The sequence below is a fragment of the Embiotoca jacksoni genome, unplaced genomic scaffold (assembly GCF_022577435.1).
Source record: "Embiotoca jacksoni isolate LCO1_2020_lvr unplaced genomic scaffold, fEmbJac1.0.p SCAF_96, whole genome shotgun sequence".
Taxonomy (NCBI): Eukaryota; Metazoa; Chordata; class Actinopteri; family Embiotocidae; genus Embiotoca; species Embiotoca jacksoni.
The window spans coordinates 88830-206649 of record NW_027185454.1 but is presented as its reverse complement, the minus strand read 5'-3'; the positions used below and the strand labels follow the sequence as shown (position 1 = coordinate 206649).

At 41.5% G+C, this 117820-nt stretch overlaps 9 protein-coding genes across 13 annotated transcripts; 5 read left to right on the top strand and 4 right to left on the bottom strand.

Annotated features, from left to right (window-relative positions):
• Positions 1 to 12360: 12360 nt before the first annotated feature.
• Positions 12361 to 31330, top strand: ylpm1 (YLP motif containing 1). 3 transcript variants are annotated; one of them, XM_069142019.1, is made up of 23 exons: positions 12361 to 13231; positions 14474 to 14698; positions 16132 to 16170; positions 16647 to 16835; positions 16987 to 17411; positions 17641 to 20292; positions 20500 to 20623; positions 20821 to 20965; positions 21100 to 21189; positions 21277 to 21457; positions 21569 to 21592; positions 21710 to 21900; positions 22057 to 22208; positions 22298 to 22360; positions 22557 to 22676; positions 22802 to 22978; positions 23065 to 23148; positions 23269 to 23352; positions 23442 to 23516; positions 29426 to 29477; positions 29944 to 30071; positions 30304 to 30489; positions 31038 to 31330. In XM_069142019.1, exons 1-22 carry the CDS (start codon positions 12629 to 12631, stop codon positions 30448 to 30450), a joined length of 5970 nt encoding a protein of 1989 aa, XP_068998120.1. In that variant the 5' UTR covers positions 12361 to 12628; the 3' UTR covers positions 30451 to 30489; positions 31038 to 31330. The 3 variants fall into 3 exon arrangements, with proteins under 3 accessions (XP_068998120.1, XP_068998119.1, XP_068998121.1); XM_069142018.1 differs by having other exon boundaries at positions 22054 to 22208; XM_069142020.1 differs by lacking the exon at positions 21569 to 21592 and having other exon boundaries at positions 22054 to 22208.
• Positions 31331 to 33355: 2025 nt separating this feature from the next.
• On the bottom strand, positions 33356 to 40457 carry LOC138193824 (prospero homeobox protein 1-like). The gene is made up of 4 exons (XM_069142068.1): positions 39186 to 40457; positions 38714 to 38815; positions 38031 to 38225; positions 33356 to 34116 (listed from the first exon to the last, which is right to left on the bottom strand). Exons 1-4 carry the CDS (start codon positions 40455 to 40457, stop codon positions 33955 to 33957), a joined length of 1731 nt encoding a protein of 576 aa, XP_068998169.1. The 3' UTR covers positions 33356 to 33954.
• A 1126-nt stretch (positions 40458 to 41583) lies between these two features.
• On the top strand, positions 41584 to 49374 carry LOC138193802 (dihydrolipoyllysine-residue succinyltransferase component of 2-oxoglutarate dehydrogenase complex, mitochondrial-like). Its single transcript, XM_069142033.1, has 15 exons — positions 41584 to 41754; positions 43614 to 43647; positions 44394 to 44436; positions 44756 to 44820; positions 44919 to 44993; positions 45139 to 45194; positions 45324 to 45432; positions 45949 to 46089; positions 46299 to 46366; positions 46483 to 46580; positions 47005 to 47135; positions 47355 to 47428; positions 47541 to 47624; positions 47760 to 47927; positions 48119 to 49374. The coding sequence occupies exons 1-15, from the start codon at positions 41692 to 41694 to the stop codon at positions 48251 to 48253; spliced, it is 1344 nt and encodes a 447-aa protein (XP_068998134.1). The 5' UTR covers positions 41584 to 41691; the 3' UTR covers positions 48254 to 49374.
• A 4326-nt stretch (positions 49375 to 53700) lies between these two features.
• On the bottom strand, positions 53701 to 58629 carry LOC138193822 (leucine-rich repeat-containing protein 74A-like). The gene is made up of 13 exons (XM_069142067.1): positions 58551 to 58629; positions 57743 to 57909; positions 57414 to 57521; positions 57158 to 57251; positions 56974 to 57023; positions 56758 to 56839; positions 56251 to 56336; positions 55971 to 56165; positions 55759 to 55854; positions 55488 to 55616; positions 55174 to 55278; positions 54990 to 55075; positions 53701 to 53772 (listed from the first exon to the last, which is right to left on the bottom strand). Exons 1-13 carry the CDS (start codon positions 58627 to 58629, stop codon positions 53751 to 53753), a joined length of 1299 nt encoding a protein of 432 aa, XP_068998168.1. The 3' UTR covers positions 53701 to 53750.
• A 1676-nt stretch (positions 58630 to 60305) lies between these two features.
• Positions 60306 to 71331, bottom strand: jdp2b (Jun dimerization protein 2b). The gene is made up of 5 exons (XM_069142077.1): positions 71161 to 71331; positions 69735 to 69787; positions 62170 to 62387; positions 61663 to 61767; positions 60306 to 61406 (listed from the first exon to the last, which is right to left on the bottom strand). Exons 3-5 carry the CDS (start codon positions 62362 to 62364, stop codon positions 61215 to 61217), a joined length of 492 nt encoding a protein of 163 aa, XP_068998178.1. The 5' UTR covers positions 62365 to 62387; positions 69735 to 69787; positions 71161 to 71331; the 3' UTR covers positions 60306 to 61214.
• Positions 71332 to 78586: 7255 nt separating this feature from the next.
• On the bottom strand, positions 78587 to 82074 carry LOC138193817 (protein c-Fos). 3 transcript variants are annotated; one of them, XM_069142060.1, is made up of 4 exons: positions 81850 to 82074; positions 81052 to 81267; positions 80358 to 80465; positions 78587 to 80151 (listed from the first exon to the last, which is right to left on the bottom strand). In XM_069142060.1, the coding sequence occupies exons 1-4, from the start codon at positions 81976 to 81978 to the stop codon at positions 79429 to 79431; spliced, it is 1176 nt and encodes a 391-aa protein (XP_068998161.1). In that variant the 5' UTR covers positions 81979 to 82074; the 3' UTR covers positions 78587 to 79428. The 3 variants fall into 3 exon arrangements, with proteins under 3 accessions (XP_068998161.1, XP_068998163.1, XP_068998162.1); XM_069142062.1 differs by lacking the exon at positions 81850 to 82074 and adding an exon at positions 81763 to 81820 and having other exon boundaries at positions 78588 to 80151; XM_069142061.1 differs by lacking the exon at positions 81850 to 82074 and adding an exon at positions 81377 to 81515 and having other exon boundaries at positions 78588 to 80151.
• A 4152-nt stretch (positions 82075 to 86226) lies between these two features.
• On the top strand, positions 86227 to 88626 carry fosab (v-fos FBJ murine osteosarcoma viral oncogene homolog Ab). Its single transcript, XM_069142063.1, has 4 exons — positions 86227 to 86489; positions 86895 to 87119; positions 87226 to 87333; positions 87452 to 88626. Exons 1-4 carry the CDS (start codon positions 86355 to 86357, stop codon positions 88109 to 88111), a joined length of 1128 nt encoding a protein of 375 aa, XP_068998164.1. The 5' UTR covers positions 86227 to 86354; the 3' UTR covers positions 88112 to 88626.
• A 6101-nt stretch (positions 88627 to 94727) lies between these two features.
• On the top strand, positions 94728 to 100322 carry tmed10 (transmembrane p24 trafficking protein 10). The gene is made up of 5 exons (XM_069142043.1): positions 94728 to 94971; positions 96038 to 96158; positions 96734 to 96807; positions 98538 to 98664; positions 98888 to 100322. Exons 1-5 carry the CDS (start codon positions 94792 to 94794, stop codon positions 99007 to 99009), a joined length of 624 nt encoding a protein of 207 aa, XP_068998144.1. The 5' UTR covers positions 94728 to 94791; the 3' UTR covers positions 99010 to 100322.
• Positions 100323 to 101785: 1463 nt separating this feature from the next.
• Positions 101786 to 103875, top strand: eif2b2 (eukaryotic translation initiation factor 2B, subunit 2 beta). Its single transcript, XM_069142042.1, has 8 exons — positions 101786 to 102066; positions 102354 to 102474; positions 102569 to 102720; positions 102814 to 102977; positions 103051 to 103146; positions 103239 to 103376; positions 103479 to 103545; positions 103675 to 103875. The coding sequence occupies exons 1-8, from the start codon at positions 101895 to 101897 to the stop codon at positions 103830 to 103832; spliced, it is 1068 nt and encodes a 355-aa protein (XP_068998143.1). The 5' UTR covers positions 101786 to 101894; the 3' UTR covers positions 103833 to 103875.
• The last annotated feature ends 13945 nt before the right edge of the window (positions 103876 to 117820 follow it).

Here is a 117820-nt window from a genome sequence, read left to right as displayed (position 1 = left end):
GTCCACACACAACATGTACAGTGAGAATAAACGGCCATTTGTGTGCGTAAATGCACATGTGTGTCCGCGTGCACTTGTATGTTTAGCAAGACGGTGCCGCGGGGTGTAACGGCATCCTCCTGCCCCGACTGTCAGTTGGTTAACTGTCTACACAATGTCCCATTTGACCTTGTGCTGGCTACAACACTGGCTGAATGCACATCTGACACACTCCCTTCCTTTGTGGTGCAATCCTGTGGAAGTCATTTCATTTACTGGGCTTTCAACTTCAGCCAATACGGGGGTTGGGGGAGTAAGTCTGTGTTTAATCAGCCTGCCACAAAGCATTCCCCTAAACAAAATCATCTATGATGTGCAGCGAAAAGATCTCTCAACACAAGATTGAATTAAGCAAATAAATGGGCTTGTCACTTTTTCATTTTTATTTATCATCTTAGCACGACTACACTCTGCACTACATATGATTGCTGCAAATAACAACTGCGTATTAACTTGTAGCTGGTTCTGCACTGTATATCAGCATACCAGTGTTTTAGTATCGCAGATGTATACAGGTAGGTGTGTTCTCCGCTGACACTGAAGGATGGCTGAGAAATTACTGATGCAATGCCACAAAAAAAAAAACTGCAAGGAATGTAAAAGAAGCTTAAAAAGTGAGGAAAACTTATAATCACGTGTTGTGAACTTGCAGCTCTTCCTTCTGCAGGATTGGACGCAGGTTTTTTCTGTTTTCACTCATGTAGAAGGGAATTAGGGCATGGCCCACTGTCCTCAGAGTGACTTTCCATCGTGTAGACCCTGTTTTATTCTCCCTAAATTGTCGGCAGTTGTCAGACCTTGCTGTGCTTATGAAGGGGCATTGACACTGTCACACCGCGGCTTGTTAATCAGCCAGTCTTGTTGCTTACTTCTTTCAGTGAATCTATAATCACACTTTTAGTGCAACCTTGTGCTGTCGCCTCAGCTCCACTGTTGTACACTCACGCTTCTCCTCTGCCTCATGTGAAGATTATTCATCGGCTGAGGTGAGAGTCCATTGGGAATAGGCTGTAAAGTGTCAGTCATGGTTACCCAGAGTGGTGTTGTCTTAGACAATGTAACTAGGTGAAAGTGAGTGAAGGAGATAGGAAACCATCAATATGCTCCCTGTGTAAATTGAAGAAGGTCATGATTTATGGCTCCCAGCTACCTCGTACATACATGCTGAATCTACTCTTTTTTTTTTTTTCTCCCCCTCTCTCTCGCCTGGCTCAAGGACAGGTAAGGGTGCCTTTCTCCGCAGCTCATCCCCAACGCCAGCCAGTCTGTGGCACTCTGTGATGGACAGCCCCAAGAAAGGCCTTTGCTTTTCAAAATGAATTGAGCGCCATCTGTAGGTAGTCACAGTGACTGATATCCAGAGTGCAGGAAGGGAGGGAGAGAGGGCGAGACGTGATGAAAGGATGAGATACAGATTATAACAGTGCCTTCTACTACCTGTGATATTCCTCTCCCACTTGCCTCTTTGGGTCTTTCATTACCTCATCAGTCACGTTCGTCTTTCAGTCCCCCTTTTACTTGGGGGACTCGGAGGGAGAAGGAACAGCTGTGGGTTTTCTAAGGCCTCGCAACAGCTGCAAACCCCGCATGGCATTGCATCTGTTCAAGTCTCGCAGCATTATGGCCTGCATCTCGACTAAAGCAAGTTACAGTTCATAATGGGGTTCTCACTGGTCTTACCCTATTAACCAGCAAGCAGATGGAAATTATGTGGTCGGGTGTTAGGCCTGAAAATGGACTTGCAAGCATCTTGCTGTTTCAATATGGCAGCTTAAAATGGAACAATTTAAATAAGGCCACATGAGAGGAATCAGGACTAGGCTGTGAATTCATTTCAGGAAGTACAATGAACACCGTGAAGTCTTCCCTGAATCTTAAAGTTTATCATTTATTTGGATGATTTATTATGTCTGGGTGCCTCTGACGTTGTTACTTTGCCTTTGGAGGGAGCCAGACGTAACAAATGGAGCGCTCATTAGCATTTGACCTCCACATTATGCTTTGTTTACCTGCCTCTCCTCACCTCTATATCTCCTCAGACAAAATCAGGGCTTTCACACAAGCCTCTGACTGTGACACAGTTTTGTTACTGGGCGGTAAAGGTAAGCACCGCATTTGCATTGCAAGATTTCTCAAACAACTTGAGCATGCAGAAACAAGGGGTTGCTCTGCTCCTCGGGGACGTAGCCACTCCCAGATGCTGTCGTCTAGGCTCTTGAGCCCTGACAGCTGCTTAAATCCCCAGAGATGATAGAAAGAAATGTGAACAAAAGTTACAGGAAAGAGTCACTGGCACATCCTACTGTGTGGAGGGAAGAGACTGTTGTGTTTGGATTGGAAGTTGTTCCCTAATTGTTTGTGGGGCAGAAATGTCATGAATATCTGATGTGACATGGATTTTAAGTGCGTGGATTTATAGTTTATGCTCGTGTGCATGTTGATTTTTTTTGGTCAGCATAATCTGATCTCACAATCTAGTCGAAAAGTGGTTCAAAAATAATTAAATATAGTCTGGTCTGTTTCTATACAGTAAAACCATGCCAGAATAGGGAAGAAACTTGATATAAGCTACTAGAAATATCAAATTAAATGAAAAAATGAATTAAAAGCTGGCTGAGAAACTTCTCTAGAGAAAATCATTACAATTGCAATTATATGCTCTATGAAATATTAACATTTCCACGTTTCATGGGCAAGCAGGTCATGCATACAGTATGTATAAAGAGAATCATGAGCAACAAGTAATAGCAAATTGGCAAACATCCACAAAAATACACACACACACACACACACACACACACACACACACACACACACACACACACACACACACATTGTATTACCAGACCGGGGGGTGTGGCAGGTAGCCGCCTGTGCTGTAGTTAATTGCGCAACGAGAAACTGTTCTCTAATTTATTTCTCGCCTGTCCATACAAGAGTGATCATGAAACCCCATTCATTTCACAGAACACAATTTTCATATTTAATGAGCATGACTCCAATACAATTACAGTAATTAGTCAAATCTCACTCACGGCCAATGGAGCTCGCCACCATTATTAGTGGATCTTATTAATGATGTTGCACATGTGGTGCTCATAGGGTAATTGAGGGCATGTGTGGGTATGGGAACTGGGCTGCCGGAGATTGGAAAGCAGTGCTGGTGTCGGTCTGTTTTGTGTCTGTACCGGGCCTCGTGTTAAATGGAGATCTGCTTTAAACATGGCGGTTGACTGTAATGGATTTTACTTAAAAATAAAATGACATAAATTCCACACACATTTAGCACATTTTGATCAAAATGTACCAAGAAAAAGCCTGCCGAAATAAATATCAGTTTGTTGCTCCTAGTATTTTACATGCTGCTTTATATAATTGCATATCAGTTCAGAGCATCACCACTGTGCACCAGACCCAGGAGGATCACAACAAAAGAGGCAAAGGTATAGAAATTAGAGGAAGAAGCCCATTTACTGTGAGTGATGATACTGCAGTGTCTGACATTTTGGAGGTTTGTCGAGCTTCTCTTTCCAGACTGATCCTTATTAAAACCTGCAACAAGAGTATGCAGCAGCAAGTCACACATCTCCCCTAATATGGAAGTAGTCGCTGTGTGCACATTGTGCTTTGTGCAACTGCAGTGAGAACATTTTCTAATGTGAAATTATGTTCAAATAGCAGCTTTTTACATTTTGTTAATGGCTTTCATGAGGGAAGAACCAAAAAAAAATGTCAACATACAGCACGCCACATGATAAAAGCTATGAGGCTAATGTTGCATGAGCTTTGGTGTCAGGGTTGATGTTGATGTTTGGGAGCAATAATTTTAATCAAAGAAAAGTGACTTAATGGCCTCTTATCCAATTAAGGGCAGTGTCACCGCTAAGTTAATGAGTGTGACGCTGTAACAGAAAAAAAACTCCATTAACACAACATAATTAGCGGAACATAGTGGAATTAGACAGCAGCAGTGACAGTGCTTTGGTGTTTTCATAATTAAACACGGGAAAAGACAACAATTAAGCAGCCAAATCTTAAAACCCCAATCTCATTCAAGGCAGAGAGGACGTGTTTTGTTTTGGGAAAGCTCTTGAGATGGGGCTGCTGTCGCTGCTGCTGCTACTGTGTGAAGTTTGAATTACAGTTCAAAGACGAGAGCTGAAAGTGAGGGAGGTCGTGACAACAATGTGTGGGAGAAGTGAGGCTGCATACGGGGCTGTCATAGGGGCCATGTTTGTTGGAGAGGACAGCAAATTTAGCAGTTTTATTTCTGCTTTTCAACAGAAAACTTGAGGGCTTGGATCTGTGATTTTGCTTTAAACAAAATTTTAGTACAGATACAATTTTCATAAGGCAGTCTACTGCTTCCACACCACAAACAAACAAACACAATTAGATCTATTATTGTTTACTACAAAAAGAATCTTGACGTTACATCATGATCAGCTGACCGACAAGTGTTTTATTTCTTTGTGGAAATTTATTTTCCTAACAACATATAGTTCAGGACTCAGTGTCAGCTCCAACAGACTTGTTGGGTTTCATCGCAGTCTGAACCAACCAATTATTCTCACTGCAGCATACTGGAGGGCAGGCCTTATTAGTGATGTGCTAATGTGACATTAATTGCTTTTACTTTTTCACTCCATTAAGAGGCTGCTATCTGTTTCAGGAGTCTGGCCAGATGGTTTATCGGCTCTGCTCTGGCAGCGGTGCCGCTAATGGACTGCAGCGCAGAGTAAAATAACCACAGCAACAGGCCACCGTGAGAGGAGCCCGTAACTGAACTGCGGAGGTAAAGAACACCTGTCACATTGTGAAAAGTAGGACAACTGAAATGGTAATGTAGGCTACATTGTCGTTTGGTATCACCTTTTGCTCACATATTGATCCAACAAAAAACGAGAGAAGGAACGTGGAGGAAGAGAATGACAAAAGATAACTCAAACATTTGACCTCAGATAGATCAAGTCAGTTTGTTTAGAGTGTTTTTCAGCTTTTGTTGAAGAGCAGTGACAAGTCTTCTTTCAAAATATTGGCAGTCATCGACTTTGTGCTGAAAATAAGGCTGCTGCATTGAGCACTAAAGCCAAGACCAGGGTCAAATGCTAAATAAGAGGAAACTGGCAGTGGAGACACCCGGGGGAAGCTTCTTCCTCTGTGTCCTTATTCTCTTCCTCCTCTGTCCTTACTCTCCCATTTGCAACCACCTCCCACAAATCCCCCACTGCTCATCCCTACCTTCATGCCAAACCTCCATGACCTAGGCCAAGATCAATAGCACAGTTTAAAGAGGATGGACTGTGTAAATAGAGACAATAGATCCTGCCGATGAGGATGCCTTGACCACTGATGGCCTCTGATTGGTGCGGAAGTATTTGATCAAGTCGAACATTGATGGCTGTCAGTCTATCCGGGACAGATTTTTGGATCCTATCACGATCGATCATGACATGTATAGAAGATGGGTTCAAAGATGAGTGGTCAATTCTTAGATGATTTTCTATTTTAGTGATACAGTTGATGATGAACGGGAGCTATTTGGGATCCAGAGTTGCAGCCAGTTATTGGCAAATGGACATCCAAGAACAGCATCCAGTTGGTGTCCAGTGAAGATTCTCCTAGTTGAGTTCACAGTGGCTGACGCACATAGACCTCCTGTTGAAACGTTTATTAATATTAAGAAAAACAAACAATAATCAGGACTACAGCTGCAAAGGTTTACTTAATTAATTGATTAGTTGATCGACAAATTAACTAATTGGCAACTATTTTGGTCATCTATTAATAATTTCAGTCATTTATTAAGCAAAAATGACAAATATTCCCCAGTCCCACAGCTTCTCAACTGAGTGGATTTTGCTTTATGTCATATATATCATTTTGCGTCTTTGGGTTTTGGATTATTGATCTGACAAAACTAGATATTTGAAGTTGTTGATCTTTAGGGAACTTTGATGGGCGTTTTCTGATATTTGTGGACCTTTTATGAGCCAAATGGGTAATAGAATACTCAATGAAACAATCTGTGATTAATCTGTAAACACATTTTTTTATAACACCTCAAATCAAAAGTCTTGTAAAGCATAAAAAAAGGAAAACAAAATTATTTTTTTTAAAAGACAACTGGTATAGCAGCATGTTGTAACTTATTGCTCTACTCATGGGCTCATAAATCAGTAACAAATTTTTTTTATCACAAATATTTGTAATATATGATTATGATATAAAATGTATCTGTAATGTATGCACATAGTTATTTGGGGAGACAAAATTTGCTTTTTCTATTTTTCACAATAAAATTATCATGTTGGAATTCCCAAAATACAACCTGGATGCCACATCGTCAAAGGTGATCTACTATAAATAAAACATTTTTCTGCATCTTTGAAGACTTACATCACCATATCTCAGGCATCAGCTTTTTGTGCAATATTCTTCTTTGCAGTGGGTTTAATGGGCTGTGTGTATGATTATTTATATAGTTTCTCAGTTACATGCCATAACTTTTAACAGGACCATAAGTAAACAGGCTCCAGGTGTAACTGTAAATGGGCACTCAAAGAGGACCGAAACTGGACTTCAGTTGGGAACATTAAGGATTCATCGCAGGCTTTTTTGGTTGTTTAATAATAAGTCATACTTTCTGACATTTTGACATCAGGAGAAGGTGCACCAGATATTTTAATGCACAAAATGTCAGCAAATTCATCAGGTTCATCATCAGACTGAAATCAGTCCCAGTCTAAAACTAGTGTCTGGAAATGCAATGGAAACTCTTCAAAACTGATATAATTGTTTGATTTTTATTACAGTTTTATATTAATAATAAAAAAAAAAGTTTTATAAAACTAGCCCATCGGGTTTTTAAGAACTCTTGTCAAACACTCACACGCATCAAAAATCAACAAATATGATGTTAATTTCCTTTTAAATGTTCACTAATAGCAGAGTGTGGTTTTAAACTACTACATGCAGCAGTTTTATGAAACATATCCAAATCAATGTAGCATAATCAGAATATATTTTCTCAGTATAGGCTTTTTTATTCCACACATGCTTCTTCCACCTGCATTTCTCCAAAATGCAACTCAACCACGAACAGCTCTGCCAGACACACAAGTGTTAGTAGCAGCTATTGTAAGCTCAAACCACAAGCATGAAGCAAAGATGAGGAGAGGTACAGAGGTAGATTACTTCTTTTTTTTATTTTTTTCTTCAAACTTGTAGTTTTTAGCCCCAGCTGACAAAGACTGAAGTGACCTCAATTGAAGCAATTAATCAGACATACTGCAGTTCACTCGAATATCACATACATTTTTTCACTTATGCAGTAATAGTATCAGACCAACAGGCTTTTATGTGTAAAACTAATGGAGTTTATTTTCACTGGCAAGAATTTCTTGCATGTGAAGGAATATACTGAGAATATAAACTACGTAAAAAAAAAAGTTGACCATACATTAATTGAATGGGTGACATCTTTGTTTAATCCATTCCTGCAGCACGAGTGTGAGCAAGATTTATAAATGTATTTTAAATGTGGAAACCAACCAATTGGACACTTTTGTATAGACCACATTAGCAGATAGCATCTTGTCACCAAAGTGAATATTTCTTGTTTACAAAAACATTACTCACCTACATTTACACAGCATGCATATCCAACATTGTATATGCAGAAGGTGTTGGTCATAATTCTGCTTATCTCACATGTGTGACAGACCACATTTTAGTATATAAACCGGCCCATTACCGCCTCTGTAAGTTATATGCAACAACACAATCTGCTCAACCTGAAGCCAGCCAGCTGGTCGTATTAATCAAACAGCCCACTTCCCTTTATGACACAAAGCAAATAGTCATAAATGCCCTTATCAGCTTTTCTAATAGTGTGGACGTTGCAATCAGATTCATGGTGGCATAAACTATTACATTTCATCTTTATCATATGGAACAATCACTTCTTTTTCATGAGCGTCGTTTATAACAGCCGGACAGCGTGTTGCATAATGAAATTCAAAGCACTCTATCGGCCGGAGGGATCTCACACTCTGTTTACTTATATTTACATACATTTATGTGAATTTTGTTTTTCCACAACAGGCAAACAAGCATGATGAATGTATGGCTGCGATCCATGTGGCTCCCTCCAGAACTGATCTGTGATCATGCAACTTCCATCCTTTACTGTGGAGTCTGGAGAGCCTCAGTCGGGGCAACATTTTATTACAAAGCAGCCTCTTCACTATCTTCAATATGCTACTGACAAATAAAGTGATTTAACTAATTTCTTTGCAAAATATAATAAAAGACAAATAGTGAACGTAGTAATACAGACCCAATTTAAGCAAATTTAAAAAAAGATTATTAATATTTTCTTTTAATTTAACATTCACAGCAAAAACTTATTTCACAAAAATTTCAGGAACCAATATAAACTACGTAAACTCAGATGTCACTGATCAGTTTGTTGCTTCTCAAACAGTTGCATGTTTGCGTCCTGTGAAAGACACCGCAGTGCATTCGTCACACTCAAACATGAGGGAAGATTTTAGACCTCTGCTTTGTATACACCCTGCTTAATTTGGAGCACTTTGATTAATCAATTAATATTCCTTTCTCAAGGTCTTTTTATAAACCTCATCATTAATAAAAGCAGACATTCAATTAGCAGCCAAATCTTGATTGCCAATTTTGTCATAACAGTCTCCCTTTCTATGCTTTTTTTTTTTTTTCCTTTTTTTTGTGAGTATGGTGTGGGGAGGAAGAATTAACTAATTTCATTAATCTAATTGTCATCACTTTCAACCATCCCACTAATAAGTACAAATTAATATGATTAATCAATTTGACGACATAAACTCATTCAATTACAGTTTTTCAAAGGCAAGTGGGTGTGTTGGCGTGATAGGGGGGTGCGGCGAGTGAAGGGAGGAGAGCATCCGAGCAGCTTGCTCTGTGAAGAACCAAGCCCACAAAATTGAAGTGAAGTCGGGCAATTAGTCATTGTGAATGAAAAATAAATGGTGATGAAATGTGGAGGGCAGATACCCCACTGACTACAGTCTGATTTGATTCAGTGAAATTAGCTTCTTGTTACACTGCATCAAAAAATAACAGGTCTCTGACTCTTTTCGTATTGTAGACCATCTTATCTCTATATTCTCTACTAAAACTATCTGGATTTAGCATCAGAGACTGGTGAAGAGAAACTTTTAACAGCCAAACTCTCTTCATGCACAGATTACAACTGAGAAAGCAGTTTTGATGTTTCATGTTGTTCATTTTCTTCCCTTATATTTTGAGCATCCACCAGAATTAAGCATGGATTTCTCACTAAGATCTACAGGCTGCAGAAAGTCTATTAAACTCAAGGAAATCAAATGTAAACAGCATCGTTTCAACTCAGTGGGAATGCATTTGAACATTATTGCAATAACTTTAGTGTACTGTATGAGGTTCGTCATACTTTTTACAGAAAGAAGAGTTGTTTCCAAAGTACTAATGGCGATCCCAAAAACCAACATCGGTTACAGTTCATGTGTTTCAATATTTTATCCACAGAAACAGAAACTATGTGTTAGAAGTGGGCGACATGGATAATATCTTCCATCACATAACTGTCTGATGTCAAATGTCTGATTTAACATTTTGACGTTAACCGGCACTTTGTTTTGTTAAAGTGCACCAATAGGCCGTGACACTGAGACAGTGAACCAGCATGCACCAAAACCCTGAAACTGAAGCAGATAAATACAGCCCAGACATTATTTATTTATTATTTACACATTTTGATTTTCATATTGTGGCATGTCAAAATGTCCTCTGTGACAAAGCCATGCTATAGAGGACAACCCCATGCAAAAACAAACACGTTAAAAAAACATTTTCATTTGCCGAGTACACGTAATGAGCGTTTGCAAGGTCATTGATTTACGTTGTAGATGATTCTCCTCACTGTAATATGGTCCTAATTCAAATTAGGTTTCTAACAAAGATTCAGATGAACTGCTGTGGATTGATGAAGCCAGAGCCTGTTTACTTGAGCAGCTGCTGCGATCTGATTTGTATATTTCAGATCTACTGTGCCGAGAGGAAAATTTGCTGGCACAGCAGTTTAGGTGATGCCCTTTAATGCACTCTATCTTATCAGCCCAGCATCACCCCTATTCAAACCCACATCTGATTGAGCAGTGTGATGTTGTTTGGGTCTTACATTGGGAATAGTTTACAGAGGCACCGTCTCTAATTTGTGAATTGAGGTATTATAGAGGAGACAATTACACTGAGGTTCGATTGGCGTGGATGCTGACAGTCAAGAGAAGGCTTTCAAATGTCATACCAATTAATCTATCCAGCCATCAAACAATATTCTGGAAACAAAGTCAGGGGGGGCGATCAATCCGCATCACTTTTCTCCTCACCGGGTTATGGGAAAATTGATTTGTCAAACAAAGCATTTTGGAAGCAGTGCATGGACTTGTTCGGGATCCATTAGCCTCCATTGAGCATTTTGTTTAACATAGGATTTTCATCACAGAGAAAATGCCGTGTCCTCAATACTGTGAGCTACAACTTTACGATTTCTGATTTCTTTGTTCTTGCTTAGAAAGCTTTAGAAAGTGCTGATGAAGATCAGAAAGGGCTAACTTTTAGTGCATTTGAAAATATTACACTGTTGTTTTTCTCTCATGTTTGTCAAAATGGCAAATACTCACTTAAAATGTGATAGTATAACAATCAGTCTCACTCCTCCCATCTAAAAAGGCATTAGTTCCCAGTGTCAGTATTATTGTACACTGTGGGGCTATCCTGCCATCCTATACAGTGAGGCTGCCCTAAGCTGTATCATGAATTCCCTGTGCAGTGTATTGTTCTAAGACAGAACTGTATCACATTGTGCCCGTCATGCTGTTTTAGAGGGGAGAGAGCTTCCTCTATGGGATTTGTCCCACCCCCATCCCCTGATAATGTATCTCTCCCTAAAGGCTAGGCCTCCGTGACCTTGTCTTATTCATTGAGGGCGTCTTAAGCGAAAGAACTGAATCCTGAATGGGCCATTTCCCCTCTTTTAACACCCCTTGAATGTCATCAGTGAAATATGAAGTCATTAGGCGATATTAAAACACTGCTGACAAACTAATTAACGGGAGACATTAAACAGGACCAGCTTGATTAATCCGCTTTAACGATTCTTTTTAAGTGGTTCTGGTCAAAATTAATACAGATTTACTGGTGATCTTAAGAAAAAAATACTCTTATGTGTATCAGACCTCAAGGGCAACCTAAAGTCACTGGTCTTTTTACCTCCCACTGCGCTCCCACCCATTATACCCTCTCTGTTGTTAAACACTAAGTCTTACCACACAGCCTGAACTCACACAGTTGGTCTTCAAGTCTCTCACTAACACCTGCTATAGACTATGGACACAGCTGCTTTCGGCCTATTGGAACAAAAGGAAAAAAAGAATTAGGCAATTGTGATATTGCTATTTGCAATAGTTTTTTTTTTTTTTTACAGCACTATAAAGTTCAGTAATATTATATTTAATTGTTTTTAACTCAAATTAAATTTAATCACAAAGCATTCTGTAATTTTTTGTCGTAATAAATAGATTATTAATACTATTAAAAGGCTTTTTTTTTAATACTGCCAAAGGCAGCTTACATTGTTGAGTAGAAATTTGCTTGTAAATGTCTCCCTCTTGTGGTAAAAGTAAAAACCGAGCATCAGCTGATACATACTTTGCTCTGAACCTGAAAACATGATCAGAAGTCACCTCTGGCACCCCTTTTTGGTGCGTTGCATTTTCATCACAATAATAATAATAATAATAATAATAATAATGTTTCTGTCTTATTGTAGGCCTATGCATGCATACATGAAATAGTTTATAGCCTATCTATAGTCACAGTAGTGTCACCGTAGATACTTTTTACTTTTAATGCTGTGTTGGAAAATAATTTATAATAGACAATAAGAACATGACAATTACAACTAAAATGGTCAAATGTATGTGATAATACGTTTTTAACCCCCAAATTATCAATCAAAAATTAAAAAAAACAAACTACAAATATTTATCAAATATAAGATCTTAGAATTATTAATTACCTACATTTTTTTTAAGAAATTAAACGCGTAGTCTTACAAAACCCAATTTTGCGAAGAAACATCATGATCACATTTGTATGTTGTTGTTGTTGTTGTTGTTTTTAAATGTAGGATACTATTCTTTAACACGTTAACAGCTGCGCTACCGGAAGTGGGTACCTGGGGGGGTGTGACGTATTTCCGTCATTAGCAGTGCGCTGTGCAATGTAGCCCCGGCGGAGCCCCGGCCATTCATCGAACAAAATAGTGTCCGGACGTTTTGTACCATATTTTCACCAAACTAAAAGTGATTTGTCCTCCAACGGATTACCGCGTACTTATGAGACATTTGTGTTTTAACGAAATGCTTCGTCGCCCCGTCTGGAAATGAACATGTAGCTATTGTTGTTGTTTTTGTTTTTAATTCTAAGGCAGTTAGCTGTTAGCTTTCTTTAGCCGGCTGTACGTGCTCACAAAGGCCGTGTCCCGACGATGTACCCCTCCTGGGGGAATTACGGCGGACCTCCGTCGCAAAACTACGGCGGGTCTGCGCCGCGAAAGCAGCCGGGCGGCGGCACTCACGCGGGCCAGGGCGCGGGGTACGGCGGCTTCGAGGACAGGTCCGGCGGCTCGCTGTTCTCCAGCTTGCAGGAGCAGCATCTCCAGCAGATGCAGCAGCTGCAGATGCTGCACCAGAAGCAGCTCCAGTCTGTGTTGCACCACGGCAGCAACGCCCCCGGGTACGGCGGGGGGCACGCCGCCGGTGGCGGGTATCCGGGGTCGATGTGGGATTCGGAAGAACCGGGGACCGCAGACGGCGGTGCCGGTGCTCAGTCCTTCTACGAAAACGAGACTTCGGACCAGCCGACGAGAGTGCCCCCTTCCCCTGCTGCCCCTAAACAGGGCCACCATCAGCAGCAGCCTCCTCCTCCTCCTCCATCGCAGTCACACGCCGTCGTCGACCCCCAGCTGGTTCCTCCTCCTCCTGACCCCCAGTCATCAAAGCCACCGGAGAGCAGCAGTGCTCCTAAAGCCAAAGAGGACAGCAAGAAGGATTCATCCACGACAGAAGACGACAAATCCTTACCTCTGCAGGTAATGTGTTAACGTCCGCTTGCTTTGACAGATATTGATGTTAAATCACTTTGGTTACAGAACATACAGTCACTGAAGAAACTTCTTCACCATGTAGGCTGTCTTTAAGTGTTGCTGTACGGCATTTACTATTAAATATGCTTATATTCCTGTAGGTGCTTGTCTCTTGTGCCACTTAATGTATGAATATAATGTCATATTGTGCGTGACAAATCCGAAAGAGAACATTACAATTGTTTTGGGGGTATTTCATTCATCACGAACTATTAATATGTAAAGCTGTAATAAAGCCAGTATTGCCCCATTTAACAGAAACAACATCTCGGGACGTGCTCCTTTGTTGTCCACGCATCGTCTCCGACATCGGTTTGTTGAAATCTTCCAAAATGCCTTTAGTTGACAGATGTTTGAGGATTTGCCGCCTGTTTCAAATTCCCCCCCCCTCCCCCTCCATTACATTTCAATTAACTGATAATAAGAGACAAACTTTGATGAAGTCATAAGGTGGTTGAAAAATGTGGATATTCAGGGCCTTCATGAGAGTTGTTCCCTGAAGATTCAGTTAGTAATGTGATAAACAGGAGAATCCAGTCGGAAATCTGGGATGTCGTAGATCTGTACTGGCAGAAGTTTCATTACTGGTGATAAAATAAAGGATCTTAATCTTTGTTGCATTGTTTTATAGCATCAGCTTGTTTTCAAGTTTAAAACTTGACAGTTTTAAGTGCTTTGTTTTAAATCCAATCATTGTGTCAGTGTACAGTGACGCTGTCCCAGCCAATCACAGGTTTTCTCTGGTATTGTAGCCCGCTGGGTCTGCGATGGCATGACGGCTGTGCATTTTCTTCCATATAAAAGGTTTGACAGGATGCCGTCCTCGGGGCAGACGCACGACATGAACATGAGTTTGTGACATCACAAACTTACACTGTCCAAACGCCTTAGTTGATGAAGAGTGGCTGTGTGCATTGCACCGTGAACTGTGCTTTCTGACACCTTCACTTTATTTATATAGCACCTCGGCCTGCCTGAATTCTAAATGCGTATAATATGGAAACTTTAATACAATCGCCAAGTTTCAGCAGTGTTTGTAAATGCCGTCTTTCTAAATGTCGTGTTTTACGAATAAGTCAGTTTTCCTCAGCAAGTAAACTAACAAAGCATATGAATGAAGTTAATGAAAAGAAAAAAAAAGTTCCTCGTGCTTTTTCAGACATATGTTCTCGTAATTGTTTCTGCCAGGAGCAGCAACAACTTTGGTACAAACAACATCTTCAGAATCTACAGAAATTGAAGCAAGAGAGAGCCAGACAGCATCAGAAAGAGGTGGACGGTTGTGTGGCGACGCCACCCCAGCGACCGACGTTTCCGCCTCCCCCTCTATCAGAATCACTGAAAAACACACCTCCTCCGCCCCCTCCAAAAGATCAGCCCCCGGCACCTCCTCCACTGCCTGAGGAAGTAAGGGTAAGCATTCCTAACATGTTGGAGAGATGTGTATGTAAGGAGGAACAACATCAGTTTGACACTAGAGTGTCTGCTTGTCTTGGGAAGTTCAAAAGCAGATGTGCAAAAAAAAATAGTTTAAAGGCATTTGTTGCTCCAGAGGAAGCTGTGCACTGTCTGTAATATTCTGTAAGTGATATCTGTTGAATGAGCGTGGGTTGGGGCTGAAAACTATGATTCAGAGCAAAGAAAAAAATCGGGCTATGCGGAGTTCGAAAAAAGTGAGTTTACGATCCCCCTCTGTAGCCTTCTCCTCATCTCTGCTGGCGGCGAGTAGCTCAAGGTTACATTAACTGCTGCCAGCATAGACCACCTGAATCTCCACGTAAACTGTTGGTGGTTGATTTGCACTGTGGATAACATCGATGCCAATTTCTGACAAGGAAGAACAATTTGGAAAATAAAAAGGAAGAATATGTTTTTGCAGCAATATCTTAGACATATCTTATCATTCAAAATGATATCAGTATTATATTTAATGCAATGATAATAATTCAGAGTGATAATAGCGATACTACAACGTGTTGATGTATTGTGCGTAACAGTATGACTTGCGTAACATGCACACAGCAACAAGCATGTCTAAAAAGGATCTATAGCAAAGAAGTTAGTTCCAGAAAGGGGGAGTAACATTGGTTGTATGGAGATGGTTTGTTTACAAAAAAAAATCACACGGTCAACAAGCCGCAGTAATATGACAGTTTATAATGAATACTTGAAGGCAGATTATTACGTTTTTGCTGACATATCAAACATTTATGTTGTTGCAGTTATGTGATCTTGAAATGAATAGTAAAATATTTTCCAGTATTTTGTCATATTGTCAAGAGTATCATCATCGCAGAAACACCCTGAAATATCATGACATTATCATGTTCCTTCAATTTTGATTAAATGAGAGAAAACTCTTTTAAGCAAAACATTTTTCATGAAATATCAATTTTCAAATGTTTTGTGAAAGTGTATAAAAGTCTGCCAGCTGTCACTTTTGTCCTCGTGAATTCAAAGGTGGTGTGTACTCAAAGGCTGTACAGTAGGTTTGTCCAAAAAAATAATGTGCTCAGATTGCTGTTGTGAATAACAGAATTGTTTTTATTGCTGAACATAACTCTGTGAAACCGTTATTGAGAATAGATAGCATCGTTCGCTTATTTATTTGTCAGATTTGTTGTGGCTGTACCGCTGCTAACACTGATTCAAGAAACAATTACAAAAAGCACATCATCTGCACATTTTAAACCACTTACTTGGCTCATTTACTTTTATTTGAGTTTAATATTTAGTAACAATGCTTTTCTCAACAGCCTTTAAGAACATGCTAAATCCAATTTTACAGAGAAATGAGATTGTCACTGGATCGAAACATTGTTTATAACATTTGCATAATTTTACAGGGTGAAAATGTTGGAAAATCAACTACATTTACAGACACGGTAAGTCACATTATCTACTCTCCCATTACCATCATTTCCCTATAGATATTTGACCCCAATTCTTGTGATGTCTGCAATGTGAAATTCACAGGGCTCATGCCCATTTATTCATCTTTCCCCATGTCATGCTGATGGTGTTTATAAAGACTGTGGCAAAAGATTTCAATATCAGCACCAGTATGATTCCAGAGAAACAATACTAAATTGTACTCACTGTGGTCTGCTGATTATAAAATTCATGTAGTCTATTTTTAAACAAAAGAAACCAAAGTTGTCTACAATATGACCAGAACTCAAGGAATCACTTATTATTGAATGATTCCATAATATGTTGTCAGTAATGCTTTGCTTTTTAGCTCTGAAATGTTTCCATTCTTTCCATACAAACTACAGTTATGTCTCGGTTGTGTCCAAAATATTCTTTGTGAGTTAAGACAATACACTTCACGTCATTCTTGCCCTGTTTGTGTTTAAAGCCCGAAGTCCCAAAAGACCCAGAGGAGGCTGCCCGCCTCCAGCAGTTACAGGCTGCAGCAGCACAATGGCAGCACGTGCAACAGCAGAGAGCAGGCTTACAATACCAGGCTCTAATGCAACAACATGAAAAGCTTCAGCAGATCCTGGAAAAATACCAACAGCTGATTCAACAACCTGCAAACCTAACGGTAAGTAAATAGCCAATGACATCTTTAAAGCCGACACGTTTTTTTGTCTCTCTTGTAAATGTCTGTGATTTCTTGCTCTGCATATAGATGTACACACTTACCCACAATAAATAAATATATAGCATCCTCTCCCTGATTTCCTTTGTTGTAGGCGATGACTGCTGAAATGCAGCTACGGCACTATGAAATGCAACAGCAGCAATTCACCCCATTATTTCAAGAGTGGGATCGCTCCTTCGTCCTGTGGTATGAGCAGTTCCAGACTTATCCCCACAAAGACCAACTGCAGGACTACGGGCACCAATGGAAGCAGTGGCAGGAGCAGATGAATGCCACCAATGCCCACCTTCAAGAAAGGGTGGCCACTCTCACTGCTATGGTGCCATTTGTCTCAAGCCAGTACAACAGTGGGATGGTGGGACAGTTTGGCAATTACCCCGGACAAGACATGCAAATACAGCAACAGTCAACAGAACCACCTGCTGGCCCCCCTCTACAAGCAAGTGGTCCTGGAGTCAGACCCCCAGGTCCTCCAATTGTTCCACCACCAAACTTCAACAGCATTGCTGGTCCACGGTCAGTTGGGATTGTTGTGTACTACTCTGTTTTGGCTTTTTTACTTATACATCAAGGAATCACTTTCAAAAGGAAATGTTGCATAAAATTAGTTCAGAGTATTTGAATTCAGATTGGTTATTGAAATTACTTGAAATATCTTGTTTTTACTTTCAATGAGTAGTGTTAGTCTATTATTGCTAGTGTAATACTGTTTTGCATAATTTATTTTTGTCTTACTGGTCCACAGGGGAAACAATCCCAGATTGGACAAACCGCAGCAGCACTTTGATGGTCCCCAAAGGTTCGACCAACCACAGCAGCGTTTTGATGGTCCCCCACGGTTCGACCAACCACAGCAGCGTTTTGGTGGTCCGTCAAGGTTCGACCAACCACAGCAGCGTTTTGATGGTCCCCCAAGGTTCGACCAACCAAGGAACCGCTTTGATGGTCCTCCCAGATTTGACCATCCACGGCAGCGCTTTGATGGCCCCCCTAGATTTGACCAACCACGGCAGCGCTTTGACGGTCCTCCCAGATTTGACCAGCCTCGATTTGGACAGCCACCTAGGTTTGAGCCTACAAGGCACCTTGGCCCTCCACCTCGTTTTGAATGTCCACCAGTGCCTCAGCAAAAGCAACAGCAAGCTCCCCAACTTATGCCAGAACCAGCCACTCGGCAACCGACCAGTACAGATTCCAAGACTTCAGCAAAATCAGACAGTCAGCCACAGTCTGAAAAAGAAAAAAGTAAATCAGAACCAGATGAAAAGACAAAAACTGAAGATCTGACAGATGACAGCTTGCTTGGAACTGAGGGCTTTTTTCTCCCAAATGACCCTATTCCACAGACATTATCATCAAACACACAGCCTGAGGAAGCAAATGGAAAAAATGCATCTGACAAGAGTGAAGAACCCAAAACTGTTATCAACAAGCCTTCTGTAACTGGTACTTCTGCTGTAATGTCCAAACACACTGCACACAATTCCCTCAAACCAGATGCACCATTGGCAAACAGCAAACTACCACCGGCTCCCAAGCCCACTGGAATCCAACCAGAACCACAAGGTTCTGGCCAAATTCAGCCAAGATCAGAGCCTCTAAGGCCTCCACCTGGTAGGGGACGAGGCCAGCCCCCAGGGCCTGCCCAAGTGCTTGGACGAGGACGTGGGCAGAGGGGCATTGGAGAGTTCAGGGGACCAAACAATGTACCCATAGGGGAGGAGACAGAAGAAATGCCTTATGACTACGGGCCACCTGAAGAGGACTCTGGGATGCCGGAAGAGCAAGAAGACTACCACTGGCAACATCCTTCATATGAGGAGTTTGGCGGTGAAGAATCTGAGGTGCCCCCTGAAGAAATGTGGATGTCAGAAGATCATTTCCCAGAGGAAGAGTATTATGAAGAGCCAATAGGAGGACCCTACATGGGGAGAGGCAGACCCCCAATGATGAGAGGAGGCCCCCCTATGGGTAGAGGAGGTCCACCCATGGGTAGAGGGGGACCGCCTATGATGAGAGGCGCACCACCTATGATGAGGGGGGGACCACCTATGGGTAGAGGCGGACCGCCTATAATGAGAGGGGGGCCGCCTATGATGAGAGGAGGACCACCTATGGGAAGAGGGGGACCACCTATGGGTAGAGGAGGTCCTCCAATGGGTAGAGGAGGTCCTCCAATGGGTAGAGGAGGTCCACCAATGGGTAGAGGAGGTCCCCCTATGGGTAGAGGAGGTCCTCCTATGGGAAGAGGAAGACCACCAATGGGAAGAGGAGAGCAAATGGACAGGCACTGGGAACAGCCGGACTCAGCTGAATACCCAGAGGAAGGGGACCCGTACTGGAGACCTCCAATGAGAGGCATGAGACCCCCATTTCCACCTGGCCGGGGTCGGCCCCCACGTGGCCACCCTGGTTTCATGCATCAAGGACGAGGACGCCCCCCTCACCCAGTACATGGGCCAATGGATCACGAGCCATCAGGTCATGGTATGGACGTTGATGATACCAACATCGATCCATCAATGCACCCGATCTACCATGGACATGACCCTCATCTGATGCATCCTGATGTAGGGAGAGGCCGGCGTCGTGTGCCACCACCTCATGAAATTATGGATCCTACGGAAGAGACATCGTACGATGAAGAAAGGGAGCAAGAATTAGGTTGGCAGCCTCCACATGGCAGAGGCCCTCCACCACATGAGATAATGGATAGAGGAGGAATCAGGAGGAGGCCTACGGGTCGAGGAATGGCAAGGGGTATGTGGCGGCCAGGTCCTACACACGAGGAGTATGAAGAGGGATATAACGAGGGTTACGCTGTGGATTATGAACATGGGGAAGATGGGTATCGTTGGCGGCCACCACAGGATTATCCTCCTGATGACTATCAGGGTGATGCCAAGTACTATGAGTCGGAGTGGGACAGAGAGCATGCTCCTCCGGAGAGGGAATATCCCCCCCGCATGGCACCACCAGAGTCCCATAGAGATGGCCATTGGCAAGAGGAAAGAGAAAGAGGTCGCCCATATCCATATGATGAACACGACAGGGGAAGAGGAGAACTCAGAATTCGTGAATACAGGGATGAGCCACCGTACCGGCAGGAAGAACAACCTTATCCACCCGCCTCAGACTGGGATAGGCCTTCTAGGCTTCCTCCACCACCAGAGAGAGGATATACCCCAGAATATCAAGACCGTAGGTCACACTATGAAGAGCGTAGGGAAGACCCATCTTTGGATATACCTCCACCACCTGCTGCACCTGTCAGAAACTTAGCCGAGAGCTCAGTTGAGCCGGCACCCCAAGGAACGAGTGGAGCAAATGTACTTGCCCTCTCCCACCGTCAACATGAGATCATCTTGAAAGCCGCCCAAGAGCTTAAACTGATAAGGTAATTTCTGGACTTTTATTATTGATTAATACATGTTGCAGGGTTGTTTGCCTTGATTTAAAAAAATAATAATTATTTCATATTTATATAAAAGTGAGGAAAATGTGGTTTTCCTGCCTGTTTTGCTAGTATGTTACCTACTTTTCGATTAAATGTATTTTGGGGAACGTTTTGCTGAATTTAATTTCCAGTATTTTTGGCCCACAGGGAAATGCAGGAGGCAAAGACCCCTGGTACAGAACATCCGCCTGCACCAACTGATAAGCTGCCAGACCTGCCTGCTAGTCTTCTTGGCTTGGAGATCCCACCAGAAGTCAGGAATGTCCTGAAGGTAAATGATAATTACACTAAATTCTTAAAGGTGAAGTTCATTCTTGTGGCACGTAATGACCTGCATGGAGGATGACTCGTGGACCTCTTATTTTCATTTCATTTTACAAATTATGTTTTCATGTCATTTTTACGTTCACAATTTTTCCATTTTGTATTTAACCGCTAACTTTTTCATATCAAATCTATCATCCTCAGGGTATGTCTGCAGCAGCCAAGACAGCTGCAACCGAACCTGTGTCTTGGGAAACCAAAGCTGCAGCCACACATTACCATTCATCTCTCCCTGCTGCCCCCTTACCTGCAGTGATTCCAAAGACTGTTGATTATGGGCATGGCCATGGTATGAGCAGCAAATATGAACACTTAAAAAAAAAAATTAAAAAAAAAAAAAAAAAAAAAAAAAAAATTCAACAGAAGACATGGGTTATGTTTTAAGACATTGTGGGTGATTGGTGTTAATTAACAATGTTTTAGAGCCTGGAGCCACTGTTGAGCGGATCTCATATGGTGAGAGAATTGTGTTGAGGCCTGACCCGGTGCCATCAGACAGGGGTTATGAAAAAGGTACGTTTCAGTTCTATAAAACTTGTCTTCTTTTACTGAAAATGAGCATTTGCAGTTTTCTAACAATAAACTTCTTAATTCTCCTAGAACCTCTTGGTCTCAGGGATCCTTACAGCAGAGATCCGTACTATGACCGACGATCAGACCTCTACTTGGACCGGCGAGAGTACAGCAGAGAGAGGGAATTATACCGAGAAAAGCCTCCACCTGAATATGAACGAGAACGATTTGAGAGGGAACGCTATCCTCCAAGAGAGAGAGATGACAGGTAAGGTGCTTCCTCAGTGGGCCCAACCCCCTTTTTTCCCTACCTATGGGGAAGTGTGCTGCTTCTTAATGTATGTAATATTGTTTTCTATTTGTTTGTTTTTGATTCAAGCACACAGCCCATGGTTGAAGAAAGGTACTCTATCACATTGTGTCATACATTGTGATTAGTCTTGAGTGTGCTAGTGTGCTTGTTTGAAACAAGGACTTCAGTTGAGCAAATGAAACTTAATGATGCTCCTCCTCTGTGTAGATCTCCAATGGCACTTCCTCCACGCTCAGGGTACAGGGAGAGAGACCGGGATATTCGAGAGAGGGACCGGAGTGGCAGCCGTGATGCAGATGAACATTATGGAAGGCCAAGCTATGATAGACCTCCATATGAGCGCAGTGGCCTCGACCGCAGTGGGCCTGAGCGCTATAGCCACAGCTCGTCACCTTACGGTAGGTGAACTATCTGTTAACAGATGTGTGTTCATTCTATATCTGTTTGAAAAATAAGTCTAAAATCAAATAAAAAATAAAAAGCTAAGTAGATTTGTAATCAATATATATTGGATTTGAAATCAATATTTGATTGCAAAAAATGTCATTCAGTAGACAGACGAACTTATCCAGAGGACAGAGGGCCACCCACTGCACCACCTCTCCCACCCCCACCACAGCCACCTCCGAGAGTCGAGAAGAAGCCTGAAATCAAGAATATTGACGATATCCTTAAACCACCCGGCAGATTATCTCGACCTGAAAGGGTACTAATTACTCTTGCATTGGCCCTTCATGTAAAGATATTGCATAGGTGTCTAAACCGAGTTCTCATTTAAGTTCTGTATATTAACAGATTGTCATCATAATGAGAGGGCTACCAGGAAGTGGGAAAAGCCATGTCGCAAAGCTCATACGGGTGAGTGGAGTCACACCAGCAAATCATAGTGCTATTTACTTAAAACATAGTTATATCGAACAGAGAAAAATATACATCACCAATTGGCTCATTATTCATAAATGTTTTTGACACAAAAAAAAAAAACTGCTCTCTTATTGAAACAATGAAAATAAAAATATGAAAACCCCTTTTCAATTTTGTTGACAATATCAAGGACAAGGAAGTCGAATGTGGCGGTGCGCCTCCAAGAGTTCTTGTTTTGGATGACTATTTCATGACAGAGGTTGAGAAAATTGAGAAAGATCCAGACACTGGGAGGAGGGTCAAAACCAAGGTGAGTCTGACAGAGGTGAAATGCAACATCAACTGGCTGATGTATTAAAAAGAACATTATAAAAGTGCCTACTTACATAGCAAACATTTTAAAAAAAAGTTTAACATAAAAACCCTGTCGTGCAGGTTCTTGAGTACGAGTATGAGCCGGAGATGGAGGACACCTACCGGAGCAGCATGCTTAAAACATTTAAGAAAACTCTGGACGACGGCTTTTTCCCCTTCATCATCTTAGACACTATTAATGACAGGGTTAAACATTTTGATCAGTTCTGGAGCGCAGCCAAAACTAAAGGCTTCGAGGTAAGTTTTATTCACGAACGAATCCGAAAAAAAAAACATTCAGTTTTCTGCCGTGTGCTAAAGAGGCTTTGTTTCCCTCCTTTAAGGTGTATCTGGCGGAAATTACTGCAGACACTCAGACTTGTGCAAAGAGGAATGTCCACGGGCGCCCCCATAAGGATATTACAAAGGTCTGTAAGATTAGTCAACAGATCTGAAATACAGATACTATAATTGCTCGTGATAAGAGTAATGTCCTCTAAAGCTCATACGTAAAGTGCACACTTCTAAATGGGGCGTTCTATACACAGATGTCCACCAACTGGGAGCCTTCACCACGTCATATGGTGCGCTTGGATGTCCGGTCGCTGCTTCAGGATGCTGCTATTGAGGAGGTGAGGTCTCCCGAGTCTTGACAGCTGTCAGGAGTATTATAGCTCTTTATCAGTAACTGAGCTAAACCATCACACGCCTGTGTTTTTAGGTTGAAATGGAAGACTTCAATCCTGACGACGAGCCCAAGGAAACCAAGAGAGAAGAGGAAGAAGAGGGTGATCTGGTAGGACATGAAAAGCTTAAATCCATAGCCATGTAGTTGTCAGACTCATTTCCACTTATTTGTTTTCCCATCAGTCACATAACGTTTATTCAGTAATTTCACATAGCCATTAGGGTTTTAGTCATGCCGTTTGTTGCGATAGCCAGGTAAGTTTATACCACTAAAAATGTATAAAGCAGATCAAATTCATGGAAAGTTGTAGGTTAGTTTATTATAATTCGTTTTAGGTACTTTTATGTAGCAATCATCAGTTTTACAGTGAAGAACAGAGGAAACAGAGAGGAACATAATTCTGGAGCAGGGTGCCTGCTTAGGTTTTGTTTTTTTGGTTCTGCTTTATCTTTTGAGGATTTTCTCAGATGTCCTTAATTGACCGAATTAAAAATAGTTTTCATCTTAACCTCAAGGTGTTTTTTTTTTTTTTAAAGGGGGGATTTTTTTTTTTTTTAAATTATTGCCACCATCAGAAAAAATATTCTCATGTCAACTCAGTTTAGTTTTTCAACTTCAATTTTCATTGTAAGGCACACTTTTATTCAAAGAAAGGAATAAAAAAAAAAAAAAAAAAAAAAAACACTGCGCTGATTAATGTGTTTTAAAATGTTTTGTGCAAAATGTTCTTATGCTTCAGTTGCTCATCAATTTTGATTAAGTGGTCACCACAAAATTCTGAGATTTGAAAAGACATCTGACATTTATAACGTGTCTTCCAAATGGCTTTAACATAGACAAGGTCATTTTCCTTTCATATGGAGGATTATATTTTTATAATCACTTATTTGAGTTATTTCTGACCTATAGTGTGATATATTTTCAAAACAGGTGACTCAATTGCTTATCCAGCTGGAAATGTTCTATCGTGCTCAAATCCAAACAGACATATAGAGAGGTTAAAAGCATAGATACCAACTCTGTTATTGAAAAGGTTCGTGTTGCACTTTCCCTATATCCAGTTGTGAAATATTCTCTTCAGTTGTATCTACATTTTGATCAATCCTTTGAACTTTTACATTAAGAAAATGTAAAAGTTTCAAAGTGTTTCCTTGTGGTACCACCTTCAGTCAGGTTGCCACCGTATGGAAGATACAAAGCTTGTGAGCAAACTGGACGGCTGGGAAAAAGTTCATGAAATTGTGATCACAGAAAATCCAAATTAGTAAAACAAATGAAAGAAAGAAAAGCAGGTGATGTCGCTCGTGCATGCCCAATGACAAATAATGAAACACAACATCATCAAACTGACCTTTTTCTCAATTAATAGTCACATTCTTTGTTTCTGGTGTGTTCTAAAATAGTTTTTTTTAACATGCTTGGAGCAACTAGTTCTTTAAAATTGACACTTTCTTATTGACTTTTCTATACCAAGATTTCTGATTTTGTATAGTCTTATCAGTATAACTGTAAACATCTAAGGTAGAATGTCTTTCAATTGAGAGAAACATAAAACCATGAATAGTTGAAATTGCAACCTCACATGCCACAATTTCAGTGGGAGAACTCATCCAAAAACCACAAAAAAAAAAACGTCTTATGGGTTTATCATAACCTTTGTTGTATAGTAGCATCTTGAAAAAGCTTAATGTTTGTCGTTCTTATTCTTTAATTTTATCCACTACAGTATAACACAATCATTATGAAGTGACACTGATCATCATTACTGGCATCAAAGCATCCAACAAGCTGCAATTTTGCAGCCTTTGTCTGTCATGTTAAACTAACTTAAAAAACTAACTTTTTTATATTAATATTTTAAATGTTTTACATGCATTTGCTCTTTATAGTTTGCTGTAATGTTGAGAAATATGAAAGACAATAGATTCGTCGTGTTCCAGCAATGCCTAATGATGCTGTGAGAGTCGGTTCATGTTTTCCACGTCAGCGTGTCTGAGGGTCTGTTCAAGGAGGTTGGCTTTTTAATATTTTTTTTATAAAAAGAGTACAAGACAGACAGCGTTAAACTCTCTCCTTGAATATTCCACCATCACTTCTGTGACTGTAGGTCCTCACATTCACCATTGTGCAGCGATATTGTGCATCACATGCACCCTCGTGTCTACATAGAAGACCGCTGAGTCGCCTAAAATTCAACCACCTGCACGTCTGCGTTCAAAGTCTGCCCTGGTCAGGACACGTGGACATGAAAACCATGATTTAGTTGTTGTTGTTGTTGTTGTTGTTGTTGTTGTGGTTGTTGTGGTTGTTGTTGTTGATTGTGTGCGAGACACTGCTTTGTAGACCAATCTTGCGTAAAAACTGCAAACTCAAGCTTTGCACTGGCTGTGTTCATTTACACCTCATTATTTTCAAACCATACCTGTTTTCTTTAAACACGAACACTTTTCATTCGTTGACTTTGACAAGACTGTAATTTGGAAACATAATTTTCTAACCAAATCTATTATGAATTTAGAGATAAAGTTCTGTTTAACTATGCTGTAATGCTAAGAAGTAGAACTAAAGTTAACCATTTCCAACGTGTTACAGGTAAGAAAGAACGTTAGATTATTAGTTTATTATATAGTGATTATTCATTACTGATACCGCAGTACCTACATCAGTCAGAGTCAATGATTCAGCTGAGAAGCACCTCTTAGAGGATTATTCATTATTTATCAGATTAATGGCAGGAAATATGGATCTGGCAGAGTTCCAAATAGTGATGTTTGTTGAGTCAAAAAATTATAGTGTTTTCTTTGCTGTGTGAATGAAAATGTAAAGCTGCTTTGATGGTTTTTACAATCAGCCAGTTCTGACCTGCACTTCGACACAGCATACGTGTTGTTGTGTCATTGTGATTTTAGTTGTGTTCGAAGGCCAGAGTACGTCCAGCCTGCCCTTAATCCAAACTTCCAACTCCCAACTGGGTTTAAACTGCAGGTGAAAACCTGCTGAATCGAGGCTGTGCAGTTAAATTACATTGGGTGAGCCTTTGAAGACTGCCATGTTGGACTGCTGAAGCAATTACAGTTTCTAATATACAGAAATGTATAACTAATAAAAAAAAAAAATAAAAAAAAAATAAAATAGAAAAAGTAAGCAATTTGTTGTTTCCAGTTGTGCTCATGAACGCCAGGAGAGGTCGAGCACATGAATGCCAAAAAATGTGTTAAAATCAACAAAAGATTGTTTTAAAATGGCGTTTGTATCCAACAGCTGCAAGACGCCTAAATCCAGTGTCTTTGTTAAAGCCAAACTGATGTTAGTTGTATTTATCTAGCACTTTTTTTTTTTTTTTTCCCATTGTCTAAAACTGAATGCATGTGGAAACTTGAATAACATCTCAAACAAACATTTACCTTTACAAATTACATTGTCTGACCGTTAATGACAGGCTGTTTTAGATTGCATGATAAATTGTAAAAATGTGCTGATTCCTCAGATATACGGTTTAACATGGAATCAAGAAACATTATTAACAAAAAGAAACCACGCATTCCCTTTTATGATGTTACAAAAATATCATAATTTACAGTTGCTTCAATCATAATTTAATGGTGGGGATGAAGGGTATGTGAGATGGGCATGAAACTTTAAGAAAGCTTCATGGAAAAAAACAAAACATCAAAATGGAAATTTCATTGTAACTTTTCCACAAATCAAGGGCACGGGGGCCCTCAGGTCTTCCACGGGGATTTAGGGCCCTGCAGCAAACCAACAAACAGTGTGAAAATCATCATTCAGGGGACCTGGTTTGCAAAGAAACCGGCTCATGAAGAGCAGAAGAGCCATATAAGGATTGCTCACATCATTTACAATAGGTGTACAATTTATATACCAATATGTTCAGCCCGCATGTATACATGAAAATGTTAATCTGGGGATCCTTCACATGTCCGCTGGATTAATTTTGACAGAATTATTTTTCCATTAATCTGTTTTAATCAAAAAAAAAAATAATAATTTATAAGTTCATTTATACTTATGCTGGTATATATTGTAGTCAGAGCATGCAGTAATTGCTGCATTGGCAGTATGAGCAGTACGTCTTTTAAAAAAAAAAAATCGGGTTACATTTCAAAAAGTAATGATAACTGCATTTATTGCCAATATCATCAGCATGTTTAAACAGAAAGGGGGAGTAAGTTCAATGACTCCAATACGCAATGAATTGCTGAATAATCAAAGCAAACCTCACAGACATATTTTTGCAGTCAATTCCCAGGGAACTCATCAGGTCGCTTCCTTTCTTCCTCCACATTGAACTTTCCTGTGAAAAGAAATGGATCCACCCGATGGTTTCACTTGTATTGACTTCCATGTCAAACATTCCCAAGATGGTGATAACAAACAGTTATCTTGTGAAGTTTTCTTATGAACAAGCAAAAGTTCCTACCAGACTTCTTTTGTCCTCGCCTTATTGAGCACCTTGTAGAATATCGTGACACGTGACTGCCAGAGGGGGACAAAAGCTTCACAGCGCTCCGAGAGGTCAAATTTGATTTTCAGCTCAAATCCACAGAGCCTGAACGTGGATTCAATCTGAGCGGCTGCTGCTGCAGCTGGAGGTTCAGCCTGAGACCGCGTGTCTTTGTAATCCGTTTTTTTTTTTTTTTGCTTGTTTTATTTGTATTTATTCCGAATTCACATACTCGCCACTGAAATGTATTTATCGTACTTTTAACATCAGATTGATGTCACAGAAATTCAGGATTTACGTCTGAAAACACTTAGTGCACGGTGCCTTTAAGATTTAAAGACAATTAAAGTACAATAAACACAAGCCGGTAAATATGTCAGCTAAAATAAAAAAAAATATGTATATAAAATAAATGCATAAATATAAATATATACACTATTGGCATACATATCTCATGAATTAAACATAAGTCATATTTGATCATAATCATCTACCAGTTGATTTACACAATTAGCTAATTGCTGGTTCATATAGAACCAATACAAGATATATAAGGATTTTTTTTTTTTTTAACTGTGAATCACGCAAAGCTACTCTGGTAGAGTCACATAATAGAAATAAAAACCTGGAAATGAACATAATGTGTCTGCTTAAGGTGATGTGCTGTGACAGTTAGTAATACGAGTAAAGTCAGAAATAACTGCTTCCAGGATTAACAAGCAATCCTGAAACGTTTAATTGCCCCCTAAAATATATATTTTAGCCTTTCAAATGATTTCTGTACTAAAATATTTTGTTGTCATTTGTCAAATTCGGTGGTAAGAGAAGCAAACATTTGTGTCTTTAATTAAGAGACGGTTAGTGCTGATAGTCACGTGTCAGCAATTTACTGTAGCGAGATACCCAAATAGCTTTTTGTCAGGAAACGACAGCCGCTGTTGATTTGTGAGTAAATTCGTGGTGCTACATCAAGGAACCGCATACACGCATTTATTGCTCATGCTCGTGAGTGAAAGAGCAAATCCCTTATCACTAATGTAAGCACCTTTTAGCCAGCAGCTACACTGCTGCCTCAGGAAAAGACACCGGTGCCTTTGTTCTTTGTGAAATTAGGTATAAGTTTAGCATGTAGACTTGGCTGATTGAACTGTTGAGTGATTTTTTTCATACTCTTGACGTCTGAGCGGATAAAGCTCTGCTTCACCACTGTTTTAGCAATCGGGGATCCGAATTTGTGTTCTCCAAAGCAGAGCACAGCTGTCGTCCATTTGTCATTTTCTTTAGCATTCAGCTGAGAACAATGGCTTCGTCTGAACACATTAGTTTGTCTCAGCTTGCAGTAGCACTGTATTGAAATGTCTGCATGCCAGTGTTAGCAAAATACTGTATGTCTTGACCAAATAATTCCTCATGCAGTTTCATCCTGCGGTTGTGTTTGTTGTTGTTTGTCATAACCAGTTTCCTTTCTTTTCAGCCCTGCTCTCTCTGCCCTCCCCTTATCCCTGTATCACCCAGACATTTAACCATCGCAGTGTTTCTTTATGTAATATAGGGCTACATTCCTAAAAGCAAATGGGAGATGGACACGTCTGAGGCCAAACTTGGTAGGTAGTCCATTTTCTGTCTTTTTTTTTTTTTTTTTTTTTTTTTTTTTTCCCCATGACTGATGATCCAAACCTTTACCTCTGTAGGATAAAAGGTTCACAGTGCATTTCAAGTCTGACGAGTCTGGTTAGATTCACGATGTGTAATAGGTGTGCCTTCCTGACATCTAAATATGTTTGTGTGTAAATATTATATTTCAACCTAAGCTATTCATGTTACTTCGAAGAAAGCCTACTTTCGACTTTCAGAAAATATGTCCTTAAAAATGTGGGTAAATTAACTCCTAAAAATGAAAAGCTCAAGTGTTGTATGATCTGTTTTGGAGCTTTTGCTAAAACAGATGATACTGAATGCTAAAAGACCGATTGAAGCTTTTTCATAGATAAATGAATGCTTGGATGATGAGGGGAAACGTTTTTAAAGGAGAGCGGAGTTGAGCTGAACAGTTCTCTTCCATTTGTACAGACAAGTTGGACGGTCTGGGGAGCGGCGGGAAGAGGAAACGTGAAGGTGAACACATGGCAGGCTTGGAGGACTACCTTCAGCTGCCAGACGACTATGCCACACGAATGTCTGAACCAGGAAAGAAAAGGGTAAATGTACACGCCGTGCCACGAAGCTGTAGTTTTGGGCCAATGCAAAAGTTTTGTTTGTAAAATCCAGTTAGTCCACAGTAAAGGTACTTGTTTTATTTTTTTCCAGTTGGAAAGGACAAGATTTTATATGATGCCAGAAATTAACTAATGTTACCGAATTGTGTGAAATGCTGCTCGTTCGTCCATTTCCTGCTCATAACACGACCCCGTGTTTGTTCTCCCGTTTAAGGTTCGATGGGCTGATCTTGAAGAGCAAAAGGAAGCCGATCGAAAGCGCGCCATCGGTTTTGTGGTGGGTCAAACGGACTGGGAGAGAATAACGGATGAGAGCGGCCAGCTGGCACAAAGAGCTCTTAATCGTACCAAGTATTTCTAAGAAGATAATCCCATCCCTTTTTTTCCGTTTTATTTAAAGGTATGTATCTTGCTTTTTCGTACAATCTTCGTTAGATTGGCTAGATGTTTCTTGTGGCTATTAAAAATTAAAAGAGTGATCACATCTTGTGTTCTGAAAATACAAGTGTTTGTGAATTCTACATATCTGAGGCCGTTTCTGACTACATGCCTTCTGTAGAAAAAGTAGTTTGTGCATCAGTATGTCGTTTAATGCAAGTGAATGGAAATTGTAAGTTAAGAAAAACGATAAAACAAATTGCTAAATATTTGGTTAATCCAGTCTTATCCCACTGTTGTTCAGCAAGCCATTTCCCAATTAAGACTTGTTTTACCAATTCAAAAGGGATTTACTACGTTCGTTGGGAACATAGTTTAATTGAATAAAAACGCTTGTAATGACTCCCGTGATGATGCAAACAAAGGTATGACATTATTAAATTCTGTATAAAAGGATAGCTAACAAAATGTCTAAAACTTTATCAACTACAACTGATTCAAATGATTGTGTTCATAAGTCAAACAAATGTGGCAAAATTACCAGTGACCTTTTTTTTTTTTCCTCCACAGGTGTCTATACTGTGAAAGCAACGAAACTTACTGCTGGTGAAAACATTCATCGAGGTGATATCACCAACAGTTATCAGTTTCTTAGTTCACTCATTGATAAGTATAAAGTGCAGGTTTTTATTTTTTCTCTGGATATTCACCAATACATTTGTAGATGATCTTTTCTGTGCTACTTGTTCTGCATCCTGTCATGATTTTTGCTGTTTTGTACACTTCATGTACCCATTGTACCTTTTATCAATGTTTCTTCCTCCATGCTCAGTGAAAAATAAAATAAAACTTTTACAAAAGTATGAACTTCTTGCTGGAGTTGTCAGTCGGGTTTTAGGGTCAAGAAGCTTTGTCTATTAGCAGAATGTGGAAATAATGACAAAACAATATTGTGTACAATTGTACGACTTCACTTTAGGATGACTTATCAGGTCTATAATTGAGTATGGTCATTTCCAATGGTAAAAAGAGTGAATGGTGACATGAAATATTTGTGATGGAGAGTGTTTTCCTGTACATGTGAAATGTCTACATTGGCTTGGAGAAATCACGTGACAGTTTCTTACAACAAAGCAGCAAATTTCAGTGTGAAGCTTTACATATTTGTTTGTTACATTTATTTTTTTTACATCTCCTTGTTTTGCTTCCCGCTCCCTAATTATTTTACAATTAAAATACACCTAAGAAGTATGCCATGGAGAAGTTGCCAATCTGAAGTCCACTTTAAAATCGGACATGTGGCAACATTTTCTTTGGCTCAACTTGTGGCTTGTGTCAAAAGATGGTTTGTAATGGAAAGTCCATGATGGCAGAATAGAAAAAGTATACCTCACTGTTTTAATAACCTTAAAGTATAATAGTAAATTATACTAAATATCAGTACTGGGAGCAATGGCCTCAAAGTAATCAGTCTGGTTACTTGATGGCAAATTGCATTTTATTTCTTCTAACCAAATGTCTCATTTAAATTCAACTTTTACGCTCAAAGTCAAAATAAAAAAAAGTGACTTACGAATCTGTTTAACGTTTAAACAAGCCGAGATATTTTACCCGTGGACAATCTGCAACCTGAAAAGATTACACAGAATATCTGCTTAGTGAAATACTTTTTCAAAAATGTGGTGGTGCACTTTTGTTGGCTTGTTGGACCCTTGTCTCACTTTCTGTTGAGATCAAGCACTTAAAAAGAAAATACCCCACTCTGATCTGTGTTTGTAGTTACGTTGTATTGTCTGTATTGCTGTTGAGTTCACAACCGGTCAGTGAAAAGGCCTGTCTGCGCATTGCATATACAGTAGATTTAAAATGTAGATTTCATTTGAAATTGATCCTTTGCTCATCAATATACATTCTGTAACCCAAAATCACAATGTGAAAACATGTCTTTAGAAATTCCTGCATGTTTAGTAAAAATTTAAAACTGAAATTTCTTACATACAAAAAATATTCAGATCTTTAGTAGAAGTCTTTTACAGTTTCGAGTCTTTGCTAAGTCTCTACAAGCTTTAAACACCTGGATTTGGGCAGTTTGTATTATTCTTCCTGGCAAATCCCCATTCAGATTGGCGTTTTGCCCAAAGAGTTCATGCTCTCTTATCTTTTAAAAGCAGCTGCCATGACCTTTGAATACTCATCTCTGTTCGAGGTCCTGTTGGGTTCTTGGTCCACTTCATGCCCGAGGCTACGTTTGCTTGGTTACTCGGTTTAGCTGGACGGCCAATGCTGTGAAGGATCGTGGTGGTTCCCGAATGTCTTCCAAATTCCCAATTCTTGATCTTTTTGAGCAGCGTTCCTATTGTACTCCTGGGAACATTTTGACTTTTAAATATGGTTTCATTCCCGTGCTGGGATGTATGCTGTGTGATGATTTTTTTTGTTGGCTGTCTCCAGAGATGTTGGAGTTCCTTGGACCTTATGGCTTGGTTTTTTTTTCCTGACATAACAGAATTTAAAAAAAAAAAAAAACACGTTTTCACTTTGTCATTATGGCTTATTGAGAGGAGATTAAAAGAATGTTTGTTTGGTTTTTTTTTAATTAAATCTGCACAAAACACGCAACACAGTGTGAAAGAAATCTAAGGCCATAAAACTTTCTGAAGGAACTGCAAGTATTCAAATGAACCAAATTCAGACTCAATTATTGCGATTGGCATTGTCAACGTATGGCAATATAAGCAGGCTTATTCACTTATTAAATTAATTTTACATCTTCAAACTTTGTCGCTTTGGAGCCGAGCACTCAGAATTTTCCTACAAAATTTAATCTGGATTATCAGCACTGTAACGAGTAATTGAAGACAAGGCAAGGATCGTCATGACCAAGCACATCACTCTTGATGGACAATGTTTTATTTGCCTACGGACAACCGGACACAGAGTATATTTTGGAATATGAATGGATGGATGCATTTGGTAAGTATGGAAGAAAGAAAGAAACAACTCTATTTTAGCCGTTTTTAAAGGGTTGGGGAGATAAAAGGCGTGTACTGATTCGGAAATTTTTAAATTCAAGTAATTTATGTGTTTTTATATATCCTGTACATACCAAATGTCAATAATAAGCTCTGCTGAATATTAAAACAATTTTGTTACTTGGTGTGGACCTTATTTTTTTTGTTTATCACTTAAAAAATGCTTCTCAAAAAAATGTGGTCTTTGACTCAATTCATGCAAAATATGTGATTGCAGCATTAACAGCCTTGATGCCTTTGATAAACAGACAGATGTTAAATACTCCACTGCCATCAGTCTGGCACACATATGGAGAGAGGAGATGTTCAAGACTGTTCTTCACTTGCAAGACAACCCGTCTATTGGACAGAATTGTTTGTTCTTGCATTAAAAACAAAATAGTTTGCTCATCAAGAAATGAGTAAGTCCACGTTGTGACATTAACTGCTGTGGCACATGATGTCTTCTGGTTGGTTCAGTGATAACTTTTGAATTCAGCTGGCAGATCGCTGTCCAGCTTGCAGATCACCTTGTAGATTGCTTTCTTCCAGGACGGGTCACGGTCCTTGCCCACGGAAATGGCAATGTAAAACTCTCTCAGAGTAATCTCAGCAACTTCCAGGAACCTCTCGGGGACCTGTGAATACATGTTAAGAGATTTGGGGAAAGAAATCATAAAGACCATGCTGTTCACTTAATCTGTGTCTTTGATAGAAAGGGGAAGGAGTGTATGTAGGTTGGCATTACATTGCAGTGGATATAAAAGATCTGCACACCCCCTGTCAAGGAGAGAGAAAAATACATTGTCGAAACTTTTTCCACCCTCATTGTGAAATTGCTGCCTACAAAAAGGGGGACGTGAACATATGTTAAATAGTACTCAGTGTACACCTGCCATCAATTAAAGTGACTCCGACTCCAAATAATGTTCAGCTGTTCCTACGATTATCCTGAAAACTTCTCCGTCGCCCCCCCTTCTGCAGCGGCAGTCACTTTTTTTCAGAGAGCTCTCAAAGCATGAACAAAGACCATGTCGTTGAAAGGTATTGATCAACGGGTATAAAAGAAGTTCGAAGGCAATATGTACATATGTGCAGACACCTTGGAATACAGCAAAGACAATTGTTAACAAGTGGTCGAATATGTCACAAGAGTGAAGCTCTCAGCTGTGGTGCTGTTAAACGTGAGAACTTATTCACCAGCGACTTCCGATTCACGCTGTGATTCCAACTGGCTAGCTCCGGGGCTAACTGTTATCTGCCAGCTGTATTTACACTACCTCATTGTAAATACTAAATACCAATATAGGATGCAGCGTGGCGATTACAAAATCATGAAACATGGAATCCCCAATGCTTTAGTCTATCGTGTTTTGCCTGACTTGGATTTTCAGCCACATTCATTACAGAGCGAAGAAATGCAGCAGGGAAATGCCAAGGGTGCCGCTATTGGTGATAAAGTTTATAATTCTGAATTTCTTTTCTTCTAAATGCTTTCTGAGATGTATTCGCCGCCTTTGTATTCATTGCAATTTCACAATAAAGGTAGAAAAAGTTGTGACAACTTACCTTTATTTCCATTTTTTTTTACATTGCGAAAACGTACCAATACTAAAGGAGGTGTTTAGAGTTTTCATATCAACATACTGTAGACTTTACTTTAAATCTGGCCTGGAAAAATCAAGGTAAGTAACAAAGCAATAGTTTATTATTTAAGGAAAAAATATTAAATGATATTGGAGAAATGCAATTAAATACAGTAAAAAAAAAACTGTTTTTACCTTCATCTGCTTGTATTTTGAATGTAAACCTTGTGAACCCCCTAAATGATTGATCATATTATTGAATTGGAGCAATAGGAAGCCAGTAAGCAGTGTTATACTTACTACTGCTTTACAATACACATTTGTCCCGTCTACTGGTGTCTGGTTAGACAATATGGCCTGGTGTTGTTTTTTATGTAATGTCTTATTTTATAATGGTGGTCTCTGCCCTTTCCTAAAAAAAAACAAAATTAGCAATAGTGGCCTAAAATGTAAATTGGTCAGTCTACGTTTAAATCAAACAAACAAACAATCTAAAGTGTCATCAATGATCGCCCCGCATTTTCATTCAATTTTAGTGACCTGTTTCCTTTCCACCGTTTTGGTCAAAAGTATTTACACAAATATTAATACGAAATTTTGCGACTACATTTGTGCTCTCTAGTATGAACACAATGTATTTTGGATTTTCTGTGTGCCACAATCTAAAGTTTGAACAAAGAATATGTCGACATTTAAAGGATATTTTTCCTTTAACCTTGCGGCAAATTTGGATTACAACTATTTTCAGTGCCCGAATCGGCCCGATGATATTATATATCTGTCAGCAACTCAAATTGGTGGGTGAACATTTCTAATGAACTGCAGGTCCGTTGTACTGTATTGCATTTTCATGTACGGTTTTGTGCGTGTGGGGTCCTATCCAGCTTTATTGAAGACATTTTCAGTTCTATAAATGTCATCAAAAAGGGAGCAACGTCCTTGATGCTCACCAGCCTTCTTTTTTTCTTTTTTTTTATGCCATCAACAGGTGACCACATCCCGAGCATGATCCTTTACAGATAACTTACTGGTTTACAGGTTTTCGACAAAGATGGCAAAGACTGAATCAAAAAATGGCTCTTTGCAGGTTCACTCGCGTTCATTGACTGCATGAGGTGCAATTACGTCATGAAAAGCACTTCTTGAGCACAAACCTTGGACCCATACTGTCTGTTGGCTGTGGCATACTCTCAGTCCTTCACCCCCTTTCATGATATCCATCTGCTCTTTATTCCTCCTGCCTTGCTTTTTTTTTTGTCTCCTTGAAGCAGGATTGTAGGTTCAATGCCTCCGCTCCTCATCAGGAAACAAAAAAGACATACTTATCTGCAAAATAACTAACTTCCCTTTTGGTTTTAAATGTTTATTGATTTTGTAATTTTTTTTTTTTTTTTTTTTTTTTTGATGTCCTGGAATACTCAGTCTAATCCTGTAATAATTTCTATTTTGACTTTTAACTAAATTCTTGCCCAAATTATTTTAAAAGTGATCTCTAATATGCCATTAATTAGAATTTTGAGGGGGAAAAAATGAATTTAATAAAGAAAGTGATTTGATCTAATTGACTCAACTTTTTAAATCAAGTAAACACTGAGAAGAATATACATATTTGTTCACTTCAATACTTATATTGTTCATCTCAGTAGAAATAGAAACTGCTATTTAAGAAAATTGTGAAATAATTTAATCGTATGCTTTTACACTAAACAGTAAGAGCAGGCCTTATCACATGTACTGATAATCTTTGTTCATAAGGCTGTTGTTTACTCTGTAAATTACAAACTAATAAACATCAGTTAGCTTTTCATACTGTAAATATTCTGAGATTATAAAATCAGATTAAGTCCTCTGACTTTTTTCTTTCTCTCAGACTCATCTTCGATAACTCTCGTCACTGTGGTAAAGGTCAATGTGCATATTAGCACGTCAACATAGACACTATTTAACTTAGTTATGAATTTACAGATAAAGCAAAACATTTTAATTACAGTGGCTTTCTGAATGAACACTGTATCTGTTCTTGTCTGTTAACATCTCATGGCCTTTTGATAAAATCACATTAATATAGCGAAGCGGTAATAACTTGTGGCTGGCTTTGTGACGTTATAGATGACAATCCTTAACATATGACCCATTGTCTCTCTCATTTGATCTGTCACTGCATACAACTATTTATTAAAGCAGAATAACAAAAAACTAAACAAACAGTGTGTCTGTGCAGTAAACGGGTAACTCTTTTGTTCACAACCAGGTTGAAAAGTAGAATCCTCCACACTATGTATTTGTTTGTCTCTAATCATTACGCGAATTGTTCTCGGAAACGCCTTCCCTGACTTCCCCCTTTGGGAATGTGCTGGTTTCTTTTTTGTTTTGAATAAATTTCAGTAGGTCCAAGTTTCGTATAATTTGTACCGTCACAGGTCATGTTGTAATGTAATTAAATTCACATATTAAAAAAGTTGAACAAACATGTTTAAATGTAAAATATAACTAAAAGATTAGATACGTTTTAGATACGACCTAGCTTTTTACCTCTGTAATAACTAACGTAAATCAATAAAGTAACTTACTATCACGTGTATAATAAAACCTACAAAATAATGAGCACTTACAGAAATGTCATAAAGCCACTGTCCTTTATAGATTTATTATAAAATCAGTGACATCAACTACAGAGGAGAGGCAGATGGAGTGAATATGACAAAGTAAAAAAAAAAATCATTTTAAGCTTCGAGACTGTTGAGAACTTCTAGACGACGCGAACAAATAGAAGAAAAGTAAATCGTGTGTTGAGACTGCACGTTATCAAAACTGTGACAATACCATGACCTCGCTGAAAAGCACCAAACGTGAAAAATATCAGGATCCCTGCTCCCAAAGCGACTGCAAGTCATTTTCAGGAGGCAACCGCCCAGTATTTAGTATGTTCAGCGTAGAGCGGTACGAGTCATCAGTTCACTCCTCACCTGGAAGTCGTTGGCTTTGTTGTAGTGCACGTTGAGAGCTCTGAAAAGTTCCGATTCTCTCCCCACAGTCAGACCCCTCGCGTCGGCCACTCCCTCCATTAGAGCATGTCGGGCGAACTTCTCCATCTGGATGTAGTAAAACTCTCTGAAGTTACTGAACCACTTGATGAGCTGAGAGGTGATGCAGCGGGTGAACTGAGGACCAAACACAAGGCGGGTAAGTGAGCTGCTGAAATGTCGCGATGATTAAAGTCTCTGTTGTGTGACGTGAAATACTTTATCGTTCGTATTAACGTGAGAGAAGCTGCTGAGCATGTTTTTATTGTGCACATTTTGATATGTTAAGCGAAATATGAATAAACTTTATTTTATCATGTATTGCGTGTTACACTTTTTTGCGTTTTATAGAAAATCTATTTTTAAGATGATATAATGTTGTTAGTGTCGATGTGATTTCAAGATTATAATGCTGACAGACATATGTGTTGAAAACAAACTGTAAGTAAAAATAGATTTTGGGTTCGAGATCTCCCAGAAATAGAAAGATATTCTATTGCTACCATATTCCACAAAATGATTTCCAATATTGCGATCCACAATAGATTCATTATGTTATATTCTTAATATATTACAATGACACGTGTGCAATAAGCTCGTGCTCAATCTCTGAAGTATTTTCTCACCTGCACATCGTGGAAACACGTCTTCAGTACCAGTGAGCTCGGGTAGCGAGAGTAGAAGAACATGAGCTTTGCTTTCTTCAGATGGTTTGTGGTCAGACCTTCCTGAAATACACCGGTGTTAAGGACAAAACACACACATCCTCGACGAGAACAAAACACTTTGACTTCTCTTTGTTAATGAGGCCGCAGACATTTTCTCCCAAAGAAATCATTACAAGTCGAGGCCAAAGACGGGACCGCCAGGATCGGAGTCTGGAAAGGACTCTTAAAAAGAGGCAGACTTGTTGTTGATAACCGGACTTATTTATAGCACATAAACAGTTGTTGTTTGAACCTCAAACAAGCAGAGGTCAAATGATTGTATGACTGGGATCTAAAAGTCAGCGGCTTCAGAATAGTCAAAGGAATATTGGAGGTTCACTGCCACTGCTGATTTAAAGCCGCATCAGTATTAGAAACTTCTGAAGGATACATTCAGCATGTACAGGTTGTTTTTCACCAGGCTATCAGACTCAATCTTCACATGAGGGAGACACAGGCTTTCCAAAAGCATCGGATCCACCGATACCGCATGAATCTGTGGGCTCCTCACACATCTGGAGTTGACCTTCGATCTGACTTTGACCGAACTCCAGTGCGTGTCGAACGTCTCGATCTTTGATCGGCCGGCTTCAGAGCGTCCGTCCTGCAAACACGCGAGAGCACGTTGATGACCGGCGCCGCGGTTCTTCTCCGATCCCCGATCGCCATGCGGAGCCGAGTCGTGGCTGAAGGGGATTGAAGATTTGGGATGTTGAGCCGTGGAGCCGGACTGAAGGACAAACTGGTTTGATCTTTCCAGCTCGGGCTTTTGTACGACCAGAGACAGAGCTTCGGTTTGAACGTCTGAGGCTCGCACCTCCGCAGTCCCACAACAAGAAAGTCTTAATCTATTATCTCTACACACTGATGGCTGAAGAGGCGTTTCAGTCTCTGCGTGCCCCGGGTCATTCGCTGATGTCTGTAAAAGCGGCACGCTTTTGAAAATGGAGTCAACGCTCCTGCTGACGGCTCTGGACAGTTCGTACTTTAAAACGTCCGCCATTAGCTTTATCCGCTCCGGTTTGGACTGAAAGTAGTTCATCAGCTTCACCTTCTTCCATCCTTGATATTTTCTACTCGAGCTTCCCTCAAACTCGCTGTGCGAATCCGTACACGTTTCGCTCTGCGATGTTTCTGGAGAACTGTCCCAAGAGGGATCTTTCTCTTCTTTACTGCTGTCTTCAGATACGCCGTCAACGCGAGTGAGCCTTGCTCCGACCTGCCCGAGGTGCCGGTGCCGTCCCTCGAGCTGCTTCCCCGTCGCCTGGCTCCGACTCGTGCCGCCGCATCCGCTTCTTCTTTCCGTGTGTTTTGGATTTAAAGGCAGCTCTTGAATCGCCTCGCCCGCCCGCGCGCAGCCGGCCTCCTCCCGCGGATCTGCCGTCACGCCTGCCCGGCACATACCGGGAGGGCCGCTCATGCCTTTGATGATATTCTCCACCCTGGCACGCTTCGCTCGATGGCCGCTGGTGAGGTTCCAGTCGTGGTGGTGACCGCAGGAAGCGGGAGCGGGAGACGGGTTTAAAGTCACGGGAACACCTGAGGCGTCTGAATCCGTTGGCGTGGGGTCGGGTTCAAATGAGGAGAGATGCTCCGGAGTGCAGCCGTTGAGGTAAGCGCTGCTGGAAGAGTACACGCCGTGGCTCCACACGCTTTGATTCATGCTTGTTAGATTTTGTTGTTGTTGTTGTTGAAAAAGACAGCAGTGGAAAAAAAATACTATCATAATTATGTCACACAGGTGTTGTATAAATTTTTTTTTTTTAAATCAGTCATGTCACAGTTGAAATAAAAACATTGATGCTCTAAATTGCTATAGAAATATAATTTGGGAATCGAGTATTTTAACTACGTCTGACCGACTGCTCGACGGATATATTTGCACAACTAAAGCACGTAAAAAGACATGGTCGGTATAAATCTGCGGATTTGCAACTTTCTCAGTGTCATCCCGTTGAGTTGAGCTATTTCAAAATTTTTGAATTCAAGTCAAAATAACATGTAACTGAGATATCAAAGAACTTCGCTGCAGTATAAACAACTGATAACCTACCTGCTGGCTGTCAAAAGGATCAGAGGAGGCTGGAGATCTGGAGCTTGCAGGAGGAGACGACTCACTTATTTGTACTGGTCCAGCTAAGAGCCCCTGCAGAAACCAGGAGGCGTGGTCTAATGGTGGTCTAATTTGCCAACCTATCCCAACCCTGCCTGCTATATTAACATATTAGATACATATATATATATATAATTTGAATCAAAGAAGCCCAGTGAGGATTAAATGATCACATTTTAATAATATACCATTCATTGTATCTGGTATTGTTTTCTTTACTGAAACACTTCAGAATCGCTTTTATTGTATAATTAGTTTAAAATAATTTTAAATCTAAAGTAGTATTATACTTGTCGTGTTAGTTGCCAAATGCACGCAAAGGCAGTTATTCTTAGATATTTTTATTATATCATGTGGAAGAAAAAAAAAAATCCTGTTTGTTTCACCCTGGTCACAATGTTAGTGGATTCTAGTAAATGGAGTTTTCACACCACCTCCTCCTGCACCTCCTCCTGCACCCCCCTCCTGCACCTCCTACTGCACCTCCCTCCTGCACCCCCTCCCGTCCAGCCGCAGTGGTTACTCCCAGTCGGACCGCCCCCACGCTGCTTCTGATTGGCTGGTACTTGTTCGCCTCCGTCGTTTGGGTTGGTTTGGTTTAGGCACGAAGGAGCGGTGATTGGTTAGAGCCGGGGCGAGAATATCCGGTTAAGCCAATGAGGAAGCAGAATAGAAGAGGTTTTGCCTTCATTATTCTAGGAAAAAAATTAAAAAAAAATAACCTCTGTGAGCAGCCAGCTTCCGCACCGCCGCTTCTACTTCTGTCAGGGACACGGGCAGCGCAATGCTTTCACGATCCCCACGTGTGTACCGGACACTCGGCCGTTCTCTGTCAGCTGCGAGCCAGGTAGGTTGGGTTAAAAAAAAAAAATAATAATAATAATAAATAAATAAATATAAAAAACTGTGCTAACAGACATCAGCATTTAGCCGGTGAAGCAGGGCCTCGCCTACCAAGGGCGGACACGGGACACGGGACACCTCCCAGCGGCAGCTCGGGTTTATCGAGAAGCTGGTTTCCACTTAACGTTGCTTTTATTTCACGATGGTTATAAAAAAAAAAAAAAAAACCTGCACTCGCTTCACTGAACTATTATCTCTGTGCCCTGCAGGCTGTTTACCGCCTTTAAGACCCGACTAGGTTAAAGTTAGCGTGCAAAGTGTGGTTGCAGGAGTAAAAGGTGTGGAACAGCTGACACAAATAGCCATGACGTCATGCACATGTATTGCGCAAACTTGGCTCAGCCCTCACAAGTCTGTCCAGTGCCGTGAGCTGTAAACGAAGCTGAAACATGATCAAGGAGGTACAAACTCTCTGATTTGTGCCCCTCTCTGCTACACGGGGTGGGAGGGTGGGGGGGGGTATCTGTAGGTTTAAAGGCCTGCAGAGCCTCTCGGTTTATTAGTTCCTCTTGGCTGAAGAGTAATGAAGTAGTAAAATAAGAGCTCTGCGGTTACTCCTCCATTCACGTGTTCAGCTTTTGTCTGAAGAGTTTTTTTTTTTTTTTTTAAAGTAATTTATCAACTGTGGCTTTTTGATGCTGCCGAGTTGTGATGCATACTGATATCAGCTTCACATAATCATTATTATTCTTAACTATTAGTTTGTTTTTGAGTAACTGAACACGCTGAATGTCTGTAGTTGTATTAAAGTACGTTAGTTTCAGCTAGATGTACAGAATAACCTGTCATTTTAGTGCACGTCAGGGATATTCAAACTCTCTGGCCTTCAATAACAAACCTGTCTGGATACAGATTCACTGTTTTTCTACTTTGACAAATATGGATATGGACCTGCTATCAGCACCTTATGACTTCTTGGATTTAAAAAAAAAAAAGATCATAAACAAGCCCAAAATGCTTTAATATGTTCATCTTGTATTTTACTGTGTTCAATTTATAACAATGTGATACGTTTATTCCATGTCCTATTATATCTACGAAGAGAGCCGAACTATTTTCCTATGCAGCCGTCTTGCTATTGAGTTCGAACAGCACCAGTGAATGCAATTGCACAACAAAGTCTTTTGAAAAGACGCAGAGTTTGGACTTTAGAAAACCGGAGCGAACCGAACGAGTTAATGGCAGAAGACTAAAGTCGGAACAGAAGAGAAATAAGTTGGTGTGAAGTTGTACTCTCGACCACTCTGTGGTGTGTAATTGACACCAGTTGTTGTAGAAAATAAAAACGTTGATGGATGATTTGATCCATAACGACTCCGCCCTTCTCCGGCATCCCACATACGGGTCACGCCGGGCAGCCCGAAGAGGCACTGCCCCTAAACACACACACACACACACACACACACACACACACACACACACACACACACACACACACACACACACATGACTCATAACATTCAGCAGCAATGGAGTAGGTTCACAGCAGCCTGTTTTGTCAGCACCGATAAGTCCTTTGGTTTAACCACATCATCGCCGTCCGAGGTGGAAGTTAGTAAATGTGCGAGTTATGAAGACGTTTTACGAAGTCCAGTTCTGTACACAACCTTCTCTGATTCATGGCAATGAACGAGGGCTTCCCTCAAAGCATTGTTCAGTCAAGGTGGCGAGGTACGCGTCTCCTCTCCTGACTGGTTTTAGTAAGTTGCCAAAGCCACATGCGTACAGTGTCTGGCACTTACTGTCGGTAGCGTTTCTGCATTTCTCCCTTTTAAAGGTTTATGTCTCATTTGATCTTTTCAGGCCGCTAACGTGTTGGTCCGGCAAAGTGTATCAGGTAAGTGTGCATCTCACGAAGTGGAGTAGCTCCTTAACTGGATTTGCAGGACTCCGTCCACACACATCACACCCTTTGCCTCGTCTGACCCCGGCATCCACTTTGGTGTTTTTGAACCCCTAAAACAGACTTTTGAAACCCTGCTGACCCAGTTTTAGTTGTTTTAGTCTGACAGGACAGAAACCAAGACTTTTTGAAAACCACACGGAGCGAAAGCTGCTGAACTGTATTTTTTTTTGTTTTGTTTTTTGGACCCCGTCAGATTCTGTGAGCCGCTCTGATATTCTTACACTCGCCATCTCGCTCCTCGTGCTTGAACCTAAACAACACCGCGGGTCACCAGAATCTGATTGGTCACTTAACTGCGGTGTATCACCGGCGACGGGCGGCATGCTCGGTGTACGTGAACGGTCACGTTTAAGGTGCCTTCAGGCGTCTCGGTACGGACAGAGATTAGCTCTGAAACCGTGCTAGAACACTTTTTTTTTTTCCGTTGTGAAATTAAATCGTATCGATGTGCTTGTAGTCTTGCTGTCTTTATGCGACTGCTCATGAATGGACACGCTCTGCGGACGGCTCGTCCAAACCGAAATCGGCGATGCTCGTTGAATGGCTGACGCGCCTGACGAGCGGTTAACGGCGGCTTCCGGAGAGCTCGTCTCGCATCTCGTGTCGCCGCCTCGGGAGAAGCAGCAGTTGCAGCTCACACTGATTTGTTTCTGTCTTTTCTTTTCTCACGGTTTCAGGCCACTCTGTCTGCAGCCAGCTAGTTTACAGGAAATCTCAGCCGTAAGTGCGCATGTCTGTCTTCTGAATGGTCTTCAGTAAAAAAAAAACAAGTTCATCTGCAGAAAGCCTTCGGCGCAGCATAACGTTCCTGCTCTACGTGTCGTAAACTGAGCTGCACGCACGATGCTGTCTGTAAACCAACACGAGAGCGTTTCATCTGCACTTTGTGAAGCCGGTCGGCGCTGCGTGATCTGCTCGCCGAAGTGTTTGGGTCCGAAAACAATCAGCCCATTTCGTCGATGTAACGTGAGAATGACATGATGAGTGGCAGCCAGATGTTGTTCCATTTTTAAATGCTCTCTCCTTGTTGACATTCCAGATGTGAATTTCCGTCATCAGCGAACGTCTACCACATCAGATACTTCAAGACGTCCGCTGTTCACAGTATGTATCGCAACAATTCTCAGTGTTGTGGCGAAAACCTTGAACTGTGCTCAGTGTTTAACTTACACTGAGCTTTTTTTTTTTTTTTTTTTGTACAGGGGATGAAGTGGTCACGGTCAAAACTCCTGCATTTGCAGAATCAGTTACAGAAGGAGATGTGAGGTGGGAGAAAGGTTGGTATTTGTTTCCACATCGTAGGTCAAATATTGTTCGTATTTCACAAGTGTTACAAATCCACACTGTTTGACCACCGAACCGACTGTCGGCAGTCATTTGTCCGCACATGAAATACGTTTGTTTTGTTTGTTTGTTTTCTAGCTGTGGGTGACTCGGTGTCAGAAGACGAGGTGGTGTGTGAAATTGAGACGGACAAGGTATGAACAAGGAAACTAATCAACCTAAAACCATCTATTTGAGTTGTTGTTGTTGTTGTTTGTTTTTTTACTTTCCTTCAAACGGAGTACGTGAAAATTATGCAAAACGTTTTTGTGTTGCGCTCACAGACGTCGGTGCAAGTCCCTGCTCCAGCAGCTGGAGTCATTGAGGAACTACTGGTGCCCGATGGAGGGAAAGTAGAAGGAGGGACGCCCCTCTTCAAACTCCGGAAAGGAGGTGCGCTCGCCCGAACGTCGGTTGTCTCGATCAGTTTTCAGTTTTACAACGTATTCCGGGCTCCTCGGATGCGTCGGCGTCGCGCGAACAGCCGTCCCCCACCCCCCCACCCCCCCCCCACCACCACCCATTTCAATGAGCTCGGTGTGTTTTAAACGGGAACCGTCCGGTACGATTGTCCGGGCTTTTGACGTTACCGAAAAAAATACCTTCGCGGCGTATGTCGGCGTATTGCGCCGTGTCGCGTCGTACTGTCCGGCTGAAGAGTTCTACCGACTTCGCATTGTTGTTACGACGCCGGTCTCGTCCAACGCATTGCCTCGGGTTGTGCAGCTTGAGCGGTCTGTTTTTCACCGCCGTTCTGAATGTTAATCACAGTCACAGCGTGTTAAATATTCTGCCGCCGTCGCAGGGTGAAAAAATATTCAATTAAAACGAATCGAATTATGACTGAAACTTAATGAAGCGAAATGTCGTGAATCATTCTTGTCCTCATTTGCACCTCGCCTCTCTCAGCTGCTGCCAAAGCTGCTCCCTCCTCCCCGGCTGCGGAGGCACCAGCTGCGGAGGCTGCCGCTCCTCCTCCTCCTCCTCCTCCGGCTCCGACCCCGGCTGCCTCCCCTCCAGCGCCACCGCAGGCGGCCCAACCGAAGCCCGGTGTGTTTCCTCGACTGTCGTATAGCTCCCCAGAGAGCTTTTATTTATGTAATGTATGAATGTATGCGTCTTTTTAGGTCCCGAGCGATTGGTTTTGGCGCTTCTGGCAGTTTGCGAACTCTTTCCCTGCAGGAGATGTGTCTTCATTTCTAATTGTTCTGTATTTATTGGATCTCTTATCACATCCTGTCATTCTCTACCTCGTGCAGTTGCTGCAGTCAAACCCACCGCCGCAGCTCCAGCGCCTCCTGCAGCCGGAGTCCGCGGAGAAAACAGGGTAACGTTTGATGTGTTTTGTGTCTTCTCTCGCAATAATATCGTAATTAATTGTGATAGCCAGAAATGTAACGACGGTGTTTCACAGATGTGCTTTTTCTCTTGTCTTGCGTCCAGGTGAAGATGAACCGTATGAGGTTGAGGATCGCTCAGAGACTGAAGGAGGCTCAAACCACTTGCGCCATGCTGACCACCTTCAATGAGGTGGACATGAGGTGAGCCACAGAAATCCCCAAAAGATTAGTCCAAGTTTATTCATCGTGTTTTCACCCCCAACCTGACGGTTTGCATACTGTTGAATCTGTGGTTATGATCACACATCTGTCCCAAGTGTAGGGGCTAGTAGGGACTAGTTAGGGCTAGTAGGGCCCAGAGGGCTGCAATAATTGCAACTAATGGTAGCCATAGTATCATGGGAGTTAAGGAGGAAATATAAACATAGAAAGTGACAAAGTCCATGGATGGATCAAGCTCAGGAATCTCAGCCAGGACACCGCTGTTTGTGTGAAAATGTCCGTTGAATTATTTCAGGTTACGTAACGTACCGAACAATACTTGTGTGGCATGAGTAACGCCACATATGCAACATAACGTACTTATTTGAACTTAAACCGAACCAAACTGGGATCTTTTCTTCAGCAACATCCAGGAGATGAGGAAAACCCATAAGGACGCTTTCTTAAAGAAGCACAGCGTCAAACTGGGTTTCATGTCAGTATTCGTTAAGGCTGCTGCACACGCTCTGACCGACCAGCCTGCCGTCAACGCCGGTGAGATAACGCACATGAACTTCTTTTTTCTTCTGTCCCAAAGGTGCTTTGCCGTCTGCCGTCGGTGAAACATTTATGATGTACATTATATGCGTTATTCATACCGTTCGGACATATTGTTTGTCAGGTAGGGCGTCAGGAGCCAGACACACGGGTTCAACTCGTTTTGTCCTCTTGCTTTAAAGCATTACACCCAAAATGATTTTTTTTTTCCTACAGTTATTGATGACACAACCAAAGAGATCATTTACAGAGATTACGTAGATATTAGCGTTGCTGTGGCAACTCCAAAGGTAGGACTTTTGACTCTCTATAATATATATTGACTAATGTTGCTGCTAAATTTGGGGTAAATTTGAATTCACCTCAATCACTTGGGATTCATTCCATGCTTTTCACATTTAGGGGCTTGTTGTACCAGTGATCCGCAATGTTGAGACCATGAACTTCACTGACATTGAGAAAGCCATCAATGCATTGGGAGAAAAGGTAAAAAAAAATCTTTATGCAACAGTCTTAATCTGATCTGTTGTTGAGTTCTCTGTCCCAGATATGTTATATTTTAGACCGCTATAAAATATTAAAAAAAAACATTCGCCAAATTATTCGTGTCGCATTCCTCAGGCTCGTAAAAATGACCTTGCCGTTGAAGATATGGACGGAGGCACGTTCACCATCAGCAACGGTGGCGTGTTTGGCTCCTTGTTCGGCACCCCCATCATCAACCCCCCGCAGTCCGCCATCCTCGGCATGCACGGCATCTTCGACCGACCTATGGCCATCAACGGCCAGGTGAGAATTATGTTTCCATAGATACCAGTGACGGCTTTGTCTGCGTTTCCGATGAACACATTAAATCATACCTGCATGGACAGGCAGTCATAATACAAACGAAACGGGATCTGTTGGTTTTCCAAACGTGGTTTAATCAAACGTAAGTAAACGGTAAAAAAAAAAAAAAACACATCTTTCTGCTTTGGCAGGTTGAGATTCGGCCCATGATGTACGTGGCACTGACGTACGACCACCGGCTCGTGGACGGCAGGGAAGCAGTCACTTTCTTGCGCAAGATCAAAGCGGTGGTGGAAGATCCACGAGTGCTGCTTCTGGACATGTGATAGTGTCTCGCACCACATGACTCGTATTTAAAAGTAGTCAGCCGCATAAAATGAACACAGAAAACGCACAAATCACACACATTCGCCTGTACGACTGTTATTTTAACAGTTCAAACTGCAGTAGGATATTGGGGTTGTGTTCCAACACCAGGGGCACTTCAGTGCATGCTATTATCTGTAGAGAGTAATCTGAAGTATCTGCTTCGGGCTAAATCACCACAGCAAAAATATGGCTTTCTATCTTTTATCAGTAATTGCTTTGCTTCATTTGAATTTAGCAATAATAAAGTCGAAATTGGTATAAGCAGGCTTAAATGGCAAAAAAAAAAAAAACAGACAGACGAGTGTGTTATTATACGCAGAAGGCTCTCGGATGGACGTATGGAGCAGTACATAAACACTCGCCTGACTCTTGTCACAGTTGTGTAATTACGAAACAAAAATGTCTTTCCCAGACAGCGGTTGGTTGCATAACTTTCCCTCCTGCTCGTTCTTTGATGCTCCTGAGCCACTTTTTCCACAGCGGGGCCAAACGGAGCTAATTCAAATTAGTTCAAGATGGTTAATGGTAACACGGGTTTCGAAGGTTTCTTCGGTTTGCTGCGAGATGTTGTAACTATAGCAACAGTCTGGAAAACAGAGTCAGCGACCGGGAAACTAGGTATTTGTATGGAAACACTGTGTATCCCAGTGCCATGCTGTTTAAAATCCATGTCGACTGTCCGGTGTGTTTAAATGTGACCCAGTTCGGTTAAATTCCTGCTTCGCGCAATCATGTCATGTATTGTTTTGTATTTTGTCTCAGACCTGCCTCGATGTCGTCAAGGCAACGAATTGTGATCTTACTCTGATCAGTTTGAGTAAAACAGACGTATAATTTCATCATTCATTTGCAGAAACTGTACAAAACAAAAAAACACACTATTTTTTTATTACATATTCAGTTTCTTGTTATTTTATCGGCAACGTGTCGTGAGTGATGTTTAAAACGCACAACTTGCCAACAGGTTTTTATGTTAAGCTGCAATGTTGGAACAGATTTTCATTGTCCTATCTTATATATGAAATACTTATATTTAAAACAAAAACAAACATTTTAAACATTAAACATCTGAAAAGAGTTTTATGAAACTTGTCTTTCACTTATCCTTTCCCAAATTTGTACACACCTGCTTGCTTTGACATTTGTCCACTAATGTTTATCTGGAGCTGAAACAAGTATTTTTCCATTAATCAACAACAATTTTGATAATCAAGTAATAATTTGTTATGTTTAATACAAAATGCCAAAATCTGGTTGCAGCCTCTCAAACGGGATGTTTTAAATGCTTTAGTTCATGAACTCGTAATTTAATAGCATTGGATTGTTTTGGAGAAACAAAAGCTATTTGAGATTTTTAGCACGGCTTCGACAACTCGCAGTGCTTATTTGTAATTACCTCCACAAAGAGGTTTCTGGTGCGGTTTGTTTTTGTTTGTCAGCTGGATTACATAAAAACTACCTGCCGGCTTTTCATGAAACTTGGTTGAACAGTCGAGCCCCGGCCAAGGAAGGACTCATTTGAATTTTTGGGCACCTGGCCTCCCGATTGCCGAACATCTTAAAAAGTCCTGCATACGCCGGTAAAGTTTCAATAGTGACAAAACACAGCCCATTCTAGAAATCCAACGATCTCGCATCACACTGTACTCTCTCAGGTACCGGCGCTTCTGCGATACAGATGTACTTGCTGAAATTGTGACATGGCCACAACTGTTAAGTATATCCAGACGTAGCCGTGGCGGTGGGAGAAGGTGCTCCAGATAAACTGCACATTTCCTCTCGATATTCATCTTCTAATAACAGTCTTTGTTTTGCGAAAAAGTACTTGGGAATACAATGAGGGCAAAATAAAAGCTCAAGGCCTAGGCAATGAACGGTTGGTCTTGGTCAATGGTTGATCTTGGCTGAAGCATTTTATCTTGTGCCAAATCTATTTTGCTCCTGAATTCTCTGCAGCGGATGAGTTTTGTGCCAACGATGGATCTTCAAAGCCTCATTAGCCAGCCCACCGCTCAGCTCTTGAGAAGGGCCAAATAATGGGATCATCTCTGACAAAGTCTTGAGGGTTGCTTGGCCCTTTTTCCCACTTCACAAACACAGGCTCAAGTGTGTGCAGCTGCGTGCGATACCTCTTCAGCATTTCTGTTTACTTTAATAATCGCGGGGACAATGGGTCCTAATGTACGTCTTTGTTTCTCTGCCAGCACCTACACAAATGTCTGAACAACACTGTTTGGAGGAAAAACACCGAATTCATTATGCCCACACAAAAAACCCAAACATTACATTACCATGAGAATACTGGAGGTTCTAATGGGCCTGAATACAGCAGACAATGACACAAGGGCTCCTTTAATTTAATTATTTACTTGTATTACCGCTCAAGATTCCATTAGCGCTTTCCAGATCATGTTAATTGGCACCGTATGGCAGCGAGTGCATCGATATCTGAAGGGTTTGTTGGCAGGTTTTGTGTTTCGTCTTCAAAATTTGGCCAAATCTGTGAATTTCCAATTGGACTGCTCAATAAGATGTGGGTTTTAAGTCTTTGTGTCCATTCAGATGAAAGATGGCCCATTAGAAATTGGCAGCAAGCTGTTTGTTTTCATTAAGCCACATCAGAGAGATAATTTACCTAAATTATTCTGTTATTTTTTTTTTCTGTCTTTTAAATAAGCTCATTATATCAAAGCCGTAACAAAGAATTGTATGTAGTCCAATTGGAAAAAGTGAGTTTTGAGTTGGAGATATATATTGTATCCGTGTCCATTTATATTTTGTTATTCTCAAACATTTGTAGTTTTAAAACGCTGAGTACACCCTGTATTGTCTTTGACTTACAATACTGTGTGCAGGTAGTGGACATTTAAGATGTTTAAATCCTTATACGTCCTGTAATGCCATCAGAGGGATATCTGATTGGTCCGAATTCATTCCGCTTCATTAAGCACGACAACAACCCCAAAACATACAGCCGGAGTCCCGAAGAACGAGATCTCGGCATCATGGAGTCAATCTACGAGACGAGACACGGGACACTGAGACCTAAATCCAGAAGACCTGTGGCAAGTTCTCCAAGATGCTTGGAACAACCTACCTGATCAGGTACCTCTATTATTAAAAAAAAAAAAAAAAAAAAAAAAGGACTGTACAGGTGTACCGTGTCAGGTCACACCTATTATTGATTTAATTTAGATTTGATCTTTTCACCTTAGTTTGTGTGAAGTTCACTGATAAATACAAAGTATTCTTCTTTCGTGGAATATCTTTACACATTTTGTCAAATGCATTGCTGACAAAACGCTGACATGCTGTTGTGTTTTCAGGTGCATCAGATCATCCTTCCTTAATCCTCAGTATTCTAATATTTATGTGATTTACTTGTTCCTGAACGTGTTCATTACAGGTTAAAAACCAAATGGCTTGCAAAAAATACAAATGAAGCAAATCAGAACCACCATTCTGTTGTGTGTCATGTTCTCGTACATCGAATCGGATGTTAACAGAAAAGTTTAAAAAAAAAAATTGTCCCATTAGTTTCAGTTCAATGAAGCATCTCGACAAGTAGATTACAAGTTTACAAAGTACAGACGCGGCATATGGACTCGGTTTGTAGTGACTGAAGATTTGAAATGTTTTTAGAGAAATTCCCCCACTTCTAAGGGTACAAATAAACAAATTTGTAGTGTCTGCAGTTTTGCCTTTGTAGGACCGCTTTACTGATGAGAGTCCACCAGCTGACCAGAGGTAATGTAAAACAGGAACACCGCTATTGTTTTATGTAACTTTTATTGTGCTTTCCAGTCTATTTGCCATTTGACTCTGAAATTCTCTATTGGTTAAAGATACATATATTGAGGCAGTGGAAACAAAACTGTAATGTGGATTTTGATCTTAGTCTAACTTCTATGTCTGATCATTTTTATTAAAATGCCAGAACAAGAGACACAGACGCCGCCTTGGGGAACATCAAGGTAACAACTTGTTTCATAATTTGACTGATGTCTTAACAAACTTCAACAACACGTCACGTGTCTTTGTGAAAGTTGTCCCGTTTACTTTTATGAATGGTGTGGTGACGTAATTCTATGAACGCATGTTAATGCGGGGGGATGGATGGAATAGGAGACGGGCAGCAAAATACCTTCCGACCGTTCTGGCTGCCGGCCGGTTGTGAGGTCACGGCCGTCCCTCGGAAACGAGTTTTGAATGACGTGGAGAAATCCACCGACTTTGACAGAAGGGACGACGACAGCAGAATTGTTGTAAAGCTAACGGTGAAGAGGCTTGAGCTTTCCAGCCAGCATGTGGACGATCAGAAGAGTTTGCGTACCTCGGCTCTTGACGGCTTTTACAGCACCTCTGAAAGTGATAATGACAGCGGAGGTGTCGACGGTGCTCGCAGGCGTTTTCGCCCGTTTTCCCGCCCTGGTTGGTCTTCAGAAGGTCCGTGTTTACTTGTGCGCTGGCGATTATGAAGCTCCTCCGAGCCTCCGAGGCGGTAATACGTACAAATAAATGCATAAAACTGAACTGATCTGTCGATTTGAAAAGGGGTTATCCGCCCTCTGGTGACCCACGATATTACCACGTCAAGCCGTTTACACTTGACACAAAGAGCGGACGCAGGTGAGGCGGTGCTTCATGTCATTGTCTCCTCTGCGGTTACTCACTGCAGCCACCTGACACAAACGGATTGCGCTGCTGGATATCACGCCTTGAGACAATTCATCAGCACACCCTTAATAATCCTCTGCTCGGCGGGGGCCCCGCATAAGTAATGCTGCACATGCATATTCACCAGTGTGCCGTTTCCTTTACAGGCCATTTCATTCAGAGCTAACCAGTGTGGCAAAACAACTAGCTTGCATCTGGCCCTATTCTTTCTCCCGGCTCGGTCCTTTGATGTGGACGCCGGCTCGGTTTTTCTTCCACCTCTTGTTCTGTTGTCATACCAGAAGAAGAATATTTTGGATGGAGAGAATGAGGCAGACACAGCTGACAGCACTGAGGTTGGTGCAGCTGGTTGGTGTCAGAGGTTCAAGTAGTATACACACGGGATATTGGACAGGTTTGGTTGGAGCCGAGAACTGCAGTGAGGGGTGGGGTGGGGGCGGGGGTGGGGTCGGGGGTGGGGGGGGGGGTCGCTGACGTCACAGGAAGCTGCTATCTAGATACACCTGGTAATGGTACACAATAGCTTTTTCCTTAGTGCATTTGCATTATTATATTTTCTGAAAATGTGCTGTTATTTGGGGGGGGGGGGTCGATTTACTGGTTTGGCAAAGTCCCACAGCTGGAATATCAAGAATAGAAACTGAGTGTAGACTATGGATTTTTGTTTGAAGATATCACATTAAGGACTGAATCAAGTATATTACTCTGTGAGCTTTTATTTGAAGATGGCCTTTTTGTTTTCCTAAATCTTCATGTTTGTGGCATACGTCTCCGCATCTATGACAACTCGGCAAACTGCCTGCAACAAAGAGAGACGACTTAATGACTCCAACTTACACTGGTGTCTGACAGTCAACACAGTTTTCTGCAAATGTTTGTGGCTCATTAGAATGTTAAGAGTAAACGACATTCGACCGCGTCTAAAAAAAAATAAAACGTTTGTGTCAACTCAATGCACTGATGACGACGGTAAATTTAAAGCTCTGGAAAAACCATATGAAATGGACCTCGAGTTATGATTACATTGTTAAACGTTTCAAGGTAAAACGTGTTTTCCCCTAAGTTTTCAAAACCAAAGCCAAAACATCTGCATGATTAGGTACTATTAGACTCTGTATGGCGATCTTGTGATCGCAATCATTCATGCAAATTTATCAAATTTTGGAATTTTTGCTGGAGCTTGTAAATTTGGAAGAGATCTGCCGTCGGCAAGGCTCCTCAGCCTCTCGTCATCAAAACAAACCAAATCACAGCTGACCGGAAAAAAATGGCAAGACCGGAAGTGACGGGGTTTTATGGGAAATTATTAAGTCATGATAATTAGACTACCAATTGTTTCACTTCCTTGCATCAGTCTATTCATAAAGTATGTGCTAAATTACAAGCCTTCCAGTTGTAATGATGTGTTTAATTAATAATATTTAAAAAGCATTTAAAGCACTTTTTGTTAGAGAAAATGTTGCTTTAGTATTATATACTACAGTCACAGACTCTGTAAGAAAGTCTGTAAGTCAGACATTTTAACGCTACTTCACTTTTAGGTCTCAGGATATTTTTTTTTTGTAACTTTGAGCCCCATGCTTCTTCGGAAAATAAAAAAAGATAACTAAAATATTTCGAGCTATATCTGTGATGTGCGACGTGATTACAAATGACTTTTGTTATTAAGTAGTAACAAAATTGTCATTTGTTTTTCCCCCACTTGAATTTATTTTCCAAAACTTCACATTTTGCATCGCCGCTGAAAAATTAAGCATTTTTTATTCTAACAATCACACAAAAAAAAAAAACTAAGCAATATCCTGGATCAGCTGACTACAGGTAAGGGGAAGAGTATGTTTTCTCTTTCATGAAGAGTGGACTGGCCCTTTCAAAAGTAATAACTTTGGTTCCACCACAAACCTGTGTATTCGTTTTATAACGAGTTTCTTTAAGGAAAATATTTACTGCCGTTACTGTCTCATCTTAACAAACAATAAAACCCCACCTTATTAATTACTCCCTTCACAGACTAACCTGAGGTTTATGCTGGATGTGCATTTCTTGTCGAACTTTGTGACCAACCAGTGAACCTGTCGTTGATCCAGAGGTGCGTTCCCTTCCTGCATAAATGACAACCTACGTTTTTTTCAGCGCTGACTACTGCAGCATATTTCCTGTGATATCGTTGATCAGTGCAGTGAGAAACTGATAGGCTGACCTTTAAAGCACTCCTGAAGGCCGAGGTGGAGACTTTCATGGTTTTTTCTTGATCCAAATCCGCAAAGAAATCAATGATGCTCTTGTTTTGCTCTTCAAGGAATTTCTATGAAAGAATCCAGATCATGTTTCACATTTCAGTACTTTTTGAAAAACAAATTGCTGCAGCTTCATGAGCACAAAACGGAAAAAAGTGGTAAGGGCAGACACGCTATATATCTCTTTAGGATAACTGGTACTGAAGGGAGCGTGAACATTTGAATATTTCCTCTAAAATTCCCATCCCTAATTTTCTCTTTCTTCTCGACCTCTGACCTTAAAGAGCCGGAGAGCGTCTACATCCCTGTGGACGAATCTCATGACGTCGAACTGGACTTTTAGAGCAGGACGCGTCTTGCGGACTTCTTCCAGCAGCTCCAAGAAGGTCTCGTACACGAACGTCATCTGCACTCGCACATGCACAAACACAGGGAGTGTCATGGCGCTGAAGTAGTACACAAAGCAGAGGTAATCATCATATACAGACAATGTTTATCGTCACACTTCATTCCATATGCTGAAGAGAAAAATGTTTAGTGGCACTTACAGTAATATCGATCTCCTCAATTGCCGAGTTCGTGTTTCTCTTAACTGTTTCGAGGAGCTTCAGAGCTCCGATGTTGGTCGTGGGGTTACGGGCGAGCTGGAAAGCAAACGTTACACTTGACACCGGCGAATATACGGTTTCTCCCTGCGCAAAAAGCACCATGTCATTAATGATGATCAACACCGCCGACCGAGGACTTACAGTTCGCTCACCTTGAGCACCCTGAGGGTGTCATTGATGGCCAGGCCCTGGCAGAGCAGCGTCACAGCCTGGTCGTCTATATTGTTCCCAGTCAGGTCCAGCAGCACCAGGGTTCTGTTTAGTTTCAGTGCCTGACCCAGTGACTCGGCCTCCTTCTGGCCAAGATTGTTGTTCGACAGCCAGAGCTGCTTCAGAGCCGAGTTTACCTGAGGAACGTTCACCAAACGAGACAGTCGAGGAGCTACGATAGGAAACGGTGTTGAATACTGTTTTCACTGTAACTTTAGTCACCTTCAGACCAGCACTCAGAGCCACTGCACCGCGCATACGAAGAAGATTCCAGCTCAGATTTAGGACTTCCATGCAATCATTTCGGGCTTTTAAGAACAGAAACCACATTTCAAAAAAGTCACGAGGCGTTTGCAACTTCAATCCTAAAATGATACACAAAAGCTTCGGACATCCAGCTCAAATTCAAATGACCTTTTCTTTAAAGAAATAACAAAAATCAGCATCAGCGAGTCCCCTTTCTCTTTTATTACCCCCACAGGAAGTAAATTAACAAATAAACACATGCTTTTAGAAGAACCAGACACATTTCTGAAAGTCTGTGCAGCATATTTCATCTTCTTCTCACGACATGTGTGAAGTTGTCACTACGAGGTTTTACAACATTAAAGATCAATATTTCCATCGTGTTCATATGCTCCGATTATATGAAGTTAAATGTGTGTATTCCTTCGACGGATCGGGCGCCAGCAGTAACATTGTCCTACGGTCTGAAATGAACTGCTGTACCTAACATGTGACACAGGTGCTCTCCTCCCGCCTCGCGGATATTGTTGTCACTGAGGTCCAGAGCTTTCACCACCTCGTCGTCCTATTAGACAAGAAAGAAAATGCTGACTTAAACCGCATCGCACGTTCAGATCTGCCGGTTGCTTTGATTCGTTATGTGAACACGGGAAAGGGCGTAGGAGCTCAAATACTTCTTCAACATTGAGTGCTATTCACCTTTAAAGCATCTGTTAAGTATTTAACAGCAGAATCATCAAAGTGGTTTCCTAAAAGAACAAGAGGAAATACATTTATGACAAAACCAGTCACTTTTTCCACTTCATTTGTATTTATGACGGTGATGAGCAGAGGTGCACATGAAAAATAAGAATCTTAAGAGGTGGAAAATTTAGTTGAGCACCAGCAAGTTTGAAGGATTTGACGTAATAACTGTAGGGCAGCATTTCCGACATGATTTTTGCACCTTCGAGGCCCAGTCGATTGAAGGAGAGATTCTGAGGCAAAGAGGTTCAGTTATTTTGGATTTTCTTATCTATAATGAATTATCTTAGAACAACTATAAAATATGTTCCTCCTGCAGTTCAAGGCAGATGAGCACTACTTTTGTGAGGATTATATTTCACAGAAGTGAAGTATTGAACGTGAATAGTAGTTACTAGACTCTGAATGGTGATGTTGTCTTTGAGCATGTTCATCAGATAGCGTGTCCCTTGTTGCTGAAGTCCGTTGTTCTCCAGCTCAAGCTGAGTGACAACAATGTCATCCTAAAACACAAAAAAAAAAAAACATACATATCAGATTTATGACAACGGATATTGAACATTTGAGAAGTACACCCTGAATCCCGTTTCTCTCTACGGCTCTGACCTTGATCTGACATGATCTCGTTATTATAACCACTTAAAGGGGGGGGGGAACTCCACCAACCATAATGGCACCAGGCTAATTTTGGTAATTCAAGTGAATATCTGGGTGAGAGGATTACTTTCAGAGCTATGGCCAGAGCTTTGGCCCCCAGAGGTCCCACACCATAGCTGTTCAGGTTTAGAGTTGGTTCATCCGAGTGACGAAGGAAAGAAGAAATGGGAACGGTCCCGATCTGCTGACAGGCCAGCAGGTACAGCTCTGCACCGGAGAAACTCAGTCTGCTATCTGGGAGGAAAATGGAACAAAACAAAGAAGAGGACAGCAACAGAGAAAAGGTAAGGGGGTCGGGGTGCCTCTGTATCCACTACGATCCAACTGTTTGATTCATTTTTTTAAAAAAAGGGAGAGTTTTGTTTCTTTTGAAGTCGAGTTGTATCCGTGTGCTGTTCATCGGTGCCCTCTTCAAAGCCACCAGACTCTTCGGTCAAAAACAGTCATTTTCCCTCACGGGACACGCGAGTTTTCTGTCGGACCGCTGCCTCGGTCAGTCAGTCAGTGTGCTTTGTGTCATTGAGTGATGTTGGTGGTGCCGCAACACCTCAGTTCACATCTGGATTTGGATGTTTTTGTAAAGGGAGTCTGGTGGCTTTGTAGAAAGCAATTCAGCTGTCAGAAAGGACTTAAGATAAAGCTGTAAAAAAAAAAAAAAATTCTAAATATGTACACTTTTAACAAATACAGATCTTTTCAGAAGAGGAATTTTTTTTTTAGATGGTTAAAATATGTTTTGTCGCCGACCCCATCTACAGCAGTACATTCTTGACGTCTGTGAAGAAGCACCTGCCTGAATCTTCAAACTGTGGATGTGCCAACTCATACAACCCCTCTTTAAAAAACAAAAACAACAAACTATCCCTTTAACATACCCTCTTTTTCTTCCAGGTCAGTGTCCCACTGATCTATACTGTCATCCTCCAGGGTCTGGGTCGCCTTCTCCACCTCCATCCCTCTATGCCTCCATCTGATCCTGGTGGACAGGAGCGGCTGGTCAGATGGCTGCTGCGTTTTCCTCTTGCTGTTCCTTGTTGGGACTCAAACCCAGAAACTCACCAATCTGCACCACGAGATCCAGAGAACCTGAAGTGTGCCTGTAATCTCACCTGCCAGGAGGACACGGGTAAGATCAGCTGCTACGAAACAAGCCTCTTTCAGCAGTTTGAGCCTGGTAGAGAAAAATGCTGAAAGAACATGACGCTGACTGTTGTCTCAGTTTAGACGAAGTCAGAAAGTCAACTGTATGTTAAAGTCTTATTTTTAATGTTGGTTTTTTTTTGTTTTTTTTCAACGAAGGAGAAGACTGGTTAATTCTACCACTTGATTTCATGGAGTTATCGGCGGTTGGACTGCATGTCTGCGGGAGAAACACCATCAAAACTAGTTTACTTTACGTATTAGAAAGAAAAAAAAAATTCACTTTTCTGTAGTTTGCGTCACTTATTCGAAATATTCACTTTCCTGTTTTAACACCGCACGTGTAGAATCCGGTAGGAAAGACGAGCCTACCTGCGGCAGGTGTCCCTTTCTGATGTTAAAAAAAAAAAAAAGATAAACGTTTGCAGCGCCGAGAAAACCAACAGCTGTTTAAATGCTGAGTTCAAGTTCTCACAGAAAAATCCGACGAGTTCGAGTCGACGAAAGAACGATGGGAGAAAGCAAACGAAAGAAATGAATTGTCGATTACCATACATCAATCAGTGCTGGGCTGAAACATAATCTTGTGAAGACATTAGTTTTTATTTAATGAGTCTTGTAGTTCATAAAAGTGTCGGCTAGGTGGCGCTGTTGACCGTAAACAGCCTGAGTGCAGCCCATAAAGTGTACACAACACCGGACCGCGTTTCTGTCACAACCTCAGACTGAATATAAAAAGGTTCTGACACTGCTGTCAGTGTTTGTTGTCAGATGGAGAGCATTATGGCAAAAGTCTCTCGTTTCTGTCAAAGATTTGTAAAAAAAAACCTGAAACGCTTTATTTATTTGCCCTTTTATGGCTCGTGCAAGCAACTTTTAATAGGAGCAGTTATGTATTAATAAATCCAAGAATATGAACTCCAACACGTTTTACTTTTTCTTCCCATTTAAATATGAAGTGAAGAGAAGGGATTTCCACCGACATGATCCACATTAATGATAAATATTATTATGTAACGATGACTAGCACCAATTTTATAGAATGTTTCTGGTGTGCAAAAATTAAACCAGGTCAATACAAATTCTAATTTCATAACAACTACCGAAAGGCCTTTCAGAAATGTACTGACCGGTTTAAATATAGGAGTGATAGGTGATTTAAAACCGTGTCAGCAACCCGCTGCTCTGTCTGCAGATGGGAGTCGTCTCCCTTGCCGAGCCCTGAAAAAAAAAAAGAGGGGGCGGGGGTGAGAGCTACAATAATCGAGCCTGAAATACATAACAACATGTAGGACCTTTTCAGAGTTGTGCAAATGAAAGTAAAGCCCTGACTTTGGCAATGTGCTTCAGCTGAAGGAAACCGGATTGCACAAGTTTTGTCAGTCACGATGACTGGGAGGAACAAATACAAGGAGCGAAGATTCATTTCGCTGGAGAAATCGTGTGATGTTTTCTGTCCGAGGGAGTAACAAAAAAAACAACGATTTCTTGTTGTTAGAAAATAAAATTTAATCTATTCATGGTATCGAAGTTCATACATAGATACAGGTGCAGAACAGACATTGAAAAACTGCTCAGCTGAAGAGATTTCTGCTTGTTTTCACAGCTGTTTGAATGCGCAACATGACAGACTGGAAAGACGGAAAAGACAAAACCACATCAAGTGATTAACAAGCATTTCATATATGTTTATGAATACAAACCAGTATAAAACAAGTACAATAATGGACAGACAAGTTCAAAAAAATAAGGGTGTAAACATTTTGTGTATATGTGCTTTTCATGACGCCAGCGTCACCACAAATCGGATCAACCGGTTAACTGCCATCGTCGAGGCAGGGCATAGAAATCACCATAGAAAAACAAACAAAAACAACCTCTGTCTGGTGTATTTGTATTGAGTGTTGTAACCTAAAAACTCTACACCTGTATATTTAGGCTAGTATACGTAGGAAAACTGCAGAACACTACGCCTTTATGGGCCTCTGCATTGAAACAATGCCACACAACCTACTCAGGGTTTTTGTAACAGAGCACCATATTGATATTAGTGTGTTTCCTCAGCGCTGTTTCCAGTCATTCTCTACCGTTTCCATTGGTCCCTTTATGTAGAGATGGTTGAAATAACAACTAGGCACAGCGGGTGTCGACGACAACTCTTTATGAGGGCATGAAACTGGGTGTTTCCAGTCTTTCAAGGGACAGAGCCAGCTCATGCAGCAGTACTGAGGAAGCCCCACAACCTCAGATCTTTGGGCAGAGTCTCCAAGAGTCTCCAGCTTGGAGCTCAAGTGCTTCTTCAGAAATGTATTGCCAGTTAGGTTTTTCATGAAATTGGCAGCCACGGCGGAGATAGTTTCGGGCTTCGGGGACTTTGCGTTCCCCCGGTTTCCTTGGTTTCACTTGGTTTCGGCGGCCAGCTGCTCCAGCAGGGGGTTGGCCTCGCTCTCGGGTGTTTTGACGCTGTCGGTCCGCACGATGCAGGTGGGCCGGTGGAGATTGAGCATCACCATTAGCTGCTGCCTCTCCATACGGAGCTCCTCGATCTGGGCCTTCAGATCAGAGTTCACCATTTCCAGACGCTCCGATTCCTGGGCAGAGACGTTGAACCGTTAAGATGCCACTGGACAAATAAGTTCAGAATACTTCAGCGCCGTCTATCTAGAGCCTGAAACGGACTTCAAATCGCGCAGGTGTGCGGTACGGTTAAAACCGCGTTAGCTCTCAGTCAAGGCTGAATGGCTTGAATCACCTGTTCAGCTTAACTGAAGTCACCTTATTCGGAGCCGCCAGCCTTCGCTGCTCTGTTGCCGCTCATCAGTATGCAGTGCCGAGTCATGAACTCACCCTTTGAAGGAAGTCGGTCCGTTCCTTCTTTTTGTTTCGGCATCGCGCTGCAGCTACCTTGTTTTTCTCTCGTCTCCGTTTCCTCCTTTCTTCATCTTCGTCCATCTACAAACACAAGTTGCGTTATTATAGAAACCGGCACTGATTGTATTTTTCTATGGAAATGGACTATTCCAACTAGACTAATAGTAAAAAAAAATTTAAAAAAGTAATAGATATAATTTACTTCTATATGATATTGTTGTGAATTGTCCAGTTCTTTGACAACAAACGTTATCTGAAAGTAATAAAAACCTGCCTTGACAGAAGTCTTTAAAACAGCTAATACCTCTCTGACTTGATGCACCTGTGTAGATTCTCAGTTATCCAGGTCATGTTTAAGTGTTATTCAAGGGCCCCCGGACTCGCTTGAGGACTTTTAAGAACTTCGGCTGTCTTCAGATAACACTTTGATTGACTTGGTGCACGTCTTTCCACACGCCCTTCCTCTTTTCTCTTCCTCCTTACCTCTGTTTTAATGGCCAGCGGCCTCTTCCCCAGCCTCCCCAGGAAATGTAGCGGGGACAGCATGGTGCCCAGCTGGCGGAAGTCGGCCAGCTTGAGTTGATCAGTGAGCGTGGTGGCCGAGATGCCCGCCAGCGGGCCCAGGCTGGGCAGGGAGCCCGCCGCCAGCGAGGGGTCAGGTATCTGTCCCGGCATCATGTCCGACCCGGCCACCACCGCCGCTGTGGGTGGGGAGAGAGAGGAAGAGAGAAAAGAGGAAGAGGGGGAACATTAGGGCGACAGAATCCAACTTCATAAGAACTCGCTGACAGAGAAAATTGTATGCAGCTTCTTTGTTTTTGTAATACAGAGAAAAGAAAAGGGTACACACCTCTTTTAAATACTTTTATTTCCCTCTAGCCTAAAACAACAACGAATTAAATCCCTTGTCAAAACAAAATGACAAAAATAAGACTTTAAAGCAGTATTCGAACAATATGTTATGTATTCTTACTAAAAAGGATGTCATTTTGAGGGTGTTTTTTTCTGTACAGTTATTTGTCATTCTTCAACTCTCTGGCGATAACATTGAGCTATACATTAACACTCCTCTTGCTGCAGCATCTTTTATCTTTCTTATGATGTCCCAGTGATGACATTCCTCCACAAAAAGAGGATCTACTGTCCTGTGTTCTTGTCATCAGATATCTGTGTAAATATGGGTTGCAGTTTCCCAGAATGCATTCAGAAGTTTGACAGCTTTGACAGCTGTGTTATCTTCTTAGTCAGCAGCCGGTGAAAAAAACAAACTTCACACTGTCAGCAGCTACACACTCATCTCTGTAGCTTCACATGCGAAGGGACGCCACGGGGTACATTCAGAGACGGAGGACCGGCTTCTACACTTATGCTTTTGATAGTTTACCGCCTGGTTTCGGTCTTGTGTGTTCATTTTTTTTTTTTTTTACGAAGTGAATTCAAAGGATATCGAAAGCATTCATGTCAGAACCGAGCGAGCAACACTCGCACATTCCATCCAAACCCTCTTTCAACAATTTCGGGTAGCTTGGGAGAGTTTGACCGCAGCACTTTTTAATGTAATCAGGGAGGAATGAGGGACGGAGAGGAGGAAAAAAGGAGGAGCTGTGCAGGCATAAAGGAAGTGGCTGGAGAATTAAGACGTCTCTCTAATTACTGTAAGACCGAGAGTTGGAAAACCTCTGATGGCCAAATAAAAAACAAATGTTACAGATGAGAGCAGTGTAACATGAAGCGGCGCTGCCCTGCCCATCCCTGCGATCCTCTGAGGAGGAGCAGAGGGAGACCAGTGGATCTTAGGAAAACCTGAAATTGTTGCTCTTTCCGTCTTGTAGTTGTGCAGAAAAAAGTAAATGCGGTAAAATAAAATAAAAAAAATAAAAACACAGCCAAGTAGATTAAAAAAAAATAATAAAAAATAAATGGGTAACGGGAACAAACATTTAGTTGCCGTGTCACATTTTCTACTGATGAAGTGTTACAGAGTAGAAACAGAATCGCTGGGTGGATCCAATTTGCGTCTTTATTTTTTTTTTGACAAAACTCCGGCACGTACAACTTAACGACCCGCACTTCAATAACTCTGGCACACCGACGACGCAGGACTGAAAGACTACCAGCCAGCTACGAGCAGTTTTAAAAGAGACACAGGATATCAATGTAACTTTGACATTAACAGCTTAATTCACATTTGCCTCCTGAGCATTGGGCTGTAGCTGCCGAGCCTCTCCAGGTTTGGGCACAAACTGAACAAAGCCCCTCTCATATGGAACCAACAAAGACTTGTATTGTGAGGTGCTGCAAAAACAGCTGACTTTGCTGGTGGCTGACTGGCTGACAGGCTGACTGTATTGAAAGTCATACCAAGTTTTTCTTTCTTTGGCACTTTTTTTTTTTTTTTTGCAGGACTGAAAGACTTGCTCTATTACAAAAGGCCATAGAGGAGGTAATGAAGGAAAAAAAAAAAGCAAGGTTATGTAACTCTATTCTAATGTACTCCACCCTGCTTATGGGCTGGTCCCTAAGTGTTTTCACAGTCGGACTAGGCTGTATCGTCGTGCATGGCGGAGACCAACTCTGCAAATCAATGCTGGAGTGACGAATGGTTTAGACTCCGGAGATGTAGCTGTCGCATCATGCTTCAAACGATTGTTTACTACCGTTTTGTTTACATAACAACGAGTGTTAAGGAGGCACAAATAAAAGCAGCCGCGCAACCGTAAACGGTTGCTCCCGCGCTTCGCTGCGACTTTACGTATTGCGGTATATTCGAAGTGAGATGCAGCGCGTGCGGTCTAATACTTCAATGCTCCTCTTTATTTGTTCTGTACCACCTTTAGTCTGCATCACTTATTCACTCTGGAGGACAAGTCGGTGTGTGGAGTCAGTGTCTCATGAGGCATTTTATTACTTAAATCCTGACGGCCCCTCCCGCTCTCCCACTGTATGTATACTCCCATTTACACTGCACTTGGCAGCAGCCTGTTGTTTTTGCTGGGCGAGGAAAGGAACAAGACAGCCCTGGTAAAAAAAAAAATAAAAAAAATCTCTCTCAGACAAAATTCCTTCTCTCTGAAAGTCCCAGGAGAAGTGTACGGGAGTGGAAGGTGCTCAGGTCTCATTCTGCAGACGGGCAGTAATACGAACAATAGTTCAACGAAACCACTGCATACACCGTGACTGCACATTTGTAGGTTTTACAAAATAACTTCAGGAAACAGGCTAATACGAGCAGTAGGTCTTCACATTGGGACGAGAGGCTGTTCCGTTTTTTTTTGTTTTTTTTTCCCTCACGCTGCCCGCTGCGGATCAATCACTGCAATGGAATTCAAAAGATGCAATCCAAACTAACCCCTGGGCCGAGAGACTAGCCACAGGAACTGAAGCGCCCATTAGGAATGACTGAGCAAATCGCTTTCAGAGCCAAGATGAAGTTCGATATCCGAGCTGGCCAGACACTCAGGACCGGTTTACAGACTCGAATTAGGCTCCGACCTGGATAAACACAGTTTTTCACAGGAAACGAACAGAGATAAAAAAAATAAAAATAAAAAAAAGTCAAATTAGGAATGATTTTATGTCTAATAGACTGGATCATATACAACTCGGTGTAACTGAGCCGTGCTCTGTCAGACATATTGCAAGGAAAGTCCCCATTCCTTGGTATGGCTTGTTGAAACACGTAGTTGAAGCCAGCTGTCACCGAACACACACACACACACACACACACACACACACACACACACACACACACACACACACACACACCACGTTCAGTATATAAACATGCATAAACCTCGTATTTGTCTGCACAGCATCAGATCACATAAATCAAAAACACACCGAGGTAGTTTTGCCAGCGGCCTCCAAAACAAAAGGTGAGACGATGCATAAAGCAAGATGCCCATCAATTATGAGACTTAAAAGCGACTTCCACGCGCTCTTCCCGACGATTTAGTACGGTTGTAAACTGCAACGCATAACGGGCTCTTGACGCGTCTCACTTTGGAGTTAAGCATGCCTTTTAAGTTGAGTAGAAAGTTGGTTGTTTTTAATCTGTTCCATCTCTTTCAGCCAGCCAAACAAGTATCTGAAAATCCCCTTTGCAAATTCAACACCAATTCAAGCCTTGAGACATGAAACCCTAAAAAAAAAAAAGTCTCATCTGTACAGCACAGGGAAAGTTTGCTGATGCATGTCTAGCAGGGTGTAATTATACCCAAAAGCATGAGTCAAAGTGAATTTTACATTTTTCTTCTTTTTTTTTAAAAGAAGAGTATTTTTCTCTTTTTTTTTTTTCTGTCAGCAGCAGCCTGCAGCCGAGGATTAGTGGTCAGCGTTTGATGATGCAACGCCGTTACTGTGCTTTTGCAGTCAAGCAGAAAAGCCAGTGCCACAGCTTTTTAGGCCCACACTAGCCTCAAACAAAGACACCTACACAGCCCGGCAGCAGTGTGGGCACTAGCGAGCTCTCGGGGCTAACTGAGAAGGAGACGAGCCGAAGCCGAAGGGCGGGGGAGCGGAAATGTCATGTGTTCGTTATGAAATATAGGACCGTACCCAACGCAGGTTCTGGCCTCAGCCCAAAACTAATCTGACTTCACGTGTGTCGCGGTTAACTGGAGGTGCGCGTGACGAGAGAGGGTGCGTGTGAGGGGTTCCTATGTGCAACGTGCGGGCAGTGTGTCCATTTTATCTATATATATATATATATATATATATATACATACATATATACAGTACATGTACAATTTGCACACATACTCTATCTGTCTTCAGCTCGACCAAATGTGTCCATTTCCTCAGAGCAATTAGCAGTGCTGAGGAATTCAGCCCCTTTACCAACAGCCAGAGGCACAACCGGAGGCCCTATTATCCTCGTTCCTTATAGAGACGGTGAAGGAGAAGGGTGGAGGGGCTTTCAAAGGCTCCTCATTACCTTTACATACCGTTGCGTTTTTTTTAAAGGGGAGCACACTAACCTCCACCAGCGCATTAACTTTGCTGACTGAAAGCAGGAGTCTACTGTAGTCGCTTGCTAATTTATGTTTGCCCGAAATAGTGAACAAATAGTTCAATTCTTGCGCTGCCAGACTGCTCGACTTTAAATCACTGCGTCGTGGCATTACGGGAAAGACGTGCACGCTTTCCAAGATGCTGTTTGACCACTGTTTGTCAGCGTACTTTGTTAAAGTCTAATTTTGAATTAATAAGGCATCGCATGGGCCACACACCGGCATCTTGCAAAACTCCTGCGAACAGCCTCGAAGGCTCGAACTCTCGGCGAGCGCTGAAAATGAGCAATGAGCGCGGAGGCTGCGGCCAAGGCACACTCTCTCAATCTCCGGCCAAGGTCTCGGCGATCATCATTACCGTCTGCGCTCAGCCAGGCCGTGTGTTGAGTTACAGCCTTTCGCAATCCTCTGAGGAAACCAGGGAATTTGGCACCGACTTTCTCCGAGGACAGGACAGTCCAAATATACAGTATCAACATTCCTCCAGCCCCTCATTATATTTTCATTGGAGGGACAAGACGAGACGCAGGCACGGAAAGAGAGGAGACACAGTAATAACGTCTGTCGCTCTGATCGGGCTGGTGGCCTCTCTGACCGTTAAACTCGACGGTGATCGTGCGTGGGCGTGGAAGCGACCGTCACAACAGAAAATACGATCACTTTTCAATTCGGCTTCATTTCTTTCTTCCACCCCCCCCCACCCCTCCCGCCTGTCCCTTATGGGCTAAATAGCCGCCGCAGATAGAAGGAAGCTTCTCTTGTGAAGATGACTTAATCTTCCCAAAGCAATTCAACGCGGTCCTGAACATTTGACCTCGCAATACCATCAATGATGATGAAACCCTCGGCTGCAGCAGAAAATGAGCAGTGCACGTAGAGGTTATCTTTTGTTCACAGTGAAATTACACAAGAGAGAGTGAAGCGTAACTACTGGCTTTTCTTGTAGACTTCAGCCTAAGAATGAGAAGTCCAAACACTAAGCACCTGCAGATATGCACGAAGACTGTGGCTGCCCTCATTCAAACGTTACTATGTGATCATTGGCTGGGTTCCTGCTTGGCCTGCCTCATGCCATTCAAGCAGTCACACATCTATATTCTGCATCTGGGTGGTCCTGGTTGAATTATTATAACGTTACCATTTTTCTCCACGTTGTACGTCAAGATTAGACCTCGCATGGCACACGGCTTTGGCTTCGGCTCAGACGTGGATTAAATCAATCAAAATACAAAATGCAGACGAAAGCCTTTTTTTTGTACGGAATGTATGGAGGTCATCTCTGTGACAAATCCGAGGCATGTCGTGTGCAATACCTGACGAGGAGATGTTGGCCAACCGAGTCCAGAAAATTCGATTTAACGCCGCCTGTTGAGGCACTCGGCATTATTATGTAACGTGTGGTTGTCACTTAAATGCCGTTTCACACTTTGTCCTCCGGTATTTCCTCATCTGCCTCACGTCAAGCAGATACTTGTACAGTGCAGAGACTGGAGTGATTAAACAAGCCTCACTGTCAGCACCGTACTGTGTGTTCAGTCCCTTTGTTGCTCTGAAAGACTGGGAGCTAAAGGTCAATGTTTAGGTCAACATTTAGCGACAGGAGTGTTTCCTGTGTAAACAGAGAAAAAACTGGCTTCAGTTCCAAAAGAAATTCAGGAAATCTGGAAATCATAACTGTGAAAAAGCCCCTATGCCGTTTTTTATTATTATTATTATTTTCATAAAAACACAGACGGCAATGCCTCTTCTCTCAGTTCGGACATTCGGGTGTTTGCTTCTACGGTGTTCATCTAGTCCGTCTTAACGTACTGTTTTTACAAACCATGTGGAAAGGCTTACGGGGGGGACTACAATGTGATACTGATAATGTGATACCCAGTGAATAGCTGCTCCCCCAACATTAGTAATAGTACCACTGAGCCTAGCTGTTGCATAGTTGGCCCGCTCGCCTGCAATGCGTCTGCTGTCTATTCAGTGTACTGGGGTGCAGCTTGGCAATTCTAGCTCTCCAGAGACGCACTGGAAGGCATTTCTACTTAAAATAAACCCTGTTCGCCCACGTCCAGCCTCTCAGCCCTGTCGGCCCTGCGCTGCTTGTCGGCTCGCCATCCCTTCCCCATTAATCCACTGCAGCGTTCCACTTATGCGGAAACCATCCTACGGATGTGCCCGGGCAGGCGCTGGGGCATTTAAACTCTCTGAAACACACGCTCGTTCACTCACAGACACACACACACACACACACACACACACAAACACAAACACAGATGCAGACACAAAAGGAAACGTATATATAAAGAACACAAATAGTTTCCCCTGCGTGGCATATATTTGTACGAGCACGCACTGCACCAGCTGAAGGGCACGCACTCGCTCTATAGGAAAACACTGAACCTCTGAACTTGCAAGTGGCAAACCACACACACACATATTCACGCACATATTCACACTCACAATACACACCTACCACTCGTATTTCCCATTCCATAATTGGCCTTTAACCTTCAGGCCACCGAGGGCAGATAAACTGGCCTGTATAGAGTTACGCAGTTAGTTGTAAATCTTTAAAAACAAAAACAAAACCTGAAGGGTGACAATAGGAATGTTATTTGCTGGCTCATCCCAACAACACAAAGAAAACAATTGCTGTTGTAATCAAAAAGAAGTGCAGTAATACTGTCCGTTTCTCTGTTAGTATGCACATTCACATGAGAGGCCTGCGCACACACACACACACACACACACACGTATATCCAGTATCCTGAAAAACACACTTAAACAGACAGAGCATGTGTGCCATGAAGGGCCAAAGCAAAGATTACAAATACAAGCCAATCTGAGCACACATTCTTGGCTGTACTCGCATGCTGCCAGAGAAACTTCACAGTTCATTTACATTACTTGTGTTTCAAGGTGAGCTCGCTTTGCCAAGTGTTTTTTTTGTGTGTGTTTTTTTTAGTGCAGCAGTAAGGAGGATACTCAAAAGAGCATGTCTAATTAATCACATCAAATCTGTTTTAAAAGCACGTTACTTACTCAGAGAAAACTTGCCAGTCGTCTTCTGTCAATGATGCAACTTTGTTTGGACGCTGTAAACAGTTAAAAGATATTTATTACTATAGACAGTGGAAATATTGTGAATTCAATATTTCATGCAACACAAATCATCTCAAGGCAGTTATGTTCTTATAACAGACTCGTACAACAACATTAGAACTGAAATGATTAGTCGGTTGACAGTTTGACAGAAAATTAACTTAAAACAATTGCGTTAATTGACAAATGTGAGGATTTCATGCTTTTTTTTTTCCTGTTGCACATCACTGTAAATTCAACGTCTTTAAAAGGTTAATCCGACAGAACAAACTCTTCAGAGACAGCGACTTGGCCTCTGAAAGATTGCCATTACCAGTTGTTGGTTTATATCAAATAAAAAGCAATTAATTCAGTTGATAAATTAAGAAATTGTAATTACTAGCAGTCCCAAAAAAAATGATTTATTTCTCAGTTCATAGCCACGGTAAATCACTTTTTTTTATTGTGCTGTCATTTTTTTTTTATTTTTTTTTTTTTGCAAATCTGAATTTCACAGCATTATCTGTCTTCCAGCTGCATGCAAAATGTTCAGCTTCAAGTAAGGCGAGGGGAAGAAGATTTAACAGCAGGAGCCCGCCGATTTTAATACTGCAAAACAACAACAACAACAACAACAAAAGGATAGTCAAATGGCATGACCGCCCTCGGTGACAAAGTTGAAATCTGACGTGTTTGTTTAAACGTGAAATGACGAAACCCTTCGCAGACTTCGCACGGGCTGCTGCACCACTTAGCTTAGCGTCAGCGGGTTTCTTTGAACTACTTTGGAAACCCACATTGTGCGGCGTGTGTACGCGTTACGTAACCGCCTTCAGGCGGCTAAAGCGACCCTCGAGTTTACCGAAAGGAAGAATCCCGAGATGAAAAAAGAAAAAAGAAAAAAATCCCCCGAGACACCCAAGCTGCTGCTGCCGCCGCCGCCGCCGCGCCGCTGCGCCGCTGCTGCGTAATTCAGCCAACCGCTCTGTAAATAACGAGCTGTAAAGCGACAGTTGCTGCTGCAGCAACAACAACAACAACAACAACGTACTTTTTAATGGCTGTAGCAGCAACAAATTGACGTCTGCGGTGAAACTTGTTAAAACTGCTCCAAAAAAAAAAACTCAGGCAAACGAGTGGAAACGCGTCTTTTACGCATTGATGTTAAACCCGCGCGAAGGCCGCGTTTATACCAAACAAAAACAACAACAAAAATCTGTGTTGTTTAAAAAAAAAAAAAAAATTTAAAAAAAAAAATCTCTCCAACGTGGTGAGAAAAGTGGGGAAAAAAAAAAAAGCCCAACATTGAGCTAACTATTAGCACAAAAACGGAGACAGGGAGGAAACAAGAGCAACACGGGGTCGACGGCTTAACGTACGGACTTACCTAAGTGTGCGTCCAAAATCCGCAGTAACGGGACGGTGCGGTGCGGGAGTCGGATGTAGGTTTTGGGACTAAGTGGGGTCGTTGCATCAGCCCGTTTAAGTAGCGCTGATCTCGGCTGTGAGGGCTCCGGAATGCGGAACTGACTGTCCCAGACGTAAGCATGGATGAAAATAATGTAAGAGAGGAGGGCTTGAAGACACACACACACACACACACACACACACACACAGCTTTTGTTTGCTCCACCCATAGCAACCAAAGAAGAAAAAAAAAAAACATACACAGAGACTGGAGGACAGGAAAGTTTCAGCAGATACAGCCCTGTAAAGCAGTCAATAGATACTCGTGATAGCTGCAAACTTAGCTGCAGGTGTTTTCTGATTTGATACGAGATATGAGGTGCCAACAAATGAAGTATAATCAGTTCAAGTAGTAAGTTATTTATAACTTATAATAAAAAAATTTAAAAAAAGTAGTTGGAGCCAGATGTTTTCCAAAAAGTAGGAGTATGAAATTTGAATACAATAGTGACTTAAAGTGCCCTCGGAGACCACACCAGAGCCAATAGTCCATTCTCGGATAGTGTGCATTTCTGAAACCACCACATCTGTCTGGATTTACAAAACTATGAGAATGTCAAAATATGTCTGTGCAGAGCCGAAGCTATATTGCACCGGTTCCCCCTTTTGAAACAACTGTCCTTTAGTGCCCCATAACGGCTGCTGGCTGCATTGAGTTTGATCGAGCACATGTATATCCTCGAGGATTATTGGTACCCGTGATTGTCGATGTGGAGTCATCATATTTCCAGTATAGCCTATGTTTTGTCAACATTGAGCTTCACTGCCAACTTCTGAATTTTAAGATATATGGTATTCAGTAAGCCAAATGTCCTGTCTGTCGAAAGGTTAATGAAAAGTCATTTGTGGACCTGTGATCCTGATTTGTGAACCTTTCAAAAGTTATGGAAACAAGCTCACTACTTTAACCAAAGTGAAACTGTGAGTTACAACTGCATTGATAAGTCAATTAATCGATTAGTTGATCCACAGGAAAATAATCGACAGCCATTTTTTTAAACCATTTTTCTGGTTCAATTAGTCCTCATTTTTGTTACAGGCTGTTGGTTGTGAGTCGGCTGCAGCTTGGGCACTGTCTGTAATTCTTCAGGCAAGTTTTATGTGGGTTAGTGTCACATTTAAAAGTGTTTATTGATGTGAAACCAAAGAAAAGGTAACTTAACCATTTAGCATCTAAAAGGAATTGAGTGTGTCCACGGCCCACGACGCCTCTGAAATAAAAACAAAACAAGTTTTACACCCTCTTGTTCCAAATCAAACATGGTTACTCTGTGATGTTTAATCCTCACTACAAAATGTTTCATGTTTTCAAACTCTTAAGCTGAAAGTGTAAAGTTTCTCAGTGTGCCCCTGAATTCAGAGTTAAAACTGCGTACCTGTGTGTAGGATTTGTGACATCACAACTAGTATGGAGACTTATCTCGCTGTAATAGACCATTTAAACCAGCGTGATGAGGAAACTTGCACATTCATTTGTATATTCAACTAAGTAGGGGACATCTTGTAATCAAAATGAAAATGAAAATGAAAATGAAAATGAAAAATATTTGCATATTGAGAGAGGATTTTTAAGTAAGGGAGGAGTTTTATCTGTCATTTTCAACAATTAACCAGGCAATTTAAATTTTTCATGGAAAATCCTCCACGGTGAAGCACACATTCATACATCGTCAAACATGACTGGAAGGGACATTTAGAGTAATTTCTTTTCTGGAGTCATCACTTCCTCTTTAATCGACGTACTACTTAAGTTACTCTGGTTATGGAGAAAATAAAATTATACAATTGAAAAATGTTATTTCTACAACTATCATGACACATTCGTCACACATTTTCCCCAGAGTCTTTTGGCCCTTAAAATTGCCCTCGGGTGTTTGCACAGATTTGTGCAGCCTTTATAAATGCTTATCATCCTAAAAGAGACACCAGGCATAACTTTCCTCAGACAAATTCAACACGGAGCTAAAATATTTATATTTCAGCTGGCAGATGAAGTTTGATGCCAAAAGTAATGCAGTAAATCCTGCAGGGTATTTGGAAATATTTGCCTTAGCTGCGGTGAAATCTCATTTTATTTTCCTTAATCACTCCTTAATTGAGTTCTTACTTATTTTCATAAAACAGGATAACCAAAGCACACATGCCTAAAGTTATGTCGAAGTATTTCTGATGGTCGTTCCAGAAAGTTCCCCCCAAAAAAACAGTCTGAACGCCTCCTCCTGCTGCTTCCCTCTAGTGTGGGCAGCTGTCACTACATCCTACTGTTAAAAAACTACATTTCTATTCAAAGCACCTTGTAGGGATACACCGTTAATAGTATTAAAGCACTGGAAACAACCCATACAAATATAATCCAATATCACTTTTTGCTGTTCCTCTCTGTCAACACTGCTAGTTGTGCATTACTTGTTTGATTTATTGGGGACGTTGCAGAAAAATAATGCCAAAAAAGTATCTGTGCATCACTTTCCTAATCAACACAAATGTCACATATCATACATCATGTCATTTATATCATACAAAACAATGATGTGTTTTTCTGTTGTTTATAAACTCCTTAGAATTGCACTAGAATAACATGTTTACATATTGTTTTAATGCAGGAAACAATCAAGCAGGTCATTCTTCATAGTGCCTTTTATTACATGTCAGGTTTTATCGTTATCGTTATCTGGGGCTCAGTTGGGTTTTACACGATGCCAGCTCAACTGTTCCACCTAGAACAAGCAGCTGAGTTATTAGAGGCTCACCAAAATACCCCACTCTGTTCCTTTTTTTAGATTCTAATTTGGTTCTGCCGTGATTTATGTCTCGCATCTGAGGGGAGGTCAGGGAGGGCCGTGCGTCACTGTCGCTCTTAACATAGATGACAAATTTTTGGGGAGACATTTGGAGTTAATAAAGCAGAACTGAGTCAACAGGCAGACAGATTTGATAAAACAGGAGGGTCCTGGACAATCATACTTAGGACAAGACGGAGGTTTTCCCCCCTCGCAGGTGTAGACTTTCAGCTGACTTCCTCTGCAGGAAGGCAGCCAGTATGAACACACATGGTGCAGGGGCCATTTGGCACTTTAAGAGGGAATTGTCCCTGCCAACAACAGTAAGCCATGATAATGACTTTATAAAAAAAAAAAAAAATGCCAGTCTGATACATAGACCGAATATTCGGAGCAGAAAGTTGATAAAAGTTGAAAGAAAATTGTTAACATGTAAGAATATGAGCAGAAACACAGCTGTCAGCTTCAGGAGTGTTTGAAGCTTGTTTCCTGTTTGAAAGTTCAGAATCGTATCTCAACATACAGCACAGTACCTATCAAGATTTACTCCAGTCCTTCAGTGAGTCTTTGCACTAAAACATAGTCTTGAGCGCACTTTCCAGCACCCGCCAAAATGAAAAGTGGAGAGTGAATGCAGTTTGTGGTTCTGCAGCTTTGCCAAGCACATGCTGAGTTCTGTCTTTGTGGGCGTCAGTAGTCAATGTAAAAACAGAGTAGCTGCTTTTTTGTGCAATAGTTTTAGTAATGGATGTTTACACGTGTTTATAACATTTGATACTGAACCAACAGCTTTATGTTCCTAATTAATCAGAATATAAACAAGTCGGTAGTGCTTTCTAATCTTCACCGCAGAATCAACTCGATTAAAATGTCCAAGTTGTTTTGTGGTAATATTCCAACTTCTTTGGGAAATACCCAGCGAACCAGACGCAAACCTGACTCATCATCCACTGCTGCAGACACTACATACAAACTTTAGTTTTTTTTTTACCAACGCTCCATTTAATTTCCTTCCTTCCCTTTTTCTTTGTTCCTAATAATCGCAGACGGTACTAGAAAACATCAAAACATGTCTGCTAATGTGCAGATATGCACATTTTAAGACAGGTTATTTTAAATCGTATGACAGAAGTCCTGCCTTTTGCCACTTTGGGTATCAAATTTGGAAATATTGTATGACTACAGGATGATATTTCCCATTTTCTGACAACAATGGAGTAAATGGAAATTCTTATTTTGTGACAGTTTATTCAGTGACTGTCAAATTCCTGAGTGATGCATACTTTTGCAGACACAGGAAATTAATGCAGACGTGCATAACAATTCTAAGATGCATCAAAATACATGTTGAATACTATCATTGTAGTGAAAAATATTTTCACTAGTAAATGTCCTCCTTTTTAATCATATATGATGTAACACGTGTGGCACACTCTGGTGTATCCAGCACGCAGATACATGCTGTAGTAGTGGATTGAATTGTGATGCAGTATCAGACTCCATCAATAGAAAACGAATCAATTACTTAATGCACAAACTGCATGCCGGCACTGACTTTAAGCCTTCTTCATCTTCATCTCCCTCTCACAACAACAGGCTGTCAGCCATAGCGTGCCGGCACGGCTCCTCCCCAGCTGATCCTCTTTCCATTTGAGTAAAAGCCCTCAGTGTTCGACAGCGGGACGTGGATTCACCTTTTAATGCTCATCTACATTATCATGTGGAATCCACGTCATTAAAAGGCACATCTTACCTTCCTGTACATATTGCTGAAATCTCTGCAGTTCAATATGGACCACAGGCAAGTCATTTCAAAATAAAGTACCAAATCAGCACAAGATCTTCCTTCTGTATCACTGAATGTCTGCGTTTGGAACCAAACCATTCGTGTTCATATCAACACCATCTTTGGCACAAGCACAACGTTGCTCTCTCTCACAGCGTTACTCGTGTCAGGTGACCCAGCCTTTCCGAAATTCGCATGACATTGATTTATCGCTGTAAATATAGCACTTCCTTGGGAATATCACATCAAGCAGGAAACGGAGTGGTCAGAAGGTGTGTGAGATAATAGCGGTGGAAACAGTGAGCAACAGGACAAATAATAAAAAGATAGACATCTGTAACGAGGCAGGCGATATGAGACATATTACAGGGTGCTGATGTCGCCGGGATTAATCTCAGCCTGAAAAGCTTCAAACTTGTTTTGCATTTCGGTAATTCAAGTTTTAAGAGTTTATGTTTTATATTAATTTAACATGATATACAGAGGGGGGGGGAAGCACAAGAAATGATTATTACACCTGTGCTTTCCCTACAGTGACGAGTCAAAATGTCTGTCGTGGGACACGCAAGAGAGGCAACATCTGTTTAATTACAACCAGGTGTGTTCTTCTGTTGTGGCTGATTGGACCTCTGGTCAGTTTAATATTAGGTGGATTTACGTGAGGCCACCAAACTTCACGTTTATAATAATATTAATTATAAAGTTGTTCTATCTTCACAGGTTCCAATGACGTAACAGGAGACTGAGTTAGTCCTGAAGACAGCTTGAATTAGTGTTTCAGAGTAACTGAAAACATCTCAGCGGTTGTTGCATATCTGTGTGAAGCACTTAAGTGCAATTTGGAGAAACTTGTACTGATTTTGATGACACTTACTGCCTCGATTACATCAAACGTCAAAGTGAAATATTGCACTTTATATTTCACAACATTTAATTTGACTCTACTTGCAAAATGGGATATTTACGACTTTGTAAGAGGCTGCGGAGGTGAGAAGCATCACGCTGCTGGATAGAGATTTTGATGGAACAAGTAGAGGGAACAGAGACTGAGTCAGAAGACATCAGAGCTGTTGACAGGCCCAGCCGTCACTACTCTAAAATAGCCGTGCACCAGGACATCACACACACACGGTTGATTAAAAACAGTAGCATAGTAGTGAAGGGAATAGTGGAACGAAGGGCCCCAACAAGGGGCCCTCAAAGAGCCTGGATTTAAAAGTCTGTTTTTATCTGCAATTTTGAATGTTGTTGTCGTATTATTGTTATTATTATTATTATATATATGTTATTATTATGTCGGTATTATGATGAATCAACCCATTTTAAAGTGATATCAGGCGCTAATCTTGTGATTTACCATTTTAAATTTAGGCTTTCTGTGTTGTAGAGAGGCCTATTTGGATTTCTGAAGTTTTTAAATTGTACTTTTTCTGCCTCAACAATGCAGCAGACCGAGTTAAGCGCTTGTTGCAAACTACTTCTATTTTAATTCTCCAAAGAAAATATGATTCCACACTGAGATCCACTAAATCTCCAATGCAAATCGTGATTTTTCTAAAAACCTTTACACAGTTATTGCATGAGATTATAGCCTACCATGTGCTTTCTAAGCACAACCCCAATGAATACTGCAGCTGCAACATGTGTTTCTTCAGTTATTTGTACAGGCTGAGACAGTGGAGGCATTAAAAGGGGAAGTGGGGACTTGATGTGTAGTGCTCATATTTTTTCTGCTACCCCTCTGGTTAAAATGAGAAGCATTGCTGTTGCTCGCTCTTTAGCCTCCCCTGCTGATAATGACAAAGAGTGCACCTCTCTTCATGCAAGGGAAACTATATGTTAAAACAAAAAACACGTCCTTTACTGTCATGCGTAAATGAACCAAATATACCCCTCCAGGCTGAATGTTGTGCATCCACGTTGCTGCTGCCCCCGAAACATTATTTGCGCGTTGAAGATCAACAACAAACAGCTGAGGTCATTAAAGTCTCTGCTTGCTGTTCCGAGAAAGACTTCGGCGCGTCTAAATTACTGAATTATCACCACGCACGTGACACCAGCTCCGTAATTGATGAGAAGGCCTCGTCTGTTTACGGCGCTCGTGGTCGTGCTCGTTCTTGTTTAGGACTTTTTTTTTTATTATTATTTATTTATTTTTTTCGGTAACGCGTTCCAGCCCCTTGAAATATGACACCCCGTTGCCGTGGAAACAAAACAACTGCAGTTAACCAAATATGGACATGGGAAGCGACGCGTATACGGCAACCGCGTGTTGACGTCACGCACAGCACGCACTGCGCTGCCGCTGCCGCTGCCGCCGCTGGCTGCTGCCGCTGCCGCTGCCGCTGCTGCTGCTGCTGCTGATGGGGGAATCGGATTCCCCTGGCCGTGACAATAGTGGAGCAGAGAAGGAGCTGTGAATAAATAATTAACCTGCTGTTTCTGCTGTTCCCACCCATTTTAAACACGATTCAGTCGAGAGCGCTTTGTACTTTATGTAATCCTGAAGCCCAAAATAGGCACACTGACATCTTTATAGATGGATACTGAGCTGAAAATATATATTGTCACCTGATTTTTTTTATTTTTTTTTCTAAATGAGTTTCCTAAAGCTCTTATCACATGACATTTATCAGCAAATGGAGATTGAACAACTGTAATGAAATTATGGATATTTGAGTTTACTTTTTTTTTTTTTAGCCATTATATGTAGTTTAGAATTAATTCTGGACCTTGTAGCAGCTGAAAGCATGGTCCATTTAATGTTCTGGAGCTTTCAGTCATATTAAATGATCCACATTTTCAGATTTGAAAAGTGTTCAAATATTTGTTGTTTTTTTCTGAGCACTTTAAATACTTCTCATCTCCAATTTAACAATTCACCTCCGAAAAAATATGCAAGGTGACCGCAAGCTCCAGGACAGCTGCTCGATGAACCCTGTGGTGACACTGCTTATTTAAATGAATATTCCTAACTGAATGACAACACACAAGGCAAGAAATTATTTGTGGTTGTCTTACTTTATTTTATCATATTTTATTTCCAGCGTTATTTAATTTTTGATTTTTTTTTTTTTTTTTTGATAAGTAAAAAAATAAACTATGTCATAAAATACATCTCGATAAAATACATGGCATGGCATTTTTTCATGGAAAAAAAATCTGAAAAGAAATGTCAAGTCAGGTCAGGGGACACCTTTTACAGCAAGATGTTACACCTATATGCTACACATTAGTAACCCTCTATTTCACTTGTTACAACACAACTTTGTCAACAGTGTTACACATATATTAAGCTATTGAGTGTGATCTTACTTCACATCACAGGTAGATATTTTTTTTTTTTAAAACACACAATACCACCTCGTCTTGGATTACAGGATGACTCGTATTTGCATGCATTTTGGCACCAGCACAAATTCTCGTCTCACACAGTTGTCGCAACATTATGGAAGAATTCAACCCTGTTACAGTCACAGAAAACACATCATCTACACGACCTTTGATGTTTAGGTTTACACAACATCAAAACTCACACTACAAAGGATTATTTGAGTGAGATCGGAGCTTGCTGGCTGGTTGGACTACAAATACAGTATTGTTGCATAATTTTTTTTTGCATTCACAAGGCCAGAAGAGTTGGCGATTTAAGACTATCTTTCATTAACTCCGACGCACCGAGGCTGCCTTTGAAGCCCTCGCAGCCCTCAGCCAGTGAATCGATATCAGAGAAATTAAAAGAAAACGCTGTGCGGTAATTGCTACATGTGGGACTGGAACACATGACTGGTGTGCTCAAAGATTCAAGGTCGCTCGCCACAGACTTGTACAGGGTCTCCCAGTCGGAGAGGCAGAAGGGCCCGCTCAGGTCAATGTCAGGGACAGATGCAGCTGTCTCAGACGTCTCTGCCATCTCAAGGCTGGGCACCAAGTCATCGAGGTCGTCTCCTCTCAAGTCCTCCATGGCCTCCTCTTCTGCACTGGAACACAGGAGGATGTTGGAGTTTCCCAAAATGGCTGCAGCAGGGATGCATGGGACGTTGTCCATGTCTGGACCGATAGGAGCTTCACCAATTGTCATGTTGCTCTCTGGAGCTTTGCCATTCTCTAAGATGGACAGCAACTGCGGGGAGGTCGGAGGATCCTGCAGCATTGTGTTAGCATCATCTTCATGATCCTCCTCCCTGATATCATCATCATCATCATCATCATCATCATCATTTGCAGGGAGTTTGCAGGATGGTTTATGGGACACTAAGACATGCTCCAGCCTCTCCTTCTCCTTCAGCAGGTTGGCTATCTCAGACTGGAGGGCAGACTTCTCTTCTTCTAACGTGTCAGTTTCCTAAAGCCGGGAGGGAACAGAATCAGAAAGACTTTGCATGAGCAAAGCATGAGAACATCACAACCCCATGGTGCTCAGCAGTCACCTCTGCGTTGCTCTTATTTTGATCTTAGATGTCACATTGTGTATGTCTTCAGCTTTTGGGAGGCATGTGCATATACACGTGTGAATGCTCTCCGCATGATTTCATGAAGTACGGTACTCACAGCTTGAAGGGTGTCTATCAGCTCCCTCCGTCTGTTACGACACTTTGCTGCAGCAATTTTGTTCCTCTCCCTCCTGATCCTCCTCCTTTCCTCCTCCTCCTTGGAAGGCTAAAATCAATCAGAAACAGACAATTGACGTGCGCATCCTGCGAAATCTTGCCATATCGGCTCCTCAACGCCATTTCATTTGCCAAAAGAAAAGAACAGAACATGTTCTTTGTAGTGCTGGGAATACTGATCTGGCATACTCTCAGTTCAGGCGTTAAAATGCTGCACCACTGGCACGGTCTAGTCAGTCACGTGAACGCGCATTTTATGCAATTTCCTATCCCATTCTTGCTGCACCAATTAAACGTATTCCACTCAGTTGCTGTGTTGCTCCCTACAGTCATTTATTTAAACAACTCTTGGTAGCATCTGGGCTTCTATTTTTATTAGCAAAAAAACGGTTAATTGCATCTTCTTTCAAGCCCCTGATAAAATATCGCGATAGCTCAATTTTCACATTAACCTCTATTCGTGGGAAGAAGTCATGGGAGGAGTTTGGACATTATTGAGAAACAATATGTACCCCTCGACTGCTTGCTTGGCGTATTGATTGATTGGTTAATTAACTGACTATTTTAATCGGCTGCCTAGTAATTAAAACTGACATCTCAGTGTCATGCACCCTCCACCCGGCTCTCGTGCATACCTGCTCTTTCTGCCCTTTCCTGGTGCAGGATCTCGCTTTATTTGCACCTGCCGGGGAAGACGACTGGGTCGCGCCGTGAGTTTGGCTCTTTGCGCGGCCGGACGACGGAGAGGCAGATCTGATGACCGTCGGCTGCACCATCCACCTCAGTGCCGGCGATGTTGAGATTGCAGTCACAGTCGGAACAAAGGGGGCTGCTGCACTGGTCTCAGCATCCTGGGAAAAAAAAAAAAAAAAAAAAAAAAAACATCAGAGAGGACATGCATATGCAGTCAGACACTAATTTAGCGTATCAGATGAATGAGAAAGCACGTCAGCGGCTGACCTTTACCAGTGTTTAAATGGTACATCAATCATTTGGCTGAGGACTGTCAAAGAAGAAGCGAATCAATACTCTCAACAAATCTAGCAAAATCAGCTACACGTCATGTCGTCACATCCTTATCACTGATTGTGATTTTCACCATCATTCACTCTAAAATGAAAGGTCACGACGAACACTGTGTAAAGTACAATACAAACCATTCCCTTGAAATAAGACTGCACATTTCTGCGTTGTCTTAACGGGTTTTCTCCAGCTACACAAGACACTGTGGAGATTGCACAGGGTATGTGTTTCTATAGAATCATCCCCAGCACGGGACGGTAATCGTGTTACCGAAAACGCTGTCCGTGAAATTCACTTGAAAATGTGTGAAGAATTTAAGGAACCTGTTTTAGCCTTGTGCATCAATTATCCTGCAAGATTTCGTTCTGTGATGATGGATTTGGTTTCTGAGGACCAGGTCCGCTTTGTACCTTGGCGCTGTCCACTGATGATGAAAGCGAGTCAGGAGGATGCTGGCTGCACCCAGGGGTGTCCCCGCCAGGCGATGCTGTGCTACAGCTGGACGATGAGTCGAACTCAGTGCTGGAGTCTGGATGCATGTTTTCATCTAAAATCACAGCATAAAGAGGCAGAACAGTCGATCTATTCTAAGCAGAACACGGATGCCTGCACTTCTACTTATATTCCATCTGCTTGGTTCATAAATGGTAACTGTGCAGATAGTGGAGAGGCCCGCCTTTTATAGTGAGCTGGAATTTTATGAATGAAATCTGTGTGGTGAGACCGAACCATTTCACAGAGAGAGAAGTGGCAGGAAAAATGAGATAGCAGGTGTTTTCACAATTGAATATTTAAATCCCCGAGACGCCTGAATAATAACACTGAGCAATCATTTCGTTTTAACTTATTTTCTCGACTCTAATTTTTTTTAAAACGTGAGTATTTATTAAGTGACACCCCTGCCTGTGAAAGGTGCCCAATGCCATGAATGAACTACGTCACGTCATGTATGCAGCATCTGCATCATATACATTATGTTCCCGATAAATGTCCTCATATGTTCTCGACGTGTACTTTCATTACAATCGTGTATTAACAGTAACAGAAAGGTTTTAGCATGAAGGGAAGAGTTTGTAAATGCAATAAGCTATTGATAAATTGCTGTAAACAGTGTTTGTTTTTTTTGTTTTTTGTTTTTTACCCCTCTCTGTCCCCTCCAAACATTCCAGATTAGAACAATGTTGATGCAATAATTTCCCAACTTTTAATTGGATCCATATTTTTTTGAAATCCCCATTAATTTATTGCACAAAGCTTCCGGCACACGGTTTAATTATTTATAAACTACTAAATGAAGTGTCATCCATATAATCACATCGCCTTTCGCATGTCTGCATATGAGAAGAGAGAGCTCCAGCAACAGAACTGTCGCCGGAGTAAAGCAGCCAATCGCCGAATGGACCGGTCGAGCCATATATGGTGTTTCCGGGGAGCAGGGGCGCGCTGTGGCGCACGGGGGAGCGCGCCGGCGGACGTTTGGCGGTGTGCGTGTGGGTCCGCTCGCTCTCGGCCACAGAAGAAAGTGAAACATGCGAGAAAAAAGCTCGGCCGTCACGTGTTGCAGGCTATCCCATAACAGCGTCATTACCTGCGCATTGAATGCTCACTTTTAAAAAGACAATGACGGAGGACGAACCTCCACTTGACCCACCTTTACAGCCGGAATAGCTTCTACATGCAGATCTGTTAATCACAATGATGCATCATTCGAGAAGACACGATTGTTTCACTTACTGGCTGATTTTTTCCGGTAATAATTATCGATGACAGCATCACGGTTTTTTTTAATTCTCACGCAGACTAAGCAGTTGCGTTGATGCAATTAGTTGGCACCAATTATGTAGGCCAAGTCTTATTCCCGCACACAGCTCCCATAAGAAAGGGGGCTTGTAGTCTATAAACTGCATGCTATATTTAGGATTCAAATGACCTCACAAATCCACCGGATTGATGGGTGGTAAATGAAAAAAGGGGGCTCTCCTTTGCTCGGAGGGGCCGCGCTCCCGGCTGCTTCCCGGCAGTCCCGGCCCCCTCCCTCCCCCTTCTGGGCTCATTTACCAGCACGTCACATGCGGTGGTCGGCTCGAGTCCATTCAGTCGTCGGACGGCCCGAAGACCAGAAAGGGGGTTCAAAGGTCGGACACAACAACAGCCACCTCTCACCACAGCTCAAAGACTTTGTTTTCTTCGAAGCAATTTGAGCGTGAATGTGTGCACACAGGCTTGAGGTTATTTTTAGAGTCGGTGACATCAGCGTTCAAAGTTCACGTAAATTAGACGTTATTTTTGGTGAACTGTGCTGCTGTGAGTTGTCTAACGCCACTTTGGCTATGCAATGATTAAAAGTTAAAAAAAAACAACAACAATTAAACCACATTACAAATTGGTGCAAGTATATAACTCACTACTTTGCAAAATACTTCCCCCAAAATGTAAAAAAAAAAAAAAAAAAAAAGCATTTACACAAACTTTTTCTCCTTTGTGTTGCTGCAAACTATCTAATTGGATATTGGCCGAGTTATTTTTTTTTTCTCAATTAGCCTTATTTTATGGTCACCAACTAAATGAATGCGCTCAGGTATCATATGTGCTCTTAAACCGTCTATTAACTTCTGTTGGAAGAACACGAGCAATCACACAGTCAAACAGATAATCTCGGGTCAGCACGGCCTGGTTACAGAAGCTGCTGTTCTTGCCAACCAAGTCAAACAGAGTACTCAAACAATCCGCAGGGTAAACGGGTTGTTTGGTGTCCTGTTTCATTCCGCTGCTCCGCAGACAGGCACGGAGAGAGCGGGTCAGTCTGAGAGCAGCGGGACAGACAGAGGTCTCACTCCGCCGCTATTTCCGGAACCGCAGGTTTCGCTTCATTCCTTCCGTGCCGCTCCTCTGGCGGACGGTTTCGTGTTTTTTTTTTTTTTCGCACCCCTCTCGCAAACACAAACGATCTTCGTTGCTATGCAAAAATAAGGACGTCACTGACGCGAAGGGGCTGGGTGTTGCTAAGGCGACCAGGAATGTTCAACAAAACAAGAGCGCGGGAAATAGAACACGAGTCCTTTAACCCGAATTGATGCTCTTTGACACAATAGCACCATTATTAATGACATGTTAACGCTTGTATACGGATTTGTTTAATTTCCACAGTAGCATATTCTGCAGCCTGTTCACTTTTTAGGGGATCCTTTGTAAAGAGGGATTTCCTGGAAAGAGCCATAGGAATGAGAATAAAAGAGGAAACACTGTTGATGTAGCCTTGGATTTGACAAAATGCTTTGCCTATTGTCTTTTCCCATTTATAGCTTTTTTTTTTTTAAATATATATATATATATATATATAAATGAACAACAACAAAACAACTACCCGCAAAATGTTGCTGACACTTTGATTTTGTAGTGGGGTTGTTGTGCTAGTACTACTTTTTTTTTTTTTTTTGAATTAAAAGAAACAAAACTGTTGGATAATCCTTTGAAAAGCAATGTGAAGTCTCAGTGTTGACTCAATGTCAGACACTTTCACTCTTTATGTAAATCTCAAGGTTTGAGGCTTGAGGATTTCCTCTGAGGGGAATACCTTTATGAACAAGGTTGAGCTTGAGAAAAGCCCTCTGCTGTCCTGGAAAAGTACAAAGAACAAACCAGTTCTCAGCTTGCTCTGCAGATAAATACTCCCATGTCTAAATTACTCAGAAAAGATACGAACACCGCCTGAGGGTGTAAAACACACGTAAACACCTTTTGCTCTGACATGCGGTGTGGTGTTCCAGCTGTATGTTTGTATAGGTTTGTTTTGGATTGAACATTCCTGTGTATCCTGCCAATAATTTATTTCAAATAAACTGAAAAGATATAGTTGTTCCCCCAGCAGGCATCCAACAGAGTTATGAACATACATTTACATAATTTGTTTATCTTTAATCTGTACAGTTTATATAATTCTTAACTCTAATAATTAGCCTGGTCTTTACTTATTAGTAGGTTACATATAGGTTATGTGCGTGGCTCAAACTAAAAAAAAATATTGAATAACAGATTTCTAACAACATTTTCTGAGACCGCAGCAAATTAAGGTATAAAATTTGGTTAAAGTCTGCCACTTCAGCATCAGATCTGTAGGTGAACTATAAACTGCAGTACCAAATGACTGCTTGTCATCCTATGAGACTGTTGATATAAATAAAAATAAAAACATCTCAGTGAACTCTGTATATGGTTTTAAAAATACACCAGAAGTGCGTCAATTTCACACACTGAGTTCAGAGCAGACACATTTGCATGTTTAATTTCATCTTTGATCTACTGTGGTGTGGAGGATGCACTTCTGCTGACCATTATCCTCGTTTTTCAGTTTTCACAACAGCCTCTTGTGTTTGTTGGGTTTACGTAACGTCATGTCTCTGTCGCCCAATCTCGGATGGTGTATTTCCCATCAAGGTCCGCCCCTTTTTACAGGATGCACCATATATGGAATATTACGTATTGGGGATCCCGTTTCTGGAATATTCCATTTCTTGAAGACGATTTAAACCAACATTTCAAACTGTTACCTTTCACCGTTAAACGGGACAAGTAAGCACATTCAAATATTAGTGTATTTAAAAAAAAAAAAAAAAAAAGCAGAAGCAATATTTGGCTTTATTACCGCGTTGTTAGGACAGTTGTTTTGGTGTTTTCCTCCCCACAGTGTCGGGTGAGGGGCACTCCCCTTTGCCGACGTCATCCAACCGGTCCTTGTCTCTATAAAAGCGCTGCGAGCTCTCAGAGTTGGCATTCAAACTTTCAGTAGCAGCACCGAGACAAGACGAAACCGAGCAGGAGCAACGCTGCAAGAGTTTCTCACAAATTTGACCAAAGGGATTTCCTCATTATTACCCCTTAGGAGACTTTGGATCTTTCTACTGGTTCTTTGGGAACGATGATGTTCACCGCTTTCAACACGGAGTGCGATTCCTCCTCCCGCTGCAGCACCGCTTCCCCGTCCGGGGATAATGTGGGATATTATCCGTCCCCAGCTGGATCTTATTCTAGCATGGGATCTCCCCAGTCTCAGGTATGTCCAGTCAAATATTATTAACCCTCTATGACAATGCAGGCTGTGTGATATTTCAGCTCACTGTTGTTATAGCCTGCAAGGAAGAACTTCTTAAGATAAAGCTGATTTTAACAGTCATTAAATTAAGATGATAAACCTGAAGCATAAAGTTGGTAAATGATAAATATATATGCTGACTGACAAATAGGAATAGCCCATGTTAAGATGTGCTTGAAATAGGTTGACCTGCGCTGCAAGGCAATCTTCATTCATCCACCTGGAAACTCCATAGAGAGAGTGTAAACGTCATAGTTGACATCATAAGGATATTTTTAAACCAACCAGCTTTTTATAGACCCTCTGCTGCAACCCCTCCTGAAAGTATAGCAAATGTCCTGACGATCGTTGCTTTATTTCCTCCAGGATTTCACTGACCTGACAGCATCAAGTGCCTCCTTCATCCCCACTGTCACGGCCATTTCGACAACCCCGGACCTTCAGTGGATGGTCCAGCCTTTGATCTCGTCAGTGGCCCCATCTCACAGAGCTCCCCCCTACAGCTCAAGCCACAGCCCCGCCTACTCAAGACAGGCCATGAAGTCTGCAGCATCCAAGGCTCACAACTCAAAGAGAGGCAGAGCTGAACAGGTAATTAAAATCTGATCATTTTAAGAGTTACATAACAAGCAGAAACTTTCAATTTACCTTGAAATCATGGAGCCAGAGTATTAACTGCTTCTTCTATTATGCGCAGGTTACAGCTGAGGAGGAGGAGAAGAGAAAAATTCGCAGAGAGAGAAATAAGCAGGCAGCGGCTAAATGCCGCAACAGGAGGCGAGAGCTCACAGACACTCTGCAAGCTGTAAGTATCCCAACAGATTTACCATCATCACCGTAAATGTATTTATTTCCAGAGCTAATAGTAGTGTTATTCAACAGCTAAGTTAACGCCACCTCCTCTGTTTCTCTCTCCCTTCCAGGAAACTGATGAGCTTGAGGATGAGAAGTCCGGCCTGCAGAACGATATTGCCAATCTGCTGAAGGAGAAGGAGAGGCTTGAGTTCATTCTGGCTGCCCACCAGCCCATTTGCAAAATCCCCTCAGAGCTGGACATGGACTTCTCCGTGGTCTCCATCTCCCCCGCCCACTCCTGCCTCTCCGCCGCCGTGTCCTCCCAGCCACAGACCGCCGTCCCAGAGACATCCACTATCACTTCCAGCCAACCGACCTTCACCTCAACCTCCAACTCTATCTTCTCCGGCACCACCTCCGTCCTCTCCGGCGCCACGGTCAAGATGACAGACCTGGAGGCCTCCGTCCTGGAGGAGTCCCTGGATCTGTTGGCAAAGACGGAGATGGAGACGGTGCGGTCAGTGCCGGAGGTCGACCTGTCCAATTCCCTCTACACGAGTCAAGACTGGGAGCCCCTTCACGCCTCAGCCAACAACAATGACTTTGAGCCCCTGTGCACACCCGTAGTGACCTGCACCCCGGCCTGCACCACCTTCACGTCGTCATTTGTGTTTACCTTCCCAGAGGCGGAGACCTTCCCCACTTGCGGCATTGCCCACAGGAGAGGAAGTAGCAGCAACGACCAGTCCTCTGACTCCCTCAACTCACCGACCCTGCTGGCCCTCTAAAGACTCTTCCACAAACAATAATTCTTCCTTTCAAGCACATTTTCTTGATGTATAAGATAGATGTGCAGATCACAGGGCTACGGAAAGGACTTGTACCAGGAAGCATATTATTTATGATTTTATCCGCCTTTATCTTTACTTGCCTATTACACCAATGTAGCAAGTTAAAAAAAAGCATGTTTCAGCTAATGCCACTTAGTCGTTTTCTGAGTTTCTATATGATTTTACGGTGCTAGATAACAAAACTTGTTGTGTATTGATGTGCGTTCCGAGCAATAGTTAGTATTATAGTTTGTTTTCTGATTAATGGGATGTGAGAGTAATAGTGAGTTGTTTGTGAAACTTTAAAACTGACGTGCTTTGTCTTAACCATGGTCTAAGTGGTCTATATCGAAGTTTTCTGTGAAAACATTAGTGCTTTTAATTTATGAAATTTCAATTTATTTTTTTACAGAGTTAAAGACGAATGTTGTTTGTAAGATATGTAAATAAAACATAGTGATATTTCAATTCAATTATCTGCCTGGTTGAATCTGTGTTTCTCCTCCCAGCATATTCACACACATTTACATATATTGTCTGAGCAGATGTCGCCTGTAATGGTGGTTACCAAGGAGAATGATGTCTCAAATTGGCCTCTATATGGGATAGCAGTGTTTTTCCTGCACCTCCACTAGCTCTATTTATTGTTCCGTCTGTTGCCAAGGTTAACCATACGTCAGGGCTCCTACGTCAGTGCGTTCTTTCCATTTTTTTTGAATTTTGCAAGCCGTGCGCGGTGACGTCTTACTTCCGTGCCCAAATTTAGAATTCCATGAGGACTCGCTGCTGCTACTGTTGCTGCCAGCAGTCTGCCTGCAGAAACCAGACTGAGCACCGCGTTCAGACACCCTTTTCCGCTATATAAAAAAAAAAAAAAAAAAAAACACATACATGGGCTATCAGTCAGCGTTTTCTCTGCAGTGAATGTCGGTTTGACGGTTGGTTTGTCTGTTGGGAAAACGGAAACCTGCTGTCTGGCTTCCGTAATCGAGGCGATATGTCGTTGCAAGACCGCCGCTGCACACGTAGGCTGTCAGCGAAATCACGAAAAGGATCCGAAAGAAACGACGTGTTGGTGTAATTCGCCCCGGAAAATATAACCCCCACAATCTAGATTGTGACTTTACAGCACATTGCAAGAAAAAAAAAAAAAGAAGAATCGCCAGAAATAATTTATAAAGGCATAGACAGCAGTTTCGACTTAGTGCAAATGGATTTCGGCGTGCACACAGCAGAACATGAGGTGTAAAGTGGCTTTCTGCAAAGTGGTATTTTTATTCAGCCTGTTTCAACGCTGAGAATCTAAATGCTCCTCTTCTGGAGGCAAAGCAGGGCCACCGTCGCATCACCAAGTCTTGTTTGACGAAAAGGTCACATGTAAATACCTCATTTGAAAGATGGGGATGTAAAATTTGAATTGTCAAATAGCATATTTTCTGTTTCCGTTGGTTGTTTAAGCAATATAAATTATATTTGTCGGGAAAACACCTGGTCGCTGTATGTTTTTTCTCTCGTCTTTTCCATCTGAAGACAGTAAAGTTACTACAATTGGTGGATTAATGTCATTTCAAATGATTCTCTGTGATAATGTGACTCTTTTGGTGCTGGGATTAATGAAAATTAAGTATCGTTTTTCCATTAATGGCTTTATAAAGAAAGTATTCCATTTGTGCAACATTTGATTGCCTTGCAGTTTGTCATCAAACCGTTCCCATTTTTGCCCTCGACTTGTCATTCTCTAACCTCACTTGCTCATTTCAAAATGTATCAGTATTTCATTATCTAGGCTTACACTATAGTTGCAAGGCAGGTTGCCTAATGGCTTTACACAGGAAGTGCGTGGGGTGTGTGTTAGGGACATGATCGGTGGAAGACTACCACGGCACAATAAGTAACTAACTCTGACGTTTGAGCCTTTTCAGTGTGGTCACACCCTTTTGTGTAACACTCAGCTAAACATCAGTTAATCTGTTTCCTGTAGCAGACTCAGGCCTGCTCCTACAAAGTTCAATCAGAGACCAATCAAAGGATTAACATATTTGATGCAATTTGATGAACTGAAATTGCAAAACCGGAGCCCATTCTGCCTTATGCACACTTTTAAAAAGCTTGCGTGGAACCAGTTTTCACAGGCTTCTTCTTTTGTCCTCACACTGCTGTTGTATAAGAGCTTAATTCTGACTTATCTGTTTTCCTTTGCACTGAAGCAGAACCTCTTTTTCCTCAAAAAAGCTTCTATGTGCGACCATGCAGCGTCTAATAACTCTATCTATTAATACTTCTCCGCTGTGCCCAGGGAGATGGGGTAGCAGCAGAAATAGCAGGTGCCTATTGCTTCTTTTAACATCAGCATCAACAGCAGTAAAATTAGACCACTATGACGCCAACCTGCGTCGGTGCTGCAACCCAGGGGAGGAACAAGGCAGCGTACGCCTAATAGAAAGAAAAGAGGAAAGTGTAAGAGCCAGGCAACGGCAGGAGGAGGAGATGAGAAAGGGATGAGCATATGAGGAGGGAGGGAGACTGACAGAGATCCTTGTCTCGGTGTAATTGTGAACACAGGGATGATGAAACATCGCTTACATGCTACGACGCAGGAGCTCAGTTTGGCTCGGCTCCATATTCACAGAAACCCCCTTTCTTTTGTTTAAAGAGGATATGAAAGCTTTAAAAATCCTAAAGTCTTCCGCTTATGGCTCGGTCTGTCTGAGTGACAGTGATACCAATATTTAGTAGTGTATTTACAAAGACAACACTCAGTTTTAAAACTGTTCCTGACACGTTTGTTCCCTTGTTTTACTGTCATGAGTGCAGTGGTGCAAAGTAACTAAGTACATTTACTCAAGTAAAGAATAATTTTGAAATAATTGTACTTTATTTGAGTATTTTCATTTGATGCTACTTTATACTTCCACTCTACCATATTTCAGAGGGAAATCTTGTACTTTAAACTCCACTACATTTATTTGACAGCTTCACTTTCACATGAAGATTTTACACAATGGATCATTTTTTTTGGACAACCTTTTTGTCTTGTGACGTCTTCACTGACTTTAATCAGTGCGTAGTCAGCGTCACATTTCAAATGTCTGAGTTGTGAACTGCTCCATACTCCATCAATTACTAATTTTTCCCCTCTAAACGTCTTACATGTTTTTATTTCAATAAATGCTCAAAGGAGCCAACATATTCCCGAATATCAAAAATTAGAGTAAAAGACCAAAACATGGGAACAGATTTGTTGATCAGGACTTTGTTTTTTCTTCTTTCCTCTCCCAGTAATCATCTGATGACCACTCAGCTTTATCTACTGTCCCTGTTTTTAAAACTGGATTTAAAGTAGTTCAAACTAACTCCACTTGCAGAAGCTACAACAGTAACATGGTGCTGACACCTGTATTTCATAATCTATTGATGTCATATATAATAATCTGTCAACCAGGCACCAATCCAGTCTTCCCACTGTAATACTCTTCCTACATTTTGCTGCTCATACTTCTGTATTTTTACACTGCTGTTGTGGTACTTTTACTTAAGTAAAGGATCTGATTACTTCTTACACCACTGCATAAGCTCCAACAGAAGGACTCCATCTGACACAATGTAGATTTGTCATAATATTAAGTTTCTATGACACGGCTTGTGTATGACAAATAAAATTTAACTTTAAACTCAGTCTGTGCTGTTATCTGTGTGTGTCTGCTCTTTGTTGGTACTTTCAGTGTACAGAAGTGATAACAAGCATAACTCATACAGTGACAGCACGTTAGCTGAAGGGTGTGTAGACACTTGCGTCAGCAGGAATGCTCTTTTAAGGAAGTTTTATGCTCTGTGAAGTCATGCTGACATTCTAAAACAGTGGTAATAAAAAGGACAGTCAGCAAGATTATTGAAGACATTTCCAAGTGATTTACAGGCTGCATCTCACTCCTTTAAATATTTAATCTGTAATAAACATGTCCCCATATGTACTTCAGGATCGGAATTAACTGAGAAATGGTTACAAACAGACCAATGCAGTTTAAACATATAAAAATGTAGATTATTCAGGTAGATGAATAAAAGGTTTTCTTGTCTAAAATCACAGCAACAGGGAGGTTTGCCTGACATGCTATTCTTAGAGTTTATTTGACGCACTAAGCTACAATACTGGAGGGATTTCTCTATCCAATAATTATTGTTCACCTAGTGCCAGACTCCCCACACTGCAGCATGTCCTCGTCTCGTCTCTTGGGATCAGTAACAAGGATGTTTCCCTGGAAACCGGACAGCTCTGTCGTATATAATTGGGTAATCCCTGAGCTGCTGACAGAAAAATAATAGCTTTTGGGATTTTCAAAATACCCCAGCCAACACTGCTATGTCTGTTTTGTGATCCGGATTTACCAATCATATGCTGTAAGGATAATGATGCAATTACAGTAATATCAAATACATTTTTAGTGAAAATCTTTAGATATCAATAATGTAAACGTGAACAGTTAAGAAAATATGTGGTGTGATAGAAGTCACCAAATCCTTCCTAAGATTATTTCTGTGGTAAAGTAAGTGAAAGCTCCAGCTCCGTCTGCTGTGGTTCTCACTACCTTGATCTGACACGATTGCACAAGCCTTCCCACACTCTGCCACTTACAATAGCCTCAGGAATATGGCCATTTTAACCCACCAGGGGTCCCAGTTTAAAAGTGTTCTGTAGTGTACTCCTATTACACCTTTCTGAAAATGATGGTAGCCTCAAGTTTCACAGTAGTATAAGTGGTTTTGTAGAAAAATCTGCTAGTGTGCTTCCTTAAACTAGGGGAACATCTTGGTTCCAGGTGACTGACTGAAACTGTAAAGATCCTGAAATGTATTGAAGTGAGAGTCTGTGGCTTAAATGAAGCTAGGTGAAGTCCCGAACTCACCTGCTGTCGGGGTAGTTCATGTATGATCAGGAACCATGTCCATTCTGCACAAAGTTTTAAACACATCTTGTGTATTTCCAGCCTCATTAGAAAGCGGACAACTTCTCTATAATGTGTCGTTCCATTGAACCTCTGGTCACTTTACTGTAGGTTGTGATGCTTGGCTGCATCTGGTGATGGGATGCACTTGTGCGAATGAAGAGTGACCTTGATCTATTCATAATTATCTATTTAGTCTTCTTTTTAAAGTCTTGTACTGTCAGACTGTCAATATGAGATCAGGTTATTATTGTGCCCAGGAAAGTGAAAATTAATTCAGAACATCTCACACAAGTACTGAATGAGTGTAATTTTAAGCACTTGTACTTTACCTGAGGATTCCCATTTTCTGGTGCTTGCACTTTTTACTCCACAGCTTTATTTTGATAACTTAAGATAGACATTATTTAGTAGATTCTGATCAATAAATAATATAACATTTAATTTACTTTTGGTACAATAAGTATACTTCGATGCTAATACTTCTGCACCTTTTGGTAGAAGTTTTAAATTTGTGATTTTTTTTTTCTTGCAACAGATCATTTCTGCACAGTTCTATAAATTATTTCCCTTATTAGTAATAGGACAGAGTTTTACTTTATGTACGCTAATGTCTCAACTTTTAAAATGTTTTTGCAGCAGCTGCCGCACAGTGCAAACAATCTCAAGCTCAAATATATATATATAGATATATACTGTACTGTATATACTGTGCATTTTATATTTTTATATTTTATATTTTTTACTGCTATTTTACTGCTATTTTATTGCTTTTCTATTATTCTATTATTATCTTATTGCTTCTGTATGCTGCTGTAGCGAAAAAATTTCCCCACGGGGATTAATAAAGTAATTACCTAACCTAACCTAACCTAAATACACCTCGTGTAAACACTCCATCCCACACAAAACTACTGCCATGAGTACAACATGGTACTCAACATAACAGAGTTGGCAAAGCTTAATGGTCCAATTATGAGCTTTCCAAGTTTTCAACTGCATCTGACCAGGTTCTTCAGAAAAGTTAATGAACTTAATTTTTGCTGCTGATACTTAGGCTTTATGCAGGCTACTTTTAGCATGTTTCATGCAGGACTTAGGTTAGGTTAGGTTAGGTAGTTACTTTATTAGTCCCCGAGGGGACATTTTTTTCGCTACAGCAGCATACAGAAGCAACAAGATAATAATAGAACAATAGAAAGCAATAAAATAGCAGTAAAATTATAAAATATAAAATATAAAATGCACAGTGTATACAGTACAGTATATATCTATATATATTATATACAAACAACCAAAAAACACAGTCAACAGTGTTATTTTGCCAGAGGTGAGTTATTGTACAGTCTTATTGCGGTCGGCAGGAATGATCTCCTGTATCAGGAATGATCTCCTGTATCTGTCCTTTTGCTTGTTATTGAGTATTTTTTTTTTACACTGCTGTATCGGTACTTTTATTTAATTAGCGGGCATGAATACTTCTCCCACCACCCTGCTGCCCACGCAGGCTCATCCAAACACACACCGCACCCCTCCACAGAAGTTGGGTCAGCAGCTTGAGTGCAGTTCCGCCCCCAGGACAGTAGGGGGCAAGCGCCGGTTGTGCGAGCTCCGGACGTCGGCGTTAAAAAAAGCTGGATCGGCTGGCACGGGCTGGTTGGTCGGTCGGTCGGTCGGTCGGTTTGACGGTTCGCCATGGCTCGGGTCGCTGCGCTGCTGCTGCTGCTACCGCTGCTCATCGAGTCGGTGTTTTCAATCTCCTTCTTTTTACCGGTGAACTCCAGAAAGTGTTTACGGGAGGAGATCCACAAAGACGTGCTCGTCACGGGGGAGTACGAAATAAGCGAGCAGGCGAACACCAAAACTAACCTGAAGGTGAGCGCGAACCTTTCTACCGGAACATCGAAAATGGCTTTTTTATTATTTTAAAACGTCTATATTTAAATCCGGTTACAAGTAAAAAAAAATAAATAGTTTGTGCTTAAATACAGGACGGGAGTGTGTTGTTAGCACCGCAGCTAACCTTTAGGCCCCTCCTCCTCGTCTTCCTGGTTGGAGGAGCTAAATATTAGCCACCCGGCTAACGGTCGTTGCAGTCGATATATTATGACGTAATTTGCCTTTTTTTTCAATTTTTTTTTTATTTTTTAACATGTGTTAAAACTACTCGGGACACTAGTGAGTTGCTCACTGCGTGCGTTTTGTGTTACAATTACGGGTTAGGGTTCAGATGAACTGGGGTAATCCCGCCGGTGTCATCGGGACACGTCAGTCTTACGAGTCAGCTGGCAGACTCGAGCCGCTGACATGTCAACGAAAGCTGCTTTATATTGTGCAGATAAATGTAATAATTATAATAACTGTTGGATTGTATAATGTTAATTCTCAATTTTGGTTTTTTTCCGTGTCTAAAATCTAAAAAAAAAAATGACACAAATTATGAAAATGTCAAACCCAGTTCTCCACAACCTCAGCTGAAATTATTTTATTGCTTTATTTTATGTAACTTACTTCCCTGAGTTTAGCTTCTTATTTTGCATTTAAGGGGAAAAAAAAAAAAAAAAAAATCGTTGTAAACTCGATTTGCATTTCCGAGCTATTGGTTTTCTGTTTTACTGCAAGCTGTAAAAGTGTCAGGGATTTTTTAGATAAATCCTGAAACAACTTGCATTTTCACAAGTAGAATAAAAGTTTGACTTACTCAAAAGTGCATTTCCAGACAAGAGTTTGAGGATCTAATAAATCAGAATCTGTGAATCGGGAGCCAACTTCAGCAACGTGATTTAATAGAAATAAAAACAGCAATTACTGGTATTTAAAATGCTGAAACCAGAAAATACTGTATTTTATATATTCCCCTCAAAAATTGCATAAAATCACTGACTTGTTACTTGATTTTCTGCCAGCTCTTAATTATTTGTACGATTATTTAACCCTGTAGATCACAGACTCCTCCAGCCACACTCTCTACTCCAAGGAAGATGCAACGAAAGGAAAGTTTGCATTCACTACAGAGGACTATGACATGTTTGAGGTTTGCTTTGAGAGCAAATCGCCCATGGGTAAGTGTCAACTCCCGAAATCAGGCACAAAATTATGAATTGCTTCAAGACACTTTCTCACGTTCGTCTTTTGGTTTTACCGGCACGCATCCACGCGTTCTGCTACAGATGTTTGCTGGTTTTCACACACATCCAGCTAGATTTATGTGTCCGCACAGGAACAAGGATCTCGGGTGTCGGATTTTAGGATAAACATTTTACCAGACTTTCTTTTACAATTAAAATCTAGTGACACCCCTCATTTTTTTAATATATTGTTGTTGGTGTACTACACAAATACGTTTAGATTGATTTAAAGAAGCAAATTTATAGAAATGAACCATGTGTCACGTTTTGTGTATTGATTTACATTTGTAGTAGTAGTAGTAGCAGCAGCTAGATGACTTAAGAAAAAAATGGGGGGGGGAATCGATTGAGCAGTGACAGGAAAAAGGTTTTCCGTTGACAAATGAATGAAGGTTTTTAGCTTTTCTGGAAATATATTTGGATACCATAGCATTGTAAGCAATCACGATTTTAAATGTTCTACTCCACTTCATTGTATAAATTGCTAAACTCTGCGCTCTTTGAATCAGGAACTGGAAGAGTGCCTGACCAGCTGGTCAATCTGGACATGAAGCACGGTGTTGAGGCCAAAAACTACGAAGAGGTGGGTGTCGAAGTCTGAATTGTTTGATTTTATCGAGTGATGCAGATGCTGTAAATATATCGTGTCTGGTGGATGTAGGACACTGGTCTTGCAGCAGGGATTTCACTATATTCACTATACTGGTTTGAAAACTTTGAAAGGCACAGGTTCATTTCTTGTGTGATGGAAGTGTTAGATGGTACTCAAGTGTCCTAAATACAACAATTTTGGAGAAACTTCCGAATGTCCCACTTGGTTAAATGTACTAGTTCACCTCTGAGTTTAATCGCTCTCATTAACCAAGCTATCTTTTATTAGATAGAGTCAAGAGATGCAAAAGACATACAAACCATGTCCTGAATTTGTTGCGCAACTGAAATAATCGAAGTCACGTTCAAATATAAATGAGGTCAAGTGACGATTTCCTTTTGTAAACTGCGTGTCCTTTATCGCACCAATGTGGGTACTTTTAGTCATCATTGTTGAAACGCAATAATGACGCCAAGGACTCCCAGCATAGAAAATATCCGAATGTGTTGCCTCCACATCATTCACTGTTTTCCTATATCGGGGCATCTCATTGTGCATCATCACATTAGTTAATAATCCTTCTGAGAATGGATTGACACTTACAGTGGCTGCCTCAGGCAACTCTTGATAATACGTATAGAAGTGATAAAACCCAGCGAACTGAGAATCACTTCACCTCCTCCCCGCCCACCCACACACGCTGCGCACGAACATTACGTGCTGTTCTGCTGAGTGTGTCAGTGGTTGTTCAAGTGGGCATTCCTGTCTGTGGGCAGGAGGGTGGTGCTTAAATCGCACATGTATTCACCTGCGTAGACAAATGCGTAACTTAGAACAAATTTGCATGCTGGAAAGATTTCCTTCCTCTTACACAATGCTTCACAGTGTGAACTTGGCAGATGCACGCTGTAGTATCTTCAATGTCTTTCTTTGTTTGTTTGATGCTTTGGTATTTTTGCTATTCAAGCTCCCAATGGGCTGACTGCCTATGTCTGGGCCTGCTGAACAATTTAAGGCTGCAGTTTGGTTCATTTGATCCAGATAAAGGAGACGGAGCGACGCCTTGTTGTTGTTTAGTTTTGGTCCTATTAGGGTTCAGGCATATTCATGACAAACGATCCAGAAGATGAAAAACATAAACGTCGTGGGCTGACAGTTAACCTACTTATCAGACGGTTTTACGGACCCGTCGGTTGTATTGAACATTACACAGACCACAGAGTTCATTCTTGTGGCGTCATGTTGTGCTAAAAGAACCCCGAAAAATAGTTGTTTTGTTCATCATCATGTTCCATTGTGTTCCATCATGAATAAAATAACACTAGACTGGTACATATTGCTCTAGAAAGTGTCCCGCACCAAAGCATTAGGTAAAACGGTCAGTGTCATCATCTGCTGTGAAACCTGTACACGTCATGCATGTCGCATAACCCTGCGGTGGGTCCATTTTGTGTGTTCACCGCAGACCAACCGCAGCAGATCCGCCGTCTCAGGTGCAGCTGTTTAGTTCACACCAGAGTTCAAATGGCAGATTTCTCACCAGCCTGAGAGAACAGGAATGCACCGTTTAAACACATCACAGCTACACGCAGCCTAAGAGCGACACCTGCTGGACAAACGCGTTAACAACGCCGCTTCAAGAGCACCATTACGTTTGCTACCGTTTGTTTCTCGGGCGTCGTTCCTCAAGGTTTTCATCAGTCTCTGTTTCGTGCCTCCAGATTGCCAAGGTGGAGAAGCTGAAGCCTCTCGAGGTTGAGCTGAGGCGACTGGAAGACTTGTCGGAGTCCATCGTGAATGACTTTGCTTATATGAAGAAGAGAGAAGAGGAGATGCGGGACACCAATGGTAAAACAACACGGCGCATACAGTACACGACCACAAGGAATGGACAATTGATGTCTCCAATGGCCAACTCTCACTGAATGTACATGCTTTACTGTTTTCCGAAGAAACGTCTAAAAGGAATAGGAGCAAAGTTGTCTGCACTGTATAAACAAAAAGTCTTGATCACTGTCCAGTAGCATGATCGCCCATCCTTTTTTTTTTTTTTTTCCTCTCCACCCTGCAGAGTCCACCAACACGCGCGTGCTGTACTTCAGCATATTCTCCATGTGTTGTCTCATTGGGCTGGCCACATGGCAGGTCTTCTACTTGCGACGCTTCTTCAAGGCGAAGAAGCTGATCGAGTAGAGCGACTCACAGGCTCCTTACCTCCGAGGGCAAGCTGCCAGCCGGTCAGCCAACACATCCCAACATCCACTCTCTTTGGACTAGCTTCAGCAAACAGCAGCAGGTGGGGTTGAGGGGCTCAAAATCTAGTTTTCAAGGCTGAGAGAAAGAGTACCGAGGTCGTCCTCTGAAAAAATAAAAAGATTCACCTGCTTATTTAGTGGTTTGAAACATGAAAAGCGCTGTAGGGAGAAATGCACCGAGACACGCGAGGCGCATGTTTCCGTTCTCCACGTTTCTGTCTGCACTGTTTTGACTGTTGCAGCTTACTGAATAAGAACTTGTTCCTTCAATCAGTTGAACAGTGATGTTTGATTTTTGAGCTGGGTGTGCATGGATGTGCCACGAGCGAATGTCCTTTGCCCTTCTGTTCATACACACATTCTTTGCCATGCCAAGTAAAACTAGATCCTTGGTGCCCTTTTATCAAGCGAAGGCTCCTTGAAAACGTGGTTTGTTGTTACTTTGAGACAATTGGCAACCACTGAACATCTGTGTTTTGTCACTTAATTTGCATACATGTTTGGTAGCTAAATTTAACCGTGTCTTTAGTTTGTTTTCATACTGTGCTTGCCTCTTAGTTGCATCTACTGGTATAATTTTTTTTTTGGGTGGGAGGGTGGAGGGTGGGGGGGGTTGTCTGAGTAATATTCTCTTAAGTTGTAAATTAGGTCACATCTATGAGCTCTTGCACATTCTAGTTATGTTTTTGGAACATTAGTGTCACCAATCAAAACTCGCCAAGAACCAAAAAAAACCCTTGTTTTTAGGAGGGAATCAGTAACATCGGCTCTTCACGGCTCTGAATGAAACACACACCTGATTTCTACGATACAGTTCAAATCTATTTGTCACAGTGCATCGGACGGAGGTTTTGACAATGTGAGACTATCCAGAATTTTTCTGAAATTTTCTATCAGCCATACGCCCTTTTTCTCTACAATGGTGAATTTAATTATCGTCTTGAAATCATCAAAATATCACTTCCCAATTACAGTCCTAACAGATCCATCCAGTGTGCTTCTTTTCATTAAAATGTTTGAGGCTGGGGTTACACGAGGGAGGGAGGGAGGGGGGGGCGGGGGGGGTGGTGTCGTCGCGGCTATTCAAGTTATTTTTCACCGGGCTTCATTGAGGCATCTTGTCATGGGTACATTTTTAACAATGAACATGTGCTTTGTGCGCAGTCAATGATTTTTATGTTGACTGAGAAATTTTGTAAATTTGTGTTGGGCTTTTATTCAATAAAATATTGGATGGATTTATTTACATTAGTTATTTTGTAGTCTAACATGTACTTGAAACACTAACAAATTGGTTTTGGAAAACATTATATCTCTACACATATATATATATATATTCACAGTATGTTGAGTGCTTTAACATCGCAGCAGGGGAAGCGTTAAAGGTAACAAATACTTTGTCTTTTTCCAAATCGAGGTACGTAAAACAACTCCCAGGTTTTGTCTTGGTCAAAATAGTGACCAATAAAACTTCCATAAAATGTCAAACTATAAATTGACTTTCTTTAGATTAGAAGTTCGATGTTCGTTAAGAATTAGTGTCTGTTCAGAACAGTTTTTTTTACCTGCCTGCTGTGGACGGTTACGTGACTACAGCTGTTTACATCTTTGGTGCGTATGAAGAGAGGTTTGGGAGTCGATACCTTCATTTGGAAAATGTTTCATCCAAAGCAACTTTCATTACACTCAAACTTTGTCGCACGAAGAGCCGGATGTCGTCAAAGAGTCTTGAGCGCGTTCTCCCACAAAAGCGACCGTCTTCTGGGGCTCGTTACTGTCATCAAAGATCAACAACAGGTTGTGATCTGTTTGTGGAGCTGAGAAATGGTTTGTTGCTCACAAGTGTGACTGCTGGGACAATACAGAGACACCGGGTGTCGATTTCAATTACCAGTTCAATGCGTGATTTGTCTTTCATTTAGATTCAGAGCAGGTTTTGAACATCCTGGAGCGGCCCTCGGAGGACACTTGCAACACTCATCATCGCCCTCACCGAATATAAGATAATGTGATCGTAACACTTGACTATCAGACAGCTACTCCCCACGCACCTTCTCAATTTCAAGCTGAAATCTTTAGATTTGATGGACCATAAAGTGATTTTTATTGAGGGAAATTTCAACGCCCCAGCATGCAACTGTTTCATCAGGACTACTAAATCCTACAAGTAGAAATAAGATCATCACATAGCACCTCAGTTTAAACTAACAAGAGGGAAGAGATCTGTACAGGGATACAGTTTTTAGCACAACACGTGTGGCTCATTTAGATTACCTACAGAAATGAAGAGTATATGTACTCGAATACAATAAGTGCAATTGTGAGGTACTTTGCTTGAGGGTTTCCATTTGTTCCTACTTTCTTCCTCCACTCCATTTATGACATTTTTTTTTTTACTTTAAAATTTAAGATTTGACACAATGGATAATAGAGCTGACTTTTAAAATCCAATATATTGTTAAAATTTTTTTTTAATTTAATTTCCACCGCTTGTCATTTATTGTAAAAATAAATCTAAAGTGAAATTCTTATCAAAGCCACATTTTGACACTCATAAAACGCGTCTAATTGTGGTAATCCCCTCAATCACATCTGCTTGCTGCCAACTTTAATATCCAGCTTTTATCAATATTGCCAACACGCCGCAAAATTGATGCAACGCCTCGTGAAGCGCGCAACCAATCCGGTAGACGCGCGTCATTATCACCCGGACGTACTCCTGAACTACTTCCTCTTCCAAATATTTGCAGTTGAAATACTGAGTCACCTGGGTCTTACTTTGACAGCATTTCGTTTTTATTTAAAATAAAAAAAATAACAACCATGCCGGGGCCATACAAAGAAACGGACCTGACGGAGAGAGTCGAAGCGTTTCTGTCCGACCTAAAGCGCACGGGGAGCGGCACGGGACCTCTGCGGGGCTCGGCGGAGACAGCCCGGGAAACGACGTCCCTGCTCCGCAGGATCACAGCCCAGGCTCGCTGGAGCAGCGCAGGTACTTCAATGCTGCTCAATCACTGCAGCTAAACTCCTGTGAAAGCTGTCAATTCAACGAAGCGAGATAGTAGTTTTAATGTTGTTGTTTTAAAAATAAAAACTACTTCACCAGCCTTATCATTTCTAGAGGTAAATTTGTCCTAATCCCAGTACAATTTACAAACGTCTCATTCCATTGGTGTAAAGTGTGAATGTAAAATAAAAGCTTTTCCTGTGATTTAGAACAATAACATTAGAAGCGACTTAACGAATGCCTCGCTTCCACTAAAATGTTGTCTTTTGCAGGAGATCTGATGGACATCATCCGTAAAGAGGGCAGGAGGATGATCTCGGCGCAGCCCTCGGAGACCACTGTGGGTAACATGGTCAGACGAGTGCTGAAAATCATCAGGGAGGAATATGCCAGGTGAGGATCTCCGCCCGCGCTGCGGGAAGGTTTCGAAATCGTTCCGGTTTCCTCTTTCGAATCCGGATCGGTTCTTGCTTTCTTTTTCCTTCAGATCCCGAGGTAGCAGCGAAGAGGCCGACCAGCAGGAATCTCTCCACAAGCTGCTGACGTCCGGAGGACTCAGCGAAGAGAACTTCAGACAGCATTTCTCCGCGCTCAAAGCCAACGTCATCGAGGCCATCAACGAGCTGCTGACCGAGCTGGGTAAGTTTTATTTGTTTGAAACTCGACAAAAATTCAAACAAAGCGCGTATTTAACCCAACCCTCCCCCAAAACACCACCATTTCATCTTCCAGAGGGAACAACCGACAACATCGCCATGCAGGCGCTGGAGCACATCCACTCCAATGAGGTCATTATGACCATCGGCCGCTCGCGCACCGTCGAGGCCTTCCTCAAAGACGCCGCGCGCAAACGCAAGTTCCACGTCATCGTGGCGGAGTGCGCTCCTTTTTGCCAGGTAGTTCAAACATATGTCTGGGGGAAACCGCGGATAAACGTCGTGGCGTTATTAATTGTTTACCTCCCGCCAGGGGCACGAAATGGCCACCAGTCTCTCAGAAGCCGGCATCGAAACAACCGTGATCGCAGACGCTGCCATATTTGCGGTCATGTCTCGGGTGAATAAGGTATTTAACTTCCGCCGAAGACCGTTAAAAAAAAAGAAAAATTAGTCCCGTCGGCGGATGCGGGTGAACTCGAGCGATCGGTCTGTTCGCAGGTCATCATCGGTACACAGACGGTTCTCGCGAACGGAGGGCTGAGGGCCGTCAACGGGACGCACACTCTGGCCCTGGCAGCCAAGCACCACTCGACACCTCTGATCGTTTGTGCTCCCATGTTCAAGCTCTCACCTCAGGTAAGAAATCACTCGTCTGACGCGTTGTTGTTGTTTTTTTTACCATCTTTGCCGACAAAAAAAACCCGATAGTTGAACTTTTTTTGTTGTTGTTGTTCTTAGTTCCCGAATGAAGAGGACACCTTCCATAAGTTCGTCTCCCCGCACGAGGTGCTCCCTTTCACTGAAGGTACACATTTCATACTTTGCAGCCGACCTTCATCTTTGAAATAAGCCTTTATAGCTTTTTCGACTCTAAATAAATGATCCTATTTTGCAGAATGATGCCAAGTTCTGAGTTTTATCGTTTGCATTTCAGGTGAGATTCTCTCAAAGGTGAACGTGCACTGTCCGGTGTTTGACTATGTCCCACCCGAGCTCATCACGCTGTTCATCTCCAACATCGGAGGACACGCGCCGTCGTATATCTACCGGCTGATGAGCGAACTTTACCACCCAGAGGAACACGAGCTGTAATCGGTGTGAATGACAAATAAATTAAATGGTTGATGCGGCGTCATTTGTGTAGATGTAAGATTATTTCTGCAAGATGAAATATTAGTATCTTAAAATCAAACCTGGGGAAAAAAGGGGAAAAATAAACAGACCTTACAGCACTTTAGAAAGAAAGGGATTTTATTTGAAATGTGTGAAATCATCATTAAGACAGATTAAAGGGCAAACGTCACCACTTTATTCAGCATACATCTTAGGAAAAAAAAACTTTTACTTTTAACGCCACCTGCGGGGCAGCCAAAGTATTTAGCCTGGTTGATAGAGTTGCAACAATTTGATCTCTACGTTTACAGCTAATGATAAAACATCTTTAATAAGAAAATGGACTGAAACACTTGAGAATATTCTCTGTTCATACAGCAGATTTCCAACAATCTCCGGTTTATAATCGTGGCTAAAGAATAACACATCTGTGACTGTTACTAACTCCCGATAAACTTTTTTTACACCCCAATCTTACAAATGTACGACGTTATTATAACTCTGCAAGCATTTAAATTATATTATGGGATAAGTAGCAATAGTAATTCATACAGGTCCCCTTTATGTGTTGTGATTCCTTTATTTAAACACTTAAACCAGACAAAAGTCGTCACAACTGACTTTATAAGTTCTTCGTCTCCACCAGCAGGCAGAAATATATTTGGAGATGTAGTTGCAGCTGTCGTCCAGTTGGAGGCGGTGCAGGAGCAGCAGAGCAGCAGGTTTGTGAGTGTTTTTGTTGGGAATAAGAAGACAAAGAGGGGCTCGTGAAGCTGCTGTGTGATGTGAAGATATAATGGTCGATGCGTGTATTATAAGAGGATTTGAACAAGTGAGTGTAAAAAAGACTGAGTCCCGCTGTATTACTCAGGCTGCACTACAGCGTCTATTCACAGGCGCGATCCCACTACTGAGCGGCACGGGGGCTTTGACCTGCTCCGTTTCCGACCTGGACCGGTGCACCCCTCCTTAGACGACCTGGTGGTCCCGGGCTCCCCCAGGAGCACCATATCGATACCGAACTTAGTGCGGACACCCGATCGGCATAGTCCGCTGCAGCTCAGAACTCCTGAGCTCAAACGGTCCGCCAGCCTCAGCCTCCCGGTAGCTTGGATTACAGGCGCGCGCCACCGCACCCGGCGAGGAACAGACTCACCGGCAGGGCTTTTAAATGTGACTGCAGTGACGTCATCGGGACGCACGGCTGCAGCGACATCCAGCGGTCGAAAGTAAAACTGCAGCTGGGTGAGGACTGGATATTTTGTGTTTGTTTGTTTTTATTTAATTTTTTTTTTAATCAAAGCCCAAAAAAAACACAGCCAAACAAAAACAAGAAACACGATTGTCAAACTAAAGGTCAAAGGCAAATACACTTTTATGTTTTTATTTTTTATAGCCAGGCACTTCTTTTAATAGACATCTTGTTTTATCGCCACTAAAATCTCTTTACTTCATTATCAGTATTAACACTTGCATTGTTTTGTCATTTTGTCACAGGACCCAGCCGGCCATCCCGTGGATCATTAAAGTCACAGTAGTCACAGTGATGGGTTTCAGGGCGTTGTCACACAGGGCCATCGTGTAAGTCCTTATCCTAGTGTGAATAATTGTTTATCCTACTTAGCAGGGATCTCATAGCCTGGTGTGAACCAGACCCAGTTTCACTCCTTGAATATGGGTCTGGGAACTCTCCAATCATTTGCAGTTTCCATTCCATTGGATGTAGACCTCGAGTTAATTTGACCGAAACTGGCCGACACTCTGCCACCACTGCAATTAACGCCAGTGTCCACCAAAGTGTTGTTTTTTTCCTGAGTACAGCATATTTAAAAAAAAATAGTTTTAATGTGTGGAGGCGCTGAGCATTTCAGTGAAGAAGAGGCAGGACAAACACGCCTAACCGCCGACACTGGTCACTGATTGGTCCCCCCCCCCCCACCCCCCTTCAGAGTGGCTGTGCATGAGCCGTGTTCCCAGACTGTATTCATAGTGAAGAAAACTGAAGCTGTGAGCGACATTTATACATTTATAAGTAGACTTACCATATTCCACTGACGCCACCTCCACCTATCATCACCAAAACATCTGGTGGCATTCAGAACTGGTGGCGTTAAAATTGACTTGTAACGTTTATCAAAGTACAAATACCTCAAGTTAGTATTTGAGTCGTGGTTGTGAGTCAGTGGTTACTATTAGTACCACAAATCCAGATTTCTTGCCAGATACGTTATATTTTAGGAAAGGAGACGGGCAAAAACAGTACAGCAGCTTTATTCTTACAAAAAAAAACTCCTTCATTTTGCATGATGCTCTTCTGTTTTAACAGATTTTTCAGTATTTAATACAACAAAGTTGTCGTACTAGATTTTAGTTCCTGAAATGTTGATGCTTTGTGTTTTGTCACTAAACATCTGTGACCAACACACCAGTATATTTCACATGTTGCTACAGGTGTCCAGATTAGCTTCTCGTATCAAGCTCTCGTTTGTTTTACCCGTCTCTATGAAACAATGACCCATGTTTCTGAGTTTTAGGATCATTATTCTGGCACAAATTGGCTTCTGGTAAACTAAATTGACCGAATGAATTAGAATTTTTTGGAAAATTTACAAAACAAAATTAAAAATAAATCAAATTCAAGTAGGAAAATAGCTTAATGACTTTTCTGGTTGGTCTACAATAGCCTACTTAAAAGTAAATAGGTTTATATGTGTAGGTAATGTAGTTGTAAGAGCTTATCTCACCACAAGGGGGCCCACCCTGCTTCATTAAAAAGACTGAAGTAGAAGCAGCTCTCCAAATGAAAATCCAGAGTTTTTTTAAAACGCCTGCCAAGTGTAACGTTGTGTGGGAGTGGTTGGATGCGAAGGCTTGGGATGAGGGTCAGAGGGGAGCATGTGAAGGGCTTCGGCTCCCTGCTACGGTCTAGCAGAGAGAGTGCATTGTTCTCTGACCTAAATTTCATGACATGGAACTGCAGAAAAAAGAAAGAAAAAAAAAAAAAGGCCAGAGTGAATGGGACGCAGCAGCAATGTCTTCACTCTCCACTGCCCCACACACTCTGGTCAGAGCCAACTGTCACAGGATTTTAGGACGATTCAGGAAAGTGTGTGCAAAGAAAGATCCGCAGTGTTGCATATCTGGTCTCATTTCCCCCCCAAAAAACACTTGTATTAACAGGTTGCAGCTTGAGGGCAAAACAAATGAAACGGCCCCGATGCTTCAGGGTAGTTTTTGGTGTCAGCCCGACTCTGAATTCATCGCCTCTTTCCTTAGCAACCCCCATGACATCATATCAGGCTATTGGGTGAGTTATTTCGTCACTCAAACAATAAATGTTATGACGTAGCAAGCAGCAGTGTTTTCATGCCGGTCCATGGTAACGGGACTCGAACACATAATGGTCATTTGGTGTTAAACTTCATTGCTTTCAGATCAACTTTCTGGCTGGACGCAGTCTGTGCATCACTTACATTGCAGTCCAGTTCAGTAGGACAGGAGTTACAATGAAGCCTTGGATGTATGTGTAGAGATGTTAATATTGTAATAAGATAGACTGGAAAAATGTGCACTTGCCCTTCAAAGGAATCACTGAACAACAGACGTGTCACGAGAAGACATTTACCAAGTCGCTCAATATTAAGGCCACACGTTTCTTTAGATTTCAATGTCTTGGCAACAGCTTCATCTTAAAGTTGTTGGTCTTTTTCAGGGCCTGTTATTTCCCGCTCGTCCAGCAGTCCTCTTCGCTCAGTTCTGAGTCAACACACCTGCATCTCATTCCACTTCAGTATGTACTCACTCTTTCACACAATCGCCCAAATCCTCAGCCTGATAGGCCTTTTCATGAAGAACACTATGAGAAGTCATGTTAAATACATTAATTATGGTCCGATTTGGCTGCTTTGGTTTTAGGATCCTGTGTTGCTTATGTTGGCTGGTATTGCTTTCTTGGACACTTGAAAAAAAAAAAAACAGCGCTATCTTCAGCGTTATTAGTGATACTTCAGCTTTTCCTGCTATGTCTGCTGTGGAAAAAAGATCCTCTTGTCAGTGTAGCTTTGGCTGTTTTGCCGGCCTGCTTCGGTTTTACTGACTAGTTGCCTTCTTCTGTTCTTAGGTGAGCTCCCTTTCTATCTCACCTGATCTGCCTTTCTGTTTTGGACTTCATGACTCCTTTACGAAGTGTTAAAGATCGAAAAGAGATGGGTTTTTTTTTTTTGTCCGGCAGGCTCATCAGCATCTCAAACACATTCAGCGTGTATCATCACATTTGTGGGTGTGTCTTGGCGAGCTCCCGCTTGTCATTTCTCCGTGCTTATGAGCTCGTCTTGGTGCGTGGAGGAGGAGGAGGAGGAGGACGTAAAGGATAAATCTCATTCCCCTTTTTCATCACACTGACTTCATTCTTCACAGCCCTTTTGATGAGACAGGGGAGCAAACCTGGGTGGAGTCCTGGGGAGATTTACGGCTGACACAAGTGTGCAGGCCATTAAAGCCTGAGCGCCCTGCTAATGAACAGTCACCGCAATCACACTGAGAGGAGTACAGTATCTATGGAGCACATCGATCCAGTGTCGTCCTTAGAGACATGTAAGCTGTAGTCTGACCCTGTCACATGAAAGGACAACAAGATGCATCTTTATTTTCCAATCAGAACTCGTGTTGGATGATGCGGTGCTGTGTACATGGCTTCAGACTTCATGTTGGTGTTTAGTTTCACTGGTTTTCTTAAATCATAGCGGCAACACGACCGATTAAACAGCCGATTAGCAATTAATCGATCAGGTTGGGATGTGCCTGCAAAATAGCAACAAAATCAGCCCTGCATAGTGTGAATGAATGCATCAGCTACCAGCCCCCAACACACTCACCACCATCACTCCTTTCAGCCCCTCGGGTATTGACGTGCAGCCGGCAGCCCCAGCTGTTGCCTGTTGATGCAAAGCATCAAACTGTGCTGTGTTGTCATCAGTGTTGCTGCGTCTCGTGGGAGAGCGGAGATGAGTGCTGTAATTAGCGGGGAACGAGGCCAGCGGCAAGCCGTGTGCTCCCGCGGGGCCCCCGGAGGCCTCAGGGGACTTTTGAGACGCGTGGCTAACCTGTGGTGCACTACCTGTGGCTCTGAGTGCTGATGTGTTGCACATAAAGCAATGAAAACCAACGCTGTGTGAACTCCTCACGTGTGGAGGTGAATATGCCTGGTGGCTCTTGAATGCATTTCTTGGTTTCTAAAAATATATTGTTTTTTTTAATCCGAGAAGAGAAAATATGAATATACATTTTTAATAGAAGGCAGTTCAACATGTCACAGTAGGAAAAGTTCAGGTGTAAATAATAAAATGAATGCTGGCTGGATTCAGTTTAGCTGCCTCACTGTCAGCTGTCATGCCTGTCACATTGTCATGGCGTACTTGAATATAAGAGGGCCATTGTTAATGTTGTTAGTAGCATCTGCGCTTGTCTTACAATAACAAAGGCGGGACAATAACCAGGACACCGTTTTCATGTGGATGAGGAAAAACAAAACAAAAAAATCTCAGAGAAAGATGAAATCACAGTCTAGTCGTTCATTTTGTTGTTGCCGATGTAAGATTATTGACCATTTTATCCTCTGTACCATTTATTATAATCTTTGATGCTTTGGCTGTATTGTTAAAGTAACATTCATGCCTGTAAAGCAAATTGAATTTAGAGAAGTGACAGAAGCTTTAGAAGGTACAAACACCACCAAAGCAGCAACAGCACATTGATCAACTTTAATTCCTCTTCAAAATCAAGAGAGTATTTAAGTCTATTAAGAAAGAAAATGTCTTGAAAATCAGTTTTTGACTTAAAAATACCCTAACATTCATTTATTATAATTTTTTTTATAGTAGGTAAAATTTTAGGGAGCCCAAGTCACTTAATCAAATAGTTGATTGACAGGAAATTAATTTGGACCATTGTGACAATGTATTTAGTTGTCCATGAATTAAAAAAGGACAAACAATTGCTGATTTGAGCTTCTCAGATGTGAAGTTTTTGCTGCTTTTCTATTTTTTGTTCCGTATTGATTAAAACCAAACATATTTGGATTTTGAGTTAGAAAATTGAAGACAGCACTTCGGGCTCTCAGAAATTGTCATGGGCCCTATTTCCAGGGCTAAACTATTAATCTAGAAATTACAAATATTGTTCATCGACTAATAAATACTAAATGAAAATAATATTAATACAAAAACAAGTTGTTGTTCTATATACAAAGTGTAGTTATTGTTCATAAAAAGTACAATCTCAACAAAATGTCTCGTTACCGTCACACTGCTACCATGCACAATAATAAATTACCTATTTTGTGTGTGTGTGCGTGCGTGTGTGTGTGTGTGTGTGTGTGTGTGTGTGTGTCTGTCTGCATGCGCTGGTGTGTGCAGGTGTATGACGGCTGCTTATGCTCCATCTGCGTCTTCTGCTGATGAGTAAAGCCATGAAATAGATCCAGCTGGAGATGTGCAGAGGAGACGCAGGCCTCCTGGGAAATCATCCACACCTCCACCAGCACCGTGTCCACTTCTTTAGCACCCCAGAGAGCTATCAATAAGTGGGTAATTGAATTTTAAGCACAAACACTGTTGTGAAATGAGCGTTGTTGAGTGTGTGTGTGTGTGTGTGTGCGTGCGTGTGTGTGTGTGTGTGTGTGTGATGGGGGATGTTTAGCTGTGTGAACATGGTGATGCTGTCATCCAGCCCCCGGCGACGCTTGCACAGGAAGGATGAATGTTTAATCCATTAAATAACAATTACAGGCTGTAATGGTCCAGAGTGGCTGCTGGAAAGAGGGAGAGAGGAAACACGGCTGAACTGCTTACATACCTCCAACCGGTGTGCATCCTCACATCCCAATGACTAAACATGATTAACAGCACACGCACATGCGACACAATGAAGATGTAAGTAGCATGCACATTTATAGATTCTCTGTTTTGTGTTCAGGTTCATATGTGTGTCTGTTTTCAGAATTGTAGGCACAAGTATGGCATGAATATGGCATTTTAAACAATCTCGGGGGAATTTACACATGTTGTACAGTTAAAAACAAACACATATGGGACATTTCAAGTGTGATTCCTGTATTATTGACTTTGCTTGCTTATGCAAAAGAGACACAAAAGTCTGACACTTTAAAACAGACAAGCTATGAGACATACTGCCACAGCAGTTGTAAAACATTTCACAAACTGACCCTGTTAAGTCACTAAAAGAGTAATTTCAATTAATAAAATCAAAAGAAATACATGTAAGACCACTGAAACCAGTAATACACTTAAAGACAGCTCTAGACAACATTTCTTTTCACTCCTTCTATGGAGCCTGTTGGAATCAATAATTTGTCAATTAACACACTTACCAATCAGGATAATGTGTGGTTTGAACGCTCCTCCCGGTTCTGTCCTCTAATCTCTTTTAATAGATTTATTAACCAGCGTTAAGACCTGAATAACACAATAACAGTTTATTTTACGGCACTGTGATTTCCTAATTAGTTTCCTTGAACTAACTATTTGAAAAATAGTTATTTTGAATTAACTTGTCACATATAAACAGTTTTCTTTGAGGAGTTGAGAAATGTTTCGCCCAATTTCAATAAAACTTACATAAAACATAATTAAACAGCCAGTGTTATGAATGAAATATTAAACATCAAAATAATTAATAAACTTAGAACGATTTCCTCTATGAAGTCTTTTTGAAAGCCTGGCTTCGTCCTTGCGGCCTTTCCATATGACTAAACTTAAGTGACCTCTGAACTCCCTCGTAAAACACACAATATGCTGTTAACAACTTGACTTCAATCAAAGATGATGTCAATATTTTACTGGATCAGCTGAAACATTTTAAAGATGTTGGAGTTAAAAAATGATTCTTGTCTGGAGACGCACAAGCGAACAGATGTTTGAAGAGATTACATTTCTGCTCTGACTGTAAATGAAATATGTGGTCTGCATGATAAACTCAATTTCTACCAAGTGGAAGAAACAGATTTAAAGTTAATTCACGTGAACGTAAGACTACCAACAGGAGGAGGTTGAGCAGACGATCCAAGCGTGTGACCTCTCAGCGAGGGGCTTGGTAAACTTGGTAAACAAAAGTCTTCACAGTAAAGTTGGTGTTAAATCCATTGGATTCGTGAAATTTTGAGATATTCGGGGGAATTAGACGATTGGAAAGATTTTGTGAGCTAAATGGAAAGCTAAGGGCTCATGTGACTGTGTTTTTTGTGTGCGTGGGGATACACTGTAAGTGAAAGTGGGCTAAAAATAGGTAATGGGGTAAGTGGACTAACATCTTGCGTGTACTTCTTTGACAGATAAAAGCTGGTGCTGTGTGTAAAAAAAATAAAATAAATGCCTTGCCTGATCACTGTAGCATAAACTTTGTGACTTTATGCTACGCACTGTACACTCACAGCTCGATGAACACGTTTGTCAGTGTGATCGTTAAGTTGCACTCGTGATCCAAAACGAGTTTGCTAGCTGTGGTTTTCTCATGCTGCTCACACAATGGCCTGTATATGGGAGCTGCCTGGTGGCATTGCTTAATTAGGCGAAGAGTTGATTCATTTGCACTAATTGACAGCTAATTAAAGGAGTGAGGGCACATCGAATTGACGTCCCTCTGAGCTGTGCCTTGACTGCAGGGGACGTTAAAGAGAGGGAATTATGAAATATCGAATCTCCCGAGTGCCACCTGCCAGTAGAAGTGGCCTCACACATATGGACGTGTGTGTGTGTGTGTGTGTGTGTGTGTGTGTGTGGTTAAACAGACTCATCCCACAGTGTTGAAATGCAGCCTGTAGAGCCCAGGCACTTGTTGTTCATGGTTTTCATTAACTGCAAGTGAAAAGAAAGTGAATCTGACAAATAGATCCAGACCTGGATAAGATAGATAAGAGTGAAATATTGTATTATCAGAAAACAGTTACAAACAAGCTCAACATCTGATTTATCTAAAACTGGCAGAAAGTTGGAACAAACTTTGACTTTTTGTACATTCAAACAACAAGATTGTTTGGCAGTGAAAATTTAAATGACTGACCAGGTAACATGAGTATAAATACAGACTATTATTAACTGAGATCAGACAGGTGAAATCTTAAAACCATTTGAGGCACCTTCAGTTTAGGTCTGAGATGTCAGCGGGCCAACGGAAAAGAATGGGCCCAGCAAAACGTATGCGTCTCAGTTTTTGAGACGTCATTGCGAAACCAATACAAGTTGAATGTAGCTATGAAACATTTTGATGTTAGACTGATTTACCTCAGCTGTAAGCAGTTTTTCAGAATATTTTGAAAATATGAATAATTACCTGGTAAGAGGTAGGTCGAGGTGACGCATTCGGCAGCTAAAGAGACAGATATTTAACTAATAAGGTGGTGGAGACCAAAAACGAAGCTAAAAAGGAAGTGAATACTAATATTTATCAGTTCACTAAACCTGTCTCCACATCCATGTTGTTCAGTGTCCGCTTTTTTGTTTTCTAAAACATTTTGTCATTGTTGTATTTACAGTTTACCCTGCCACCTCTGGGCATGAAAGGTCAACTAATGCTGCTTTAAAGAGTTTTGTCTTCAGCCAAACGTCATGCTGACTTGTACGTCTTCTGTGTCTGAACAAAGATACAGAACACAAAGATGCAAACACAAAGACCACAATTACTTGATTATCTTTGACAATAATACCTGCTTTCAGTTCTTCTGCTATATTACGAAGGACGGCCAGGGTTGACTAATTTTCAGCCTTGCTTAGTGCATTTAAAATGTATTATGATCAGATTTATATTTATCCAAATTATCATACAAATTTCAGACAATCTGTGACACCACTAAATACTAAAAAGTCATTTATGGTTGACTTGATGATGACATGAACGTCTGTTGAAAATCAGGGCTCTGTCTCCACCCCTCCAGATTTTGGACGCTGTCACAAGACGTTAACACAAGTTGTCTGGAGTTTGGGGGCCAAACATTAAAAGGCTTTTAGAGGCAACTCAAATTTCTCCCCTTTCGTCGGGACAGGGACCGCGCTCTCTGCAGGAGACCAGGAATAGGCTGTCTTCATGTCTGCTGGTGCTGCCCATGTGAATCAAAAAAAGACAATTAGGGGCTTATTAGGGTCTTGGGGGAGATGTACCTCACGGGGCGTCCGCTCGCCGGCTTGGCCCCGGCTCTGAGCCGCTGCCATAGCTCAAAACAGTCAGGGGCATTGTCTCACCTAATTACGCTGAAACCGGGGGCCCCTTTTTGTGTTGCTACTGCCGTGCCTGTCCAGTTCCCTTCTCCTGCCTAACTGCAAGTCCCTGTCCACTGTGGAAGTGTGCTAATTAGACAAGAAATGGGCCCAAGTAATTATGTCAATTCTTGTTAGGAGCAGCCACAGTGAGGAATATTATTTTGTCAAGAAAGTTTTGGTGTCCGGGGCCTCTCCCACGTTTCCCAGAGTATTTTCCTCATTACGCCAATAACACATCTGCACATGCAACAGGGGAATGTGGCACACTCGGCAAGTCAGAGTCCCCGACAAACTTCAGAGCATAAATAGATGCACTCATACAGAAATGGAGACTATAGAACGGCAATAGCATGAAGTTATTGCCCTAATTAATGCTTTGTGCCCGCGGAGCAAACTGTTGAATCACCGGTGGCACATTGTTCGGACTGTGAGAGCTTTTTGTTTCTTCACCCTAATAGGATGTTTTGATCAACGGCTGTTTGGTGACCCAGCTCTTCTTCTTAAATGCCGAGCTCTGGGAAATGGCAATTAGCTAGATTAGAAGAGCCATTTCTGGAGCCTCTAACAAAGACAAAGATAGATCAGATAGAAAGAGCTGAGCATGGTTCAGAAAATCTGTCAGGACAAGACTGACCCAGACTGCTTCTTTTTTTTTTTTAATTTTTTTTTTATTGAAACGCTGTGCTGAATTAAATATCGATCACTTTAATTAGTGATATGTTCTATAATGACTTCGCAGTCTCATTTACCCGTGTTAGGGTGGTGGATTAGTTATCTCCATGAAGTCAGACACCGTGTGTGCGTTTAGTTTATAGTCTCCACCACAACATGGTGTCAATCTTATGTTGTTTTTCTGTATTAATTGTGTGTCTTTGCAACACCTCTCAGTCAGACGGTTAACTGCAGTGCAGCTGCTTGAGATGTTCACACTTTCAGTGGGTCAATCGTGTCCTTTTTTTTGTAAACAAATCATTGCTCGACGCAGTTAATGGACATTTTCACTGACTGGAAGACGGCAATCTTTGCTGCAGTTTTCATCGGTGTCTTTAAAACAAACCCAATAAAATTATTACAGATTTATGGCTTCAGAGCCTTTTAAAATCACATGAGTTATGATACTGAGAACAAGATGGCATTTCAGCAGATTGGCTAAATCATGCTGTTCTTATCAAATATAGGAAAAGTTAATAAAATTACTGCAATCCATGAGACTGTCTCATAACTGGTCCTTAAATTGCCATCATTTTTTTCAAACCAGATTAGAACTTGCTGTTTGACCTGCTCGACGTGTGATGAGATGTGTCCATCTTGCAACATAGTTAGAGGTAATTATAATCTGTTTAGGATTATTTTAAAGATCAATATCAGAAAATAAAGACAAGGGAAATTACATGTATACTTTGTATCCTCTATAAGATCAATTTTGTGTCCAAACTACACTGCCCATAGAGAGGTTAAGCATTTTACGGTTTGAAAAATTAAAAAGGAATCCAATATATAACTTTTGTAAAACATTTAATCCACTTGCAACATCCCTGTGAATTGCTTCTACACTTTTCAAACAGCTTTCAAGTTGTTCCTTTAACCTTAGAATGATTTTAATCCTCTCTCTCTCTTTGAATTGAGACATAATGCATGAAGTGGTTTCCATGCCTCCTATTGTAGAAGGATGTGATTGGTGGAAGTCATCCTCATGTCTGCACGTGTGTGCGTGCTGTAGAAACCTCATTAGCATGGCTATTGGTATGGCATTGATCTCTTCATTCAGCTCTAATGAAAAGTCTCTCTAATCGCTTCTCATGAGATGCTGAAGGTAATTTAAGTTGCACTATTCTGTCAACTCCAGTTCTGTACGACATCTGAGCCATTTAGATGTTTTATTCTGTTTTGTTTATTTTTTTTGGAACACATCAAATAATGAATGAATCATGTCTCGAGCTAAATGACAGTTAATACTGTCGGACTGTATTTTGTTTTACTATTAATCAAAGTTTCGACATGATATGAAATTTTTCCCGACATTTTTGACAAATTTCTTTTTTTTTCTTTAGGGCCTCTGGTGTCCGGTTGCAGGGGGATGATGCGCAGTGTGTCACACAAAGAAAACTGCTGCGCAGAAACGACGGTGAGCCAATAATCGACTCGATCAGGTTGATGCCACATCTCCTGATCATATCACCGATAACAAACCGAATCTGCTGAGGTTTGACCGCCCCTGACAGCATGACGCGCGGGTGCCAAACAGTCCCACAGGAGCCACCTATTTATTTATTTATTCATCACCACATGTCCCATTGACACTGCTGCATCCCCGCTTTAACCAACGCGTCCACTCATCTCCATAAACTCTCCTCTGCGTAATTATCTGTCCAGATGTCCAAAAGTGTGCCGCAAATTATCTCCGAACGATTGGAACTCGGCAATAATTGAATAATAGCTGATTAGGGAAGATTAGGTTTGAGGAAAAAGGAGGGAAAAATGAGAGTGTTTTCACCTCATTTCACAATTCAGTGGCTTTGAATTTAGAGCTGAGGTTTATTCTGTGATGAATGAAAGAAGGCTGCAGATGATTTCCCCAGACATTCCCAACGTCTTTTCGGTTTGCTCTCACTTTCAAAATCGGATTAACCTTCTGAAACATTGTGCAACCTTCCAGTCCGTGTCATAGTGTCTGTATTCGGTATCAGACCTCAAGCTATAAACAAGACACTTGAACCTCAGGAGGTAAATAAATCTGCTGAGGCGTTTGGTCCGCTGTTTGTCTCCCATTTAATTACCACCCTGCGTGTGCCCTAAATACGCTGAACTAGGACATTGTATTCTTTATCATGTGGCCCGTCAAAAAAATGAAAAAAAAAAACCCACAAAAAAAAAAAACCCCGCTTAATAACCTATCAACAGATGCACAGACTCCAAGACAAAACGTTTAGTGCGCAAACCTAATTAGAATATGCAAATTAGAGAGTGTGAGTTATATGGGACGTTGGGATTGGAGTCTGCTAACGAATCAATCAGATTATAGTCCTTCAGATAAGAACTCTATCACTTGATTGATTAATTAACTGATATAGGTGATGGCTGGTGTGAGTTAATAAGTGTTTCTTTAAATTTGACCACTGATTTTTGTTTCGTTTCAGTGTGCTTGTTTGAATGTCCTGTGCTTATTTGTGTTGGCATATTTCATGGAAAGTATAATTATGAAGGTAAATCTGAACACCTCCGAGGCGTACACCTATTCGGTCATCTTTATATCATAATTATTAGCTGGTTTAGTTACATTACGGTAAATGGCATCAACATAAAAAAATTTTTAAGGATAACAATTTTAAATAACACTTTTATCAGTACAAAATGTATGTTTTCATTTATATAAAATCAAACAGCTTGGTAGCAAAACACTTTTTAAAAAAAAAAATCAAAACAAACACTAAATCATAAAGCCTTTTCAAGTTATTGAGTGTTTTATTAAGATAGAAAAAGCAACACAAAAAAAAATTGTTATCGAAGAACGCCCCAACAAATTACCTCTTTTTCCTATTTTTTTTTTCATTTGATTTTTTTATTATTACTATTATTTAGATCGTTACACACCACTGAGTGAAGTCGTTTGAATTCCGAGCAAACGTGCTGCAAATTAAGCTGATTTTCCTCGACTTGAGGGATTTGTCCGGCTGATTGAATCTGTTTGACGAGCCGCTG

Coding starts and splice junctions, on each gene's coding strand:
- LOC138193824 (XM_069142068.1), bottom strand. CDS start 40,457: ATGAATCAAAGCGTGTGGAGCCACGGCGTGTACTCTTCCAGCAGCGCT. Junction 38,816..39,185: donor ACAACCTGTACATGCTGAAT/GTATCCTTCAGA, acceptor GGTGTATTTCAG/GAAGGTCTGACCACAAACCA. Junction 38,226..38,713: donor CGTGTTTCCACGATGTGCAG/GTGAGAAAATAC, acceptor TTTGGTCCTCAG/TTCACCCGCTGCATCACCTC.
- ylpm1 (XM_069142018.1), top strand. CDS start 12,629: ATGTACCCCTCCTGGGGGAATTACGGCGGACCTCCGTCGCAAAACTAC. Junction 21,190..21,276: donor AGACAGGGGTTATGAAAAAG/GTACGTTTCAGT, acceptor TAATTCTCCTAG/AACCTCTTGGTCTCAGGGAT. Junction 21,593..21,709: donor CAGCCCATGGTTGAAGAAAG/GTACTCTATCAC, acceptor TCCTCTGTGTAG/ATCTCCAATGGCACTTCCTC.
- jdp2b (XM_069142077.1), bottom strand. CDS start 62,364: ATGATGCCGGGACAGATACCTGACCCCTCGCTGGCGGCGGGCTCCCTG. Junction 61,768..62,169: donor CGCTGGCCATTAAAACAGAG/GTAAGGAGGAAG, acceptor TTGTGTTTGTAG/ATGGACGAAGATGAAGAAAG. Junction 61,407..61,662: donor GGACCGACTTCCTTCAAAGG/GTGAGTTCATGA, acceptor GTCTCTGCCCAG/GAATCGGAGCGTCTGGAAAT.
- eif2b2 (XM_069142042.1), top strand. CDS start 101,895: ATGCCGGGGCCATACAAAGAAACGGACCTGACGGAGAGAGTCGAAGCG. Junction 102,475..102,568: donor ATCAGGGAGGAATATGCCAG/GTGAGGATCTCC, acceptor TTTTTCCTTCAG/ATCCCGAGGTAGCAGCGAAG. Junction 102,978..103,050: donor AGTGCGCTCCTTTTTGCCAG/GTAGTTCAAACA, acceptor ACCTCCCGCCAG/GGGCACGAAATGGCCACCAG.
- LOC138193817 (XM_069142060.1), bottom strand. CDS start 81,978: ATGCATCCAGACTCCAGCACTGAGTTCGACTCATCGTCCAGCTGTAGC. Junction 80,466..81,051: donor GGAAAGGGCAGAAAGAGCAG/GTATGCACGAGA, acceptor GATTGATTTTAG/CCTTCCAAGGAGGAGGAGGA. Junction 80,152..80,357: donor TGATAGACACCCTTCAAGCT/GTGAGTACCGTA, acceptor TCCCGGCTTTAG/GAAACTGACACGTTAGAAGA.
- fosab (XM_069142063.1), top strand. CDS start 86,355: ATGATGTTCACCGCTTTCAACACGGAGTGCGATTCCTCCTCCCGCTGC. Junction 86,490..86,894: donor TGGGATCTCCCCAGTCTCAG/GTATGTCCAGTC, acceptor TATTTCCTCCAG/GATTTCACTGACCTGACAGC. Junction 87,120..87,225: donor AGAGAGGCAGAGCTGAACAG/GTAATTAAAATC, acceptor TATTATGCGCAG/GTTACAGCTGAGGAGGAGGA.
- LOC138193802 (XM_069142033.1), top strand. CDS start 41,692: ATGCTTTCACGATCCCCACGTGTGTACCGGACACTCGGCCGTTCTCTG. Junction 47,625..47,759: donor TCAATGCATTGGGAGAAAAG/GTAAAAAAAAAT, acceptor CGCATTCCTCAG/GCTCGTAAAAATGACCTTGC. Junction 47,928..48,118: donor CTATGGCCATCAACGGCCAG/GTGAGAATTATG, acceptor CTGCTTTGGCAG/GTTGAGATTCGGCCCATGAT.
- tmed10 (XM_069142043.1), top strand. CDS start 94,792: ATGGCTCGGGTCGCTGCGCTGCTGCTGCTGCTACCGCTGCTCATCGAG. Junction 96,808..98,537: donor AGGCCAAAAACTACGAAGAG/GTGGGTGTCGAA, acceptor TCGTGCCTCCAG/ATTGCCAAGGTGGAGAAGCT. Junction 98,665..98,887: donor GGAGATGCGGGACACCAATG/GTAAAACAACAC, acceptor TCCACCCTGCAG/AGTCCACCAACACGCGCGTG.
- LOC138193822 (XM_069142067.1), bottom strand. CDS start 58,629: ATGGAGGTGGAGAAGGCGACCCAGACCCTGGAGGATGACAGTATAGAT. Junction 57,522..57,742: donor CTCTGGCCATAGCTCTGAAA/GTAATCCTCTCA, acceptor TTTGTGTTTTAG/GATGACATTGTTGTCACTCA. Junction 56,337..56,757: donor GCACCTGTGTCACATGTTAG/GTACAGCAGTTC, acceptor TGTTCTTAAAAG/CCCGAAATGATTGCATGGAA.